This window comes from Mauremys mutica, unplaced genomic scaffold (genome assembly GCF_020497125.1).
Source record: "Mauremys mutica isolate MM-2020 ecotype Southern unplaced genomic scaffold, ASM2049712v1 Super-Scaffold_2380, whole genome shotgun sequence".
Classification (NCBI taxonomy): Eukaryota; Metazoa; Chordata; order Testudines; family Geoemydidae; genus Mauremys; species Mauremys mutica.
The window spans coordinates 525,519-666,726 of NW_025423354.1; the positions used below are offsets into that span (position 1 = coordinate 525,519).

Below are 141,208 nucleotides of genomic sequence, written 5' to 3' on the forward strand. Positions count from 1 at the left end.
TCAACTACACCCTCAAGGTTATCAACCAGTATTCCAAGCTTGTTGTCTGTTGCCCGCCGCCTGGGCCCGATCCTTTTTTCCTCTTCAAGTTCTCTATCTATTGCGTGCCTGCCTGGGCCCGATCCATATTTCCTCTTGCTAAACCGTACTAGCCCCTACCTTTCTGGTATCTTCTGTGAACAACTATCTGTACTTTCCCACCGTGGGGGCTACATCAAATATCAAACAATCATACAACTGCCAATAATCAGTACATAATACAAAATTTACAAAAATCTAAAAAGGCTAACAAAAGCACTTTACATAAAGGTATTTTGGGTCACATGAATTCAAAGCCATTCTCCCAAATTACCTAAATTTATGCCTACAACTCCCCCCTTTAAGGATACTCAACAAACCTTTAGGCCGAGCTTTCTCAAACTTTAAAAACAAAAAACAAATAGGCTCTAAAAAACAGGGGTTAGTAATGGGGGGGGGGTAATATCATTTACAATCCAATTGTAAAATAAACCCCAAAATCCAATCAATACCACATTTTTTAGCAGGAGTCCCAAATCTTTTCCTGCCATTGTGCAATTCTTTGCTTCTTTACCAGGGTCAGTTCTGAATGTCCTTTTAGTCAGGAATTTATAGACATTGGGAATATCAATGATGTAAGTGTTTTTTCTTCTTTTACACCACCGTTGTGGTTCAACTTGTACGGGGGAAATTATCAGGACATCATCCTATACATTCAGGCAAAGCAAAAATTATCTCAATCAATTAAATCATTCAGGGAGGATCAAACAAAAAGGATCCTGGCACAGCTAACAAGCAGTTGTCCTCCAGGGGCTCAGGTTGTGTAAATCTTGTTGCTTTCTCAGTCATTCCATCCACCATTGCAGCAGTCATCTTTGATACTGACACTGTTGCAGTTTCTTCTGTCCTACTGTTTGCAGCCTCAAATCCCGAATGAGCAGTGGTAATATCTTGGACTAGTTCAGGAAATAGTTTTTCAGGCACTGCTTCTAAAGGCTTTAAAATTTCAGCTGAGGTTTCCATAGATGTTACAGTTTCTGCAATGATTTGTTCTTCAATTGCTGCAGCTGTAACAGGCACAAATGTTTTTTGAGCCCCAGGGCTTTCAATACTAAAAATGGGTGAGCCAGTATCTGCCAGCTGCACAGCTAAATTCTCTTGCTCCTCTTCGTCTCCCTTTCCACACACAGGCAGTTCTTGAGGACACATGTCGCTCTGTAGAGGGGCCCCATTTACAACTGCCCCTGGGCATTCTGATACTAGGTTAGATGGCGCATCTCCTACATCATTCTGCATGGGGGCCTCAGCTGCAACCACTTCAGTGGGCGCTGATTCCAAGGTAAACACAGTATCTTCTACCTCTGTCGTCCCAGGTGCCTCAGTTACCCCACTCTGCATTGCATCCCCAATAAAAGCTTCCTGAGTGATCTGCCGCCCATCGGATCCCTGAAGCCGAGCAGTTCGGGTGGGCTTGCGCAAAGTAATGTCCATAGCAAAGGCAGTTTGGGGAGGGCCAGTGGATCCAAACCCTCGAGACCCGCGGTCAATCAGGGTCGATCGGGGCACACATCCCTTGAAAGGTATTAACTGAGCAAGACGTGTACCAGCAGTTATAGTCACAGGGGGACAGAGGGCACGTACCATTATCCCAATATTCCCCGTATAGTCGGCATCAATAAGGCAAGGCAAAACAAAAATACCTTGTTTCGATGTCGACGAACGGCCAATCAAAAGGGCACTCAGTCCAAATCCTAATGGACCATCGGTGTTGGAAGGAAGAACTTGAACCTCGTCAGTCTCTAAAACTACATCTGTCGCTGTGGCCAAGTCCACTCCGGCACTGCCACGGGTTGCTCCGGTGAGGTGTTCCAGGCAGCCGGGTTGGCGGGTGGAGGCACTTGTGTCGTCGCGCTCCTCCAAGGGGCGCTCCGTGATCCGTTTCCCGGCAGCGGTGTTCCATCCTTCGTGTAACGCGCCCAACAGTCGGCGGCGCGATGTCCAAACTTATCACATCGTGTGCAAGCGCCAGTTGCAGCTTCAGGTGACACATCAGAGGCCCGCTGCCCATTTTGCATAGGGCAGTCCCGCCGGAAATGCCCGGGTTTTCCGCAACCAAAACAGGGGCCGGCTGGCCGGGTCGGTCTTCTAGCCCCCCGCTGTCGCCCGAGCAGGGGTTGTAACGCCACGGCCAGTGCAGAGGCCTGTGCCTTAGCATGAATCGCTGCCTTATCCGTCTCCTCAAGCATAGCGGCCCTACCACATGCCTCGATCATTTCCATCAGGGTCGCAGTCTTGGGCAAGGTGGCTAATATACGGCGGCAAGTGGGATTTGCATTCTGGGTTGCAAGATCAAGTCCAACTGCAGTTCTGGCCTCTGGCGTCAGATTAGGAGATCTATCAATAGCCTCTCGAAGGCGATCCAAAAAGGTGGAATACGGTTCCGATGGGCCTTGTGTAATTTTAGCATAGGGAGGGGTCGGCTTCCCCATCTGGGGCACCGCTTTAAAGGCAGCCAAGGCTAGTTCCTGTGATTGCTGCAGGATCCGGGGCTCAAGGCGAGCTTGCAAGTGCGGGTCAACAAAGCGGCCGGCTCCCAAAAACATATCAGCAGTGGCCACGCGCCGAGGATCATCATCCGGTAAGTCCAAATTGCGGACAAGAGCCAAGTCAACTCTCTTAGCCCAATCATCTTTCCACAACAGTTTCTGTGTAGATGTAAGAAGCATATCAGCTAGCTTAATCGCATCGTACGGACACATTGCTTGGCCAACAAACACCTGTTCAATGATAGACTGTACATACGGATTATCTAGTCCATAAGCCATGATCGATTTCTGTGCCTCACGGATCAACTTCCAGTCCAAAGGGGCCCACCGTCTATGATTAGGGTGTTGAGGGTCTGGCGTAATCACCGGAAAGGCCTCGGGTGTTAGACCTTCAAGGATGGCTTCTCTTAAAACCCCATGCCAGCGCTGTACTGGATCCGGAGGGTCCCCAGTTGGAGGGTCCCCGGGGCCAGGCGGGGCGGGGGGGCGAGTTGAATGAAAGCACTTGTGAAGATGCGACCGCGATGATCCAGGTGGAAAACTTTCCAATTGGTCCAACTTATCACACATATGCTGCAGCTGTCGACCCTGGCGCTCCATCTCCTTATAGAAGGCATCAAACTGAGTAAACTGAGTAAACGTAGTCAAATCGGAATATGGGTTTGATGGCACACGTTCCACCCGAGCCTCCTCTGTCCCCCCGCAATCGTGGCACCCCCAGGCCCCGTGGACATGGCATGGCTTTGGAGGGGGTGCATATGGCAAGGCTGTCTCCATAGGCTCAGGCGTATCGGGGGGTAACGGGACCGTAGCAGGATCAATCATGTCGGGGCCGATAGCCACATTGGAGGGTAGTGGGGCCGTAGCAGGGGCAACATCATCCATAGGGTAGGGGTTGGAAGCCAAAGGTATCACCGTGTCCTCACCACCGAAAAACTCTCTGGCTCCAACCGGCAACACAGAAGGCATTCCGGGCGTTGGGCGGCAAAGCTCAGAAAGGGCCGCCTGCACTCCTGCCTCGGCCGCGAGAGTTTCTACTATCTCCTTCGCCTTATTCCATACTGGACTCAGGGAGAAGGCCTCCTTATCGCCCCGAGCCACCGACTTCCAAAGCTCGGAGCCTAGCCGCTCCCAAACAGTTTTATCAAAAATTGTACTTGGTTGAACAGAAAGTCCCCTTCTCCGTCCCCACCGCAGCAGACGGGATAACGTATCAGAGGGGAGCTTCTCTCCCTGCCGCTCCGCGATGCGCATCAAATATTCATGCACCGTCCTTTCTTCCGCTGATGCAGCGGTTCCCATGTTAGCTGCTCACCTCTGGGCTGGGGGGTGCCTCCCTTTTCGGACGCCCTGCGGCTCCTAGCCGCTCGACACTGAACTCAGGTGCGCCCTTCTTTTCGGACGCCCTGCGGCTGCCGCTCAACACTGAGCTCAGGTGCGCCCCTCTTTTCGGACGCCCTGCGGCTCCTAGCCGCTCGACACTGAGACTCAGGTGCGCCTCCTTTTCTTCTTTTCAGTTCAGGCCACCAACACTATCCTCGTTCAATCACGTCGGGGTCACCATTTGTTGCATCGCAGAGGAGCATGGACAGAGTCTGACAACCCATGTGATCATAAGCAGAGAGTTCTTTATTCATTTCCAGCATGCTCTTATATCCCATTATGGCAAGCAATCAGACAGTTGCTAATTGGTTAATTAAATATACACAGCCGCAGCTGTAACCCCATCCTAATTAACATCCTACACACCTGTTTGACTTATCATCCTATTTACAGTTAGCTGGCCGATGAGAGCGCGCCCAAGGTCAGCCCTTTATACACAATTCCCAGCGTTATCGGCTCGTCCCAGAAGCCTAAACAATCTCAGCATTTCACACTCCATTGCCAACACTCCCCCAAATATGCCCTTTTATTTCTTTAATCTGGTGGCACAGATTTAAATTAGGGACTAAATTCAGGTGCAGTTTAGAATCCCTGTAAAACACCAAATGTCAGGTATCTATGGAAAATAGGTCTCTTTCTGCAGCTATATCACATTCAACACGGATTTCATTTTCTACATATTTGCAGCATCTCCCAGGGGTGAGCTGAACCAAAATGTCACTTCCATTTTCCCATCTCTCCCTAGATAGGAATTGCATTTCCCAAATAAAAGGCAACATGCAGCTGATTAGGAAGGAGATCTCTTCAGGAGCAACCTCCTGCAGGGCCTGGGCCACAACTGCTTTGGAAGCCCAATGCATGGGTAACTTGCTTAGTTAAAAGTCCGGGAATCCTCTTCCCAGACCGTTAGAAAAAATACTGACCTAACGAACTGAACAACAGAGGGATTGGAATGGTGATGGGGAATAACGGAATCCCTCTGACTTACCCTATCTTCTTCTGTTGTTACAGAGGGTGAAATGGCATTTTCCCCTAGCCCTGCCCTGTTGCTGCTCTTTGTTATAGTTCAATATATTTTAAGTGAGGAAAAAGGTAGGAAAAATATCTGCTCCCCAGCACAACCTGAAGCAACACCAGAGCAACTGGGAATGAAACAATTTGTTCCCAAAGGGGGAACTCGATAGCTAACAATTGCTGTGAAATGGGGGAGCAGCATAACCGTGATGCTCAGGGTTTGTTTAGACTAGGAAAGCAATGGAGTTTAGGTCAGGTCAAGGGGAAAGCTAATGCCAACCACTGCAGCTGGGCGCATCTGCATAACAACTCTAATTGTCTTTTTACACCAAGATCACTAACTTGAGCAGCCAACGCCACGGGCAGCCCTAGTGGCTGTCAGGCACAGGTAGTTTTTGCCTCAGTGTAGCTTGTTGGGATCAAACCTCTCTCCCCCACCTGGAGCTGATGAACATTCCTGGCTGGAGGCATAGGCGGCAGGTTTGTATAATTTTTGGTGGGGCCCAAAATAGTGGTGCCCCCCCACTTCCGCCCTGTAAGCCGATATAAAATGAAGCTACAACACGTCAGTGCCACAAGATTACAAGGGTCAATTAAAAGTGGAAAGTCAGAAGCAGCACTTGCCTACTTCAATATACAGTATTATATTTTGTTGCACTTGTTGTGATGAAGTGGGAATGTTCTTAATATTTTCTCTGAATACTGTGTGGGTGCCTCAGTTTCCCCTGCAAGATGCCAACTGAAGGTATTGGGGACAAAGAGATCAGGTGGCCTCCTTGTCCGGAAGAGACACAAAGGCCAGAGGAGGGGCTAGAGGGACTGTCAGTTTGGAGCTGGCTGGGGAAATAGAGAGGCACCCAGAACTTGGGGCTGGGGAACACAGCCCCAGAAGTGGACCTGACTGAGCGGTCCTGTTTTCTGTACCTACAAGCTCTGTTTTAGACCGTGTTCCTGTCATCTAATAAGCCTCCTGTATTACCAACTGACTGAGAGTCACGTCTGACTGTGGAGTTGGGGTGCAGGACCCTCTAGCTTACCTAGGAGCCCCACCTGTGCGGACAGCGCATGCTGAATGCTCCGAGGTCAGACCCAGGAAGATGTAAGCTTCTTGTCCTGGAGACAGTCTGCTCAGAGAGAGGAGGCTCCCCCAGAGTCCTGACTGTCTTTGTATGGAGTAGTTCTAGAGCAGGGGTCACCAACCTTTCAGCAGTGGTGTGCTGAGTTTTCATGCATACACTTTAATTTAAGGTTTCATGTGCCAGTAATCACAGATTATTAGGGTTCAAAGGGACCTCAGGAGGTTATCTTGTCCAATCCCCTGCTTATGGCAGGACCAATCCCCCAATGGCCCCCTCAAGGATTGAACTCACAACCCTCCGTTTAGCAGGCTAATGATCAAACCACTAAACTATGATCCCAACCCTCCCCCCAATACATTTGACTGTTTTTAGAAGGTATCTCTATAAGTCTATAATATATAACAATTACTGTTGTATGTAAAGTAAACAAGGCTTTCAAAATGTTTCAGAAGCTTTATTTAAAATTAAATTAAAATGCAGATCTTATTAGTTTACTGTGATCCTTGCCTTTGCTTTTCCTTGTTGAGTTTTCCAATGTCTGGTGGCACCTATTTAGATACTTTAAGTTGCACACAGGCTTCTGAGTTATAAGTTGATAACTGGCTGGCAGGAGGTCAGAGGCTGGAACCCCAGATTGGCAGCTGCGGTGAGTGGAGTTGGTGGCTGGTAGGGCTGAGCAGGGCAGGGGGCCTGTGCTGAAACTCCAACTGGAAGCAAGGTGAGTGGGGTTGCGGGAACTCTGGCTAGTAAGGGCCAGCAGAGGGAACCCCAGAACGAGGTTGGGCTGAGCAGCTCAGCCTGCACCACATGCCATGAAAAATCAGCTTGCGGCCAACCCCTGTTCTAGAGCATCCCAGCATCCTCTTCTACACCATGCGCTTCCCAAAAGTCTGCACAGGCACTGACTCTCCCTCCTCTCTGGCCTTTGTCTCTTTTCCAGGCATTAGGAGGCCACCTGATCTCTTTGTTCTCCAACACCGTCAGTTGGCACCTTGCAGGAGAGTGGCCCAGGCCATCAGTTGCCCGAAGACAGGGTGTCGGCCATTCTCTGTGCAGACACCATCACACTGGCCCTCTAGGGCTTTACAACAATCACACCCCTTATCCCACCATCTAGAGTCTTAAGAAATGCATTGGGGAAACTGAGGCACACAGACAGTATTCAGAGAAAACACCTGTATACAACCAGTTACATGCTTTGAAGGGTGTAAAATAATCAAATATTGTGCTAAATACAATGATACTCCAAACTGACCACCAAATTTAAGTTGCATGTTTTTCCCCTCAGGTGAGGGTTCTGGGGTGGGGCTGGGGATGAGGGGTTCACAGTGCAGGAGCGTGCTCGGTGCTGGGGGTGCAGGCTTTGGGGTGAGGCAGGGCTGAGGATGAGGAACTTGGGGTGCAGACAGGCTGCCCCAGGGCTAGAGCCAGAGAGGGCTCCCCATCACCACCACTGGCAGCAGCAAGCTCCAGGGGAGGGACCCCTCCTCTCCCCCCTGCCCCCCACAGCACACTCACTCTGCACCACAGTCACTGCACATGCTCCTAGGGCCCCTCAGGTCCAGAAAGCTCACTCCCCTCCCCTATGATGGGTACTGGGGGGGGGGTTGCCATCACAGGTGGCCTTCCATGTTGCTGCCCCTCACCATAACTTCACTGTGGATGGGGCTGCCCCTTGCCCAGCATGGGGCAGAAGTGGGGTCTGCACGGTGATGGCTATGGGGCGGGGGAGCAGGGTTGGGTGTAATAAAATTCACCCAAGCCCCAGCTGCTCAGGTAGGTCTATGAATCCCCTCCCCCATCTGCCCTGTGGTGGGTGGATGCTGGAGGGGAGGGGCACTGCCTTCATATGGCTTCCTGCCTCCCTGACCCCTGCTGCAGCCTGCTGCCCCTCACCGTAGCTTCACTGGGGGGGGGCAGTGGGAGGGGATGGCATGGGGCTGCCCCTTCCCCAGGCTAGCGTTGGGCAGGAGTGGGGGCTGGGGGGGGGAATCATAGGGTCAAACACTCACGGAAGCTCCAGCGGCCATCTCAGGTGAGTGAGGTCAGTCTCTGAGTCCTGGCCGGAAGTCCCCTTTGCATCTCCTCCAGGTAGGGGGAGGGGAGGGATGCCAAGCCCATGGCACAGGCCCCCCCCCCCGGCCGGTGCTCCAGCAAGCAACAGCAGCTTGCTTGCATTGCTGTTAGGCAGCAGCCGGCAGCAGCAGAAGGGGGAGGGGGGGCCCGCAGTGCTGGTAGGCAGCCGTCTCCTCTGCCCCGCCCCCGAGGCTGGAGTTTCCCTGCTTGAACGCAGGCGTGTCTCTCTCCCTTGCCTTGCCTGTGTTGTTGCCTCTGAGGGCGGGGCAGTGGCGACGGCTGCCTGCCAGTACTGCGGGCCCCCCTCCCCCTCCCCTTCACTCCGAGTCTCCGGGATGCTACAGTCAAGCGGCAGCAGGCAGCAGCGGTAAGGAAGAGACTGAGAGAGACATGCTGCCTGCGTTCAGGAAGTTAAGCTCTCTGGGGCCGGGCGGGGAGGGGAGGGGAGGGGAAGGGGGGAAGCTCTCCAGCCCTGGCGGCGGCGGCGGCCGCACTCCCTCCAAGCAGGGGAGAAAACATTGGTGGAGCAGAGCCCCTGCTTGAAAATATTCCTGGGGCTAAAGCCCCAGAGCCCCATATAAGTCGGCGCCCATGGCTGGAGGGACACACACTCCTATGACTCAGAAGGAAAGGCGTTGATAGAAAAGATCACAGGACTGACCCCAAAGAAGGGTGAGCTGCAAAAGGCAGAAGCAGGCAACTGATCTGATGGAGCTGAGGCGCCACGGTGAAGATGGTGCAAAAATCACTATGTGGGAAATAGCAAATGTGATTAAAAAAAAAAAAAAATCTTTGGCCAGCCCTAGTCAAGGGATTTATTACAGTTCTCTCTCGTGTGGATGTTGTGATGTCTAATAAGGTTTGAGCGGTCACTGAAGCTTTTCCCACACTGAGAGCATGTGTACGGCGTCTCTCTTGTGTGGATTCTACAATGTCTGAGAAGGTTTGAGCGCTGACTGAAGCTTTTCCCACACTCAGAGCATGTGTACGGCTTCTCTCCTGTGTGGATTCTACAATGTGTGAGAAGGTGTGGGCGCCGACTGAAGCTTTTCCCACACTCAGAGCATGTGTACGGCTTCTCTCCTGTGTGGATTCTACAATGTGTGAGAAGGTGTGAGCGCCGACTGAAGCTTTTCCCACACTCAGAGCATGTGTACGGCGTCTCTCCTGTGTGGACTCTACAATGTGCGAGAAGGTCTGAGCGCCGACTGAAGCTTTTCCCACACTCAGAGCATGTGTACGGCTTCTCTCCTGTGTGGATTCTACAATGTCTGAGAAGGTCTGAGCGCCGACTGAAGCTTTTCTCACACTCAGAGCATGTGTACGGCTTCTCTCCTGTGTGGATTCTACAATGTGTGAGAAGGTGTGGGCGCTGACTGAAGCTTTTCCCACACTCGGAGCATGTGTACGGCTTCTCTCCTGTGTGGATTCTACAATGTGTGAGAAGGTGTGAGCGCTGACTGAAGCTTTTCCCACACTCAGAGCATGTGTACGGCTTCTCTCCTATGTGGATTCTACAATGTCTGAGAAGGTGTGAGCGCCGACTGAAGCTTTTCCCACACTCGGAGCATGTGTGGGGTGTCTCTCCTGTGTGGACTGTCTGATGTGTGATAAAGGCAGAGCTCCTATTGAACCTTTTCCCGCACTCATGGCATGTGTAGCGTATCTCTTCCACGCTGATTCTCTCACTTGTAATAAGGTCTGAGAGGCTACTGAAGTTTTCCTCTACCCTGTTCTGAGTCTCACAGGCTTTTGCTTTTTCTGGGAGTGCACAACTCCCCGAAACATTCCCTTTGGATCCTCCTGATAACGTTCCATGTGGTTCTACTTGCTCAGCATCTTCCTGCTGGGGTTTCTGCTCCTCATTCTCACTCACCTTCCTATCACCTGATGGGAAACAGAGAGAACCCAGACATAGGTCACTCCCTGCACCACAAAGAAAGGAAATCTCAGAGAGAGGAATGGAAAAAGGGGTGAACAAACCAAAATATGTATGGGAGAGATCAAACGTATCAGGAGCTGATTTTCCACAAATCCTTTCCCAGAGGACCGAGGAAAGGATCAGTTTTGGTCCACATCTCACCAGAACACGCAAGGGAAAGCGAGACCGGGGAAGGACCTTCTGCCAGTTGTCAGTCAGAATAGGAGGGAAGCCATGAGTGACATCTGCCATAATGAGTCTATATCTGCAAGGAACAATCCTGAACTTGGAGAGCTCACAAGGTCTTTGTAGGGCATCCCAAATGTTTCCTGCATTCCCAAACAGTTGTTGAGCTGGTTTAACCAATTCCTCACCTGTGCAGACAGCTCTCGGGAGCACTTTTTTCTCAGAGCCAAGGAGGTCTGGGACCCACGGCTCTTCCCCTCGTTCCAGCTGCGAGATCACATCAGGTTTGGAAATTGGAAACCCTGCTCAAAGCAAAGAAAACAAGGGAGGTCAGTGGAATTTGTGGGAGACTTGTCACACAGAATATTCCAGCATTTTAACCCCAGCTCATTTTTAAGCAGTAACATCCCAAGGCCAGCTTCCTTGGCTCAAAGTGGCAGGAGAGCTGTTATTATAGATCATATGCATTACCTTAGTGCCTAAGGACCAACTAACAGTGGGTCTCCGTTGTGCTAGGCACAGTACAAACAGAGAATAGCAGATGGCCCATGCCCTGAAGAATTTACCATCTAAATAGACAAGACAGATGTTAGAATAGAGCTATTCGGGCCTGCCGGTAAAGCCTTTACTTTAAGAACTTAGGTGTATTTTTATCACTTAGCTACTTAAGGGGGTATAAAAACAAAGAATCAAAATCACAGTCCGCCTGGGTATGGGCCTTCTCGCACTAGGATAGTCTGAGGCCTTGTTCTTAGGCTAAGGCCTTTGGCTAAGCAGCAGGGGCAGCCATAAGCTGGGAAGTGTGTGCTCACAGCCTCCCATCCCAAACCAGTCACACTGAAATAAGGTGCTACTGGGCTGTTAGGAAGACGATCCTGTCCGGATCTTAAGATGGTTAAAGAAACCTTAGTCTGATAGCATCCTGTCTGGCAAGAAATAAGGTGTAAGTTAATTAGGGTAGTGGTTTCTAATCGGTTAGAGCAGGAGTAGGCAACCTATGGCGGCACACGAGCTGATTTTCAGTGGCACTCACACTGCCCGGGTCCTGGCCACCGCAGCAGCTGTCGCACCAGGCCGGCGCCGGCAAGGACAGCGGCGTCTACCCGCCCTTCCCCATGTTCTGGCCGGCCGCCGGCAGCCTGCCCGTGCCGCCCTACCCGGCCCAGAGCCAGGCCAAAGCGGCCGCCACCGCCGACCCGCCGGGCCTGGGCAGCCGCCACAGCGAGCTGGAGGGCTCGGAGCCGTCGGGGAGCAGGCGCAGCAGCGCCACCCCGCAGGAGGGCTCCGGGGCAGACGGCGAGCGCTGCTCCAGCGCCCTCTCCAGGGCGGCCGCCGAGGAGGAGCGGTCCGGAGACGAGGCGCTGCTGCCGCCGCTGCCTCTGCCCAGGAAGGGCAGCTACCTGTCCGCCTTCCGCCCCGTGGTGAAGGACGCAGAGAGCATCGCCAAGCTGTACGGCACCCGGGAGGCCTACGGCGGGGCGGGCCGGGGCGCGGCCGGCTACCTGTCCCCGGACTTCCTCAGCGAGGGCAGCTCCAGCTACCGCTCCCTCTCGCCGGGCGCCGACACGGCCGACGAGCCCGAGGTGGAGTCCAACCGCTTCCCGAAGGACAAGGAGGAGGAGGAGGCTCTGCATTTTAATTTAATTTTAAATGAAGCTTCTTAAACATTTTAAAAACCTTATTGACTTTACATACAATAGTTTAATTATGTATTATAGACTTATAGAAAGAGATGTTTTAAAAACATTAAAATGTATTACTGGCATGTGAAACCTTAAATTAGAGTGAATAAATGGGGTCAAACAGGAGGGGGAAAGGGGGAGGGGTGAACCAAAGCCCCCCCCCCGGATCCCGTTGGGAGTTCACACCTGCGGGGTTGAACGTCCAGCGGGCTAGGGACAGTGACTCTCCCCTGCCGGCTTCGCCCGGCTGCTGGGTCTCTGGTAAAGCCACGCAGGCCCCGGCGATCAGAGCCGTGTCCGCCACCCCCCCAGGGCCTGGTCTCTAGCACCTGCCCGGCCAGGACACTGCCTGCGCCGCGGGCGGGGCGGGCCAGGCCTCCCCCGGGGGCTGGGACCGGGGTCTGCAGCGCTGCCGTCTCCGCGCGCCCGTGCTTCTCAGATTCTTTCTTGGCCCAACTTGTTAGACTTTGAGACTTAACAGGCCAGAGTTTGTGCACCTTCCTATTATCCTCACTAGGATCTGATTTCCAAATTTTGAAGAATGACTTTTTGCCTTTAAGCCCAATCTGTGCCGTGAATCATTCCTGGGGATTTCTGCTCGCCTGTTTGGCAGATTTCAGCTCTTCAGGCTGAATCAAGGGGACGCTTCAGATCCCTGCCATTAAGGACGACGCAAATCACCCCTCAGCTTCTCAGCTGATTTATGGAAAGTGACGACAGAAGGTGGAGGTGAATTAACCATCCCACGCAGCAGCCTGGCCCCCTCACACGGCGTCTATAAGCGCTGACGGGGTTAGTTACAGTTTGGGATCCCTGGTTAGACCGCTCGCCAGCCCGCCCAAGAGAAACGAGCCCTTCTCGGAGAGTTTCTACCCCTTTATTGGCAGACAGGTCAGCGCCACCGCGCGTTGTGTCTACCCGGCCTGTTCCGCCGGTGCCCAGCATCTGCTAGGTGCGCGAATCGACCCCACTGCCACTCCGCTTAACAGTAGGATCCGGTCCTTTGGACAGGACGGAGTAGATCCCATTCACCCAAATCTCTCTCGCTTGTTCAAAAGGGCGAGGAGCCGGCGTATACAGCCAGCTATGGACGGGGATTGCCCTATTCCCTGCCTAAGGAGTTCCTCTCACACGTTTTGAGGTCGAGTCATTGTGGTGTGGAGATGGCATTATTGCTCCTGGCGAGAAGGCAAGAGAGTCTCCGCCTTCCAACCCCTTCTGCTTTGCTTCTGCCTTCCAAGGTCTTTGTAAGAACTGAAAATCAGGTTACTTATCCACATCCCGTTCATTGGATTGCAGAGCCCAATTCATAGCAAGAACTGAAACCTTAGGTAAAGCCCTATCGATTCCTCCCATGCCACACACGCACCCGGTCAGGACCGGAGGTTACTGAGTTGATCAATCAGCTTGTGGTAGGATGCAGCTGAGAAGCTAATGGAAAAATCCCCCTGCCAGAGGGTCACCGGAGCCCCGGAACCTCACCTCTTGCCAGATTTTCAATGTCTTTTTCAACTAGTTGGGTCCCCATAAAGTCAATGCTGAGACCTTCCTCACCTGCAGTGCAGAACATGCAGAGGGTTAGATAGTCGCTTCTATAGGAGACCTGAGGGTCAGAGACCAAGTGAGAAGCAAGCACTGGGGTGAGTTACTCTCTGTTCCTGGGGCGAGGGACTGTGGGCCACATGCAAGAACCAGACTGTCCATAAACAGTGCCCCGGCCCGGGCCAGAAAGTTTACTAACAAGTTGTGAAAGACACAACCGAAAAGTATGGAAATAGTTGCGGGTGGAGATCAGTGAGTTCTGTTCCGCATTAAACACAGTTTGGCTGTAAGCGCCTCAGACCGGCGGGGTATTAAATAAAGAAAGTGGGGTGGGGGTTAAAGCTTAAACCGGATCCTACTTCTCATGTGTAAATGACAAAACGGGGGGGGGGGGGAAATCAAGGCCTTAGCAACCTAGGAAAAGTGACTTGTAATTCACCAAGTTATTTAAATATTTATTTGCCTAACACTGATTGGGACAGCTTCTTACTGGTGATTTAAATGAGCTCCTTTTGGGGGAGAAAAAGTGCTGCCAGAAATGTCTATTCTTTAGGCGGAAGATAAGGAGTGCAGGGGTGGTGATTTATTGTCCCTTCACCCGCACTCCGGTTTCCACCGCAGTTCTGCGTCTGAACGTTACAACACGAAAAGCCTCCTTTGGAACAGAAGGGAAAGCCTGGGCCCGCTGCTTACCTCTGTCGGTATTTACAGGGCTGGGATGCGAGACATTCCTTTGGTCTTGATAGGATTTGCTGGTCTCTAAATCCTCTGCTGTCGAGTGATTGTCGTCCTTATCTTGCTCTTAAAGTTAATAAACCGATTTTCAACCATAAGCAACGAAAGTATGATCCTAATATATCCTTAATTACATAATTAAGGACAAAGTCCTTATTAAAGCCTTCCAATCCTAATCGCCTTGCAAGTGGAAAGTAGCTTGCTCTCCTGGCGGTTTAACTAAAGGTGCATTCATGCTACCCTACAGCGCGCGCGCTCTCCTAAACAGGAGACACCGAATCCAGTTGAAAATAGAGTAAAAAAACGCAGGCTTCTCCATCAAAAATTCAGCAGCTGCTTTGAGGTTTTCCCTGCCAGACCTTTTGCGAGAGGTAACTCCACCAGATACAGGGAGAGTAAAATACTTGCCATTTACGGACAGTTTACACCCAGCAAATTTTGCACCTAAATAAATCCGAATTAAAAAAAAGCGGTCTATCAAAAGGACACCCGATGTTTGGTTTATTTGCATGAAAGCCCTTCCTTTAACACAGCTAAGTTTGTTTGAAGGTCCTGCCAAAAATGGAAGTGACATGGAAAGATTCATGGAGTCTATTAGCAGGCTCGGAATAAGTATTATTCCAAAGGAGGTGGGGGGGGGGTTGCCTCTCTTTTCTCTCCCTCTCCCCCGTTTAACATTTCAAGCCATAGGAGACAATTGCTAGCAAAGAGGTCAATTTTACCATTTGCCTCGGGGTTGCAAAGATAAGTGGTTGCAGGCCCCAGCGAAGCAGCGTTCTTCAGAGCCTGCAGATGATCTTCTCTTTCCTGGGTGTAGACCTTCAAAATAAACGGAAACATTAACTGGAATTAGCCGCGGGGGTGTCACACCAGCGAGGAGCCCCCGACTGGTTTCGTGCAGTCGGGGAGGAAGAGGCCCCGGAGTCGGGGCCGGTTCCTGCTGCTGGGCTTAGCCAGAGAGTTGCATCCGTGCGGCAGAAGGCGACTATCGTTTTATTAAGCGTCATTATTAGCGCTCCGGAGAAAATTACCCCCATTCAAATTCAACCGCGGCGTACAAGTGCTTTTCAAAGCCTGCAGCCCCCACAGACCCAGCAGCCGCTTAATTTTAGGCAATTTTCCCCTAAGCATGAAAGCAATCCTTCTAATCAGGTTAATTAGCGGTGCTTTTATGCGGCTGCATGTAAATTTATAGGTGCCCCGAATAGCTCCTTTTAAAATAAGAGAAAGGTGGGGGGAGGGGTGAACCAAAGCCCCCCCACCCCCCGCCCTCCGGATACCGTTGGGAGTTCACACCTGCGGGGTTGAACTCCAGCGGGCTAGGGACAGTGACTCTCCCCTGCCGGCTTCGCCCGGCTGCTGGGTCTCTGGTAAAGCCACGCAGGCCCCGGCGATCAGAGCCGTGTCCGCCACCCCCCCAGGGCCTGATCTCTAGCACCTGCCTGGCCAGGACACTGCCTGCGCCGCGGGCGGGCCGGGCCAGGCCTCCCCCGGGGGCTGGGACCGGGGTCTGCAGCGCTGCCGTCTCCGCGCGCCCGTGGGCTCAGCGCCCAGCCGGGAGCGGGGTCCCCGGCGGAGCCCCCCACCTCGTAGCCGCCTCTGCTGCTGCTCCTCTGCGGGCTCCCCTCGGGCGCTGGCCGGTTCCCCTTCTCCGGCCCCTGCTCGCCGCCTTTCTCCTCGGCCCGAGACGGCGGCAGCTCCTTCGCCCTGGGCAGCAGCGGCGGCTGCTCCGCCTCCTCAACGGCCGCCGCCGCCTCCTCCTCCTTGTCCTCGGGGAAGCGGTTGGACTCCACCTCCACCTCGGGCTCGTCCGCCGTGTCGGCGCCCGGCGAGAGGGAGCGGTAGCTGGAGCTGCCCTCGCTGAGGAAGTCCGGGGACAGGTAGCCGGCCGCGGCCTCCCGGGTGCCGTACAGCTTGGTGATGCTCTCCGCGTCCTTCACCACGGGGCGGAAGGCGGACAGGTAGCTGCCCTTCCTGGGCAGGGGCAGCGGCGGCAGCAGCGCCTCGTCTCCGGACCGCTCCTCCTCGGCGGCCGCCCTGGAGAGGGCGCTGGAGCAGCGCTCGCCGTCCGCCCCGGAGCCCTCCTGCGGGGTGGCGCTGCTGCGCCTGCTCCCCGACGGCTCCGAGCCCTCCAGCTTGCTGTGGCGGCCGCCCAGGCCCGGCGGGTCGGCGGTGGCGGCCGCTTTGGCCTGGCTCTGGGCCGGGTAGGGCGGCACGGGCAGGCTGCCGGCGGCCGGCCAGAACATGGGGAAGGGCGGGTAGACGCCGCTGTCCTTGCCGGCGCCGGCCTGGTGCGGCGGCTGCTGGGGTTGGTGCGGGTGGCCCCAGAACATGTCCGGCGGCAGGGCGCCCCCTTTGCCCGGCTCGCCCCCGCCGGCTCCGCCCAGCGAGTCCTCCTGCTTCTTGGGGCAGAGCCCGAAGGCAGAGGCCGGGAAGCCGTAGGGGTGCGGGAAGAGCGGCGGCGGCAGCTTCTGCAGCATCCCAAAGCCTTTGCTGGGCACCGGGATGACCGGGTAGCTGCGCACCGCGCCGGGCCCGCCGTGAGCCCCGGCCAAGCTCAGCGCGCCGCGCTCCCCGGGCGCCTCCTCGCCGCTGCAGCTCTTGTGCACCGGGGCCAGCTCGGCTCCGCCGGGCGGCGGCGGGTGCAGGGCTGCCTTGGCGGCCGCGGAGGCACCGGCGGCGGCCACCCCGTGCAGGGAGAAGGTCCGCTTGCGGGTGCCGCAGTTGAACATGGCCTTGACATCCTCCCAGGCCTGGCTCAGCTCGTCCGTGGCCGTCTTGTCGCTCAGCTTGAGGTGGCGGCGCCAGGAGTTGAAGTTGGCGGCGTCGGGCTGGGTGTACTTGGAGTCCGGCGTGCGGTGGGAGTGGAAGATGAACTTGTTGGGCGAGAAGTACATGCTGCAGTAGCCGCACTTGATGCACTTGGCCCGGGAGCTGTTGTAGCGGGCCGGGATGAAGCTGCCCCGCGAGCCCCAGGCGCACTCGTGCACCACGTCGAAGGCGAAGTTCTCCGGCAGCTTGTGCTCGCCCAGGAAGCACTTGCAGAGCCGCTCCGCCTCCCGCTTGGTGGTCATGCCGCAGCGCCGGGACGAGATGGGCATGGCCCCGGCCCGCCGCAGGATCTCCAGCTGCACCGGGGTGCACTGCACGCAGGTGATGCCCAGCGCCACCCGCCGGTTGTGGATCTCATTGTAGCTGTAGTTCTTGAGCAGGGTGTTGGAGATCTGCGCCACGCACAGGCGCTCCTGGCCGTCGATGACCAGGGGCACTATGGGCACGCCGTACAGGGAGGTCTCACCCACTTGGTTGGGCTTGAGGGGATTGGCGCCCGAGTAGGGCTGCAGCTCTTGCTTTGAATTCGGGGAGGAGCTTGAGTCTCTCCCCGTGCCCATCTGACTGGCAATCGCCTCCATCCCCCCCAAAACAATCCTGCAAAACAAGAACACAACAAAAGGCAGAGGTTAGCCACGCCGCCGCGGCCCTGGCGTGCAAAGCGAGCCCGGTGCTCGTGGGGGAAAGCGGCCAGCCAGGAGGCCGGGCGAACTCCACCAGCGAAGGCGGCCTGGGCATCGTTTGGCCTTTTGTGCCGCAGCAGATCTCCCCTACCTGGTCAAATTCAGTCTTAGCAGCAGCCCTGCATCCCTCTCTGTACCGCGGCAGGGGCATTGCACAGGCAGAACATTCCCTGGGCGCCGGATGGTACAAGGAGATGGGTTGAGAGGCTGCCGCTATTCTTTGTGGCTTGAAAGGTTTTGCTGCGAGTTAAGATCTCTCTTCCCCTCCCTCTATTATTCCAGGATCTGTCTGCGGCTCCAGACCAATGCAGACCTGAGAATACGGGCCAAAATGTCATTTTACATCTACCACAATTACTGCACTTGGTGGGCACAGAGAGAGGAAGAGAATCGCGAATATAAAATATTAACGAGCGACACAAGGCGCTTCTGTAGGTCACCAAGGAATCTCTCGGTGCATTTAGTTACAGCTGGAAATAGCAGAGTCAGAAATGAAAACAAACCGCCCCTGTTTGGGCTCAGATTTCTCCTTTTGGATCTCAACCCTGCCTGGTCACCTGGCATTTCTGAGCAGCAGTGGAGGGCATTAAACCCGACAGCCCTTCATAACGTGTTGGGGATTTTTTTTTCAGTTGTTAGTGGGATTTTTTCCTCTATTTTTAATCTCCCACGTTTCAGCCGCTCGGTTTCTCACTCTCAACTAGCCCCGGCTCTGTGTTAAATAGCACCTCGGCTAGGTACCTGCTGCATTTGTCCAGCTTTGGAGGAAAGGAAAATAGGCTTTAATTAGCGCTGCCTGGAGTTGCATTTACACCTTAGAGGAGCGACTCAGTAAATAACCGGCTAACCTGACTGCTCCACTTTAGATAACCGTGAAGGGACTTACCCGACCGGCAGGTTAAATAAACTCACTGTCTGTCTGAGGCTGGCAGTAATCCTGCGGTGACACGGGGCCACCTGTATTTAATTGACAGGGTTCCCGTTCGCCAGCCCGAACGAGCCCTACCAAACGAGAGACGGTTTAGGAAATGCACCAGCAGCCGAAAGTTGTCGGGTTTGCTCCCAGACTTTGGGCCCCGGGTTATTTTTAAATGCGCTGGATCGACCAATACACTTGAACCTTCTCCCCTGTCTAATGCCATTGCAGGGGATTAGGAGCGAGGGAGATTACTGACCTGCCCCTCAGGCTCCCAGCTCGCCAGGGAGCAGAAGGAAGCGTGAGCCAAGCAAATGAGTTTATCTAAAAGGGGTCAGCGCATTAAGCAGCTTCCATGGTAATTACACAAAATAGCTGGAGTGTCCTCCTCGCAAATGTGAATCAAACTTCACCCCAGCGCTGGCTAAAGGCTGCCCTGGTCCAGACAAACGGGCTTCATTGTCTCGTCTGCAGCCAAAATATTGGGATCCAATGCTGGGAAAACGTATTGACTTAGATTTAGGGGGAGGGGGATTTTGTTTATTTTTAAGTGATTCATTCAAGGCAGCAAGTGATCACCCACCCCCCACACACACCAGCAGTCCCGTCCCAACGCCTAATTGGACGTGAAACCGGCAGAATGGGAACGAATGTTAGGGGATTAAAACGAATGACTTCGATATACACCGGCCCGGAGAGGGAGCAGAGAGGCAGCGGCAGAAGGGAAAGCCCGAAATGTGGCTGCAGACACCGAGCCACAGATTGGTGTCAACGACTCCCAGGCTCTGCTTGGACGTGCGTGTGCTGGTTTCGAACCAGGCTTGCAAAATAAATCCCAGGAAGCCATGGCTCGTGGGTGCAGGCTTGCAAGGCGGGGAAGGGCTTACCTTGTGCGGTGCAATCCCCGGAGCGGCGGGCAAGGTCGGAAGCACTTGTCAAAATAGTCCAGCTGCACCCCAAAACCAATCCACCCCCGCTTGCTAGGGTCCGTTCCTGCCGGGCTGCAGCCGCATCCAGAACCCCAGCACGGTGCGGAGTTTCATGGGAGCGCCCGGGCGCCTGCCCTCTGCCAGTGTCCTCCCGCGCGGAGATGCAACAAGAAAAGTGACCACATGGCAAGTCCAAGGGAGGATCCTGATCCTTAGCTGAAGACGTTGCACATTGATCCAGTGACCGCTAAAATAATAGGAAGGCACACCCACTTAGCACCCGCGCCTGTACATTAACTGCCTCGGGACCCGGGCCAGCGTCAATCATGGTTGCGCTCCAGTCAATCAAAACGCAGCCGGGGCTGCTTTAAGGGGGGAGGGGAAGTGGGGGGAGGGGGAGAGGAAAGGAACAGCGATTAGAAAAATCCACGCGATCTGGCAAAGGTAAGCGCTGGGATTTGTGCCCCTGTCACCTGGGCCATCTCCCCGCCCTGCAAGCGGGGGGAAAGTCGCGCTGGGGGAGGAAGGGGCCAAGGGAAAGGAGCTGGCAGAGCAGCCCGTCCTCTCACGCTGCTTTTTATTTCTCCTGCCTTGGAGCGAGGGGGGTTGGTAGACGGGAGAGGCGTCAGTCCAGGTGGATCACCGAGCGGCTCCTCCCTGGGATCCACTTCCCCCCGGTGCGCGCCTTCCCTATGGGGAAGACAGGAACCAACCCGCTGTGGCTGGAGATTTTTGGGGTTTTTTAAGCCAAGCTGGGTCAAAAGTTGGTGCGCTTGGAGCCAGTCCTGGCGCGCTGGGAGAGCGGCAAACACTGAGCCCAAACCCGGTTCGGGAAAGTTTGCAGCAGAGGGTTAATTCGGGGGCACACTCCGGCTCCCCCCCGCCGCCCTCCGGCGTTAGCCTTACCTCGGTCAGCCGGAGCGAGACGGGCAGGCCTGCATGTGGCACTCGGCTACCCGGCAGAGGAGCCGCCGGGAGAGGGAGAGGAGCGGCGAAAACCTGGAGCGGGGGGGAGCCAGGTGTTTTCTCAGCCTTCCAATTGCCCCGAAAAGCCCGAGCCGGGGCTCGCTGCGGGCCTGGCGGGCCCAGCGCGGTAACGAATTGGAGCAAAAGCAGGGGGGAGGGGGGAATCGATGGCTGGAGAAATTAAGGAATTTATTATTTATCACGTTAAGGGGCCATCCAAACAGGCCGCCGCGAGAGCCCAATCAATTCTCGTTTGAAAGTAAAAGACGCCATGAAATGCGACAGAAAGTCAGCCGGGCCTCTGGCTAGCGCGCTCTTCGGCGGGGTCTTTAGCGGGCGCAGTAAACGGGGAAGGCGCTGATTGTTCTGTAAACTTTGCATTCAGAGGCAGCCGCTGGCTGCGTCTCCTGCGAGCCCCCAGGCGAGCCGCCTGCCTCGGCTGCAGCCCCCTCCCTGCGAGCCCGCGGATCTATTGGTGCAATACTCGCCGGTAACGAAATCCTGGGGAGATTAACTATTTATAAACTGATCAATAACCATCCTTCAGCTCCCTGACCCGTTTTATTCGTTAGTTAAACTCCCTCCAAGGGGGCTCCGGGCGGGGTATTTGGCCGTTCGGAGCTTGTGATGAATTGGGCAGAGGGATGTTTGGGGGACGAGGCCAGTAGCGTTCAAAGGAAAAGCCCCCGCCGGCGTGTGCAAACCTCCCCCGTGAATCTCAGGTCTCTGCAGCCCCTGCCGACACTGGAGCTGCTTCAGATAAAATCACCGTAACGAGAGGACCCGAGTCTCCCGGACTGGCGGCGGATCGCTGGGCCGTTGCTGGGGCCTCTCGCTTTGACGCGGGAGGGGAGCGATTTTTAAAAGCGTGAATTATCGTTTACCAAAAATATCCCTCCTAAAAAGGCATTTCTGCAACCCAACCAACCCGGCGTTTTCCTGCAGCTCTGCTCCTCGGGCTGTTTCTAAAGCATTGTGGCATTAAGTGCTCTTAATGGACACGTTAATTAAACGGTAATTAATCATACTGTCCGGACCAAATTTGAGCAATGACACTAATCAAACAGAAGTTAATAACGGCCAGCGAATCGCCCCCGGCTATTACTTTTGTTAAGCAGCTTCCCATTCAGCTAGAACAGCGTTTGCCCTCCGCCAACATATGTGTTCCATATTAAAGCGCGTATTGTTCTGAAAAGTCTATTGCCTACTTGGGAGTTAATGTGTCATTAAACGTATTTGTCCTTGAAAGCAGATTTAGGGCCATAAATCTCTTCCTAGGAATATGATCAAGTCTCGCCTTTCAGGGCTGCGGCCGGACCGACACCCCAGAATTAATCCTTAAATAGTAAATATTGCTATTGTGCTCTATTATCATGTTAAAGGATAATAAAATGGTAATGACAATTAATAATGCCATTGCTTAAGTTGCAGCATCACTCTGTGCCTCAGTTTCCCCAGCTGTCAAATGGGGATAATGGCCCAGATCCACAAAGATATTGAAATCAATAGATCTGGGCCAACAATACTTACTTGCTTTGAGATTTACTGATGAAACGCCCTATGGTAGAGCTGGATATTATTATTATAAATAATAATAAAGAAACTGCATCAAAAAATAAGGCCCTGCAAAGAAGTATACACAGGCTTAACTTTATGTATATGGGTAGTGCCATGAAATTATGATGTCAAATTGAAGCATGTGCCTTTTGGATTGGGACCTAAGAGTTTAACTAATAAACAAAGACAAATATTATTTATTGTCATTGTTACTTTAATTGGCAAAACTGATCTATTATGTCAATAAAAATTACACATATATGGGTCCATATTGATCATTCACCTGCACCTTTGGCTTTGCAAAGTGCACCACTCAAAATGTTAATTTTAATACTATAATAATGTTAATACCGAGCTCCGCACATTGCTTTTCATGAGCAGACCTCCAAGTGTGGCAGAGACAAAGGGGAAAGATATGTTTTCTAAAGAGATTTTACAAAATAGACAGAGGGCTAAATTCAGCCTGGGGGCAAACAGCTCTGATTGCCATTGTTGTCAGTGAGGGTAGTGCCTGCCTCTGCCAGGAGCAGAAAAGGAGCCAGGTTTTGAGCAGTGGTAGAGCCAACGGGTGATGGGTCATTGGCATGCTACCTTCAGTTATACCCATTGGCTTGAAAAGACACCACGCATGCACCTCAAGACCCCAGGCCCCCGGAATCCTCTGGGCAGCCCTGGGCGACTCCCCTGGGGTCCCTGGGTTGGGAGGGGCGGCTGCCCCCAGGACTCCGCTGTCAGCTGCCCCCGCTGTCCCTTCTGCAAAGCCACTGCCCCTTGACCACACCCACGGGCGGGCTCCCTGCCCCACACAGAGTCCGTGATTGGTCCAGCCCGGCACCTGTCAGGTGCATCCGATTGGGTGGCAGCCCCTGGACAATGGATGGGTGAAAGGCGCCAGGCAGCAGCAAGAGGTGATTGGTTGAGGTGTCCTGGCCAGGAGATGCAATTGGGTAGATGGCACCATGGAGTGCAGGCTCCAGCAGGCTTTCGGCCAATCGCAGAAAGGGCTTGGGGGCAGTGCCAGAGCCCATTGGCTGCCCCAGGGTGGGCGGGGGCATGTTTCCCTCCAGCTTCAACCCATGGAGGGGGCCAGGCATTGATGCCCCATTGGTGGCTCGGCAGTTTCTGGTCTCTGATTGGTTGGGGCAGTTCTGTAGGCTCCTGGGGTGTGAGGCGGGCTTGGGGCAGACAGTGGGGAGCCAGGGGAGGCGCTGGGCCGACCTGGGGGGAGAGAAAGGGGACATCAGGAATCAGCGCCAGAACCCCACTCCCCAAAGGGGAAACTGGAACCCCCCCACCCGAGATCCCAACCCCTCCCCCCAGAACCCTTGGGTCCTCCCACTGCCCCCTGGGAAACTCTTTGCCCTCCCCAGGGAGCCTGCAGCTGTGAGGGGGTTGGTGCGTCTCCCCATGGGGCTGGCTCCAGCAGGGGCGGCTCTAGCAATTTCGCTGCCCCAAGCACGGCAGCACGCCGCGGGGGGCGCTCTGCCAGTCGCCGGTCCCGCGGCTCCGGTGGTCCTCGCATGGACATGCCTGCGGATGCTCCACCGGAGCCGCAGGACCTGCGGACTCTCTGCAGGCACGGCTGCGGGAGGTGCACCGGAGCTGCCTGCCGCCCTCCCGGCGACCGGCAGAGCGGCCCCGCGGCTTGCCGCCCCAAGCACGCGCTTGGCGTGCTGGGGCCTGGAGCCGGCCCTGGGCTCCAGGGGTCATGGGCAGGAAGAGCAGAGCATGACCTTCAGACGGGGCACCCCCCAGGGGGCTCTGGGAGCTACGGGGGGGCACATGGGCCAAGGGAGCCAGTGGGGTGTTACTGCTGGGGGTCAGGCGGGTGCCAGGAGCACCGGGGGGGCAGCACTCGCCATTGGGGGTCAGGGGGGCGCAGGGGGCACTGGGGGGCAGCACTCGCCATTGGGGGTCAGGGGGGCGCCGAGGGCACCGGGGTGGGGGCAGCATTAGCATCCACCCTAAAAAGAAAGAAACAACAGAAGGAAGATCAAAGCCAGGTCCCAGGCTGACAGTCACGCCTGCAATTGACGGGTGATCAAGCACCAAACCCAGAGGCGGCGTGACACAGCAAGACCTAGAGACTTTGAATCCAAACTAAAACAGAGAGCAACAATACCCAAAGTCCAAAGGCGCAAACAATTCGATGTTTATTGGGGTGAACTTCCAGCAAGCATGATTCCAGTTTCCTTCCTTAGTGTCCCCCTTCCCAGCTCTGACACCACAGAGCCTTGCCTGTGGCCCTGTTCCTGTTCCCATACCGATTCCATTCCCTCTTTAGCAAAACATGATCCCAATTCCCCCACCCCCAGTCCCTGTGCCCATTCCCCCCCTTCCTGATTGAACCTGCGTTTTCCTTAGCTATTTCTTACCCAATCATTTTACTGAAATTTAACTAACCAACCTTAACATATTGTAACATGGTTATTTAACCAATTATACCCCACCACCTTCATTGGTTTACACCCAACAAAATGAGTTATACAGCAGACAGAAACAATCACAGAACCAGACAGAGACCATGCAAATAAACATACAAAACAATACAGAAGTGAGGATTTCACAACTACATCGATATAGACATAAGGGTTTCCAGCTGTGTCTATTGATAAGTGAGTTCTTGCCAGACTGGATGCTATCAAACCAGGTTTCCTTTTACATCTTCTAGGCTCTTCCCTTTCTCTGGAGGTGATAGAAATATCAGGCCAGGATAGTATTCCTATCAGCCCAATAGCACCTTATTTCAATGGGACTAGTTTGGAATGTGAGGATGTGACTACACACTTCCCAGCGTATGGCTGCCTAACTACATCTTGGCTGAAGGCCTCAGACTGTCACAGTAAGAGAAGGCCATTCCACAGACAGTGATTTTGATTCTCTTTTATATCTCTATAACTAGTTTAGCAATAAGAATACACCTACATTCTTAAAGTACAGGCCTTTGCAGACAGGCCCGAATATCTATATCCTAACAGGAGCCAGGACTCCTGTGTTCTATCCCTGGCTCTAGGAGGGGAGTGGCGGTGGGGACTGGGAATCGGGACACTCCCAGCTGCCTTTTTGCATTCTCACCCAACAGGTCTTTGCACACTCACCACCATTCTCCTGTGATCACCCTCCAGCACTCACCACCAATTTCTGTCAGCTCTCTGTCCTTGCACACACACCCACCCTTGTACCCTCACCACTGATCTTTGCACACTCATGCAAGGATGCACTCTCTGACCCTTCTTGCACTTGCACATACCCTGACACATCCACCACCCACTCCTTGCACACGTACCCACAGTGGTGCACTCACTGCACAGCTGTGTGCGCTGTCACGCCCCTTTGACACTGGTGCCTGCTCACACACTCATCCTTGTGCTCCCCTGCAGAACACGGCCTCTCAGGGGACGGGTGGGGGGTCAGGTTGGGTGAGCAGTGACCCCCCACCCATCCGCCCCCGCCCAGTGGGGGATGCAGGATGCCGAGCAGGGACTTAAAACAGTCAAAACAAAACTTCAAAGTGCAAAAGCAAAAAAAAAAAAATTGGTGGTGGGGGGAGGCAAAAATTTTTTTGCTTGGGGCAGCAAAAAACCTAGAGCCAGCCCTGGCTGGGAGAGCTCTTTCTCAGCGCTCTGCTGCGACTACACAAGCCACGTTAAAGCGCTGCCAGTGTAGACTAGCCCGAGGCTCTTTCTACTTATGGTATATTCTCTATATTTCAGTGAGATGTTCATTCCCTTCATGAATCTGTTGTGAAAACATACGAATGGCCATACTGAGTCAGACCACTGGTCCACCTGGCCCAGAATCTTGTCTTCCGACAATGGCTGGTGCCAGATGCTTCAGGAGGAATGAATGATACAGGACAATTTATTGAGTGATCCATCCATCCCGTTGTCCAGTCCCAGCTCCTGGCAGTCAAAGTTTAGGGACACCTACAGCATGGGGTTGCGTCCCTGACTGTCTTGGCTAATAGCCATTAATGAACTTATACATTGGGCCCCACCCTATGCCCCTGCAGTGTGCCCGCCCCTGGCTCCCTGCTGGACCGTGCCCTCTGCCACATCCGCACACGAGGAGGGGGAAAGGAGGAGGAGGCGGCGGCGGCGGCGGCCGTCGAGGAGGCGGAGCAGCCGCCGCTGCTGCCCAGGGCGGAGGAGCCGCCGCCGTCTCGGGCCGAGGAGAAAGGCGGCGAGCAGGGGCCGGAGAAGGGGAACCGGCCAGCGCCCGAGGGGAGCCCGCAGAGGAGCAGCAGCAGAGGCGGCTACGAGGTGGGGGGCTCCGCCGGGGACCCCGCTCCCGGCTGGGCGCTGAGCCCACGGGCGCGCGGAGACGGCAGCGCTGCAGACCCCGGTCCCAGCCCCCGGGGGAGGCCTGGCCCGGCCCGCCCGCGGCGCAGGCAGTGTCCTGGCCGGGCAGGTGCTAGAGATCAGGCCCTGGGGGGGTGGGGTGGCGGACACGGCTCTGATCGCCGGGGCCTGCGTGGCTTTACCAGAGACCCAGCAGCCGGGCGAAGCCGGCAGGGGAGAGTCACTGTCCCTAGCCCGCTGGAGTTCAACCCCGCAGGTGTGAACTCCCAATGGGATCCGGAGGGCGGGGGGTGGGGGAGCTTTGGTTCACCCCTCCCCCCACCTTTCTATTATTTTAAAAGGAGCTATTCGGGGCACCTATAAATTTACATGCAGCCGCATAAAAGCACCGCTAATTAACCTGATTAGAAGGATTGCTTTCATGCTTAGGGGGAAAATTGCCTAAAATTAAGCGGCTGCTGGGTCTGTGGGGGCTGCAGGCTTTGAAAAGCACTTGTACGCCGCGGTTGAATTTGAATGGGGGTAATTTTCTCCGGAGCGCTAATAATGACGCTTAATAAAACGATAGTCGCCTTCTGCCGCAGGGATGCAACTCTCTGGCTAAGCCCAGCAGCAGGAACCGGCCCCGACTCCGTTTTTTTACTCTATTTTCAACTGGATTCGGTGTCTCCTGTTTAGGAGAGCGCGCGCGCTGTAGGGTAGCATGAATGCACCTTTAGTTAAACCGCCAGGAGAGCAAGCTACTTTCCACTTGCAAAGCGATTAGGATTGGAAGGCTTTAATAAGGACTTTGTCCTTAATTATGTAATTAAGGATATATTAGGATCATACTTTCGTTGCTTATGGTTGAAAATCGGTTTATTAACTTTAAGAGCAAGATAAGGACGACAATCACTCGACAGCAGAGGATTTAGAGACCAGCAAATCCTATCAAGACCAAAGGAATGTCTCGCATCCCAGCCCTGTAAATACCGACAGAGGTAAGCAGCGGGCCCAGGCTTTCCCTTCTGTTCCAAAGGAGGCTTTTCGTGTTGTAACGTTCAGACGCAGAACTGCGGTGGAAACCGGAGTGCGGGTGAAGGGACAATAAATCACCACCCCTGCACTCCTTATCTTCCGCCTAAAGAATAGACATTTCTGGCAGCACTTTTTCTCCCCCAAAAGGAGCTCATTTAAATCACCAGTAAGAAGCTGTCCCAATCAGTGTTAGGCAAATAAATATTTAAATAACTTGGTGAATTACAAGTCACTTTTCCTAGGTTGCTAAGGCCTTGATTCCCCCTCCCCCCCCCCGTTTTGTCATTTACACATGAGAAGTAGGATCCGGTTTAAGCTTTAACCCCCACCCCACTTTCTTTATTTAATACCCCGCCGGTCTGAGGCGCTTACAGCCAAACTGTGTTTAATGCGGAACAGAACTCGCTGATCTCCACCCGCAACTATTTCCATACTTTTCGGTTGTGTCTTTCACAACTTGTTAGTAAACTTTCTGGCCCGGGCCGGGGCACTGTTTATGGACAGTCTGGTTCTTGCATGTGGCCCACAGTCCCTCGCCCCAGGAACAGAGAGTAACTCACCCCAGTGCTTGCTTCTCACTTGGTCTCTGACCCTCAGGTCTCCTATAGAAGCGACTATCTAACCCTCTGCATGTTCTGCACTGCAGGTGAGGAAGGTCTCAGCATTGACTTTATGGGGACCCAACTAGTTGAAAAAGACATTGAAAATCTGGCAAGAGGTGAGGTTCCGGGGCTCCGGTGACCCTCTGGCAGGGGGATTTTTCCATTAGCTTCTCAGCTGCATCCTACCACAAGCTGATTGATCAACTCAGTAACCTCCGGTCCTGACCGGGTGCGTGTGTGGCATGGGAGGAATCGATAGGGCTTTACCTAAGGTTTCAGTTCTTGCTATGAATTGGGCTCTGCAATCCAATGAACGGGATGTGGATAAGTAACCTGATTTTCAGTTCTTACAAAGACCTTGGAAGGCAGAAGCAAAGCAGAAGGGGTTGGAAGGCGGAGACTCTCTTGCCTTCTCGCCAGGAGCAATAATGCCATCTCCACACCACAATGACTCGACCTCAAAACGTGTGAGAGGAACTCCTTAGGCAGGGAATAGGGCAATCCCCGTCCATAGCTGGCTGTATACGCCGGCTCCTCGCCCTTTTGAACAAGCGAGAGAGATTTGGGTGAATGGGATCTACTCCGTCCTGTCCAAAGGACCAGATCCTACTGTTAAGCGGAGTGGCAGTGGGGTCGATTCGTGCACCTAGCAGATGCTGGGCACCGGCGGAACAGGCCGGGTAGACACAACGCGCGGTGGCGCTGACCTGTCTGCCAATAAAGGGGTAGAAACTCTCCGAGAAGGGCTCGTTTCTCTTGGGCGGGCTGGCGAGCGGTCTAACCAGGGATCCCAAACTGTAACTAACCCCGTCAGCGCTTATAGACGCCGTGTGAGGGGGCCAGGCTGCTGCGTGGGATGGTTAATTCACCTCCACCTTCTGTCGTCACTTTCCATAAATCAGCTGAGAAGCTGAGGGGTGATTTGCGTCGTCCTTAATGGCAGGGATCTGAAGCGTCCCCTTGATTCAGCCTGAAGAGCTGAAATCTGCCAAACAGGCGAGCAGAAATCCCCAGGAATGATTCACGGCACAGATTGGGCTTAAAACCACCGACCCGATGTCGTTGCAACCTCTCTCCTATTCAAAAAGCATCACCCTAGCGGAAAGGTTTGATCCTCCTGGCTACCAGGGCGCTTGTGTGCGCCCTGAAAACGAACGCAGCCCCCCGCCCCATCCCACCCCACCGACTCCAGGTGCCTTTCGTTCCCACGCTGAGTTCCCCGGTTATTTAGGCTGTAGGTATTTTTTTCCGGGGGTGATTAACTCCTATGATTCATGGAATATAACGCTATGGAAGCAAGCACGGCTCCTTCTCCAGATGGAAAGTGTTTTCTCATGTGAGGCTTTATTTTTCCACAGACGAGTTGCAAAAACTGCTCCTGGAGCAAGTGGAGCTTAGGAAGAAATTAGAACGGGAATTCCAAAGTCTGAAAGGTACCAACCCCCCACCCCTACCCCCACCCCGGAAGAGCGCCTCCTCTGCTGAGCCGCCTTGATGGGTCACGTGACTCCAGTTTTTATAAAGACTTGAACCCGTCCCACTGGGGTCTTGTAGCTTCGCACTATTTTGAGCAAGGGAAAAGTGGGACAATGTCCCGCAGCCGCAGGGCTGTGTCACACCTGCGCCCTGCATGCTTGGGCCGCGGGGGAAGGAGGCTGCTCCGCCGTTCTCACTGCTGCCTGCCATCCGCACAGATAATTTCCAGGATCAGATGAAGAGGGAGCTGGCGTATAGGGAAGAAACGGTCCAACAGCTACAAATTGTCAGAGGTAAGGCTCGACTCAGGTGAGAGCCTGCGCGTAGCCGCCCGGGTAGGGAGCTGCCATGTGAGCTCAGTCATTTACATGTAAATGGGAGGTAATTTAACAATTATTTTTTTTTATCGAATATCCTTTTGTATAGTCTGATTAGCCTCGGAATCGTTCGGCTCGGAGGCATCATTACATAGGAGTGATTGAACTTCTTATCACAGCAATTTCCAGGGCTTCTAAATTAAAAACCGAGGCGTAAAATTACCTGGGAAGTAATGCCTAAGTCTGCTTGAAATTTGACTGTATCCATCTGCCTTAAAGCACAGTTCTCAGCCGTTACTTTCCAATGCCAGGCTGCGATCAGAAGCCAGCGTGCTCCTTGGTTTGTTTTTAACCCCCCAACTCCAGCGCCTGGCTTCATGAAAGCTCGAAGTGGCTGTGTGGGGGGGAGGGGGGATTGATTTATACCCTTCACTCTGACCCGTCCCCCTCTTCCCAGATACCCTGTGTAACGAGCTGGACCAGGAGAGGAAAGCTCGCTACGCCATCCAGCAGAAGTTAAAAGGTATCTCTCCAAAGCATGGAAGGAGATGGGGAAATGCCCACCTGGAAAATCATTGTGTGGGGAGGGAGGGATACAGGGATGCAATACGAAACGCGGGCCACTCGGGTTTGTAACCAAATGGGTGTCGATACAACGGGGAAAGGCTGAACCCAGTGTGCGGGGGGAGGGGGGCAGATCTGGAAATCGCCTCAATCAATTTTCCTTGAAGGATACACCTGAGACTGTGCTGCTGCTTTGCCCCGGGCGGTGGGGATCCGAACCGGGCCCGGTGTGAACCCGGGCGGGGCACCAGGAGTAACGAGTTCGCTTTGTCTGTCTCTTTGCAGAGGCCCACGACGCGCTCCACCACTTCTCCTGCAAAATGCTCACGCCTCGCCACTGCACGGGGAACTGCTCCTTCAAACCACCCCTGCTGCCCCAGTGAGCCCCCCCGCCAAAGCCATGCGACTTCGGAGTGTAAATAGCCGGCAGCCCCTTGCGCCACGAAAGGGAAAACCCAGCCACAAGCCATTTCTAAGGAGACACGTGTAAATACTGGACTGTGTGGGGCTCTCGGGCTCAGCGTTTCTAGAAGTGTAAATACAGCTCCTCCAGTCTGCGAATCTGGGCAGCTGACCGCCAAGGTGTAAACGGACCAAAACCGAATTAACAAAACAAAACGCCCCAGACACCGCTGTGAATCGGTTCTAGCCAAGGAATCTTGCAAGCAACTTTCTCCTTGCTCACAGTCTGCCCCCTCTATGCCTACCTGTCTGACCACTTCTCGAACCCCTTGTCTAGACTGGAAAAAGTGTCTATGTGCAATGGATATAAATGTACTGTGATTTCTCTTGGTCCAGTATTTGTTGAATTTTTATTTATTTATGATGTATATTTATTTCCCCTCGACGCTCCCTTGTACACGATGGATGTGACAGCACTTTATCGGGCGGCTTGCGACTGACGGGACACCCAAGGAAAGGAGAAATCAATAAAACCAACCCTGCCCCTCTTGTGGGGGGAGAAACCTCTGTACGCGAGTTTTGTTCTTTAATAAAACTACCTTTAAGCACAGCAGGTGGCTACTGAGTTCTTGCCCCGCTTGGAGACGAGGAAGTTGGGTACCGACCTCTGGTCGAAGCGATTCGACTCAATCCACTTGTAAAAGGGACTGGCTCCGAATTGGCTCCGGCCGGGGGTAGCGGCTCCTCCTGACTAAAAGGGCGGGTGGGGGGAGGGAAATACCTGGAGGAAGGTGTCTACAATCCAGTTCCGAGCAGAATCCTAGACCCCTGTTTCCGCCCCCCCCCCCCCCCGCTGGCCAGGACTGGGACGGGGTCCGTCCCACCTGCTTCTCAGTGAGAGCCCCTCCCTCTGCCGCCTCCCCCACCTCCGGTTCTCACCCCCCGCCTGCGGACCAGGCGGCTCTTATTCAATTAGCCTCCGGGACCTGACCCCTTTCTCCCCCCGCCAACCGCAGCCAGAGGAGCCAGGCGCGGTCTCGGCCCCAGCCGGCTGTAGACAGCGAAGGGACACTCTGGAGTCCCGGCAGCAGCTTAGCAGCCCGGGACCATCTCCCCGGCCATCAGCGGGGCATAGGGTGACCAGATGACAAACATGAAATATCGGGACGCGGGGGGGAGGGGGGGGGGAGCCAGAGCGCCCCCCGCCACCAGGCGGCAGTGGCACAGCCCCGTCTCCACCCAACTCTCAGCTCTGACCCCCAATACACTCCCAGCTCCCCCATCCCCTCGCTCCTGGGCCCCGAGCTGTGCAGCCGAGCCACGCTCCGGACCCCTCTTGCAGCTCCCGGCCCAGCTGCTCCCGGGCTTCATTGCACCAGCCCCACAGCAGAGGCTGCTCCACTCTGCCCCACCCGGGACACTCACCCCGGGCAGCCCCGCTCCGACTGCAGGGAACTCGGGGACCCCCCCCCCGGGCAGGGGGCGAACCAGGCAGCCGGGCCCGGCCCCTCCTGGCAGGAGCGTGTCTGCCCCACACGTGTCTCCGCCCCCCACCCAGGCCCTGCCTGCTCTGCGCTGCCCTGCAGGCTGCAGGGCTGGAGCAGCCTCCGTGCTGCGCTCCCAGCCCCGGCCATGGCCCGTGTGCAAACCTGGGAGGGAGGAGGAATGCCGCATGCTTGGGGAAGAGGTGGGGCCAGGGCGGGGAGTTGGGGAGGGATCCAATGGGGCAGTGAGGGGCGGGGTTGGGGCAGGTCCAGGGCAGGGATTTGGGGAGGGGTCCAATGGGGGAAGGAGGGGGATGGTCGGGGGAAGTGGGGGGTGAAAGCCCCTCCGGGCTCCGTCTATGCACCGGAGCGGAGGGCAAAATTGCTTGTTTGTCCAGTGTCCCGACCGAACATCGGTCGGGACGCGGGACAAACAAGCAAATATCGGGACAGTCCCAATAAAATCGGGACGTCTGGTCACCCTAGTTAGAGCAGATGCGGTTGTACCTCAGTGCTTGGCTGTAGACAATGGATCTTGTGGTGTGCCCGGGATGGAAGCTGGAGGCATGAAGGTAGGCATAGCGGTCGGTAGGTTTTCGGTATAGGGTGGTGTTAATGTGACCATCACTTATTTGCACTGTGGTGTCTAGGAAGTGGACCTCCCGTGTAGATTGGTCCAGGCTGAGGTTGATGGTGGGGTGGAAGCTGTTGAAATCATGGTGGAATTTTTCCAGAGTCTCCTTCCCATGGGTCCAGATGATGAAGATGTCATCGATGTAGCGTAGGTAGAGAAGGGGCGTGAGTGGACGGGAGCTGAGGAAGCGTTGTTCCAGGTCGGCCATAAAAATATTGGCATATTGTGGGGCCATACGGGTGCCCATAGCGGTGCCACTGATCTGGAGATATATATTGTCAGCAAATTTGAAATAGTTGTGTGTGAGGATAAAGCCACAGAGCTCAGCAACCAGTTTGTAAATGGCTTGCCAATTACAGAACCAGTTTCTCCTCCCTTGGTTTTCACACTTCAACTGCTAGAACAGGGCCTCATCCTCCCTGATTGATCTGACCTCGTTATCTCTATCTTGCTTCTTGCTTGCTTATATATACCTGCCCCAGGAAATTTCCACCACTTGCATCCGAAGAAGTGGGTATTCACCCACGAAAGCTCATGCTGCAAAACGTCTGTTAGTCTATAAGGTGCCACAGGATTCTTTGCTGCTTTTACAGAACCAGACTAACACAGCTACCCCTCTGATACTTGCTCCAACCAGTAGTTTTAACTGGACTGGTAAATCACCCTGTATACCCTAGGCATGTACAAGCATAGGTGTCACCAAGTGTCAGTCACAGATAGGTAAATATTACTAGACTGATGGACAACTTCATTAGTCACATTCAGTCCCTGCAATCTCTCACTTACCCAGCCTCTTTGGTTAACTAGCCAATCTCGTTTGCCTCTGACAAGCACATCTGTGATAATCCCTGCTAGTGTGTTGATGCAATTTTCCTGGTTTATGCTCTTCAGGTGTTTTGCAACAAAGGCACCAAAAAAGATGAGTGTCACCATTCTACCCCAGTTTGTTACTCCATCACTGAAAACATGGGTTGCAACAGCAGTCACTGACTTCAGATCATCCTCATTCTTGATGTCAAGCTTCTGAAGCATCCCTGAAGTAAAAGATTAGCAGAAAAACACACAGACTACAAAAGTGACTCACTAAGTGACCACAAACACTATACAATAGGTAGTATAAACACCAGCAAAAATATAAAGGTAATAAAAAGGTAATAATTGGAGCTATACCAATCTCCTAGAACTGGAAGGGACCTCAAAAGGTCATCAAGTCCAGCCCCTTGCCTTCACTAGCAGGACCAATTTTTGCCCCAGATCCCTAAGTGGCCCCCTCAAGGATTGAGCTCACAACCCTGGGTTTAGCAGGCCAATGCTCAAACCACTGAGCTATCCCTCCCCAAAGGTTAGATGAAGGCTATATTCTCCTTAAAGGCTAGACAAGTATGGTATATCCTTCCTCCCAAGTAGAATAGAGGAAGACAGGAAAGCCATTATCTCCAGGCATTAAGTTTGGAAATGTTAGTACACAATTATATTAGCATAAGCTATTTAATTTGTTAAATCCTTTTTGAGACAGGGACCTAAAATGAAAGTGCCGTGACACTGCACTTAAGCTTTGGGAAAAAGCTCTGTATTAGCCAAATCACAGTACCCTCCTCCTCACTGGATATAGAATGACAGACCACCAAACAACAAAACCAGTTTCTTTTCTTTTCTTTTGGACACTCTTTGAACAGGCTAGGTGAGTTAGAACAATTATGAAAACGGTCACTCCTTTATCATGTTAGTTTAGTTATTAAAAGGAAGTCCAACCATCTGGCCCCAGGGCCCTCTTGATGAATTAACGATCAGACATTTGAAACTATTCTTGCTATTAGTTAAAATTTACAGGATTCTCCTCCAATATTAGTTCCCTATTCAGAACCAGGAGTTAAAAGATTAGATATCCAAAAATATTGTTTATCCCAGCAATATACTCAAACTCATGAAAGAGGTAATTTATTCAGGTGGCTTAATGCCAACTGTAAAGGCTAATGAATTCCATTCCCCAAAGAACTAAACCCACTGAAAGTCCTTATCTTCTTTGATCTAAGTAAAATATAACCCTGTGGAAAGTCTACAGGTTTCTCTTCAAAAAAGAAAAAAAATTACAGCATTGCTCAAAAGTGGAAGTTTTGAGAGTTCATATTACAACAACTACTGTAACATGTGACTTACATTTCATGAAAAAGTTTTCAAAGCATGGCATTTCAATAAAACCTGAAACTGAGGGCTTAACGTAGTACTGAAATTCTTTTTTGCTATTACTAATCAAGTCTGAGACACTAGAAGAGAACTGAAGAAAACATGACCTTCAGAGGTTACCAGAAACTGCAGATTGGAATATTACAAGTCAAGAAGATTCAGGACACCCCCCTATGGACATGGACTTTAGCATTCAAGTTTCTGTAGCTATTTTAAGACTATTGTGAAGCATTAAAGGATGAAGCTGGTGTAAAATGCTAAAATAGTGCAACAGAAATAAACGTCTGAACAAATACTTGCTAGTACTCCGGCCCCGCCCCGCACCTTGGAAGGCGATCTGGTGCTTCTCAATGACGCCGTCGCCCACCCTCCGCAGCGTCTCCAGCGCCTTCTCCATGGTGGCGGGGCCCGCGCCCCACGGCCCACTCAGCAGCCGCCTGAAGAGCTTCTTGCCGCCGGGCCCGCAGAGCTCCGCGGCCTCCCGCAGGTAGCGGCTGATGAGCTCCAGCGAGTCCTGGTACAGCCCGTCCAGGTTGTCGTTCTCTGCGAGCGGGGTGCTGGGTAGGGCGCCGGTGGTGGCGTCCGGCGGGCCCATCCTGTCGGCGTCGGGGTCGGACAATCGGGGAAGGTAGGTAGGCAGGCAGGGGCCGCTCGCTATATAGAGCGCGCGAGCGGATGGGGGTGGGTCCCGCGGGCCGAAGGGGAACTGATGAATGGGTGGCTCATCGGGGGCAGGGCCGGAGAGGAAGTGGAGTGGGCTAGGGCTGGCTGTCAGAGAATCGGGGGAGGTGGCGTGCAGGGGAGCACGGAGGCCGGGGAGGCGGTGAGAAATCAGGAGAGTCTGGTCTGCTCTGGGCAGGGCCGGGTGGGGGGTCCAGAAAGCGATGGAGAAATCCAGGCTTGCTGGCTTTACGCCTCCTGCAGGTGGGGAAGCGACTTTCTGGATGCCTGTGGGTTTCCCCACGCTGCACCAGCACAGGGGGGGGGCGTATTTTAAAGAGGGTGGGGGGGATTATGGTGCACTAGGGTCACATTCTAACTTACAAGAGTTAGAAACTTACTTACTTTTTCTTTAAGAATGAAGGCTGGTGACCCACCCCCAAGGATTACAGAGTTAATAGTCCATCAGGATGGACAGAACTGTTCACACCTCTCAGAACTATTGTTTCAGGATGTTTGCAAACTCAGGCAGGTGTCACCTTCTCTGTTATATTTAAGTCACATTTTCAAGCTTTTCTTCTTCACAAGGATGAGGTTCAAAACATAAATATTTTTAAATGAAAGCTTATAGTTAGAAGCATGATGACATGATATTCCAGGAGCTAGGACCCTATCTATAAGCCTATTGTACCTATGCCTCAATTTATAGCCCTACATATGTGTGTCTGTTAGGGAAATCTGATAACCAACTGCAAGTATTTGAACGTATTAAGAAGCATTGTTTAGGGTGTTGTATAGTAACTAGGGGCTTGGCTACACTTACAAATTTGCAGCGCTGCAGCAGGGTGTGAAAACACACCCTCTCCAGCGCTGCAAATTGCGGCGCTGCAAAGCGCCAGTGTAGTCAAAGCCCCAGCGCTGGGAGCGCGGCTCCCAGCGCTGTCCGTTATTCCCCACAGGGAGGTGGAGTACGGACAGCGCTGGGAGAGCTTTCTCCCAGCACTGGAAGTCCAGTTCTACAATAGAAACGTTTCCTGATAGAACAATGTTTGTTAGGGGCATGATTTTTTTATGACATTTTTATGCTGGTGAAAACCCTACTATACGTGCAGTTATACTGGCAAAAGAGATTTTGCTGGTATTGCTTAGTTCATTTGGGGAATGGGTATAAACTATACTGGCAAATGCTCTTTTGGCAGTATAAGCTGCATCTACGCTAGGAGGGTTTGCCAGTGTTGGGAAATGGCATTGTTGTATATATTAAACATAGTAATAAATGCCCTCTAGTTCTCATGTAGCACTTTTTGTCATTAGATCTCAACATGCTTTATAAAGGAGGTATCATAATACCCCTTTTATAGAAGGAGAAACTGAGGCACGGAGAAGGGGAGTGAATCACCCAAGGTCCACATCAAATATGTGGTACCACTCAGTGCACATAAGGGCTGCTTAGAATTGTATCAGCTGATCATGGTTAAATTGCTGGAAAGCTCAATCGTAAATGAATTCATCAATGGCATTACGCTAACTGAAGCACAAATGATTACATCCATTCAACTCCTGATGCTGTTATCATGATAATGACACTTGCAGTTTTGCCCTGTGCTTGCACTAGTAGTCAGCTAGACCAATTCAGCTGCAATGATTTCTGGCAACCTGTACCACTGTTCCCAGCACAATGCATTTTGAGAGATATTGACAGACATTGTGGGCTATCTCTATGGGCCCTGTGAGACTGTGAGGAGTCATACACTCACCATTCCCTTGGGTATCACAGAACTCACCTGGTGCTGGCACTTGTTTATGGTACAGTCTTTAGTTACAGGTTCACATGCTATTGCCTTATCCCACAGTTGTTTCTACATCCAATAATGTGCGTAGCATTTTGTAGCAATGTACTGTACTCTGGATGCCAGACGGTCCATGAAAATAATATCTATGAAAATTACACGGTAAACTTTACATGTTAGAATAATATAGGAGAAGAGTGAAAATCTTTTGCATAAGCCAAAATTCACTAGTTAGTTAACTTCATTGATATTTGCCTTACTCCTTGAATCACACCTAATTATATAGCGCACAGGTGGTGGCAAAAAATAAATAAATTAAAATACATACCTTTAAGAGAAAAGCACTTATGTAAAGAAGGCTGTCAATAAATTCACATTGGACTATTCCTATTAGGACAATAAAATTAGTGTAAGTGTAAGAGAATGAAAAAATATTGCAAGATTACATTACAGATTTTACATGTGCATCTAGAGTGGTATTAAGAGAGCTCCCTTGCCTCAGATCTCTTCAGGATTGCAAAGAAAGCTTCATCAGTTTTTGTTGGTGTTCTGCTTCCTTATGGAACATCTTTGTAATAAATTGGATACTGACCCCAAAACAGAAGGAAAAAAATACACTACACTCTTCCAATGCAATAATGTTACCATAAAAGCTAAACCCCTTAGCATTTTCCTGCCCTTCAATAGTCCAGTTGTTTTCTCTCTAGCAAGAGCTGCTGGCATTGAGACCACAGTGAAGAATTATTTTAGAGGAAAGCAGCAATGGCTGGAGCAGGGGAAGCTAGGTTTACAGAACTGGGATCTAGTAATTAGACAGCACTAGAGGGAAGCATCAGGAACCAGATTTAAATGTGCCTTTCTCCCCTTCCAACTAGATCAATCATGGGCACCACAGCAAAGAAGTGTCCCTCGTGGAAACAGGGTTCAAAAATCATGAAAGATGAGCAGTGGTGGGTCGCAGGAGAGATGAGTTTTAATGGCCATATTTGTAGTCAGGAAGAAATTTCCCCCCAGCTCTGATTGGCAGAGAACCTGTAGACAAAGCTCATTACAGGATCAGGGCCCAAGTTACTGAGTTGTATGTTATAGGATGTTATTAAGATGTGAAAACAGCACTTTATAAAGGAAATGCTGAGTTATTCTTAACCACACCTAGAATATAATGTATTCTGTTCCATCTTTCTTCTATTTGCCTTCCCCTCTTTTTATAATCTATATAAATATCACCTATCTATGTCTCCTAATTAAAGTTTTGAAGTCTGTGAAGGGTCCCTCATAATTTCATTTTTTAGGAAAAGTATATTAATCATTACAAGCTAGTTACTGGAGCTCCTCCTTCCCCCTTTCAATATCAAGATACAGGAAAGTGCAAGAGAATCTCTGTTGCCCTAAGGATGTGTGATGTTATGAGTGTGATATAGTATCTCATTGAAAGGTAACAGGGCCAGAAAGAGTTAATTAACTCACAGACTGACCTGACCCATGGGTGAACCTTGAGGACTGGTTAGGAAGATCTGTAAATGAATAGAGCTTTAAAATGCAAGTCTGCATTGTTAAAGGTAGAAGGGAGATGTTTCCTCAGGTCTTGTGATGTCAGCAAACAAGTCTTGTCTATTGCTATAGTTTTAATTCAAAGATCAAAAAAGGAATATTAACATTTATGATGATACTTGAGTGAAATAGTATTATTGTCTATGTGTCTCTTTGAAGGTTGTGCTAACCTGTATCTGAACTGTTTAAGGGATAAATTACTCTGTGCTAATTGCCAGGATGTTTGGGAGAAGGAGTTGAGCCTATTTGTTTTCTCAGGCCGAAAGGCTGCTGGAAATGTATAAGAAGCCTGGGACAAGATCTGCTTTGGGTTTCAAGAGGGGGAAACCTTAAGCCACAAGGATTGAGATCCCCATTCATTGACTGGAGCCACCCTGAATATGAAAATTGGACTGTAACCTATGGACTATTTCTAAAAGGACTTTTGGCAACTACAAGCTCACCTCTGCTATGTATCTGAACCTCAAGAATTGAATTCAAGTCTGTCTGTGTATTGATCTTTTAACCAACACTCTCTCTCTTTTCTTTTTTAATAAATTTTAGCTTAGTTAATAAGAATTGGCTGTGGCGTGTATTTTGGGTAAGATCTAAGTTATAATTGGACCTGGGTATGTGGCTGATCCTTTGGGATTGGAAGAACCTTTTCTTTTATATGATGAAGTAAGATTTTCAGGAATCATCATCATATCTGACAGGTGTGTCTGGATGGAGGCCTGAGGCTGGGCACTTTAAGGGAACTGCGTGGTTTGGACTTCTACGTGACCAGTGAGGTACTATAGGAGCTGTTTTGTGCTGGTTGGTAAATCCTGTGACGGTGCTGAAAGATCAAAGAACTGAGCCCATTTCCAAATCTACAGGTTGGGAATAGGTCCATTATCTCCCAATACTAGCTCTTTCCTGGGTTTGTTTTCAATATACATTGATATAATGTCTGTCTTCATGAGAAGTCTGACCTGGAAAAGGAAGCATGTAGGTCCAAGGTCTGCCTTCAGTTACAGTGGGGCTGGGTTGAGGCAAATGGGAATTTAGGCACACCCCCATGTGGGTCCCCCACCGCTCTCCTCCCCATACCCTTATGGCTCTGCCCCTGCTTGCACAATGGCACTCTGGTCCATGACTAGGATTAACAGTGACAAGGGTAAAACTCAAATCTGCTGGCTGGTGGAGAAGCTGGGCCTCCCCCATCTCGAAACTATCACTCCCAGTTACCAGGCAAATTAGTGTCCATCCCAGAGGAAGACTCAGCCCCACGCCTTGACAAGAGCATGATGAGATGGTGGTAGCAAGATGCTTTCCATTTCTCTCAGTCATCTCCCCTTGAGTAGCAGGGTTCGAAGTTAACAACCCATTTAGATGAATAGGGCAGTTAACACCTCTCTGAACAATTGTGTCATGTTCTTTGCAGGTTCAGGCAGAATGTCTTTTAATCAGTTAGGGTCTGTCTAAACAGGAAAATTATTCCAGAATAAGGTAGGATGTGAATTTAAAGTACTCTGGTTATTCCAGAATAACACGTTGTGGGGGCACTCTTATTCTGGAATAAATGGGCCTGCATGAGTATATGGGGGAGGTACAATTTGTATATTAAAGATGCAAAGAATCCTGTGGCACCTTATAGACTGTAGTGGGGCGGACTGCCCCACTCCCTGTGAGAATGGGCTGCGGCAGGCCAGGGCGCCTGCGCAGACAAGGCTTATTGTGAGCCAATCAAAGGAGAGTTTATTGAGAGCCAATCAGGGCCCAGATTAGAGACAGCCAATCAGGGCCAGGCTCAGGGGTATATAAAGGCTGCCCAGAGCAGGAGCAGTCAGTCTGTCCCAGGCCTTCGACAGGGGAAGGTCAGTCTCCAAGGGAGGAGACTAGCACCGTGGACAGCGCAGTGCTGGCCAGGCTCAGGGAGGCTAAGGAGCTTGAACCCGTAGCCTGCCAGGCTGCAGGCCCCTGAAGGGAAGGGCCTAGCGGGTGCAAGGGGCCGTAGGGGAAGCGGCCCAGGGAAACAGACAGTGGAAGGGGAGAGAAGGACAGCGAGGCTGACGCCAGAGGGTCCCTGGGCCGGGACCCAGAGTAGAGGGCGGGCCTGGGTCCCCCCCCTTCACCCTTTGCAGTGCACCCAGCCATTGGCTGTAGGGAGCGGCCATCTTGCTATGCCAGATCCCTGACAGGAGGGATTAGACTCAGAGGGCGATTGCACATAGTGACTGGGGTGTGAGACTGCTGAGCACTGACCCCCCGGAAGGGGGCGCAGAAGGACTAAGGGGCACTGCCGGAGGGCAGTGGCCTCGAAGAGGACGCCGCTGAGCACGCAGCAACGCGGGTCCAGAGACAACAGAGGACAGAACGACGGATGGGACACCACCAGGAGGAGGCGCTCCACTGGAACGAGCTAATTCCCAGAGTCACCAGCAGGAGGCGCCGCTGGGGTGAGTCCCGACCCGTTACACAGACTAAGAGACATTTGTCTATAAGGTGCCACAGGATTCTTTGCTGCTTTTACAGATCCAGACTAACACGGCTACCCCTCTGATATATTAAAGATGTAAACAGAATTTAGTCTCTCCTTTATTTTGTATCATTGGGAAAAGGAGTCTTTACATAACTGCATTGAGGAAGCTGAAGTACTGTTTTTAAATTATGTGTTGGTGTCATAAATTCAGAGATGCTAAGGCCAAAAGGGACCATTGTGATCATCTAGTCTGACTTCCTGTATAGGAGAGAACATGGAACATCTCCAAAATAATTCCTAGAGTATGTCTTTTAGAAAAAATATACAATCTTGATTTAAAAATTGTCAGTGATGGAGATTTAAACATATGCCGAGAAAGGCTACTAAGATGATCAGAGAAATGGAAAACCTACCTTATGAAAGGAGACTTAAGGATCTTGGCTTGTTCAGCCTAACAAAACAAGGGTTGTGGTCTCTATAAATACATCAGAGGAATAAACATCAGGAAGAGTCAGGAGTTATTTAAATTAAGACCCAATGTTAGCACAAGAACAAATGGATATAAACTGGGCATCATAAATTTAGGCTTGAAATTAGACAAAGGTTACTAACCGTCAGAGGAATGAGGTGGTGGAACAGCTGTCCAAGGGGAGCATTGGGGGAAAAAACCTGACTTGTTTCAGGACTGAGCTTCATAACTTTATGGAGGGGATGGTATGATGAGATTTCCTACAATGGCATATGGCCCACCTGTGACTGCTGTCCCTAACAGCCTGAGATGGGGCACTAGATGGGGAGGGCTCTGAGTTACTAGAGTTGACTCTTTCCCAGGTGTCTGGCTGGTGGATCTTGCCAAGTTGTTTGGTGGGACTAACTGATCACCATATTTGTAATCAGGAAGGAATTTCCCCCCAGGTCCGACTGGCAGAGACCCAGGTTGTTGGGTTTTTTGCCTTCCACTACAGCATGAGGCATGGGTGACGTGTTGGTTTGAACTACAGTGAATGGTGAATTCTCTGTAACATTAAGTCTTTAAATCAGTCTTTAAGGACTTCAATATCTCAGCCAGAGCTTACTACAGAAATGGGTGAGTGAGATTCTGTGACCTGTGATGTGCAGGTCAGACGAGATGATCATGATGGTACCTTCTGGCCTGGGTGGAGATTGGGGGGAGCATGTAGAGGTGTCACTCTCCCAACTGTATACCATAGATTTTCACACTGTGGGACATGTGCCCCTAAAGGGGGTGCAGAGGAATGTTCAGAGGGGTGAGCCCTGTTGTGCATGGCTGGCCCATGCTGCCAGGCATTGCTGTTTGCCCCACTAAATGTTCCTCCAGGCCCCCACATGGGAGCACACCTCACAGTGTGAAAACCTCTAGTATACATTCAGGGGGGCAAGTGGCAAAGCCAGGCGGCTTGGGCCAGCCCCATAGGGGAAGAGGGAGGAGAGGCTTGGGTCAGCCCCCACAGGGGGGCTCGGTGAAGGAGCACCACCTTCACCCCCACCTCACTCATTAAATACACGGTAATTTAAGTACCACTAACAATCAGTAAATCCAAAAGTTAGATTTATAACTATTATTAGTAGTATTAAGCTCCCTGCCCCAAATATAGAAGTCAAACTATGCCTTGTGGCCTTAAAGTCTGTGAGTCCATAGGAGTCCACCACAATGCTTGGTAAATTCTTTCAGTGGTTAATTTCCCACCAAAAATTCATGCCTTATCTCCAGTCTGAATTTGTCTAGCTTCAACTTCCAGCCATTGTTGTACCTTTCTCTGCTAGACTGAGGAGCCCATTATTAAATATTTGTTCCCCATGTAGGTACTTACAGGCTGTAAGCAAGTCACCCCTTAACCTTCTCTTTGTTAAGCGAAATTGATTGAGCTGGAGTCTATCACTATAAGGCATTTTTCTAATCCTTTAATCATTCTTGTGGCTCTTCTCTGAACCCTCTCCAGTTTATCAACATCTGTCTTAAATTGTGGGCACCAGAACTAAACACAGTATTCCAGCAGCGGTCCCACTAGTGCAGAATACTGAGGTGAGATTCCCCTATTTATGCATCTCAGGATTGCATTAGCTTTTCTGGACATAGCATCTCAGTGGGAGCGCACGTTCAGCTGATTATCCACCACAACCCTCAAATCATTTTCAGAGTCACAGCTTCCCAGGATAAAGTCCCTCATCCTGTAAATATGGCCTACATTCTTTGTTCCCAGACAACCGAGTAAGCAGCATACACCTGAAGCAACTTTCAATATTTTTGGCATTAAATCTACATTGATCCCCTCCATCTGGGAAGCATTTATCAGACGTCCCTGCCCCTTGTACTCAACTGTGAGGAATTAAACCCATTAGTTGTGAGTGGGTGGGAGTGGGAGAAGGGATGTTTTAGTGACACAGGCCTCTGCTTAATATTTACCTATAGGAATTTCCAGATGTTTGTAGCCTTGTAGGAGGTCAGGGAACCACGGAAGATTTTGTTACGGCCTAGCTTAGGCAGCTCCGCTTTCTCAGCCTCCGGTTATTGTAGGACACGGCATGCTAGTTTTAACCTGCCGTAACCGGCTGGAATTGCTGCGTGGAAAGCCCCTAGGCTGTTAGCCAAGGGGGCGGCCCTGGAGGGTGGAGAGTTCCTGTTGCATTATGTATGAGCTGGTTTGCTGCTGTTTGTATAAATATGAGCATGCTTTGTGTTTGCTTTTGGACTTCACCCCAGGCCGAGCTACAGGGCGCTGGGTCCCCGTCTCAGTGACAGCAACGCTTGGGGTCCCCGTTGCAGATGTGTCACTTTACCTTCATTAAAGCCAATAACTCACAGTGTGTGTCGGCCTCGTTCTTACAGAGCACCTTGGGAGGGCCCCCGGCCTCCCTGGTACGTAACAAGCCTATATCTTAAAAACAGAGAACAAATCTTTGCTGCAGCCGGTATGTTATAAACCAACAAGCACCATTTTATGTGAGATGCTCCCTAAACAAAACAAGAGAGAAAATCAATAGGAGATAACTTTATTTACCATTTCTCAGTCTGTAAGGTACATAAGGTCCTTCCACACCACTAAAGTGTACCTTCAGTGTATATACTCAAGCGCTAAAGACTGGTAGGAAAAGAAAAGCTACATCCAGGAGAATGTTTTGAGAAGGGATAAGTGCCAAGGTGTCTGGCCTAACGAACTTGACAGGGACTCATTAAAGGCCCAGGCCTGCAAGAACACTGCATAAGATGCTTGTTTGCATTTGCAGGACTGAGCCCATAATGTGTGCTCGTATTGTGGTCCATAGAGCTTTAAAATGAAGCCCTTGCTCTGCCCTACTCTCCTCTCTGTAATAACTGCAAACCAAGAACAGAGCTGTTCACCAGCAATTAAACTGCAGTTGAACGCACACCTATTACAATGATGCATGGCTCTCTGGCAATGTATCAAAGAGGACCTGGGGTTGGGGACACCTGTGCATTAAATCAAATGACTGAATAGATTAACGGATTGCAAAGAAATGCCTGTAATCAATAAGCAAGGAAAGGAAAGGAAAGCTAGGCCAAAAGACAGAGTATAAACGCACCATGCCTGTTAGGGAATAATGTTTACAGTCATTTGAAACAAGGCACACAGTTTTGCTGGTAAATGTACATAGAGACAAACAATGCTATAAATGGTTATGGATGCCTATTTAGATGGTGCTGTGGTTTAAATAGTTAAAAGCCCAGTAGGGGCATGGCCAGAACTGCAAGATTCAAAGAGGAATGCACGTCCCGGGCAACCCACCAGCTTCACAATCAAGAAGGGTCACTGTGTACTTTAATGGGTAAAGTACATTGCTCAACAACAGTGCAGTAACAATCCATTTATAAGCCTCCAAGCCCTGAGAACTATTTTATTCAGGGAGTACCCTTCCAAAGGAAGGCAAAGGCATGTTATGTGAATCAAATGTCTAAGGAAAATCGTTAACTATTGTTAATTATAACAAAGAACACAAGTCAAGTGTTCTGGTGGGTTTTGTGATGACTGCCTTCCCCCGCACTCCACCAAACAACCATCAGGTGACTACGCTTTCGGGTTACCACTTTTATTTATGATGGATTAAAGCCAATTTCTTTGAAATGCATATCATTGTCGAAGGGAAAAGTTCTAGCACATCATGATGTAAAGGAAGAGACTCCATTAAATAATGATTTCCATCTTCCACCTGAGGATTGTCCGGATTTCTAATGTTTTGTATCAGGCCAGCCCACATGTACAATTCCTTACCCGGAAATCAGAGCTTCCCCTCTGAATTTCCGCCCCAGAGAGCTTGGCTTCCAATCGTTTCTTTTATTAAGAGTGACTGTTTTCGGCACGTATCAACGTTCGGATCGTTCAGGCACCAGCTGAAGGGTTTGTTTCCTCTAACCTCCCCCCCCACACACACACACAGTTGCGAAATCGAAACATTTTCTTCTACAGCCTTTCCCGAAGGTCCCGTTTGGCGGGAGTGCAGAATACAGGGCAGTCTGGTTACCCTACGTGTCTCAACCTATTTCTCTTGATCTGTCCACGTCCAGGCGCCCCATCCCGCCTGCCCACACGCCAGCGTTAGTGTTAGCAGCTTGGATTGCTGAGAAGACCCCTAGGAATAAAGCTCGCAGGGGATGGGCGCACCATAGGTTCGCACTTTTCTCCTTTTGAGTCAATCTCCGTCCTAAGGAAGCTACTGTCATGTGTCTCTCTCCCGCCCCCCCCCCCCCCCCGCCTGCATCCTAAAGAGACCGGCTGGCTCGGGAAGCCTTTGATCACCCGAGACCAACGTCCATCCACCCCCGGGGCGTCTCGCCTCTGCGCTCCCAGTATAAAGAGGAGCGTGGGGAGGCGGCCAGGGATCCCAAACACGCTGGTCTCTCCAGCTCTCAGCCACAGCAGCGCTGCGCACCCCGCACGCTGGGCGGAGCCCCATGGATCTCTATCCCACCCAAAATGCAGCCCACAGGGAGGGCCTTGCCCCGCCGGAGGGCCGCTTCCCCAGCGCCTTCTCCACCGGTAGGTCCCATCCCAGCTCTGTGCGCACCGGATCCCCGCTGCGCCCCACCCCTAGCTCGGCCAAGGCCCCCGTGGCTGACTTGCATTGTGTCTCTGCAGACAGGAGTGAAGTGGCCGGAGGTGGCTGCCCTTCCCTGTCCCAGGATCTCAGCCCGCCCGCCTCGACCACTGTGGCCGCTGCAGTGCCTGCCCTGTTCCCCGGGGCTGAGCTGGTGCCTTCCATCTTCCAGCGCAGGAAAAGGACCAACTTCACCACGGCTCAGCTGGAGACGCTGGAGCTGGTCTTCAACTACACCATGTACCCCGGTATCTACTTGAGGGAGAAGCTGGCCGACATGACCCAGATCCCGGAGTCCAGGATCCAGGTGAGGAGGAGACTAGGGCTCTGTCATTTGTCAGGGTGAGGCCGGGGTCCCGCAAACTGTCCGTCTCCAAACTCCCCAGCCCCTTCGTTTGCGCGCTTCCTCGCCTCGCCTCGCCTTGCCACACGGGACGCGCTCTCTTGGCCTCGGTCCTCCGCCTTGAGCCCCGGGACGCTGCTCCCTGCTAAGAACGTTTAATCTAAACCCCCCCACCCCAACCAGCTCTTTGCAGCGGCGAACATGCTTATTCTATGGGCCTGATCCTGCCAGCTCTCCGTCGCAGCTCACTAGGCTCTATAACGCTGCATGGTGATGGTGACACATGTCCACACCCCTACGGCTAATAACTGATCTCTTCTCAGGTCTGGTTCCAAAACAGACGTGCCAAATCCCGGCGGCAGCGAGGGAACCCTTGTAGCAGCCCAGCAGCTGCAGAGCCCTTCCCTAGCCACAAGGCTCCTGCCAAAAATGCATATCCAGCGGCGGGCGTTCAGCAGCACACCTCAGCCACAGAGCCGCACCACTACTACCAGCCCCCCGGGGGCCCTGCAGGGCTTGCCTACGCTACCCAGCCTCATTTCCCCAGCAACCCTCCCAGCACCAGCGTAAAGGCTCTGGCGGATCAGCAGCCTCATTACGCGCTGTCGGGAGTAGCCCAGATCATTCAAATAAAAGAGGAAAACGCGGGTCCGTACAAGTGGCCCTCCGCAATGCCCTTACAGCCTGAGCTCGCTCGGGGTGGATTTTGAGAGCGTCCCTCCGAATAGGGCTGTCGGATCTGAAATGAATTTTCTAGTGCCCCCTCTGCCCCTTTCAGCCGGGGCGAGTAGACATGGCGGCAGGGGGAAGCTGTGTGGTCGTCACGCCCAAACGCCGCGGACCATGTGTGGACAATATTCGCCCGTCTGTCTCTGATGCAGACGACACCAGCGGCTATTCCGAGTCCGGTTCAGAGTGGGATAAGAGCACCCTCAGTGCCTTCAGAGGAATCTGAAGAAACCATTCAAGATCCGCGCGGGGGTGGGGGAAGGCAAAAGGAAATACGTGTAAAGGTTACTTTTAAGTAACTTTTTGTAATCATGGAGTTTGGAAAACGGCGAATTTCGGGTGTATCTTTTAGAGTGATAGAAATAAGTTTTGTAAGCAGGGCCGGTGTACCGACACATTTCGAAACCCTCCCGTTTTGCTACTAGTTGCAGTTTGTGCCGCACAACGTAACCATCTGGGCTCCTGCTCAGGACTTGCTGCCGCCTGATCCATGGGGTTGCGACTCAGGAGGGACAGGGTTTGTGGTCAAAAACACTCACGTTCTGCTTCCTCCTGCCTAATGTGCCAAATTGACCTATTGCAGGGTTCTGGGGGTTTCTGCGTTTTAATTTTATTTTAAATAAAGCGTTTTAAGCATGTTAAAAAACTTATATACTTTATATACAACAATAGTTTAGTTATATATTATAGCCATAAAAAGAGACCTTCTAAAAATATTAAAATGTATTACTGGCATGCGAAACCTTGAATCAGAGAGACTAAATGAAGACTCGGCACAGCTCTTCTGAAAGGTTGCCGAACCCTGATCTATTGGACGCTTGAGGCATGCTCTTTCACTTTTTTGTGTGTGAATATATGAAAAGGGAGGTAAGGTTTGGGGGTACAGAGCACTCCCCTGACCCCAAGGTAATAACCAGAGTGGCCCCATTCATTTTTTTCAATGGCTTCCTCCTTGATTATTTCCAATGACTTGGCTGCCTACGCACCTGTCACTGGTCCGGGGATGGTTGTGCATGTGTCACTGGTCCAGGGTTGGCTGTGCCCCTGTCACTGGTCCAGGGATGGTTGCAAATCTGGGGGGATGGGGTTTGTGGTCGAAAACGCTCACGATTTGCTTCCTCCTGGCTAATGTGCCAAATTGACCTATTGGATGAGTGAGGCGCGCACTTCCACTTTTTTGTGTGTGAATACGTGAATAGGGAGGTAAGGTTTGTGGGTACAGCGCACTCCCCTGACCCCAAGGTGGTAACCAGAGTGGCCCCATTCATTTTTTCCACTGGCTTCCTCCGTGATTATTTCCATTGACTTGGCTCCCTATGCACCTGTCACTGGTCCAGGGATGGTTGCAAATCTGGAGGGATGGGGTTTGTGGTCGAAAACGCTCACGATTTGCTTCCTCCTGGCTAATGTGCCAAATTGACCTATTGGATGATTGAGGTGCACACTTCCACTCATTTGTGTGTGAATACGTGAAAAGGGGAGGTAAGGTTTGTGGGTACAGAGCACGCAGGGGAAATAGCAGGGGTGGGGAGGCCACACATGATGGCAGCCCCCCACCCCGGTGTGACGAGCTGGGAATGTTCTTAATGTTTTCTCTGAATACTCTGTTTGTGCCTCAGTGTCCCCTATGCAGTTCTAAAGTATCTAGGTGGTGGATCAGGGTATGTGATTGCTACAGAGCAAAGGGCCAGTGCACCTAAATGCCTGGCACTCTGTCTCCTAGCAACTGATGGCCTGGGCCCTCCTCTGCAAAGGTGCCAGCTGAAGGTGTTGGAGACAAAGAGGTCAGGTGACCTGCTGGCCCAGGAAAAGAGCTGAGCAGAGAGGAGGGGCTGGAGGGGGTTTGGGAGTCTGGAGCTGGCTGGGGATGAGGAGGGAAGTGCAGATGGGGGTCTGGCTCACTGCTCCCAGAATGGACCCGGCTGTGGGGTCTTGTTCGCGGTACCTACAAGCTCTGTTTTAGACCGTGTTCCTGTCACCGAATAAACGTCTGTTTTACTGGCTGGCTGAGAGTCATGTCTGACTGTGAAGTGGGGGGGCAGGACCCTGTGGCTTCCCCTGGACTCCGCTGGGGTGGGATCGCTGTGGGAAGCACATGGAGGGGCAGAGGATGCTGAATGCACTAAGGAGAGACCCAGGAGATGAAGATGTGTGAGCTTCTTGCCCTGAAAAAGTCTGCTCCAAGGGAGAGGAGGCTCCCCAAAGTCCTGACTGGCTTGGTGGGGAGCAGTTCCAGAGCATCGCCCAGGGACTCTGTGCCATTTTTCAAACCTATTCCCTAATTTTTGCTCTTAAAAAAACCCCAAAACCTTGTTTACTATGTTCTCTCCTCCCTCTCTTTTTCTCCTCCCCAACCCTAGTGCAAAAAAAAATCTCCACTTAAAAATACATTTCCAAACACTTTCAAAGTGCAAACAAAATTGCATTAATGTATAAAGGTGTTAAATAAAGCTTAATTTGGGGGCCTTAGCTTTAAAAGTTAAGAATACTTATTTTATTTTGGAGTGGAAAGAAGGCAAAGTTGCTATTATTTTCATTTAAAAAAATGAAAAATAAATACTGGGAAGATCATTCCTCTTCTGCAATCAATGGATTCAAAAAATCTCCAAATCTGATGGGGGAGGAGCATTGAGGAGCTTCTCTGCAGCACATTCACTTGAGGGAGGAGGGGAGGAAGTTTGCAGGATGAATCTGAAAAATATCGAGTTTGAAAAGCACACCTGCAGAACATGTGCAGGAAAAAATAAAGTTGCTGCAGAACCCCAGGCTTGAGCTGCCTGAGCCTGAGCCACTGAAGTCAACAAACTTTGCCAAAATGCCTTTGATTTAAGTGGGGGGCACGATGCCTTTGATTGGTTAATTTTTTTCCATGCCCCTTCTCCCTGCAAAATAATCCAGAGAAAGAGACAATAGCTTCCCACACACAGAGACCAGACACCCCGGGCCGCAATGAAATCAGTCAAAGAAAGGGGGAATGAGACACAGCAGGCACCAGACACCCCCTCCTAAAAGAATTCAAAGGTATCAGGAAGGGAATCCCTTCTGGCACCAGACATACACACAAACCTCCAGCAAAAACCTGTTGTGGAGTTGAGCCAGCATAGATCTGCAGCCCATTCACTTGCCACCCGATACCCACCACAGGGGAGGCGAGTGGGCTTTCTGGACCTGAGAGAGTCCCTAGGAGCATGTGCAGTGACTGTGTTGCAGAGTGAGTGTGCTGCGGGGGGAGAGGAGGGATCCCTCCCCTGGAGCTTGCTGCTGCTGATAATGGGGTGGGGGGAGGGGGAGTCCTCTCTGGTCCTAGCCCTGGGGCAGCCTGTCTGCATCCCAAGTTACTTATCCCCAGCCCTGCCCCACCCCAGACCCTGCACCCCCAGCACCCCAACCCTGAGCACCCTCCTGCACTGTGAACCCCTCATCCCCAGCCCCACCCCAGAGCCCTCACCTGAGGGGAAAAATGTGCAACTTAAATGTGGTGGTCAGTTTGGAGTATCATTGTGTTTAGCACAATACTTGATTATTTTACACCCCTTTAAAGTATATAACTAGTTGTATACAGGTGTTACAAAGTGGGAATGTTCTTAATGTTTTCTCTGAATACTGTGTGGGTGCCTCAGTTTCCCCTATGCATTTCTCAAGGATCTAGATGGTGGGATAAGGGGTGTGATTGTTGTAGAGCCCTAGAGGGCCAGTGTGATGCTGTCTGCACAGAGAATGGCCGAAACCCTGTCTCCGGGCACCTGATGGCCTGGGCCACTCTCCTGCAAGCTGCCAATTGAAGGTGTTGGAGAACAAAGAGATCAGGTGGCCTCCTAATGCCTGGAAAAGAGAGAGAGGCCAGAGGAGGGAGTGTCAGTGCCTGTGCGGACTTCCGGGAAGTGCATGGTGTGGAAGGGGATGCTGTGATGCTTTGGAACTACTCCATACAAAGCCAGTCAGGACTCTGGGGGAGCCTCCTCTCTCTGAGCGTACTGTCTCCAGGGCAAGAAGCTTACACCTTCCTGGGTCTGACCTCGGAGCATTCAGCCCTTTCCACACCGTGCACTTTCTGCAGCGAGTGTGCCCAGGCAGGTCCTGGGGCAACCAGAGGTCCCTGCACCCCAACTCTGCACTCAGACGTGACTCTCAGCCAGCCGGTAAAATAGAGGGTTGGTTAGACTACAGGAACACAGTTTAAACAGAGCTTGTAGGTACAGAAAATGACCCCTCAGTCAGATCCATCTTGGAGGGTGGGGATCCTAGACCCAAGTTCTGGGCCTCTCCCCATTTCCCCAGCCAGCTCCAAACTGACACTCCCTCCTCTAGCCTTTGTATCTCTTCTAGACAAGGAGGCCACCTGATCTCTTTGTCCCCAACACCTTCAGTTGGCACCTTGCAGGGGAAACTGAGGCACCCACACAGTATTCAGAGAAAACATTAAGAACATTCCCAACTTGGCACAACAGGTGTAACAAAATTTAATACCGTATATTGAAGCAGGCAAGTGCTGCGTCTCACTTTCCACTTTTAATTGACCCTTGTAATCTTGTGGTTCCGATGTGTTGTAGCTTCATTTTATATTGGCTTACAGGGCGAGAGCGGGGGGATGGACCACCATTTTGGGCACCACCAAAAATTATACAAACCTGCCGCCTATGGGATTAGAGTCATTATCGACTTTACAATGGTGCCGTGGCACCAGGGCCACCCTGCATCTCACTGCAGACACGGTGCTCAGAATTAAGCAATGTTCTCAGGGCTATTGTACTCAGTACTAGTTTTCAGTTGCCAGCTACATGCTTCAGCCAGGCCACTTTCTCACTAGGCTATATCCTGAATATTGTGACTGGGAATGAGGCGGGGGCAGGGAGTGTAGCGGATGCAAATTCGAGGTGAATATTATCTTGTCAATACTGTCCTGGGTTTATGATGCTTTATGCCATGGACTGAAGCAAAGTGGCTGGTGACTAACCAGGAATCTGGTTAATAATTATCTAAATTCAGCTTTCTTCTTTCTCTCTCTGTGAATTATCACTAATTCAAAATAGTAGTGTGCAAGTTGACTGGATAATGGTAATAGAATAATCTCTTGTTAAAACATTGTAAACCATACTACCTGGTTTTTATATTAAAGACCTACTATACATAATACAATAAATCTGACAAACAAAACCTAGGAAAATTTTATTCTTTCTGCGTCTTATTTACAGTTTTACAGTAATCTCTTGCTTCAGAATGCCTCAAGGGTCACCCATACAGTTTGCAATAGGAATCAACATGTAGCTTGGCGGCTGACTCTTTACTGATTCCTGAACAGCTGGTAACTCAATATTAATCTGACATAGATACTATATGCAGAAGCACAACTCTGTATATATGGGGAGGGGGTGATTATTGACCTTTGTGCATATGTAATAATAGTTTTTGGTGTTTGTAAGACAAGGTATAATAATGAACTTTGTAAAAGTTCCTGTTTGGTGTGAGAGATGTTACTTATACCTAAATGCACTCCCCTTCCCCACACCCAGCCCTATGCATGCTGGCTAGGGAATATCACTACTGTAGTGTCAGCTTTTAACAGAGCTTCACATGCAGAGCCGTCACTAGGGATTTTTGGCACATAAGGCAAGGAACAGAGGCAGCATGTCCGGCTCTTCCCTATTAGAGGGAAGGATCCACCAACGAATTTCTGCAAAAGAACCGTATCATAGAATCTCAGGGTTGGAAGGGACCTCAGGAGGTCATCTAGTCCAACCCCCAAATGCGCCGCCCCTCTCCATTGAAGACGACCAGCGGCATTTCGGCAACGAGTACCACAGTCCCTCTCAGAGGGAAGGACTTGCTGCCGAATTGCTGCTGAAGGAGAGACTTTCTGAGCCCCTCACTTTCCGTGCCCGAGGCAAGTGCCTCACTCTTCATGCCTGAGGCAAGTGCCTCACTCTCCTTGCCCTCGTTACGGCAATGTTCACATGCACCACTTCTAGTATTACGGTAAGTTAAAACAAGCTACAGTACATTGGGACATTAATGCTCTATTACAGTGTTTGCAGTAGCATATTAAAAGCTATAACACTGAACAGACTAGTTAGGGCCGGCTTTAGGAAGTTTGGGGCCCACCCAATTCAAACATTTTCGGCGGGGCCCCGGCAGGGATGACTTTAAAAAAAAGGAAAAAAAAGGTGGGAAAAAAAAGCCTTTCCTTTCTTAGCAACCGGTTCCCTATGAAAAGTTCTGATTTAAGGGATGTGCCAGAATGTGTATTTCTGGTACCAATAGGGTTACTATATTTCCAGATTTAAAAAATCCTCCCGGACAGCAATTTAAAAACCAAAAAGTCTGACATGTCCAGGAAAATATGGCTGTATGTTAACACTACCTACAGTTCTTTTTTAAAAAGATGGGACTGAACTAGAAATGAACTCCGCTTCACATGTGTGGGTCCCTGCCGCTTCCTGGGAGTGTGCTAGGGTGACCAGATGTCCCGATTTTATAGAGACAGTCCCAATCTGGGGGTCTTTTTCTTATATAGGATCCTATTAACCTCCACATGGGGCTGGCTGCAGGCAGGGCAAGGGGTGCAGCAATGGCTGGAGACAGGGGTGTGTGGGGTGGGGTGGGGTGGGCTGTCTGGCTTCAAGCAGGGCCATAGGGGGGTGTGGCATAGATTGGCAGTGCTGAAGACAGAGGAGTGCAGGAATGGCTGGCTTCAGGCAGCGGGGGTGCAGCAGGGGTTGGCTGGAGACAGGGCACGGGGTGCAGGTACAGGGGGTACAGACCACCCGGTATGGTAAGTGCTCCCTCCTCCTCCTCCCTCCCCCACCAGAGTATTTGCAAAGGAGTTTGGTTTTGGAGAAATTGACGCTAATGAATACATCAAAATTTCTGTTTACAGTTTTGGTCACACTGTAACCATCACTTCACAATATTTCATTAATTTTCAGAGAGCGGGGAGGACTACTGCTTACACTGCAATTATATAACTTGCAAAAAAATAAAAACCTAAAGATGGAACGATGGTAAGGAAAAATGATATCATATATTTGAGCAGATAAGTAAGGAGAAGACAGTACAAGGACAAAGCTCCTGGCTGAAGACAGAGCCAGTTGCATATTATCCAAAAGTAATTACCTGCCTAAGGATCATGATTTTTGTAACAATTCCACGGTAGCAAGGATTTCCACTGATGATGGTAGTCAGATCTTGAATAACGATAATACATTGAAGGAATATTATTTTGTATCCTTTACATTAGTTGAAGTTATCTGTACAGTTATTAGTTGTGTGATTTCACGCTCTCATTTATAACTTATGAAAGGTGCAGTGTGACTCTTGCAAGAGGTGGGCACACGTAGCCTGCCTTCCAGAGGGAATCAGTGAAGAAAGAATACAAATGCGACACGTGTGCATAGTTCACCTATTTAACTAAAATGTACATTGTGGAACGATTTTGTTAAAAGCAGTATTTTTGTTCAGACAACACTTGTGAAATGTAAACAAGAAGCAGAGAAGTGTTACCTTGCATTACATGTCAGAAAAGGAAAAAGTGTTAATAACTATCTCTGAATATGTTCAGATTGTTTTGTGTAGAACCAGTTGAAGTGAAACGTACAATGTTCTTGTTTCTATATCTTGTTAGAGTAGGGAAGATTTTCTGTTTTGAAAAATTCCTCTCTATAGTTGTGTCCACATCTTCAATGGAGATTTCACAATGGTAACAAATTATGACAGAGCCTCACTCATCCACAGAAGTTTGCTACCTCTGAACTTTCTCATGCTGCACTCTCAGGCTGATGCCCTGTGCCATACATAGCAGCTTGTGCCAGAGGCACCCCCTCAGTCAGAGCCGGCTCCAGGCACCAGCCCAGCAAGCAGGTGCTTGGGGCAGCCAAGGGGAGGGGGTGGAACGTCCGACGCTTTGGCAGCAGGTCCCTCATTCCCTCTCGGAGTGAAAAACCAGCTGCCGAATTGATCCAAATATCTGACACTGCGGAAGAAGACTGCACCTTGACTGTCTATATAATGAACAGTCCCTGAGCAAAAGGTGCTCAGACTCTTTTTTAAAAGACACATGTGCCAAAGCGGCAGCGGTAGAGCTGATCGCGATCACAGGTTTTTTTTGTTTATTTGTTTGTTTGTTTTTTTGCTGCTTAGGGCGGCAAAAATCCTGGAGCCAGCCCCGCCCTCGGTCATACTTTGCTAACCTGGACCAGAAGCGTTGCATGGTTTTTGTTCGTTTCATTGTCAGTATAGTCCATTCTATGCACTTATAGCTGTTTCTTATTACATTTACTGTTGCTCATACATGTTCTGGGCAGGTAGCCCCATTTTCCATACTGGAGTTCAGGTGTCCCTCAGGGCAGCTGAGGCAAAGGATGGCTTGGGCTCTAAAAATGTGTGAAGTTTCTTTATGGAACTTTGGCAGGAACGAGGCCAACAGACATTTGGAACCAGTTCCAACTGTCTCCTAGAGAGCTACCTACCTCACAACTTTGGCACATGCGTCTTTAAAAACAAGAGTCTGAGCACCTTTTGCTCGGGGGCTGTTCATTATATAGACAATGAAGGTGCAGTCTTCTTCCGCAGTGTCAGATACTTGGATCAAGACCACAGGACCATGCCATCAGATCAGGATCACCAGCATCTGTAAAGACATTAAAGACTGTTAACATCCAGTCACTTATCTTAAACATTGTGGTGTTCCTGAGTTCCAAGATCCTACCTTTGTGTAAGCAGGAAAATGGTCCTGCTATTGTGGGGAACTTTTCTGGCTCCTGCACTACCCCGGTGAAGTGGGCTAGCGAAAGGATCCGAGTCCTCGCTCCCACTTCCTTTACCCAGAGGCTTCCCTGCCCATGAAGTCTCCCCTTCCACTCTCCTGTCTGGCAGAGTCCTCGTAACCCCAACAAGGCTGAGCCCCCAGAATTCCAGGGGGCTCGACCCCCAACCCTGCTGTGGTCACCCGGACAGGGGTGAGGATGTCCCCACTCCGAGGTAATCTCGCTGCACTGGGCACCTCCCTGACCCACTGATCATTTCATACAATTTAAAGCAAATACAAGTTGTTTAATTAACAATTAATTAAAAAAAAAGAATAAGAAAAATGGGAAAGGTTAAAGGAAAACACGTCGCCCTGCTCTGTGGCAGGGAACACCACAAACAGTGTCTCTGGACATCAGGGCAGTTCAGTCTGTTCCTTGTAGGTCTCAGGCCTCCTTCTCGGGCCCTGGCTGTGCTGCAGGGACGCTGCGGGTTAGACACTTGGAATGGTGGTGGCCACACACCTATGGGCTTTGGGTGGTGGGACCCTTCTTCCCAGCGTCAGCCCCCCGTAGGGTTAAGATCCCCCTCCCAGTCAGGCCTGCAAGGACCCTTGGCTGGGGGTGTCTTTCTGCACTGGGCCCTTTGCCCAGGGTCCCCCCTTGGCTGGCCTCAGTTGCTCGCTGCAGCTCTGCTCCCAGCACAGGATCTGCTCTCCCTGGGCTGTGTCTGGCTCTGCTCCCAGCTCTGACCTGCTCCCTGGGCTGCTTTTCTGGCCCCTCTGGCTCTGGCCCAGCTCTGCTCCCAGTTCAGCTTGGGGCCCTGCTCTCTCCTTAGCTCAGCCCCCCCTCTGTCTGACCCAGGCAGCTCCAGCTCACATGGAGGATGGGACCTTCCTGGTCTTCTGATTCCCTGATTAGCCTTCCCACCCTGTCAATCAGGCTGACCTGGAGCACTGGTCTCTCCCCATTGTTCCTGAGGACTGTCAGTCCCAGGGTCCCAACCTTCCATCGACCCTCCCCATTTTAGGGCTGGGAGCTAGCAACGAAAATATCCCCACTGACTGTCAGTAAGGGGGAAACAGTCCCCTTACATTTGGGACCAGTCACCAGGATCCAGAGGACTATCACCCAGGGTCCCACTACGTCAGCTTCCAGATCCCGAGAGACTGTGGATCACCTGTGACGACAACTGAATCTTAAAATCACTCCTCCTGGTTAAGAAAACCTGGAGACAGTAAAGTATTTTGGGGGTATTCTTTAGTTCTCTTTTGTTCAGTTGTTGCCAAGGTTCCAGTTAGTTAGGGCCTGAGTTTTTTATAGTTCATGATTTTTTCCTTTTCCCATTGTTAGAGAAATTATTTTTGCAAACAGATTTATTTATCTCTTTTGTACATTACACCACACAAGAGAGGTGGGAGGCACGTCAACTTCTATCTAACACCTGGTCATAGATCCAGAGAGGTGAAAAGATCTGTTCATGAAATCAGAATTGTAGCTGGCTTATTTACTCTTGAGTTAACAGGACAGGCAAAAGTTGAGAGGACGAACTGGAGGCACACAAGGTGATGTAACTTGAAATCATTTCCCTGTACTTTTCTTCAGAATCCCAAATTATAAAATGTCTGGATTTCCCTGGTTTCAGAGTAGCAGATGTCTTAGTCTTGTGGAGGCCAAGAATTAATTAATAAAGGTTTGAAGGGATCTTAATGTATGTTAGCTAATTAGCAGAGGTTAAGCTGTTACCCTGTATCTGGTGCAGAGTGAATTGTGTGAAAAGTCGTTACGACCTTGTGAATTGCAGTCTTGTTTTCTGTTCTGGTATTGCAGACAAATAAGATAATGAATAGGCTTATGTATAAACAAATGCAAATGTTTACTTTTACTGTCTGCAAGTTTGCTAGCCACTGTCTGTTAAGAAGGTATAAAGATTGTTATGATTGTTTTACTAATTGAGAGAGATCTGTTCAGGACAAGGGGCAACCCAGTTCCTGACACTCTCTCCCTCTTGTGTTCACTAGAGTATTATAATAAAGTATTTGTTTTTGCTGCACCTAAACATAAGCGAGAACTGAGTTTTTCTTCGACAATTTGGGGGCTCGTCCGGGATGGCAACGCCCACGGACACACAGACGGCTGCTACGGATCGTTCCCCTTCGAACCCCATGGCGCCACAATAGAGGTAAGAGACCTTTTGAAATCTCTATTGGGGTATCGGAGGAGGACTGTCTGTGGGGGACGTCTGTTTCTGTTGGGCTCACGCCATCTGAACTTTTTGACTGTGCAGCAGGATCAAATGCAGAGTGGTATTGGGGAGAGGCCCCAAGAAGGTTAGTTATAGCAGTACTGGGAACTGCTGAGTTGGCCAACAGGTAATGCATAAGGTAATGCATTAGAATGCACCGGTGCTGAGGGGTTTTTACCGCCTCAAGAGGGGTTGTCATACCGCCTCATGGTATTGGTCCGGACCAGGTAATGATGCATCTTGGTTAAAAAAAAATAAAAAATAAAATAAAAAAGAAAAAAAATTTTAAAAAGGTTAAAAAAGGGTTAAATAGAGGAAAAGAGGCCTTGGTGTGTGTGTGTGTGTGTATACCTGTGTGAGTGTTCGTTGCTGGAAGACGCCCAGATTGCCCTGTGAAGCGATTGCTAATGATCAGGAGTAGTCTAACGCAAGCCCAGTAACTAGTGGATCTTTAGGAGATCCGACCCACGGTGGGCTGACTCAGCTTGGCATAGTCCGGCGAGGAAGCTGCCTGGGTCTAGGAGTGTGTGAACCCATTTTCCCTCCTTTCCCTTCTGTGTGGGCTACTGACAATCTGATCGTCTCCCTGGATGCAATTAGAGTATGCGGGTTTATCTCCCGGAAATGGAGTCTTTAGCCGACGCTCTTTGCTGAAAGGAGATGTACGAGGGTCGTAGTCTTTCTTGTGAGTCTCTCCTGTACGTGAGTGCCCTGTAGGGAGGGATTCTTAGATTCTGGTCCGCTAGCGCGGACAGGGACCCCTTCAGTTGGTGTGACTGGAACATGGGGGGGAACAGTCTAAACTTTCCACTTTACCCCCTAAGGGTACCCCAGCATATTACATGTACGTACATTATGGTCCTAAAACCTGCAGGTATTTAAATGATTGGAATCTGTACACGCGTGAAAATTCATTTAAACAATGCCCATTAGAAGGTACCTTTGAGTTAGATAAACTTACATGCCTCCGTGAAGCCCTTAAATCACACACCTCTGCTGCGCAGTGCGAGCAGTTTCTGTCTTGGTGGGAGGAAGCAACAAAGAGACTCCATGAGTCTCGGGTGCGGAGTCTGAAGGACTCCCAGGAGAAATTAAAAACTGAAGTACAAGATTTAAAACTTAAATGTCAGACATCCAAATGTCTTCCTGCTTCAGTGCAGCCCTCTGCTTCTCTTTATCCTCAATTAGTTAAACCTGAAAGTGAGGAGGAGACTACAGAAGATATAGTGGATTTTTTTAGCAGCATTCCACAGCCGCAGCAGGCTTCCCCCTCGGCCCCCCCTTCTCGGGCTGTGCAGGCAGTAATTGTTTCGTCGCCGCAATTATCAACTGCACAAGTTGTTCATTCTCCTTCTTCGGAAGAATTATCTTCTTCCCTACTGACTGACACTAGTAGTCCGGTTAACCCTGCTTCTGCTGATAACCATGCCGGCTACTTTCTTAGAAGCACGACACAGGCACTCCAGGCTCCTTTAAGGGACTTGCCTGGAGCTGGAGCGATAGGGGGGTTAATTAAGGTACATGCCCCGTGGACACCTGGAGATCTTAGAAACTTGGTGAAAGAATTTCCTAAAATCAGGGAGGAGCCAGTAAAGTTTAGAGAAGAGCTCCAGACAGTGATTCAGTGCTATAATCCATCTTGGGCAGATATTAATCAACTTTTACGAGCTGTACTGCCCGCCGAAGTACAGCAACGCCTTAACAGACAGGCGGCTTGGCCTGATGCCGACCCTGGTATTGGGGATGCTTTGACAGAGGCTAGGAATCGTCTCTTGACCTCTATTTCAGAAGTTTGTCCTAAGAAAACAGATTGGACCAAGATTGCAAATTGTAAACAAAATACGGGAGAATCCCCTGCTGATTATCTTGATAGACTGACTAAGGTCTTTGAACAGCATTCGGGAATTACTGATCCAGCTGATAATGCCAGGGAAGCGGTGGGAGCTGCTTTTGTTCAGGGACTCTTGCCGAAAGTTCAGCAACCATTGAGAACTATTTGTATTGGCTGGCAAACTAAACCCCTTTCAGAATTGGTGACAGTTGCAAATCATTGTACAGCTTGCATAGACCAGAAGAAAGAAACCAGTGAAACAAAACTTATGGCTTTACAGTTACAAACTTATCAGAATAGGGGTCGTGGGGGACTGAGAAGAGGACGGGGACGAGGTCGTGGGAGAGGTATGGGACGAGGTTCCTCATATCCTGCCCAGAATCCTGCCCCGACTGGGAGCACTGCATGCCACTTGTGTGGTCAGGAGGGACACTGGAGAAATGAGTGTCCAAATCGATTTGCTCAAAATCCTACTCAGTTCCCCAATCCTGAAGCGCCTGTTTTCTCCCCACAAGGAACCCCTTACTAGGACAGCCTGAGGGAACGTAACTGCATCATGAATCCTTTAATTTCTATTAATCGAGAAGGCCCGTTTGTTGATTGTAATATTGCTGGTAAATCTGTTACTTGTCTTGTAGACACTGGGGCTAGTAGGTCTGCTCTGAGATCCTCGGAGTTTCCCTCTGTTCCTTTGTCCGCTTTGTCTGTTAATGCTGTGGGCATTTCAAACTGTCCTGTTTCGCATCCTGTCTCAGTACCCCTTGACATTTGTCTTGGCCCTCTAGAAGATAAACATTCCTTTCTACTCAGTTCTACTTCTCCTGTGAATTTGCTGGGAAGAGATCTGTTGTGTAAATTAGGTTGTACCATCTACTGTACACCAGATGGCGTATTCTTACAGGTTCCTGATGAGAATACTAACCTGGTGTTGGCTACACTCCATATATCCGAGCCAGCTGCATCGAAGTCTCCACTCAGCCCTGACCTTGTGCATTTGTTGTCACAAGTGCCCCCCCATCTCTGGTCTCGTCATGCAAATGAAGTGGGACAGATTAGAACAGCCGAGCTGGTTAAAATTCTTGTGGACCCTGCTAAGCTTTTGCCAAGGATTCCACAGTACCCACTGCGTCCTGAAGCAGTGGCAGGCATAGCTCCGGTTATAGAATCTTTATTGCAACAGAGTATTATTGTTCCCACTATTAGTTCTTGTAATACTCCTATCTTTCCTGTAAAGAAGCCAGGAAGGAATACCTATCGGTTTGTTCAAGACCTTCGCGCTATTAATGCTGTGGTTTTGCCTTCTTTTCCAGTGGTTCCAAATCCAGCTACAATTTTTTCTTGTATTCCACCGTCAGCCACTTATTTCTCTGTTGTAGATTTGTGTTCAGCCTTTTTTTCCATTCCAATTCACCCAGATAGTCAGTATTTGTTTGCCTTTACTTATAAAGGATGTCAGTATACCTGGACCAGGTTACCCCAAGGGTATACTGAATCTCCCTCCCTGTTTTCTCAGATCCTGAAGAAGGATCTGGATGATGTGGTTTTCCCTGGAAAATCAGTACTTATACAATATGTGGATGACCTTTTACTGGCGTCTTTCTCTTTTGACTCTTCTAAAACTGATACTCTGACTCTTTTAACTGCTTTAGCTGCCAAAGGTCACAAAGCATCCCGAGAAAAACTCCAACTGTGTCAACCCAAGGTTCATTATCTTGGTCATGATATTTCTCATGGCAAGCGTCATTTATCAGACTCTCGTATTTCAGCTATTTTAAATATGCCTAGGCCTAGTACTGTTTCTCAAATGCGTACTTTTCTGGGCATGACTGGATATTGCAGGCAGTGGATTTTAGGTTATGCAACAGTGATTAAACCCTTACAGGATCTGACTAAGTCTGGTACCCCTGAACCTCTTCCTTGGCCCCCAGAGGCTGAGAGTGCTTTTGTTGCTATTAAACAGAGACTATCTACTGCTCCGGCCCTGGGACTTCCTGATTATACTAAACCATTTACTCTTTTCTGTCATGAGCGTAATGGGTTTGCTTTGGCTGTACTAACGCAAAAGCACGGGGACAAACACCGTCCAATTGCCTACTACAGTACTGCCTTAGACGCTGTGGCGGTAGGATTTTCCCCTTGTTTACGGGCTGTAGCGGCAACGGCCCTTTCTGTTCAGTTATCTGCATCTATTGTATTGGGTTCTCCTTTGAGTGTGTGTGTTCCGCATGCTGTGGCTGCACTCTTGTTGAAATCTAGGACGCAGCATTTATCCGCTTCTCGTCTTATCAAATATGAACTGGTTTTGCTTTCTTCCTCTCATATTACTTTGGCTCGTTGCCCTGTTCTTAATCCAGTCTCTTTGTTGCCTGGGCCTGAAGATGGAACCCCACATGATTGTGTGTTTGTAACGTCTGTTCTTACTCGTCCTAGAGATGATTTACTGGATGTGCCTTTGCAGAATCCTGATCTCCTTTATTTTGTGGATGGCTCGTGCTTGCGAGATTCTAAGGGTACATTAGTTGCTGGTTATGCTGTCTGCACTACCTGTGCTGTTGTTGAAAGTGCTTTCCTTTCTTCAGTGTTTTCCTCTCAAGTAGCTGAACTGGTGGCTTTGACTCGAGCTTGTGTTCTGGCTAGAGATCAAACGGTCACTATCTATACAGATTCTCGTTATGCTTTTGGAGTGGTTCATGATTTTGGATTGCTTTGGAAATATAGAGGCTTCCTTACATCCACTGGTTCTCCTATTAAGAATGGTTTTTATGTTTCTGCTCTTTTGGATGCTCTTTTGTTGCCTAAAGCTATAGCTGTTGTTAAATGTACTGCTCACAAGACCCCTCATGATGAAGTTACCCGTGGGAATGCTCTAGCTGACTCTGCAGCTAGGACAGCGGCTCTTTCTGCACCTCAGGCTGTACATTCCTGTGTACTGATAGAGCAGCCTTCACTGGCCTCCCTTGACGATCTGGCTAAGATCCAGGAGGCAGCATTAAGAACTGAGAAGCACTCTTGGAGTGCTGCTGGCTGCATTTTACATTCTGATAATCTTTGGCGTGCCCCGGATGGTCGCCTGGTGGCACCAAAGATGTTATTGCCCTATCTTGCTCGCATATACCATGGGATGGCACACGTGAGCAAAGGGGGGATGGTTGCTGCAGTTGCCCGAGATTGGTTTGCACCCATTTTCCCTTCTGTTGCCCATTCCTACTGTCAACACTGTGTGATTTGTCAACAACACAACATTGGTAAAGCTGTTAAAGCTATGCGAGCAGCCCACCCTCCTCCTTGGGGACCTTTTGTAAATATTCAGATTGATTTTATTCAAATGTCTAAATGTTGTGGTTATGAATATGTATTGGTTTTAGTTGATGTATTTACCAATTGGGTTGAAGCTTTTCCCTGCAGGAAGGCAGATGCCAGGACTGTTGTGAAACTTCTGCTTAAGGATTTTGTCCCTCGTTTTGGCATTCCTGTGAGTATCAACAGTGATCGTGGAACTCACTTTACTGGACAGATTGTAAAGGAGTTATGTACAACTTTGCAGATCCAACACAACCTTCACTGCCCTCATCACCCACAATCTGCTGGGACAGTGGAACGCCAGAACGGGATTTTAAAAAATAAACTGGCCAAGATTTGTGCTGAAACGAACTTAAAGTGGCCAGATGCCCTTCCATTGGCACTGATGAGTATGAGAGCCATTCCCAATCGAAAGACTGGACTCAGCCCTCATGAGATTTTGACGGGGCGCCCAATGCGACTACCAACTGCACCCCCACTGACCTTAGCTCAGATGGACATTCATTTGATGGATGACATAATGCTTAAGTATTGTCAGGCACTAATGAAATGTGTTAAGTCTTTTTATACACAGGTGAAGGAAGCCTTACCGAAGGATCCTGTGCAACCTTGCCACTCGTTGGAACCGGGAGACTGGGTCTACATAAAGGTCCATCAACGAAAGACTGCCCTGGCTCCACGCTGGAAAGGCCCTTTCCAAGTCCTGTTGACTACCAACACTGCTGTGAAGTGTCAAGGACTACCTGCCTGGACCCATGCATCGCACTGCAAAAAGACCCCTCCACCTCGGGAGGCCACACCTACTGATGATCAACGTGCTCCTTCTTCTAGCCCTGCTGTTCCTGCTGGACAGCGGAAGAAGAGGACAAGGTGACGTACTGGTGACCTCTCCCTTGTCCTCTGACGGACCTACTGTGCCTTTGGATTTTTCTAAAGGTATTCCCACATTACAACCCTCTTCCCTTTATCATGCTAGAGCACGATTGTTTTTGGGGAAGAGGAGAAGATACATTCGTTCTGCAAACTCCTCCAGAGTTCAGGGATTCCTGACTAAAAGAGACATTATGAACTGGCCCTGGTGGAAGAAACGAAGCATCGTTTATTGGCAAGGAGGGAACTGTGGGGAGCGTGCTTGGGCGTGTGGGGTTCAATGGTGGCTTGGATTTCTTCCAGGGGCAGGGCTCTGTGCTTATGGACAAGTACCCTGGGGATGTACTGCCCTCCCTAATTGGCTTTCAGATAATGACTACCAAAAGCACCTTGCTACCACAAAGGTTACCCCCACTAGCCCCTCAACCCTGGCCGTCACTTCTGTAATTTATCCAGATGTAAACGAAATTGTATATTCTAATGAGATTCGTTGGCCCAGACCTTCCCATCTTAATGATTTATTAGAATATTGCTCAGAAAGCCTATTTTTTTAAGGTTCAACAGACTTCATATGAGAGAACCATTGAGTGGTAAACAAATGGCTCAGTGGCAATAGAGATCCATAATATTACTGCAGATCAGCCCCTAGACTTTAGATATGAAATTGATGGATTCCATAGTGAAATAGATATGATGGTTATTCCTGGAATTTGTGCTATGTTACCTGAAAGAGGCCCTTATTGTTATTTGGTTACCCAATTAGTGAATAATCAAACGACTACCCAAAGAGTTTGTTCTACTACTGGGAATTTTACCTGTCTTGAGACCATTCCAGTGACTGATAATGTGACTTGTGCTTTATTGCAATACACTCCCTCTTATGCTATTGATATTAATGCCTCTCAGAAATATATGCAGGTCTACAACCAACAGATGTGGTATAGACCTACGCTGAGGGGAAATGTGCCAGAATATCGGTGGACTGTACTAAACACTACACTAGGGACTGTGAAGTTTACATTGCCTTTATCTAGTTTTCACATCACCTCTACATATCCAAATTGTTCCCAAGGGGCTGCCATTAGATTAGCACAACTGAGGGCCTGGGTTATTTCCTCTAGAAAGAAGAGGGATCTAGCCGGATCCTTGTGGGATGGGGCCAATTCTGCAGCTGCTGTTTGGAATATTTTTAAGACCCAGGAGCATGATGAGAAATTGGGCCAATTAGAGAAGGCCACTGGCCTGATTTCTGGGGCACAGCTGACACAAGTGCGAACCGGGGTGGGTGAGTTACATGTCATTTCCATGACTGGTACTGAATATAACTGAAGCTGGGAAGGCATTGCAGTGGGATCTAGCATGTTCGGAAATTCAGGATTTCCTGAATGACCAGCTGATGGCCATTCGGAATGATCTAGTGCACCAAGCTTGGCCCACTGCCCTTACAGACACGTCAGGAGTACCATCTGATCTGTGGCCATGGAGACATACTTGGAGACTTTCTGGATGGAAATGTGGACGTTCACAGTGCTCCTTCCAAGCATATGGACCGGTTAAGGGGGTGTGGGCTCCCACATACCGAATCCTGCCGGGTCCATGGGGAGGATGCATGTGGGATTGGGTGATTCACCGAGATCTCTGGGAAGTCAGGCCACCTGCTTCTCCTAATCGATTTTTAGTTAGTGCTCCTGGGATTACAGCTGATATTTGGATGGGGTTAGGGAATTTATGGACATTTTGGCCGTTAGAACCACCACAGCTTCAGTGTATACGGAAACTGAAGCCAGGGGAAGTTGTCACTGTTTGTGACAATATTTGCTGGGAGGGTAAAGGTCAAGGGACTACCCTTACAGGACACCCACTTTTTCAGGCTAATGATAGCTGTGTGTACATTAATGCCACCACGTTACAAGATATACATATTAATCTTACCACTGCTGCAGGCAATCATATTATTTACTGGCCTGCAGATAGAATGTTACATGTAACTCTTAGATTTCAGGTATATTTTAATTGGACTAGGATAGTACCTGATCGTTTTCAGAATTTGCTTTCATTGTTGCCAGAGGTTCGCAGAATCTCTGAGTTGCAGGGGCAAATTCACATGCTTCAGAATATATATCATGCTGAGCAGAATGCCTTTCATACAGCTTATAGAGTTTCTACTTTATGTACTAAGTTTGATGTATTGTGCTTTGTTACCAAAACTGTACAACAACCCCATTATTTTATTCCTATGGGGATGTTATTGTTTGTAGTGTTGTTAGTTGGTGTGGGATTATGTTATTGTTGTTGTTGTTGTAAAGGACGTAATGATAGTAATACTACTTTTCATGTTCATGCTAATCATGCATTGTCCTTACATCCCATGAAAACCCCTAAGGTTGAGATGTCTCCTGTGGACTCTGAAATCCATGGTTTAATGCAAATTGAGATTTGAGGTATTTGTTGTACTAGAAGTACAAAAGGGGGGAATGTGGAGGCCAAGAATTAATTAATAAAGGTTTGAAGGGATCTTAATGTATGTTAGCTAATTAGCAGAGGTTAAGCTGTTACCCTGTATCTGGTGCAGAGTGAATTGTGTGAAAAGTCGTTACGACCTTGTGAATTGCAGTCTTGTTTTCTGTTCTGGTATTGCAGACAAATAAGATAATGAATAGGCTTATGTATAAACAAATGCAAATGTTTACTTTTACTGTCTGCAAGTTTGCTAGCCACTGTCTGTTAAGAAGGTATAAAGATTGTTATGATTGTTTTACTAATTGAGAGAGATCTGTTCAGGACAAGGGGCAACCCAGTTCCTGACACTCTCTCCCTCTTGTGTTCACTAGAGTATTATAATAAAGTATTTGTTTTTGCTGCACCTAAACATAAGCGAGAACTGAGTTTTCTTCGACAGTCTGTATCCGCAAAAAGAACAGGAGTACTTGTGGCACCTTAGAGACTAACAAATTTATTTCAACATGAGCTTTCGTGAGGATTTTCGTGGTAAATTCTCCAAAGGCCTGATCCATGTAATCTCTCTGGTATATTCCCCCACTATATTTCCAGCAGCAGCAGCAGCTGTTATCTGGCAGGTTCATCAACTGAAACTCTCATCTTTCCAAATGTCATCTTGTGTGTATTTCATTTTGTGCTGAGTCAGAGAAGCCAGATGAAGGTAGGGAGTGCGACTGGGCTGGGCATGTGCAGAGTTTAGCAGAACACTCTTCTAACAAGAGGGAGATCGGTGTGATACTTGTTTACATTGCATTCTGTCAGCTGCAGTATTCAGCATTAGTTTCTTGGCCATGGCACTAGGATGGACAAAAATACTTTAGCACTCTGTACATGCAAACCTTCCATCAACATCTAAAGGTATGCATGCCCTGACCCTGTCTGGTACTGCCCCATTGATTCATGTAGCTTCCAAACTCATTCATGGTCAGCCTCATGCTCTGCTTTCTTCCACCTCTGTAAAAGCATACTATCTTCTTCATTAATGATCTGGATGATGGGATGGATTGCGCCCTCAGCAAGTTTGCGGATGACACTAAGCTGGGGAGAAGAGGTAGATACAGTAGAGGGTAGGGATAGGGTCCAGAGTGACCTAGACAAACTGGAGGATTGGGCCAAAACAAATCTGACGAAGTTCAACAAGGACAAGTGCAGAGTCTTGCACTTAGGATGGAAGAATCCCATGCACCTGTGGTCACTCTGGCCACCACAATGGTCCTTAATAGATTATGGACGTGTCTCTATGTGTACAAGAAGGTTACTCACTCTGGGGAGGGTGCAATGGTACTATCCCCCTCCAAGCCAGAAGTGTACACAACTGATCTGTTTTCTTCAGTGTGATGTGGGGGAGCAAACAGCTGAGTTGGCATCTAGGCTCTCCACTCCTTTGGCCACAAGGATCAGTGGTATACATGAGAAGAATGGAAGTCTACAGATCCTTACACACAGAAAGAAAATGCCTTCTGATGAAGCAGCTCCCAAAGCTGTTGGAAAACTGCTCAAATGGATACAGTCACACACTGCCAGGGCTGCCCAGAGGATTCCGGGGGCCTGGGGTCTTCGGCGGCGGGGGGCCCTTCCGTTCAGGGACCCGCCGCCGAATTGCCCCAAAGACCCGCAGTGGGGGGTCCTTCCACCCCGGAGCGGAAGGACCCCCTGCCAGCAAAGACCAGGAGCGGAAGAACCTCCTGGGCCCGGGCCCCGCAAGAGTTTTCCGGGCCCCCCGGAGCGAGTGAAGGACCCCGCTCCAGGGTCCCCGAAAAACTCTTGGGGCCCCTGTGGGGCCCGGGGCAAATTGCCCCTCTTGCCCCCCCCCCCTCTGGGCGGCCCTGCACACTGCTTCAGACAAACGTTACTGGGCACTCTGCAGCTTGGTGGCCCTAAAGTATTGTAGGGATATTAAAGAAGGTTTATATTAGACATGGTTTATATGAAAAATAACTTATTGTTAATTGATGCCTCATAACTAAAGGTTTATGTTAAAAATAAATTTGTGATTCTAACCTGCAAGCCACCAGCTGTGTCTGTGTGAAGCCTGCTCAAAGAAATACTTTGTATAAAACTTGTTAAACATTAATTAACTCTAAGTAAGCCAAAACAGTAGCTGTTATAGTGTATAGATAGAGACCCCCACCCTCTGTAAGTTTTCATCTCACTTTATCTTTGCTTGTTAAAAGACAGGGAGTCTCACATAAATTGGTAACACCCCAAAAAGTAAAGAGACAGTGAAATAGATGTGATTAACATAGAGAATGTATGTGAATGAATGGTTAGGGAGATACCAGCCTGAAGAATTCAGTGTCGGCTGAAGAAGGTGTCAAGTGGGATCAACCAGATGACCCACCACACCTCAAAGGAAGGAAAAACAAGCATCTGACAGAATGGAGCCAGCCATCTGCTGATTGATTTAGCAACAGCAGAATGAGGCAACTCCTATGAACTAACATAGGGAAAAATCCCTATAAAACTGGACTCTAAAGAATAAGGACTTTGAGTCTATGGTTCTGCTGCCAGCCTCCAGGAGCATCAGATGCATCTGACACAGACTCGGCTCCATCCTCATGACCAAGATACCTGGCCAGTAACTTGGCATGAGCAACATCTAGGCTGGTAACTATAACATCTATACAGAACCTGAATGAATGATTGTGTGGATGAATATATGTGTGTGTGTGTGTGTGTGTGTGTGTGTGTGTGTGTGTGTGTATAAGGAATAAGTAGTAATGGAAACAAGTAGGAAAACATTGTCTTTTGTTTTGTTATGGTATTTACAATAAATGTGGCATCTTTGCCTTATCCCTCTTAATAAGATCCTGCTGGTTTTTATTATATTGGTACAACACTATGACCCTCCTGGCCCTGTCATTACTCCAGCTTATTTTTGCCAAGGCTTGAGATGAGCATAATTTTTCTAGGTGATTACAAGGTACCTTACCAACACACATAGCAGGGAGCTACTTTCCTTTTATTGTTAGAGTTAGTGACATCACTAACACTTAAGAGAATGAAAACCTCCACTCAGGAATGGCTTGTTAGATAAATGCTTATTTTTATTTGCAAGTATTAATAACCATGAAAGACACGCAGTCATTTGGCATCACAAACTGTCAAAAGTCTAATACAGATACTGTCTTTGTTGCAAAGCTCTAAATACTGTCATTTTGCAGTGCTTTTACTACTAAAGGAAACATTCAAAAAAGTAGCCTTCCAGCCTCCTTAAAATTCTGGTCCAAGCTTGTTACATTTTTATTTGTGTGGCAATATCCCCCCTCCCCGCCCCCAGCTAAGTTTTTTTTCATTTCTGGACTTCATTAAGGCAAGTTTTGCTGGGTAAGAGTTTAACTCATGAATGCATGTAAAGTTGAGAGCTTAACATAGGATTTTGCCACAGAACTATTTCTCACCTCTCATTGTTACAATGTAACTGCCCTCAAACTGGATTACCTGAATTAATTTCATTCAGATTCCGTTCTTGCAAAGATGAAGCAGTGAACCTACTACTGAAGGAGAGGCAAGGTTGTTCCAGCCCTTGAAACTGACTTCCAAGCATTCAATTTCATTGCTGGGAACCATCTGCTTCTCCTAGCTACAAGACTGCATACTGTTTTAGTCAACAAAGCAAACCAATGCAATACAAACAAACCCAACTGAGTAATACATACAACTGCTGTTCTGCAAATCCTGGGGATTCTGGTACAAATTATTTTTCAACAGCATCCAAATAGCAATAGTTATTTCCCTACTTGCTTTATTTTAAATAGCACTTTTTTGTATTAACCTCTTTTCATAAATATGCTTTTTTCAAGTATACTCAACTCTTAAAAGTAATGATGTAATCACAGAGCATCGTAAAATGTGCCCACTTACCTTTTATGTTCTGCACACCATGTTATGCTGTATTCTGCTAAAATCTTAAACTTCTATATCTTAGCTACATTCACTCCATTTGTTTCCCCCATACGCTTAGAATTTGTATCTGAAATGAGACCTAACCTTGTATTTCCCAATCCCAGTGAAAACTTTGCTGGCATCATCTTATTTCTAGTTGAAAATTCTCTTAAGTTCGAGAATCCGTTTTTGATCTCATGTGAAGTGCAGGACTACAGCTGACTAATTCTGTACATAGACTGTAATTGTACTTTTTGGGAATGAATGTAGTGTAACAAATGGTTCTCAAAATCAGCTACAAGACAAACCCTTCCATATATTCATTGTTATGGCTCTAAAACGCCTTCATTGAGAATTCTAACTTTTTCAATGCAACATGTTTTCTTTTAAAAAAGTTCCCACTAACTGTGCATTACAGGAAGGCTCATTAAAACAAAGAGGTATTCATTTGTGTGTAGAAAAGTAAAATATACCTTTGGAAAAAAAACAGATTTAAGCCAATACAAGTTTTTTTTTAAATCATAAAAATTACTATTAAGAATTGAATTTACCTTAGATTAACTTCAGTTTTCAGACTAATTCACTCGTTTTTTGTCTAAAATGTCTATATCTATATATTTAAAAAAAAGCACGTGCTTAACAAAGATTATACTTGATCATAGTCTCAGGTAAACTGTTTTTAAATCACAAATCCAACACAGCTGTTTTTAACTCTAACATTGTTGTATGGTAACTTTAATTTAGCACTTGATTCTTACATGTGCATTAGATGAATAAAGCATTATGCATCAAAATTCCAATATTTTCAAAGACAGTAGTACAGCATTGAAAAATCATAAAGCAGCTCAGATACATTTAACCCAGATTTTTACAGTATCAAAAGCTTGAAAATATGAACCTGAAAGTGATCAACTAATGAATGGAACTGTATCAGTGGTTACTACACATACTGCTCCCTCTGGGATATTACTGAGCCATCTATATGTGACACAAAGTCTTCTTCATTGTCATCACAACATTCACCACCCATGTCCTTCCTTCCCAGTGTTCCTCCTTCATAATAATCCATTGGTCTTTCATACTGTTCTTGGGATCTCTTAATATTGACTAAATTGTTCCATTCTGGATTGTCTTCTTCATTGTCATCATAACATTCACCACCCATGTCCTTCCTTCCCAGTGTTCCTCCTTCATAATAATCCAATGGTCTTTCATATCGTACTTGCAATCTGTTAGTATTGACTAAATTGTTCCATTCTGGATTGTCTTCCAGATGATCTTCTAAATCTTTTGGTGTTAGACTGTTCACTGGATGTTTTATTTCTTTTTTTATACTGTCAGGATGAGAGTCTACATCATCTGAATGGAGAACATCTATTTGGGACTATTTTTGCATATCTGATGGTGGAATGTAGTTCCTAGCAAAGTAGTCACCACAGACTGTCCATCTTCTCGTATAGCAGATAACTCCAACCAAAACACTTACAAGTATCAGAAGGAGAGCTACATCCACTGCTAAAGCTCTGATGCCATCAGTTGAAGGATGCCATGGAAGCATGCATCGTCGTGTAGTAGCAGTAGGAGGATCTAATGGAAAGAGGAATGGGGGAGACAAGGCACAGAAAAAGCAAAGAATGTCAATACAAGCTAAATAAGTAGAGGGTTTATGAGAAAGACAAGTTCATGAATATGTAAATATGATGTTCTCTACTAACAGACAATAGTTTTTCATTCTTACATTTCTAAGAAGTTTGAGCAATTATAAAGTACTTTTGCAATACAGATGATAGTTTTTTTCAACTAATTCTGAATTGGCTTCTGTGTATTCATTTTGGGCTATATGATAAGCAGAGTGGGGAACTGCTTTTGTAGCACAAAAGCAATCACTGTCAAATTTTAAAATAACCATTAATTCTCCTGAAAGAATGGAGAAGTTCCTTTCAGTTTATGTAGATTTTATAGTTGACTACTTCCAACCAGTTTTATCTCATCCATGGAGGATGTTATCTACTGCAAAACACCAAAACCAAAATAAAACCAACCACTAACCAATTCCTCAGCCAAAGGTAAGAATAATACTGGCGAAGGACAAACAGTATCTTCACTTTTTACTTAAAATTTTATTAAATTTTGAAATTGTTCAGTGCATTGAAGCAAACTCGTAAAGAATGAAAAAAATACACATTGTGTGCTAAGTTAGCAGAAAGTAAGTTATTGATTTTAATTATTCTCCCCAAAACGCTGACTGTGTTAATAGAACGCTGACTGTGTTAATAGAACCATTCCCCACTTAAGCTCTTAAGTGGGGAACAGTGCAGGAACTCAAAGTTAAATTATGTTGTGCAGTTCTTTGGTTATGAATTTCCTTTTAAGAGAAAGTCATCAGCAGTGTAACAATTCAAGTTTATATTTTAAACTGTTTGAAAATAAATATTCTACAGAAACCAGTTGAAGTCACTAAAAATAGTTTTCTGCAGTACGTAATAACTAGTATATTTCCAGAATGTTGATTGGTTTAACTTGTTTTTAAGCATTTTTTTTAAAAATTCTAAGTTCCCTGTCTCCTTCTTAATGGCACACATTCTGAATTTTATGTTGCTCTCAGGGGTAGGCACTGAAACATCACTTAAAATCTGCTGCTGGGGTTGTATGACGAGACCTTTTTACTTTTGATTTTCTAAGTCAACTGGCAATGTACATGCTTCTATATGTAAAAACCATCTGAATTCATATAAGACTGCCTAATATCTGCAAGTGGTTTAAAATGAAGTGACTTCATGATCTCTTAAACTGCAAAATCACAAACAATATACTGAGTAGGATTTCTTAAGCGCTGTACGAATTAGCAGCTTACCACCAGCTGCAAGCTTAACTTAATTCATCCAAAAGTTTTTAAAACTGAAATTTTGACTCATGACTTCAGTTTACATTTGAGAGAGAATATTAAAAAGAAAAACCTGCTTACACAATAGATACCAAAGTATCAAGCTATCTTCAACTTGTAGAACCAATGTGAATGAAATTGTTTTTATCATAGAACCAATGTGAATGAAATTGTTTTTAGTTCTTGACTGTATCATTGTAACTCCTGTTCATTACACTTGCCATTTTACTTACAATATAACTTCTGTTCACCATTTCATTACACTTGCCATTTTGCCTACATTGTAACTTCTGTGCAATATTGTAATTCAAACCCTATTTGAAAATGCTTACTCGATTTTGTAGAAGGCATGTGCTACAGCCTCCATTTTTGCAAGCCATGCTGTAATTTTATTAGTCTAGTTGAGATGTGTGAATGAGGTATGTATGGGTGACAGAATCAACCTCCAGCACCAGCCCGTCCTGATGAAATAAAGTTCAAATACCAATGGCTGAAGAACTAGACAACAGCCCTAACTCAAGCAAAAAGCATCCACCCTAAAAAGAAAGAAACAACAGTAGGAAGATCAAAGCCAGGTCCCAGGCTGACAGTCACGCCTGCAATTGACGGGTGATCAAGCACCAAACCCAGAGGCGGTGTGACACAGCGAGACCTAGAGACTTTGAATCCAAACTAAAAGCCTATAAAAAGGAAGGGTGAGATAAGAGACTTTGGGTAAACGTTCTGCTATCAACATCAAGGAGCATCGGTGCGCGCCCGACAGAGACCCGGCTCCTCCTCCTGCTCAGCTTTCCTGGCCAGTTAGCTGCCACGAGCAACAATCCCAAGCTGAGAACTCAATCAGGACTGTAACTATCCAGCAGCTGCAGAACATTTTCGTGTGTGTGTGTGTGTGTGTGTGTGTGTGTGTGTAGAAGTATTAAGGTATTTGCTAATAGTTACAGATCAATAATAAATGTGGCATCTCTGTCTTGACCCCTAAAAATGATCCTGTGTGGGGTTGTCTGGACAACATTATTGGTGGAGAATGCAAAAGGGGGAGCAAGAATAGAATCCACAGTTATTATAAAACTGGTGTGCACACCGCCAGCTTTAGCAAGTCTGGCACTATAGGAAAAAGAACTTTCAGTCAATTAACCAAACTCTGAAGGAAATAGGAGTTTAGGTTTAAACAGGAGGAGGACTTAAAGATCCTCGCTCCAAACTGAAAAATCTTAGGTGCATACACCCTCAGCCGTAGCAAGACTGAGCTAAAGAGGAGAACTTAGTGTTTCTCACTCTGATCCTGGGAAAGGATTTGTATAATTGGTGTATGAACCCTCGGTGGTAGGAGGCCGAGTAATACAGAGGGAGGCTTAGCATCTCTGCCTCTGGCCCAGAGAGGATTAAGTTGTGAGTTAAAAGTCACTTCTGATATTTATCAGTTTGGTTTCCTGTGTTGTACTTGGTTATGGCAAACTTGTTAGGGAAAATGTTTAGGAAGACACAGTCTAAAGACATCTTTAGAGAAAAACAGGGAACGCTGTCTTTTGTCCAAGAACCCACACCCTTTAAACAAGTACTACAGAGGTTTGGACACAGCCCGTGGACTGAAGGGGGGCTGGGAGATGTGTGTACTATTTCAGATTTGGAGGATAGGCTGGCAAAGTATATAATCCTGTACAAGCCTACTCCAACTAAAAGGGATTCAGCAGCAATCTGGCTTTTGTGGGACGCGTGCAGGGATTTATACTCCCGCTTGGCATCCTGCCAGGAGGAGAATGCCTCCCTGCATGAAAACTCACTCATATGGAAAAAGAGGCAGACAGATGGAAAGTGATAGCGACGGGGGTGCAAATCCAGTTAGACCCTCTCCGGGAGGCAATCAGGGAGGGCAAACAAAGAGAAACGAAATTAGAGGAACAGGTCGGGGAAAAGGAAAAGATAGAAAAAGAAAATCAAGTATTGCAGGGCATGGTAAAGAGGTTAACCATAGAACAGAGTAAAGCTCTCCCCGCTAATCACAGCCGATGCGAGTCCCTTATCCAGCACCTTAAACAAAGGCTGGGATTCGCAAACCGCCAGATAGCAGCGGTGACGGCAGGAGAGTGGGACTTTGATCCCCAGAGTGACGTCCCTGACTGGGAAGATGCCCCGAGGGAATCTAGCGAGGTGTGGGAAAGAGAGATATGGAGCAGCAATCCTGAGCCCCAGGGGCCGACTGCAGCCATTAACAGAATTACAAGAACAGACACAGCTGCAGGGACTAGCACAGCTACGACAACCATCCCCGTATCAGCAGCTGATCTCCAAGCGATGGCAAAAATGATTGGATCCCTTAACCGGGAAAATTTCTCAAAATGGACTCTGCGTGTGCTGCAATTGGCAGGCAGAGAAGATTTAACAGTCCCTGAGTTTAAATGCCTCATGACTGCCTGTGCAGCACCCGAATGACAGGGAGTCATTGATCGGGTGATAAGAGAAAACAGGGAGAACAATACTTTCCTACCCCTGTTTGCAAGCCTAGGGGAACAAATGGGTCACCGACATCTAATGATACAGGCGGCCAGCATGATGCAGGAACCTAATGAAGACCCTGAAGGGTACCTATCCCACTGGGGACTTATGCAGGTCATGGCAGGCATCACCCGCCCTCAAGATGCCCAAGGAGCCCCTGCAAATAACCCTGACACTGTAGCATACGGCACAGACGCCCTGAGGGACTGTACTGCGACTCTTCTCCCTTACTATGCTAATAAGCTCAGTGTCTGGGCACCTAACCAGCCCGTGAGCATGACTGAGCTCCGAGATCACCACTCATTCTGGCCCCGCACTCCAAGTGAAAAAAGAAAGGGCTCCCTTTGTGGCTGCGCATGAGCAAATAACTTACTCCAATGAGAGTGGCAATATGGGGATAGGAGGCTCCCGAGGTTGCTACCGTGGACAGGGAAATCATAAGCCATGGGGACTTTATTCATGCTCAAACCCCCGCCCTTCTGTAAAAAATGATAATTCCCAACGACCTGAAGGTGAGGGACAGAATACTTATGACTCCACCATCCGCCGCTTGGCCTGGCGGGCAGTAATGCGCCAGGGAGGTGATTGGGAGCACTGGGATGGAGCCCCAACTCGAAATCTAGTCCAAGAAGCCTTACAAGCACAAGAGAATCAGGAGCGTGTAACTAGCATAGCCGCAAGTGCCCCCCCGAGCAACCGAGACTAGGGGGGCCTGCTGGACATGAGCACCCACATAATACAGGAGCGCAGCAATGGGGGCTCATTGGTAAAATGTCCTGGGACTCTGGAGGGAGACCGCACATTTATGTCCAGCAGGAGAATCGCGCTCCTTCACTAGCTTTGATTGATACTGGGGCTGCTGTCTCTTTAATTAGAACCGCTCCACAGGCAGGGGAGAGAGTAAAACAAGTCACTTTAAAATCTTTTCAGGGAAAGCCAAGTACAGGCTGGGAATGGGCACAGGTCCCCTTCTCAATACAAGGGTTTAAAACAAAAGGGAACTTAATTCAGATCCCTGACATGACTGACGAGATTATTTTAGGAGCAGATTGGCTGTATCATAACAACATAATAATCAATTTACCTGGGGGCATATTACAGAAACTAGAAATCCCCTCCGACTGCTCTGACCAGGAAAAGCAGGATCTCATTGTAACCAAAGGGGAAGGTAAGCTTGTCGCTGCTCTCACTACAGAGCAAGCCGAGGAGCAGGGCCGCCCAGAGGGGGGGGGCAAGAGGGGCAATTTGCCCCGGGCCCCACAGGGGCCCCCAGGAGAGTTTTTCGGGGCCCCTGGAGTGGGGTCCTTCACTTGCTCCGGGAGCGCCGGAAAACTCTCGTGGGGCCTGGGCCCCCAGAGCTTCTTCCTCTCCCGGTCTTCGCCGGTGGGGAGTCCTTCAGCTCCGGGGCGGAAGGACCCCCCCGCCGGCGAATTACTGCAGAAGCTGGACCCGCCGCCGACGTGCAGCCCAGTCTTCGGTGGCAGGGGACCCCGCCACGGGTCTCCGGGGCACTTCAGTGGCGGGTCCCGGAGCGGAAGGGCCCGCCGCCACTGAATTACCGCTGAAAAGCCGGCTGCGCTTCGGCAGCGGGTCCCGCTTCGGCGGTAATTCGGCAGCGGGGAGGGGGGTGTCCTTCCGCTCCGGGACCCACCGCCGAAGTGCCCCGAAGACCCGCAGTGGGGGCTGCGCTTCGGCGGCGGGGGGCCCCGCTTCGGCGGTAATTCGGTGGTGGGGGCCCCCCGCCGCGGGTCTCCGGGGCACTTCGGCGGTGGGTCCCGGAGCGGAAGGGCCCCCGCCGCCGAATTACCGCTGAAGTGAGGCCCCCCGCCGCCGAAGACCCCGGGCCCCCGGAATCCTCTGGGCGGCCCTGCCGAGGAGTGGCGCTCAAAATTCCCCATGGTCTGGACTCAAAGCAAAACAGACTGTGGGAAGATCAATGCCTGTGTTAAGATCGTAGGTGAACTGGTAGCCCCTCAAAAACAATATCCCTACCCAAAGGAAGCAGAAGTCCAACTGATACAGACTGTACAGGGCTTGGAACAACGGGGAGTTATTAGAAAAACTAACTCTCCCTTTAACTCTCCCATATGGCCAGTTCTAAAGGCAGACGGGAAGTCCTGGCGGTTAACTATAGACTATAGAAGGATTAATAAAGGGTCTGTACCCATGGCCCCAATTGTAGCAGACATGACACAGGTTAAAAGTGTATTTTGATAGGAAAAGTTGTGTCTGTGCCATTGGATTAGAGAGGCTTGTATGGCAAGATAACTACATCTCAGAACCGCCCGTAAAACAGTGTATGTGTAATATAACTATGTTAAAAACTCCCACCCTAACCTATTACTTCCCAACTCATGAGGATAAAAGAACTAACACGCTGGATACCAGTAATATTCTAAACTTTAACTTCACTTTGGGAGTCAATTGGACAAATCTGTACAACCTAATACAAGAAAATAAACAAATTAGCCACCTGACTGAAACCACACGGACCCAGGTTCAAACACGCAGTTTGGCTATTTCACATCAGGGATCTGAAATATTAAGAGTATCTGCACAAGCAGAGCAAATCATGACGCACCATTGGTATGATATTTTAAAGGGATGGTCCCCCTCTTGGTCTTCAACTTTAACAATTATGTTATATCCAATTGTTGTTTTCTTTATTCTGATAAGCTTAATGTTAATTATAATGTGTGGTATGTGCTGCTGGATGAAAAGGCTGTATTTTAAGCTAAAACCACAAGCTCACATTGTTTCCCAATATGTAGCCTTAAAACAATTGCATAAACTGTGACCCATTCAATGCCCCTGGATTGAAGGGTCAAAAGAGGGACAATGTAGAACCAATGTGAATGAAATTGTTTTTATCATAGAACCAATGTGAATGAAATTGTTTTTAGTTCTTGACTGTATCATTGTAACTCCTGTTCATTACACTTGCCATTTTACTTACAATATAACTTCTGTTCACCATTTCATTACACTTGCCATTTTGCCTACATTGTAACTTCTGTGCAATATTGTAATTCAAACCCCATTTTAAAATGCTTACTCGATTTTGTAGAAGGCATGTGCTACAGCCTCCATTTTTGCAAGCCATACTATAATTTTATTAGTCTAGTTGAGATGTGTGAATGAGGTATGTATGGGTGACAGAATCAACCTCCAGCACCAGCCCGTCCTGATGAAATAAAGTTCAAATACCAATGGCTGAAGAACTAGACAACAGCCCTAACTCAAGCAAAAAGCATCCACTCTAAAAAGAAAGGTTTCAGAGTAGCAGCCGTGTTAGTCTGTATCCGCAAAAAGAACAGGAGTACTTATGGCACCTTAGAGACTAACAAATTTATTTTAGCATGAGCTTTCGTGAGCTGCAGCTCACTTCTTCGGATGCATAGAATGGAACACACAGACAGGAGATATTTATACATACAGAGAACATGAAAATATCTCCTGTCTGTGTGTTCCATTCTATGCATCCGAAGAAGTGAGCTGTAGCTCACGAAAGCTCATGCTAAAATAAATTTGTTAGTCTCTAAGGGCTTGGCTACACTTACAAGTTGCAGCGCTGGGAGTTACAGCGCTGGTCATGCAGCTGTGTAGGGCCAGCGCTGGAGTGTGGCCACACTGACAGCTACCAGCGCTGCAGTGTGGCCACACTTGCAGCACTTTCCAGCGCTGTATCGAGAGGTGCATTGTGGGTAGCTATCCCACAGAGCACCTCGTCCCGTTTTGGCGCCGTTTTGGCGCTGAGTATTGTGGGAAGGGGAAGGAAGTATGTGGGTCATTCCGCTTCCTGTTCCAATGCCCCGTGGTGCATCGCTTCACATCCCAGCATTCTGTCTTTCTGGCAACGTTTGGTGCCATTGTGAGTGTCTTTCTGCTCTGTGTGTGAATCGCGATTTCTGTGGGAAATGGAGCCTGAGCTGCTGAGGACTGTGCTGATGAGTGTCGCTAGCACAACACGTTTGGCAGTCGAGCTATTCCTTCAGCTCCAAAGTGACAGTGAGGAGTCTGACGATGATATCGATATCGATTCTCCTGCCGCGTGTGACACTAAAGTGCTTGTGGCATTCACGGAAATGCTCAGCACCGTTGAACGCCGCTTTTGGGCTCGGGAAACAAGCACTGACTGGTGGGATCACATCGTCATGGAAGTCTGGGATGACGAGCAGTGGCTGCCGAACTTTCGTATGAGAAAAGCCACTTTCATGGGACTGTGTGCTGAGCTCGCCCCCACTCTGCGGCGCAAGGACACAAGATTGAGAGCTGCCCTAACGGTGGAAAAGCGGGTGAGTAGTATAAGGGCCCTACCATCAATCAAACCCTAACCCCGCCCCTAACCCCGCCCCTTGACCCCTGTAGTCCCTCCCACCTGTCACCGGAAGTCCCACCCTCTGGGGTATTACTTCCGGGGTCAAGATGGCCACATGACCGGAAGTGAGGTGGGTCATGTGACCCCTCTAAGAACTCCTCCCACCCCCCTCTACCAATCAGGAGGGGTTTCGTCCTGGAAGGACCACCCCCCAGAAGAGATTTGCCCAATCAGGGTGACTTCCGGGGCGGGTGACCGGAAGCGAAGTGGGTCATGTGACCCCTCTAAGAACTCCTCCCACCCCCCTCTACCAATCAGGAGGGGTTTCGTCCCGGAAGGACCACCCCCCAGAAGAGATTTGCCCAATCAGGGTGACTTCCGGGGCGGGTGACCGGAAGCGAAGTGGGTCATGTGACCCCTCTAAGAACTCCTCCCACCCCCCTCTACCAATCAGGAGGGTTTCGTCCCGGAAGGACCACCCCGAGAAGAGATTTGCCCAATCAGGGTGACTTCCGGGGTGGCCACATGACCGGAAGCGAGGTGGGTCATGTGACCCCTCTAAGAACTCCTCCCACCCCCCTCTACCAATCAGGAGGGGTTTCGTCCCGGAAGTACCACCCCGAGAGGAAATTTTGCCCAATGAGGGTGACTTCTGGGTTGGGGTGAGCGGTCCGGAAGTGGGTCGTGTGACCCCTCTAAGAACTCCTCCCACCACCCTCTACCAATCAGGAGGCGTTTTGTCCCGACAGGACCACCCCGAGAGGAGATTTTGACCAATCGGGGTGACCCCTCTAAGAGCTCCTCCCAAGGCCCTCCGCCAATCCGAGTGCAGCACCATTACCCCATAAGTCCCAGCGCCGGACAGAGGAGGCCATTTCTTACCAAGCACACGTGTTTTAGAAAAGCGTGGAAAGGCTGCCGAGAGGAAACATGGACTCCTTCACCACCCCCGTCAGAACTTCGGACTTTGTTTTAGCCCCGAGGGTCTTTGACCGTCCACGGAAAAGACGTTACATCAGCGACAGTTCTGAGGAGGAGGGTGTGACTTTGGGGAGCCCTTTGGCCCAGCCGTTGTTGGATACGCCGGACCCCGACCCCAAAACCCTCGTGAGACACCCCGAGGAGCCTGATGGTCTCTCTTTGTCCACCCCCTCAGATTGCCACTTGGGAGAGTCACCGGTGGACAAGGCAAACGGAAAAGAAGGCGCTCAGGTAAATGAATGATTAAGAAACGGCGGCGGCGGTGGTGGGGGTAACGAGGCTAGGAACCGGGGTTTGTGTAAAAATTAAAGAAAACCAACCAAGCAGCTGGAGTACTTACACTGTTTCTTTTTTTTTTTTGAAAATTTTTAGCAGCTCGACGATGCCTTTCTAGAGGACCCAGAGCCCCTGGACAGCGTTGCATCAAGCAGCGAAGATGAACCGGGCCCACCATGTTTTTGCTCAACACCAATACAAATTGTTGAAGAGGGCTCCGAGGATGATGGGTTTGAGGAATTTAGGAGGAGGCTTGGCATAGAACTATCCGAGCCAGTGCCACGTCGTGAGCGTAAAAAAGTTATGCGGACTATTGTACGCGTTGCTGTTTATGCTGTTCTTAAACACTGCCTTAGGGAAAAGCTTTTTGAAGATTGTGAGGGCTGTGCTATAGATGCGCCAGCCCAACGACACCATGACTGTGTGACTTGGACTTCAGTGGATATAAACTGCAAGCTCCGGGCCCTGTGTGCTGAGCTGTGTTTGGAAAGCTTATTAAACACTGTTATTGCCATAGGTTATGCTATGCAATGTCTGTACCTAACCCAAGAACATTTAGCACAAGGGGTGACTTTGATAAATGCTGTGCAATTCAGTGAAGACCCTGACCGTGTTTTAAAGAAAATGACCAAGCCGGAAGATGCCTGCTTACAACGTTATATTGATCGTCTAGTTTGCACAAAAAGTTACAGAACCCTGCTTAAGAAAAAGACTATTTGTAAGAAATCTAAAAGGCTTAAGTTAGAGAATGGTGAGGAGGCAAACATGCGATATGAAACTTGGTAGCTGTAAATTTAAAAAAAAAGGGGGTTGTGATTATTGTGTTTTGTTAGAAGGCCTTTTGCCCTTAAGTTTTAATGAAGCATCTTGGTTTGTTTTGAAGGAGTTGTATGTCTTTTTAAAATAAAATAGTTTGTGAGAATTAGCTTTTGTGTTTTTGTGCTTGTGTGTGAAATGTATGTTGTGGGAGGGGGGGGGGAAATATCCTTAAAAAAAAAAATGTGCTTACAATAAAAAAAAAATAGAGCCAGGACTAGTTCAGACATGTTTGAGTATAATACAGTTAATATGGAGATATACTTATCTCATAAGACCTGCCTTTTTACTAGCAGGACCAAATATTCATTTTTACCCCAGATCAAGGATTGAACTTACAACCCTGGGTTTACCAAACCATTACTCAAACCACTGAGCTATCCAGGCTCTGTTGAAATGAATGGATTTAAGCATACACAACCCTCACCCCCACAACCCAGCTCACAAAAGGGTGTGTTGCAGTTTACCTGTGGTGATTAAATTAACCTTTTAGCAACTATTTGAAAAACAATGGGCATGAGAGGCTATAAAAATCTTAGGTGTGCTGGAGTTTGTCCTTTTTAACAGAAAACCTTCTTGGAGAGCTGTTGGACTCAAAAAGAGGTAAGACCTTGTGCCTTTAACTCTGAAACTATAAAGCCACTTTTTGCCCAGGCTGTCTTAGTAAATAATGGTGCCTGTATGTATTTCAGGGGTGGATCTGTTTAGCATGGAACCAGGCCAAGGTAAAAACCATTTTAACTATAGTTGTGCTTAATACTGTTAAAAAAAAAAAGAAAAGTATTACCCAGGTTGTATAGGGATTTGGTGGTAATACTAACATGTTTCTGCTTGCTCTATAACCTGAAGGCCCAAACACACATGGGGGGGAACAGAACAACCATGTCCCTGCAACACTTTATCCCATAGTAAAAGGTAACTTTTTTTTTTTAAACTGCCTTTTAAATGCATGGTTTGGGGCTTCTTTTTGTTTGTTTGTTTGTTTGAAAAGTAACATGTGGCTTTTTGAAAAAAGTGTGTGTGGCTGCAAGCATGATTTGGTGTGTTATAAAGCTGGGGCATAGGTTTTTTTAAAAAGTATTTGGTTTTTACTGTACATAATGTGGGGTTTGAGGAGGGGGAAGGCCCAAACACATGGGTTTTTAAATGCATGGTTTGGGGGCTTTTTTTTTTCTTGTTTGTTTGAAAAGTAACATGTCGCTTTTTGAAAAAAGTGTGTGTGGCTGCAAGCATGATTTGGTGTGTTATAAAGCTGGGGCATAGGTTTTTTAAAAAGTATTTGGTTTTTTACTGTACATAATGTGGGGGGTTTATGGGGAAGGCCCAAACACACATGGGTTTTTAAATGCATGGTTTTTTTTTTTTTCTTGTTTGTTTGAAAAGTAACATGTGGCTTTTTGAAAAAAGTGTGTGTGGCTGCAAGCATGATTTGGTGTGTATGTGTGTGTGTGTGTGTGTTATAAAGCTGGGGCATAGGTTTTTTTAAAAGTATTTGGTTTTTACTGTACATAATGTGGGGTTTGAGGAGGGGGAAGGCCCAAACACATGGGTTTTTAAATGCATGGTTTGGGGGCTTTTTTTTTTCTTGTTTGTTTGAAAAGTAACATGTGGGTTTTTGAAAAAAGTGTGTGTGGCTGCAAGCATGATTTGGTGTGTTATAAAGCTGGGGCATAGGTTTTTTAAAAAGTATTTGGTTTTTACTGTACATAATGTGGGGTTTGAGGAGGGGGAAGGCCCAAACACATGGGTTTTTAAATGCATGGTTTGGGGGCTTTTTTTTTTCTTGTTTGTTTGAAAAGTAACATGTGGCTTTTTGAAAAAAGTGTGTGTGGCTGCAAGCATGATTTGGGGTGTGTGTGTGTGTGTGTGTGTGTGTTATAAAGCTGGGGCATAGGTTTTTTAAAAAAGTATTTGGTTTTTTACTGTGCATAATGGATTTTTTTAAAAAGCAAAATAAGATGTTTTTAAAAATTGTTTGTTGTAGGGCCAAAAATGGATTATTTTGTGGTAAAACTATGATTTTTTTAAAATAGAAAAACACCCTACTGAATGAAATATATAATTTTTAAGTTTTACAAGATGGTTTTATGTGTTTGCTCACAGTACAGTCAAAACATGAGAAATCCTTAGACCAGAGGGAAAACAAACTCAAAAGAAAAAGGAAGGAGACGGCTGAAAAGGAAAATTCACCAGCATCAGTGACTGAAGGATGCATGAAGCCCTGTAAATATACTTTGCTTATTGGTTTAGTTGTTCTATGAGCTTTTGTATTTTAAGTAAATACATAGGTATGGGTGAGAGAGTAGATGGTAAAGTTCAGTTTTTTTTGTAAAATGTTATGGTTTTTTTCTCCCTCATAGGCAGGGGCAACCTTTCTGAAAATGCTGTTGTCAGCGCTACAAGGACAAGGACACCTCCTCCAGAACCACTAAAGAACCAGGAATCTGCTTTGAGACCTTTAACAACGCAAAACAGCCCAGACCTCATATACGTGAAACCCAAGGACAAAACAAAAGACTCTGGTAAAAAACCACCACACAAACACAACTCCAGTTCCTCAGCGGTCACCGCCACACCAAGCCCTGAGGAAACTGTGAGCAAAAATGCCCACGTTCACAACCCCAGAGCACGCACTCTAGGGGTTCTGAAGGTGCGCAGACCTGGAGCATGTAGTGTATGGGCTCCATATAAAAAACCATGGACTAGAAGCTTCTGCAATGCCGAGGTGTTGCAACCACACAAACACGATTCCAGTTCCTCAGCGGCCACAGCCACACCAAGCCCTGAGAAAACTGTGAGCGAAAATGCCCACGTTCACAAACCCGGAGCATGCGCTCTAGGGGTTGTGAATAAAACACCGAGCACTGACAAAACATTCTCCCAAAACCATAAGCTCGCCGCAGCTCCCCCGAGTTCTAGTGTTTGGGAAGAGTTTGATGCTTCCATCAGAAAAGTGATGGATGCTGTATCCTTGGGGAGTCTAAAAGAACGGCCTTCTAGAAAGACTTGGGAAAAATATGATTCTTTGTTCAGAGCGATGCTGAAAGACAGGAGGGTTGGAAAGGGTGTCTCTAAGCAGGCATGACTAGTCGTGGAAAGGGGCCTGGGTAAAAGGGGCACCCTCCAGGGTTCACACCAGCTCATGTGTAAACAAAAGGGGGGACAGCGCTTGGGGGATAAACAGATGGCTGCCAAAAAGTTCCAGGCCAGGGTGGTTGTAAAACTTTTAAAAAGGGCTAAAGAGTTCATGAGGAAAAACAAACAAAAAGAGATGCCTCCTACTGGAGGCTCTCAGACTGGCTTCTCTGAAAATGGGAAGATGGAATCAGACTCTGGTTTAGTAAATTCCCCAGAGGGCTCTCTAGATGGGCCCCGTTCCTCTCCCAATGACCCTCAAATAGCATCTGATGTAGAAGATGTCGCTAACGATCCTGTAGAGGAACCCCCAAGTAACCCCGAAAATGCAGAGGTGTATATGGAAAGAGTGAGAAGTTGGCAACGTGAATTACTTAGATTCGGGGGGTCGGTATATTGTGAGGAATTTCGTTTTGTCAACCTTGAGCAAATAAATTCAGCTCAGCAGGTTGTTGAAGCCATACACCGGGGAATACAGTCGGTCCTCGATGACATTAATGGTAGGGTAGGCCCTGATGATTACGTTCAGTTACGTTTAGAGAGCCGTAATTTAGCTAACGCTTTGTTTTCAGTCAGAAGAACTAGGGATGAGCTATCTGCTGAGGATTTCTTAAATCACACCTCAAAGCTGCTACAGAGCAATAGAGAGTTGCATCTCGATGGGACATTGCGCCTTGTTGTGACAGTTGTAAAAAACAGGGGTGGGGGTGCTCGTAGAGTTTTAAATTCTATTCTGAGTAGTCAAATTATTCATAAAAAAAGACAGTGTTTGGTAGACCTGACTTACGCCGGTACCAATCTGTGTTTTGCGGGTGGCCTTTTGGCCGTCATGTCCGATCGTAAACCTACGGACGCGAAATTGTTAGCGGAGGCGAGAAAGTTGCATGAGCAACTGGGGTGGTCAGATCAAAAAAAGGTTCTGTTGAGTGACGTAGCAAAGTTTGAACAGCATTTAGGAGTGAACATACAGGTGGTGCTGTATATGGAAAAAGGTGGCTGGGGCTTTTTCAAAACAGGAGGCCTAGCGTACCCCAAGACTTATTTCATCCTGTTGCACGATGAGCATTACTATGGAGTTCTGGATGTGAAAAAGTTGTTCGGAGCGAAAAATTATTGTGAGTTTTGCCATACGGTGTACAGTCACGACCACTCTTGCAGGTATCGTTGCCGCCTCTGCTTGAGTGTAACGTGCTCAGACAGCGTGGGCGTGCAGCTGCGGTGTCCTAGCTGTAGACTGTATTGTCGATCCAAAGAGTGTTTAGACAGACATGTCGACTGTGCGTCAAAAAACCAAGTTGAATGCCTGTCTAAAACTTTATGTGATAAGTGTCAGTCTTACGTGAACAAGCGGCATAAGTGTAAAGGGAGACGATGTAAGCAGTGTCAGGGTTCGATCGTTGGTGATGTAGACAGTCACTTTTGCTTTATGGATAGCCTTAGAAAGCCTGAATCCTCAGAAAAGTATATCTTTTATGATTTCGAATGCATGCAGGAGACTGGGGTGCACACTCCCAATTACATTTTTGCTACGTCCTTAAAGCCCGAAAAATCCTGGGAATTTAAGGGCGATGAGTGTCTGTCTGTCTTTGTTAAGACCTTTATCGGCAAAGAGTTTCGGGACTACACGTTCCTAGCGCACAATTCCAAAGGTTATGATGCGTATTTCATCGTTAGGCAGTTACTGAAGGAAAAGATGTGCATAGAACTGATTACTCAGGGTAGTAAACTAATGTGCGTGGAAGTGAAGGCCCTGGGGATTCGTTTTATAGACTCTTTAAACTTCTTGCCCATGAAGCTTAGCAAGCTACCGCAGGCAATGGGGTTTGAAGGGTGCAAAGGGTATTTTCCCCATTTTTTTAACACTTTAGAAAATCAAAATTATGTGGGGCCTATGCCCGGTGTGGCACACTATGGTGTAGAAAGCATGATGCCCGGAGAAAAAGCAGAGTTTCTCGACTGGTATCAGGACCACAGTTCTGAGGTGTTTGACTTGCAGAAAGAGCTCGCGTATTACTGTCAGCAGGATGTCAAAATTTTGAGACAGGCTTGTATCCTATACAGAGGAGAGATTATGAAAATGACGGAGAAGGGAAATGTAGTAGAGAGAGAACCTGGTAAATTCACCGAGATAAAACTGTGCATAGATCCATTCCAGTACATAACACTGGCATCCGTTTGCATGGCTATGTACAGGTTTATGTTTTTGGAGCCTAACACGGTAGCTCTTCTCCCTCCAGACAACTATCACAGGCAGAAAAAGAGATATTCGACCCCGTCTATTCAGTGGCTGTTGTATACCTCTCACAAAGAAAATATACAGATACGGCATGCTTTACAGGGTGGGGAACTACAGGTAGGCCCCTACTTTTTAGACGGTTATGCCGATGTTGATGGGGTACGCACAGCCTTTGAGTTTAATGGATGTTTTTTCCACGGCTGTGTCACCTGTTATTGTGAAAAAGCACAAAATCCTATGACGGGGACATCTTTTGGGTTTCTTTATTACAAGACGCAGCTCAAGGCTGACTATCTGAAACGATTTGGTTTTGTAGTGAGGACTCTTTGGGAGCACGAGTGGGAGGTAATGAAAGAAACAGACAGGGAGTTGGCAGACTTTTTAAACCGAGCCCAGTTACCCCAACCTCTTGTGCCTAGGGATGCTCTTTTTGGGAGGAGGACAAACGCTATCCGTCTGTATTACAAGCCTAACCCCGGGGAAGAAATCCACTATTATGACTTTACCAGCCTGTACCCTTTTGTAAACAAAACCAAAGAATACCCTATCGGACACCCCGATATAGTTTATGACAAATTTGGACCCCTGGCAAATTATTTTGGAATCGCAAAAGTTAAAGTGTACCCCCCACGAGGCCTCTTTTTCCCATTGTTACCTGTCAGAGTGGGTGGCAAGCTTATGTTCCCGCTATGCCAAACCTGTGCTGAAACCGAGCAGCGGGAGACATGCGCCCATACTGACGAGGAGCGGGCCATCCTGGGGACTTGGTGCACGGTGGAATTGAACGCGGCCATAGCGAAGGGGTACGTGGTGGCTAAAATCTATGAAATCTGGCATTTTAATGAAAAATCTGATAAACTCTTTTCAGAGTACATAAAATTACACCTCCGCCAGAAACAAGAGGCTTCGGGGTATCCCAGCTGGTGCACAAACGAGGAAGAACAAAATAAGTACGTCAGCGATTTCTACCAGAAAGAAGGCGTGCATTTACGCCAACACGAAATCAGATCAAACCCTGCTAAACGCCAAATCGCTAAACTGTTTTTAAATTCTCTGTGGGGTAAATTTGGCCAAAGAACCAACCTACCCAACACCAGCATCGTGAGAGACCCTGATGAACTCTTGCAGTACCTATTTTCCCCCAATTACGAGGTTTCATCCTGCGAGTTTATCGATGATGAAACAGCGTGTGTGTCTTGGAAGCATGCAAAAGAACGGTACACGGTCTCTGGCAATACCAATGTTTTCATAGCCTGTTTCACCACCGCTTATGCCCGCTTAGAATTATACAGCCTCCTAGACGGTTTGCAAGAGCGGTGCCTGTACCACGACACTGACTCGGTGATATTTGTGAAAAGGGAGGGTGTCTGGAATCCCCCTCTGGGGGATTATTTAGGGGACCTCACAAGCGAGATTCCACCAGATCAACACATCACCGAGTTTGTGTCGGCAGGTCCAAAAACATACGGGTATAAGCTGTCTGGAGGAAAGGCCTGTATGAAAGTCAAAGGTATTACCCTAAACGTAGCAAACTGTGAAAAGGTCAACTTTGACAGTTTGAAAGACCTAGTCCTGGACTACTGCCCGGGTCTGCAAGAAAACACCTCGAAAAAGATAGAGGTGCAGCAGCCCTCTATTGTAAGAAACAAAAACCAGTGGCAAATAGAGACAAAAACCCTTAAAAAAACACAAAAAGTGGTTTATAACAAGAGGGTCCTAGGAAAAGGTTTTACAACCCTGCCCTACGGCTTTTGAAAAAAAAAATGGATACGAGGTGGAAACACCCCTTTTCTGCAATTCTAGCGGGGCCTAGCAACTGCGGAAAAAGTTACTTTATAAAAAACGTGTTGGATAATGCCAAACAAACACTGTCTGTTATGCCTGAGAATATCGTGTGGTGTTACAGTTGTTGGCAACCTCTGTATAAAGAACTGCTCTGTAAATATCCCTTTATCAATTTTGTGGAGGGGTTGCCTGATGCTTTGGATGATGACGGTTTGTTTCCTACTAATAAAGTAAATATGATTATCATAGACGATCTGATGAACTCTGCTTGTGAAAGCGATGAAATTGAAAAAGCTTTTACCAAGTACGTGCATCACAGAAACCTGAGCATTATGTATATAGTTCAGAACGTATTTTGTCAGGGAAAAAAGAGTCGCACGATTAACCTAAACACAAAGTACATGGTTCTGTTCAAAAACCCCAGGGACAAATTACAAATCACCACGCTCGCTCGGCAAATGTACCCCGGCAAAGCTCAATTCTTTCTAGAAGCTTTTGAGGATGCTACCAAAAGACCTTATGGCTACCTGGTGGTGGATTTAAATGCTTCCACACCAGAAGCTTATAGACTAAGAACCGGTCTTTTCCCTCCAGACTGGCCGGTGGTTTATACTTTAAAAAAAACAGCAGCTGGGTATAAAAAGAGATGACTTATCGGCAGGCCCCTTTTTAACAGCTGGGGCTGCTGACTGAAAACATGTCTAGCTGCGTGAAGAGAAACCTGGGCCTTTTAAAATTACTTAGCAAATCGTCCCCGCAGCAAAGGAGGGCTATACTGTGTTCGGCCTCTGACGATCTAGTAGCGGCCATTTCAGAAATAGCGCTCAATACCTTAAAAGGAAACGTACCTTTGACACAGAATCAAGTGCGTGTGTTAAAAAAGAAACGCACGCTTATAAAAACTTTGTGTAATAAGAGCGTTTCGCTTAAAAGAAAAAAGCTTCTGGTAAAGCAGTCTGGGGGGTTTATCGGGCCTCTGTTAAGTTTTGCTATCCCTCTGATAACAGGGCTTTTAACTAATCGATAATGGAGTATGCAGAAAAAATGTACCTGGTGCCCAGCCACCAGTTGGAGCAATTAAGGGCATCCCCTCCGGCAGAGGAAAATATCAGAACAACAGCGACTCGCTTACTGGACGCTGAAATGAAGTCTGTTCTTCAAAGAACTGACCTGGCCGAATACGAAAAGGCTAAACTTTACAGCGCCGTGCTTCAAAGGTACCTAACGTACGTGAAGCAAAGCGATGCGGATAAAGGGAAAATAAGTCTGTTTCTACCGGAACAGGAACAAAGCGTAACTGCCAAACCCCCAGAAACACCAAAGAACTCAGACTAGGTTGCTCAGGAGGTGCTGGATAACGTGAATAAGCGTTTTAAAAAAAATGCAATAGTATTGCTAAATAAACTGGGCCAGGATAAAAATCTCTCTTCATGGGACGATAAAGGGTCTTTTGTGTACAAAGGCTCTGTGGTTAATGGTTCTAACATGCTTGACTTAGTCAGGGCCGTCACCCAAACGCGCTCTGTACCTAGCAAACGTGTACCTAAAGGATGGGATGTGTTTATGAATGCCATGGCGGAACTGAACGTACCCTCTTCCGTCATGGGCAATGCGGCCAACAGAGACCTTTTGGAACGCCTCAAGGCCTCGACCGCTGACACCGGGGCGGATCAAGAATCCATGACCCCTTTTTTGCCCTATTAAAAAAAAAAAAAAATTGGCTAAAAGAGCCCAGTGGCTCAGTGTGTAATGTTTTTTTTTTCACATTCTAAAATTTTTAAAACTTGTAATGTTTTGCTTTAAATAAAACATTTCTATACTTTTTAAAAAAAAATCTGTGTAATTTTTCTCAATTGGTCATTTAAAAAACAAAAAAAAACCCACCAAACATCAATTTCTTTAAACCCCACACTTGGGGTGTTTTATTGGGTAACACGGCTATAAAAATCATTACAAGATACACACGTCTGGGCTTGTTGAAACATGTTTTGAGCAAGGCTAGGCATGCCCAAGAATTTAAATTTACTCTTTACAAAATTCATTACCATCCGGTCATTTTGCACTAAGTCATTAGAATACAATTTTAAAAGCCGTTCAAAAGATAAACCCTTGCTACGATGATGTAAGAAAAACACGCAGTGATAGCCACAGGCGACGGAGCGGGGGTCTTGTAATTGTCTATTGTGAAACACCAGGTCTGTGGCATTTTTGTTTAAAAATTTCATAATGCTTTTAGGAAACAACACGCTGTTCGGGGGTTGCCCATATGAGTCAAAAAACTCTCCACGGTTACGCTCCGCCAGATACAGGGCGAGCCAGTGTTCACCCGGTTGGTTGTGCGGATGCGTGTTCACCACCAAACCTAGGGGTCTCTGAGACAGCTTGCCTCCAGGGAGCCAATCACAAGGGAACACATCTAAGAAATTCTTTTTCGTGTAAGGATCCGTTGATAAGACACGTGAGAGCTGCACGGTGTCCATGTTCACATGTAGTCAAACAGAACGTTTCTTCTCTGATTTATCTCTATGACATTGTCAAAAACCCCATACACGATCATATTAACGGTGACTGTCAAAGCCTTTCCAAAACGTATTTCTGCTCTCAGGTTCCCAGTTTTAATTAGGGAATAATGATCTGCACATTCCTGGTCGGGAGACAGGTCAAAGGCAAACAAGGTGTAACCCTGTGCAAACTCCTCCCGGTCAATTAACAAAGAACGATCTTTCATGTGTTTACCAGCTGTCTGTACCAGATTCATGTATTCTCTCACGCAGCGTCCTGCCTCGAAGTCCGGTTGCAGAGGCTTGGTCGGTACCTGTTCACCATCCACATACAAGGCCACAAAATTTATATCGTAATGTTTAAAATGAAAGGGATTTTTAGTGTAACTTCCACTAAAGGCATCGTTATCCACAAACCCTAGGACGAGCATTTTGGGTAACTGTCCCAAAAACAGGTTCTCCTGGTTACTGACCCTGCTGCCCGCAGGGATGCTAAACACTTTCATTCCCACACGGTCCACGGGGTATTTAGCATTAGAGGCAAGCAGGGCCTCCGCGTGCCCCAGACGGACACCCAGGGCCACCCGTACTTTCTTCACAAAAAGGGACGCTGATACAATGCGCAGTTTAAAGCCTTCAGCCGCGCTGCCCATTAAACAGAAAGCGTCTTTACTGCGCGTCAGTTTAATTTTCACATCCACTCCGTTTAACAAAAGTTTTTCTTGAAAAAACAGGTCACTGTGTAGATGGCCCAGCAGCTCTACCGTTCTGCTTTCGGCCGTCAGCTTTGCACGCCTCACAAACCCTAGATTCCTTCCATCCAACTCTGTTTTTTCATGTTGTCCAGCAGTGTCTTTGTAAAACAGACCGGCAGAAAATTGCGTGGCGAGGGTGTCATCGCTGTAATTGAGCACTGATTCTATAAAGGCCCTGTAAGGATAACAATTGTTGCTTTGGCTTACAAGGCGGTCTCCCAGAGTAACATCCAACTGGCTGAAAATAGAGGCCACAGGGTAATTCACCAGGCCCACTTCGGCGTCCGCGGCAAGTTCGGTTCCGTCTCCTTTTACAATCTTGCAACACAGGTAAAGCAGCGTGTTGTTTAAATCCATATAATCTATGCCATTCCCTGCTATAAAAAAGTCAATGGGGGCAGACTCCGTAACGGCTGATAGAGGTGGCACCTCAATGTAAATGCTTTTTTCGATGCTGGTCTGCGTAGGGGCTATTTGAAACAAGTCTAGTTCGGATTTGGCGCACTCTTCAGACCCGCAGTGAACAAAAGCCATATCGATTAAAATATGTCTCTTTTAGCAGGCAGCGCGCGTCTCCTCTTTTGCCCAGGCTTCCTCTTGGACTTTCGTTTATGGCTGGCCCTGCGTGTCAAAGCCCTTCTTTTAAAGGGTTTCGGGGGACCTGTGCGTCGCGGGTATGACGTATTTCTCTTTCTCTTCCTCCTTTTAATGTACATCAGCCCCGCTCCTTCCTGTGAAGCTGTATTCCCCACCTTCTCCAGAACAGCCCGGGAGACATGACCTACCACGTCTTTAGCTATGTTTTGAGCGGCAGTTTTTACGTGGGGTTTAATAATCTCTAGCCCTCTCCTCAAAAGCGGTACAGCTTTTCGAAAGAGGCTACGAAATATTCCACCCACACCAGCCCCGTACATCACGGGGGCCCCATGATATCCAGGAAGGGCATATCCAGCCTGGGCTTTGTAATAGTTCCTGTAGATGGTGGGGTCGCCATAATTTTTTACGATCGCCATAATAGTGTTTTGCTTTTTTGCTTTTTAGAAACCTCGCTCTCTCCGCGGTCGCAAATGCAGCTTGACGATCACCTTGCCAAAGCGAAATGAAACGCCTCTGTTCTGATCTGTCTTTATTTCAATGGTAATGGTGTCGATGTGGTGTTTACTGACAGGGACGTAATGAGGTTTATCGTAGGTGATGGTAACAAACTCATTGTTCCTTCCTCGGACAGGGACGCAGCGTAACAGGGGAACAGAAAAGTCCCCCACAAACTGGTACTCTACGATATCCGTGTACAGATACAAGGAGTTAAAACCCCCTGTGATGTCTGCCGAGAAGGAAAATTTTTGGACGTTGCGTTTGGGGCCCAAACCCAGAATGTTAGCTAGCTCCCCGCCAGTAGAAAACCCGTACATAAAATCGGTAGATTTAAGTCTCACTTTTCTGCCCACAGGGTCGTAGTTCATGACCACCTCAGGTGGTCCGGGGTGACGAGCCACGGCGCTGTTCATATGCTCCAGTAATTCAGGTATGGTCGAGTAATAACCTCGTCGTAGGATAAAATTCCACGTCTTATCGCCAAAGGTGATTTCAAAAGGGGTGTCTTCATTGATAGTATTCCAGCTGTGCGGGTATTGTATTTCCACTAACCCCACCTCCCAGGCACCAGGGAGATCCAAGGGCTTAATTAGCCGTATTGTAAAGTTCGAGATGGTGTTTTGGGGAAAAACTGCAGAGCTGGCATTGCTGGGTAAAGTGATGTAAAACCCGCCATCGCTCATTATTAATTTTTTTCTTCTCTGTCTTTTGCAGGAGGATTTTTTTTTTCTGTTTCGTGTCTAAATGTCACAGAGCTGAGAAGCTTCCACCCAGCTGTTAAATTTATCAGGCCAACCCAACCATTTCACCAGTAGCTGTTTTTTTTTCCCTTTTCCTTTCTCCGCTAGAATTTTTTCAATCCTATAAATCCTGTCTCGTTTGGGGTTTACTTTTTGTAATTCTTCAGGGTAAAAAGATCCAGTCACTGCCTCACCCTCATAATCTTTTAATCGGTATACAGGTCTTTGGCTCCTGGTTAAGGCTTCATCCACTATGAATATCTCATCGGTAAACATCTGTTCATAACCTTTTTCAAAAGCGCCTTTGGTTTTAGATAGTCTCACGTGGTCACCTTTTCTAAAAGGGGCAACAACCCGTTTTATTTTAAAACCATCTCCGTAAACCATTTTCCATACCTTCAGAGAATTTGAAGGGTTAACATCAAGGGGTCTGGTACGTATAGTTCTGTGAAAGCTCTGGTTGTAACTCTTTATAAAGTCAGGTAAGACGTCAATGTAGCGAAAGGTGTTATGGGCTGTAAAATATCTCCACATCCTAGTTTTTAAAGTTCTGTTAAATCGCTCCACAACCCCTGCTTTGACTTCATTATTAGTAACAAAATGGTGAACCCCATGCCGCTTTAACAATCCACTTAAAGGTTTGTTTAAAAATTCTTTCCCCCGATCGGTTTGTAATTTTTGAGGCACGCGACCTTCGCTGAAAATAGCTTTAAAGGCCTTGGATACTTCACCACCCGTCTTGTCTTTTAGGCCTAAGGCCCAGGCATATTTGGATAGAATGTCTATCACTGTTAAGATGTACTTAAAACCGCCGTTGTGTTTGGAGAACCGGTGCATATCCACCAAATCTGCCTGCCACTGCGCATCCACATCTGAAACAATGGTCTTGTTTCTTTTAAAATGTATTCGAGCCGGTTTGTGTAAAGTGTAAGCATCCTGGTCTGAAAGCCAAGCTGTTACTTGTCTTCTATTTAAAGTTTTACTATGCTTTCTAGCCTCTCGAAAAAGAGGGTTCACTCCGCCAAAGCTCCCAACTTCCCTGGGATTGTAATATATTTTCTTTAAAAGAGCCGTCGGCGTAGACATGACTGCTACTGGTACCGTCTTTTACTACCACAAGTATGGAAATGGACACGCTCATATTGACACATTTAAATAAATTTTATTAATTGCCTGGTTTAACATAATCTTTTTTTTTTTTTTTTGTTTGTTTTGTTTTTACAGACAGCTGTAAAATGGACGCCATCACCCCCACGGTAAGTCTGAGCTGGTTCATTCTTCCATTTTGTTTTTACAGACGGCTGTAACATGGACGCCATCACCCCCTGGTAAGTCTGAGCTAGTTGATTCTTCCATTTTGTTTTTACAGAGGGCTGTAAAATGGACGCCATCACCCCTGGTAAGTCTGAGCTGGTTCATTCTTTTACTACCACAAGTATGAAAAATGGACACGCACACTCATATTGAAACATTTAAATAAAAATTTTATTAATTGCCTGGTTTAACATAATCTTTTGGTTTTGTTTTGTTTTGTTTTTACAGACGGCTGTAAAATGGACGCCATCACCCCCTGGTAAGTCTGAGCTGGTTCATTCTTCCATTTTGTCCTTTTTTTTTTTTTTTTTGGCTTAAAATCTGTGAAAAGGACATGAGCAAAAACAGCTGATGTTCGATCTATTTACTCCCACCGGGTTACTGATACGCAAGTTCTTTAAGGCGTCTAGAAAGGCATTGTCGAGCTGTTGAGAGATTTTCAGAAAAAGAAACAGTATAAGTACACCAACTGCTTGGTTGTTTTTTTTTTTTTTAAATTTACACAAACCCCATTCCTAGCCTCATTACCCCCTCTTCTACCGTCGTTTCTTAATCATTCATTTACCTGAGCGCCGTCTTTTCCGTTTGCCTTGTCCACCGGTGACTCCTCCGAGCGGCGATCAGGCTCTGAGGGGGTGGACAAAGAGAGGCCATCAGGCTCCTCGGGGTGCCTCACGAGGGTGTCGGGTTTGGGTTCCGACGTATCCATCAACGGCTGGGCCAAAGGGCTCCCCTCGGTCACTCCCTCCTCCTCCTCAGAACTGTCGCTGACGTAGCGCCTGCGCCACATAAGTATGGTGCTTGGGGCTAAAACAAAGTCCAAAGTTCTGACGGGGGTGGTGAAGGAGTCCATGTTTCCTCTCGGCAGCCTTTCCACGCTTTTCTAAAACACGTGTGCTTGGTAAGAAATGGCCTCCTCTGTCCGGCGCTGGGACTTATGGGGTAATGGTGCTGCACTCGGATTGGCGGAGGGCCTTGGGAGGAGCTCTTAGAGGGGTCACCCCGATTGGTCAAAATCTCCTCTCGGGGTGGTCCTGTCGGGACAAAACGCCTCCTGATTGGTAGAGGGTGGTGGGAGGAGTTCTTAGAGGGGTCACACGACCCACTTCCGGACCGCTCACCCCAACCCAGAAGTCACCCTCATTGGGCAAAATTTCCTCTCGGGGTGGTCCTTCCGGGACGAAACCCCTCCTGATTGGTAGAGGGGGGTGGGAGGAGTTCTTAGAGGGGTCACATGACCCACCTCGCTTCCGGTCATGTGGCCACCCCCGGAAGTCACCCTGATTGGGCAAATCTCTTCTCGGGGTGGTCCTTCCGGGACGAAACCCTCCTGATTGGTAGAGGGGGGTGGGAGGAGTTCTTAGAGGGGTCACATGACCCACTTCGCTTCCGGTCACCCGCCCCGGAAGTCACCCTGATTGGGCAAATCTCTTCTGGGGGGTGGTCCTTCCGGGACGAAACCCCTCCTGATTGGTAGAGGGGGGTGGGAGGAGTTCTTAGAGGGGTCACATGACCCACTTCGCTTCCGGTCACCCGCCCCGGAAGTCACCCTGATTGGGCAAATCTCTTCTGGGGGGTGGTCCTTCCGGGACGAAACCCCTCCTGATTGGTAGAGGGGGGTGGGAGGAGTTCTTAGAGGGGTCACATGACCCACCTCACTTCCGGTCATGTGGCCATCTTGACCCCGGAGGGTGGGACTTCCGGTGACAGGTGGGAGGGACTACAGGGGTCAAGGGGCGGGGTTAGGGGCGGGGTTAGGGTTTGATTGATGGTAGGGCCCTTATACTACTCGGGTGGCTATTGCAATCTGGAAGCTGGCAAATCCAGACAGCTACCGGTCGGTCGGGAACCAGTTTGGAGTGGGAAAGTCGACCGTTGGAATCGTTTTGATGCAAGTTTGCAAGGCAATTAATCGCATCCTGCTAAGAAAGACCGTGACTCTGGGGAGCGTGCAGGACATTGTGGATGGCTTTGCACAAATGGGTTTCCCTAACTGTGGAGGAGCGATAGATGGGACGCATATTCCTATTCTGGCCCCCCCCCACCTGGCATCAGAGTACGTTAATCGTAAGGGGTATTTCTCTATGGTTCTCCAGGCGCTTGTGGATCACCGCGGGCGTTTCATTGACATTTACACAGGCTGGCCTGGAAAGGTGCATGATGCACGCATCTTTCGGAACAGTGGCCTGTTCAGGAAGATGCAGGCAGGGACTTTTTTCCCAGACAGGAAGATCACAGTAGGGGACGTCGAAATGCCCATTGTGATCCTTGGAGACCCCGCTTACCCGTTACTGCCTTGGCTCATGAAACCCTATACAGGGAAGCTTGACAGGAGCAAGGACCGGTTCAACTACAGGCTGAGCCGGTGCCGAATGACTGTGGAGTGTGCTTTTGGCCGTTTAAAGGCACGCTGGCGTTGCTTGTATGGGAAGCTAGACTTGGGGGAAAGCAGCATCCCCGCGGTTATATCCGCTTGCTGTACCCTCCATAATATTTGTGAAGGGAAGGGTGAAACATTCAGTCAGGCATGGACCACCGAGGTTCAAGTCCTGGAGGCTGAATATGCACAGCCAGAGAGCAGGGCTAATAGAGAGGCCCAGCACAGGGCTTCAAGGATTAGGGATGCCTTGAGGGAAGAATTTGAGGCTGAAAGCCAACAGTAATGTTTGCTGCCTTTCATGGGAGTGAATTGCACTGTTTACACTGTTATTCTATTATCCCTAAAATGATTTGCAGTGCCTCTTTCTTTACTGGGCTAAGGTATCTTTCACTATCTGCTATAATAAAGACTGTTTTCAAAGCCAAGAATTGTTTTATTGAAAAGAAAAAAACTTCCTTGACAGACAGACACACAACATTTCATGAACACAAGAGGGCAGGGGTGTGGGTTGGTGAACTGTACAGTCACAAGTTTGCATATGTCCTGTCTGGAGTGCTGTTTAACGATTCCTGCACTTCAGGGTGCATATACTGCATGGTGATGGGGGTTGAGTGCAGAGGGTAAGGGTGGTGGTAGGTATCAGGGCTGGTTGGTGAACGTACAGGTGTTGGAGGCAGCTGGTGGTGGTAAGAAACTGAATGCTGGGGAAAGGCGGTTTGAGCTGACATTGGGGCACAAGGCAAAAAGCTTTGGGACGGTGGGGGCTGTGGGGCAGCACGGGACTGCTCTGCCTGCATGGCTACGATAGCCTTGAGAGAGTCCGCTTGGCTCGACAGGATGTCTAGCAGCTGGTTTGTGCTTTTCCTCTTTGCCACAGCGTTTCTACGCCAATGTCTCTGGCGGATCATGCTTTCCTTCTCTCGCCACTCCTTCAATTCCTTTCTCTCTGCAGCAGAGTGATGAAGAACAGTTTTCAGCATGTCCTCTTTGCTCTTTCGGGGATTTTTTCTCAAATTTTGAAGCCTCTGTGCAGTGGAACATCTGCTCAGTCCAGTAGTCAAGGTCACTGTAGAAACCCAGAAATGACAACATTTAACAGGGGCAGCATTGTATCCACTATCTCCAGACATGAATTGTTACACTGAGGGAGTTCTCACTTTAGCATTCTTTTACCACACGCATAACACGACAGAAGCCACGAAATGGTGAGTGAGGGGTGCTTATAGAGGGAGAAGTGGGGCTTGATTGATAGATGGGAGCTGGTTGCTTCGGGTAATCTAGAGTGATAGAGGGGTTGAGTGAAGATGCAGCTGCAGGGGTGATCTTCACTATCTCCCTATCTCTTCACTAAAGAGTCTCCCAACATTTTTCACAGGAGTTAATCCTGGAAGATGTCTCCCTGCTGCGAGTCACTAGGGAACAGCGGGAGGCTCTTTTACAGCAATGTGGATTCCGCCCGGGACCCTATGCGGCTTCCCTGTGTTCAGAAATGGTCCCCCCACCACTCGCGGAACAGTGGCGCGGACGCGTCAGCATGACTGGGACAAGAAACACAGTGGCTCTGCCTATAAACCTGCGCAGGCATATTGCCCACGCTCTGGCTGAAACTTTTGCTGAGATAACTGAAGCAGATTACCGCGACGTGATAGACCACATCAACGGGCTATTCTAGTCTGGCATGCATGCAGCCATAACCCCCCTTCCTCTCCAGAAACATTTCCACCCAGAAAATAAAAGCCGCTTACCGGTAGCCCGCTCCTCTGCTTGTCCTTCTGCAACTGCTGGCTGCTGCGATTGGGTACTTTCCTCCTGGCTTGAGAAGAGCTCCTGGCTGCATGCCTCCTGGGACTCTGGGGTGTCTTCCCCCATCCCAGGAGCTTCACTCACGGTTTCCTCCCCCCCCCCGCCGCCGCCGCCTCCGCCTCCTCCTGTCCCCCAGCCTGCTCAGAAGTGTCCATCATTGTCCTGGGATTGGCAGTGGGGTCACCCCCAAGTATCGCGTCCATCTCCCTGTAAAAACGGCAGGTCGTGGGGGCAGCTCCGGATCGGCGATTGCCCTCTCGGGCTTTGTAATAGGCACTCCGCAGCTCTTTAACTTTCACCCTGCATTGCAGCGCGTCCCGATCATGGCCCCTATCCAGCAAGGACCTTGATACCTGCTCAAAGATATCGTAATTCCTACGGCTGGAGCGCAGCTGTGCCTGCACAGATTCCTCCCCCCAAGCACTGATGAGGTCCATCAGCTCCCCATTGCTCCATGCTGGGGCTCGTTTGCTGCGTGGAGGCATGGTCACCTGGAAAGATTAACTGATTGCACTCCACACACACCTGGCTGCAGCAAACAGGAAGGAGATTTTTAAAATTCCCAGGGCATTTAAAGGGCGGGTCACCTGAGGCAAGAGCAGTAGAGTGCAAACTGATGAGCAGAGTGGCTGAACAGGAATTCTGGGATAACTCCTTATTCCCTGGAGGACACTTAAAGCGCTGGTGAGTGTCCACACCTGCTGAGCAGCGCTGGATCACCAGCGCTGCACTCCTTATACCCCTGCCGGGATGGGTTTTCAGCCAGCGCTGCAGCCAGGGAGTTGCAGCGCTGGTTGTGCCCTGCAAGTGTGGACGGGGTGTAATTGCAGCGCTGGAAAGCCTCCACCAGCGCTGCAACTTGTAAGTGTAGCCAAGCCCTAAGGTGCCACAAGTACTCCTGTTCTTTTTCCTAAAAAGAAAGAAACAACAGTAGGAAGATCAAAGCCAGGTCCCAGGCTGACAGTCACGCCTGCAATTGACGGGTGATCAAGCACCAAACCCAGAGGCGGGGTGACACAGTGAGACCTAGAGACTTTGAATCCAAACTAAAAGCCTATAAAAAGGAAGGGTGAGATAAGAGACTTTGGGTAACGTTCTGCTATCAACATCAAGGAGCATCGGTGGGCGCCCGACAGAGACCCAAGCTGCGAACTCAATCAGGACTGGTAACTATCCAGCAGCTGCAGAACATTTTGGAGTGTGTGTGTGTGTGAGTGTATGTGTAGAAATATTAAGGTATTTGCTAATAGTTACAGATCAATAATAAATGTGGCATCTCTGTCTTGACCCCTAAAAACGATCCTGTGTGGGTTTGTCTGGACAACAAACTCGTTCTTAACACTGTTTGTTACTAACGAGGCAACTAAACACCAACAGTGAAACTCATGAGAATGGTCCAAGTAGCATTTAAGCTACTCAGCCTGAAATAGTAGTAACTGAACAAAACAAAACTAGAAGTAAGATCCAAAAAGTTCAGTGCCTCTGACAAATGCAATATTTACAGGCTCTTATTGAGCACTGTTGTTCATTTTTTTTAAAAATAAGTAATATTGTGTAGAATCAGTTATAAAATTCTTGCATTACATTGAATGATTTATCTTTTTAATGCACACAATACTTACTGCAATTGATTTCTTCATCTGCATTTCATGGATTGTGTCTTGTAGTAATTTACTTGTGTTGCCAAGTTCTGTTCAATGTATTTACTGCTAGTTTTGTAAAAATAATCTTTTGAAAGCAACAAACTGTGGCCCACTCAGGTCCATGGTGATTTGTTAACACGTCTATATATAAATTAAGTGACTTGAAGATAAGAAAGGAGAGAAAATGCACTAAAGTAATGAACAAAGGGAATTCAGATTATGATTTTAGTGATCCAGAAGTTCAACCTGAAGTGAAAAAAAACTTTGTTTCATCCTATAATGGAAAAAGGATAGAGGTTTTAACAATCCTAATTTACCAGGATCATCCTCCTCCTCAATTTAAGGGCAAAGACTGAAATCAATTCTTTTTTCCCAAATCAAGGCTGACACAACTGTTGGTTCTATTAAAGAAATAAAGGTTAGATTCATATCTACAACACTTCAGATGGCATCAGAACCAGGTAATGGTGGCAAACTCAAGTATTTAAGAAATAAAAGATAGTGCTATAATCCTTCCTCAGTTCTACTGACCAGAGAGAATTGTCTTCTGAAGTTTCATCCTTTAAACTCTTCCAGTTGTGGTCACACATAAGCAATGCTTGCTTCTTGGAAAGCATTTTCCAATTGCCATGAAGTAAAACCAGTGTCAACTGCAGATTTTTTGCTAATTGATTTATATAGTGTTAAGGGATCTATAAGATAGGGTTAGTTGAAAACCTGAACTAGTAAGATTAATTTGAATATGTAATACTGTAGACAAGTTTGTTTATGTTCTATTCCACAACCAGAATGTCTAAAAGGACCGCAAGATGAGCCCATCTTAAAGTGTCAATTAAAATGGGATTATTGCCTCAGTTTTCATTTATGTGTGTTCAAGTCTCAAGAAAATATAATCCGGAAAACTTGTATTTTGTTCCGACTTTTATCTAGGAGCCACTTAGTTTGGAAACCTGACAATTCATACTCTTAACAAGCAACAGTGATTAAAGCTTCTCTAGTATTTTCTAAAATTGAACTGTCTTAAATGTCCTTGTAAATTTAATTTTTTTCCTGAAATAAAGGAACAACCCCATTCCCCCCGCCCCGTCCTCCCCCCACAACCAAAAGTTGAGGCCAGAATTACTCCACTGTTGCTGTTGTAACAGCTCAAGGCCAAAACTTCCAGAAGCAAGTAAACACTATTGCAGGGGTCGGCAACCTATGGCACGCATGCCAAAGACGGCACGCGAGCCAAGTTTTAATGGCACGCAGCTGCCTGCTGGGACTCCATGTGCCATTAAAAAATCCTGCCCGGCGTGGCAAGCTGTGGGGTCTGCAGTCCCAGGCTGGAGCACCAGGCTGAGTGCACCAAGCCGCTGGCTCCTCCCATGCCGTCCCCCCCCGGAGCCCTGCCACGGTGCGTGCAGCGCTCTGGGGGCCGGGGTTGGGCGCTCCTGCGGGGCAGCGTTTGGCTCCGTGGGGAGGAAAAGATGCTCCCCGCTCACCCGTAGCCCTGCCGCCGCACATGCAGTGCTCTGAGGGGCGGGGCTGTGCGGGGTAGTGTATCTGGCACTGCTTAGAGCCTCAAGGTAAGGGGTCCAGGGCTGGGGGGAGGGGTGGATAAGGGGGGGCAGTCAGGGGACAGGGAGCAGGGTGGGTTGGATAGCCGGTGGCTAGGGGCGGGGGTCTCTGGAGGGGGAAGTCAGGGAGCTGGGGGGGTGGATGAGGCATGGGAGTTCTGGGGTCTGTTAGGAGGCAGGGGAGTCAGGGGAAAGGGAGCAAGGAGGGTCCTGGGAGGCAGTTAGGGTGTGGGGGGGTCTCTCGAGGGGGTGGTCAGGGGGCAAGGACCTGGGGGTCTGGATGAGTCGGAAGTTTGGGGTGGGGGGCTGTCAGGACGCAGGGGTGTGGAGAGGGGTTGGGGCAGACAGGGAGCAGGAGGGGGGTTGGATGGGTTGGGAGTTCTGGGGGTCCTGTCAGGGGGCAGGGAGTGGTTGGATGGGGCACGGCAGTCCCAGGAGTCTGTCTGGGGGTGGGGGTGTGGATAAGGGTTGGGGCAGTCACGGGACAGGTAGGGGGCAGGGGTCCCAGGAGGGAGTACTCAGGGGACAAGGAGCGAGGGGGTTGGGGGTTCTGAGGAGGTCAGTCACCCAGCCCTCTGCCCTGAGCCCTGCACCCCCACACACACACCCCAGGCCCCTGCCCTGAGCCCTGTACCTCCCACATACACACCCAGACCTCTGCTTGACTCCTTCATCCCCCTCCCACAACCCTAGCCCTGACTCTGGCACCCCCAGGCATACCCAGCCCCCACTCTGCCCTGACACCTGCACCTCCCTCACATGCCCCCAGCCCTCTGCCCTGACTCTTGCATCCCCCCACATCCCCAGCTCCCCCACCCCCCATACACCTCCCACATCCCCACCCTCACCCTGAGCACCAAACAGGAACTCCTGCACACACACACACACACACACACACATTCCCACCTGCACCCCTCGCACCAAATGGGAGCTGCCCAGGTAAGTGCCCCACACCCAAACCTCCTGGCTCAACCCTGAGCCCCCTCCCTCATTCTAGCTCCTGGCCAGACCCTTCACCTCCAGCCCTGTGCTCAGTGCACTCCCACCCTCAGCTCAGTGCAGAGAGAGGAAGGGAATGGGCCAGAACCAGGGAGAAGGTAGGTACCCACTGTATGTGGGCAGGGCTGGGACCCCAGGCCGGCAGCAGGCTGAGTGGTTCTGGCAATCAGGATCCCGGCTGGCAGGAGCTGGAGGATGGAACCCCTGAGCGGCAGTGGGCTGAGCTGCTCAGCCCACTGCCAGTCTGGGGTCCCAGCAGCCAGCCCCACACAGCCCGCTGCCAGTCTGGGGTCCTGGCTACTGGACCCTTGCCAGCTGGGGTCCCGGCCGCAGGCCCTGCTCAGCCCACTGCCGGCCTAGGTGAACAGAACCTGAGACCAGCAGTGGGCTGAGGGGGCCGGTGGCATAAGATCAACATTTTAATTTTAAATGAAGCGTCTTAAACATTTTGAAAACCTCATTTATTTTATAACACTAGTTTAGTTATATAATATATGGACTTATAGAGAGAGACCTTCTAAAAAATATTAAAATGTATTAATGGCACGCAAGACCTTAGAGTGAACAAATGAAGGCTCGGCACAGCACTTCTGAAAGGTTGCCAACCCATGGGCTAGTGTATCGTCTCAGACACTACTGTGGTCCTATTAAGTACTATGATTGGCAGACAACATGCATGATTGAACAACGGTATTAGCCCCTAGAAACAGTGGCAGTACTAGTAGGGTAGTGGTTTATTTCATAGACTCATAGACTCTCAGGGTTGGAAGGGACCTCAGGAGGTATCTAGTCCACCCGCTGCTCAAAGCAGGACCAATCTCCAACTAAATCACCTCAGCCAGGGCTTTGTCAAGCCTGACCTTAAAAACCTCTAAGGAAGGAGATTCCACCACCTCCCTAGGTAACCCATTCCATGCTTCACCATCCTCTTAGTGAAAATGTTTTTCCTAATATTGTCGGGGACTCAAACCCCAACAGCGAAGTTCGTTGTCTGACCGCAGAGAGAGACAGGCAACACCAGCAAGGTCCGATCAAAAGTTCTTTATTGACAAGTGCACGCATCAGTAAAGAACAGCTCGTATCCGAAAAGAACCAGCCCACTCCTTTACAGCTTAGTATAGCTTATATAGACAGTTTTATTACGTCATAAATCATTTACTTAAGCAATCCACCCCCTTTGTCTAACAACTAGAAATTAGACACCTTTTAATATATACGCATGCCTAGTCGCTACAGCATTATATTATTAATATCTCAACAAGCGCCAAAGGTTAGGAATGTGAGGGAGTTAAAAACACACCGAACACTAAACCAGGGAGTTAGTCAGAACTGTGAGATGCTTGTGTTTCTTATCGGTCCTTCAAACACTGTGTCTTAACACAACACAGCTGGCATCAGCCCCCTCACTTATCTTGCTCTTTCCCAGGGCTTTGTGAGACAATTCTGCCTGTCAGTATTTCACTCTGGGTTTTCCCAGAAACCTCTGCTAGCCTGATTTTAGTCAGGTTGGCACAACTGGTTTTGTGCTACATCTTTATTCAGGCCTAACAATATCCAACCTATTAGATTTCCATTTGTCCTTCCCAGTTTTATATTATCTTTAATCAAAGACTGAGTTTTAGGTAACCTGTTATAGAACATGGCTAAAAACACATTCAACTAGACACCTAATCCAATTTCTGACACAGTATTTTAAACTAAGCATGCTTAGGAAGTGAAGGGAGAAACAACAACTCACCTAAAATGTAGATCGTCTTTTGATCACTTGTTTGTCCAAGGGAATTGGTCACCTTACAGACGTAAGTCCCAGCATAATTGTAAGTCAATGGACGGTTGAAATGCAGAATATTATTTGAAGACATTAAACCTTCAGGCCATTGCCCATCCAACCTGAGTTAGACAATATTTGGAAGTTTAAGCATTCTCAGAATTTACACAATAAAATTTAAATGCAAAATGTATTATCTGACCTGGCTGGTGGCTCCTATCCTGAGCTGGGCTCAGCTGCTAGTCCCGGCTGGGCTTTGGAGGATGGGACTTCCTCTTCCCCTGCATGGCATCTGGGGTCATGTTAGACCCATCCCCAGATTTCTCCCCCAGCTGTCGGAAGCTCTGCCAACTCCCTCCTCTCTCTCCCCGTCTCGTCCCCCATACTTCCTATAGCCATCGCTCCTCAGCTGCAGAGAGAGGAATTGCTGCACAGGGAGCTGCTCCCCGTGCATCCAGATCCCCTTATACCCAGAATCTTCCTGACTAGCCCCACTCCCCCTGCACCTGCACCACCCCCACAACCCACCCTACCAAGCCCCAACCAGCTGCACCTGGATCCTGACCCCACTGGATCCTCACACTGAGCACCCACCCACACCTCACACTGAGCCCCAACCATCTTCACCTGGACCCTCCTGCAGAGTTCCATTAACACTGCACCCAGAACTGTCCAACAAGTCCCCAGATCTCCCCCCACCGCACCCAGATCTCGCACTAAGCCTCCCGCACCCAGATTGCCCCACACCGAACCCTCCCAACCCACACCTGGATTCCCCCACACTAAGCCCCTCCACCCTTGGATCTTGCCTGCCCTATTGCATAAGGCACATAGGGTAGGGCCCTGTGTGACGTTATGAGTGTGATATAATATCTCATTGAAAGGTGACAGGGCCAGAAAGAGTTAATTAACTCATAGACTGACCTGACCCATGGGTGAACCTTAAGGACTGGTTAGGAAGATCTGTAAATGACTAGAGCTTTGAAATGCAAGTCTGCATTGTTAAAGGTAAAAGGGGAGATGTTTGCTCAGGTCTTGTAATGTCAGCAAACAAGTCTTGTCTATTGCTATAGTTTTAATTCAAAGATCAAAAAAGGAACATTAACATTTATGATGATACTTGAGTGAAATAGTATTATTGTCTCTGTGTCTCTTTGAAGGTTGTGCTAACCTGTATCTGAACTGTTTAATGGATAAATTACTCTGGGCTAATTGCCAGGATATTTGGGAGAAGGAGTTAAGCCTATTGTTTTCTCAGGCCGAAAGGCTGCTGGAAATGTATAAGGAATCATCATATCTGACAGGTGTGTCTGGACGGAGGCCTGAGGCTGGGCACTTTAAGGGAACTGAGGGGTTTGGACTTCTACGTGACCAGTGAGGTACTGTAGAAGCTGTTTTGTGCTGGTTGGTGAATCTAAGTATTGGAATCACCACCAGCGTTTGGGGTTTGTCTGCCCCGTTTGGTTTGCAGTTCACCCTGATTGAGTGACCTCAGCTGGCTCCCCGGCTAGCACCGTCACACCCTGGGGTTTTCTGGGGCACACTATGTCACAGTTGGGTGCAGCCTCACCACTCAGTCTGTGTCCCGGGGGGAGGGGAGGCACGGTGGAGCTGCACAGTGATGTTCCATCTCTGTGCAGCCAGTGTCCCGAGCTCCCCACACCATGCTGGAGCCTCCACATTTATTTGACAATTATTTAAAATATTGTATGTAGAATTTTTTGGCGCAGAATGCCCTCATGAGGAGTCTTTTGTGCTCTTCTGCAGGTTTGTAGGCTGTAAATAAATCATCTTCCATCTTTTGAAGTAAGGCTTGAAGGACACATTTTCCAAACACATTTACAAGAATGAGCAATCTTAAAACAGACCAACTTTATCACCAGTTTAGCTCCAAATCCTGTCAACAGAATTAAATTCAGAGCCTGTGTGGGGATGGTGTTGCTACCACAGGGTGAGTCACCATCGAAGAAGAGGATGGAGGGTAAGCAAGCTCAGAGAAATGAGTTGGTACCAGTGCGGAGCACAGGGGCGGCTCTAGGAGGCTGGCAGAGTGTCCCCCGTGGCTTGCCGCACTTGGCGTGCTGGTGCCTGGAGCCACCCCTGGCGGAGCGCCTCTCAGTACCTTTCAATAATGGTGATTCGGGCTCTTTGAGGATTCGGATGTCTTTGTGAGATAGGAGCCTGGACGGTACCAGGACGTGTGAATGTGTTTTCTCAGGAGTAAGCATATGGGGTGGTGCCAGATGCAGCACCAGAATAGGTATGGTACACTTTTCACTTCTGGCTATGGAAGACTGTACCAATAAGGACTTTGCCTCCGAATCTCAAAATGAAGGCTGAGTCGGATGCCAGTGTCAGAATCTCTCTAGATGACTTCTAGGTATGCTCCTGTGGTCACAGTAGTGCAGGAAAGGGAGCCTCAGGCCTTGTCTACACTACAGGACTATTTCAAATCTACTTAAGTCGAATTTGTGGATTCGACCTTATGAAGTCGAATTTGTGTAGCCATACTAAATACACAAATTCGAACTTCTGAGTCCACATTCACGGGGCCAGCGTCGACTTTGGAAGCGGTGCACTGTGGGAAGCTATCCCACAGTTCCCGCAGTCCCCGCTGCCCATTGGAATGCTGGGTAGAGCTCGCAATGCCTGCTGGGGGAAAAAATGTGTCGAGGGTGGTTTTGGGTAACTGTCATCATTCAACCGTCACTCACAACAGCCCTCCCTCACTGAAAGCGCCGGCGGGAAATCAGATCGCGCCCTTCTCTGGTCAGTTACAGCGCGGACGCCACAGCACTGCGAGCATGGAGCCCGCTGCGATCATCGCTGCACTTATGGCCGTTGTCAACTCCTCGCACCTTATCGTCCACCTCTGCAACAGCCAGCTGCTGAGAAATCAGGCGAGGAGGCTCCGGCAGCGCGGGGAGGAGAGTGGCGCAGGCCTCTCACAAAGCAGGGTACGCCGCGCCGTGGAGATCATGGTGGCAATGGGTCAAGTTCATGGTGTGGAACGGCGATTCTGGGCCCGGGAAACCAGCACGGAGTGGTGGGACCGCATAGTGCTGCAGGTCTGGGACGAATCACAGTGGCTGCGAAACTTCAGGATGCGTAAGGGCACTTTCCTTGAACTCTGTGACTTGCTGTCCCCTGCCCTGAAGTGCCAGGACACCCGGATGCGAGCAGCCCTGACTGTGCAGAAGCGAGTGGCCATAGCCCTCTGGAAACTTGCCACGCCAGACAGCTACCGGTCAGTAGCGAACCACTTTGGCGTGGGCAAATCTACCGTGGGGGTTGCTGTGATTCAAGTAGCCCATGCAATCGTTGAGCAACTGCTCTCAAAGGTGGTGACCCTGGGAAACGTTCAGGTCATCATAGATGGCTTCGCCGCGATGGGATTCCCAAACTGCGGTGGGGCTATAGATGGGACTCACATCCCTATCCTGGCACCAGCCCACCAGGCCAGCGAGTACATTAACCGAAAGGGCTACTTTTCTATGGTGCTGCAAGCACTGGTGGACCATAGGGGACGTTTTACCAACATCAGCGTGGGGTGGGCGGGCAAGGTTCATGACGCGCGTGTGTTCAGGAGCTCTGGTCTCTTTAGACGCCTCCAGGCAGGAACTTTCTTCCCGGACCACAAAATAACGGTTGGGGATGTGCAGATGCCTACAGTGATCCTCGGGGACCCAGTCTAGCCGCTAATGCCCTGGCTCATGAAGCCCTATACAGGCGCCCTGGACAGAGAGAAGGAACTCTTCAACTACCGGCTGAGCAAGTGCAGAATGGTGGTGGAGTGTGCTTTCGGACGTCTCAAGGGGAGATGGCGGACCTTACTGACTCGCTCGGACATCAGCTAAAAGAATATCCCCGTAGTTATTGCTGCTTGCTGTGTGCTCCACAATCTCTGTGAGAGCAAGGGCGAGACCTTTTTGGCCGCTTGGGAGGTTGAGGCAAATCGCCTGGCTGCTGTTTACGATCATCCAGACACCCGTGCTGAGAGAATATCCCAGCGGGAAGCGATATGCATCAGGGAGGCTTTGAAAGCGAGTTTCCTCGCAGAGCAGGGTAACCTGTGACTGTCCACTTGATTTTAAGAGAGCCTGATCATAAACCAAGTTTCCCCCACTTCCGAAGGACGTTTTAAAACTAAGGACATGTTTTAGTAATTAATAATAAATCTTTCGTTGACTTTGCATTTCTGTTTCCTGGTTGAAACATGGAAGCATTCTGTGCTGGGTAAGGTGTGCACTGATGGGTGGGTTTTCAGGAAGGGGCGAGGGGTGCCGTCTTTGGATAGGGGTTAACATGACAGCTGTGGGTTTGGGCGTTGGAAGGGGTGAGGGGTGTGGGGGAAGGGTGAGTATCTGCCCATGGATGAGGTCTCTTTTTGGGGCTCAGGGCACCGGGGAGGATCGTGACTACGGTCCAAGTGCATGTGAAGGGAAGCCTGCCTTTACATTCGGGGACGGCAGGCACCAGGACCCTGCACAAGCATACACATCAAGGAAAGACCCGGGGCAGCATACACCACACAGACTGTCCCTGGTGCCTAGTGACTGCAGTCTGTGTGTGCCCTGCAGTTGACCCTGCAGCCAAGTCTGTAGCATGGCACTGTGGGCTATGCACTGAAATTACAATTCCCCCACCCCCCCCACACAACAACAGAAAGTCTTCTGACACCAGAAACGTGACGGAAACAGTCAGTCACACCAAACCGCTTTTAGTAATGTAGTACACAGTGGGGGGTTTGAACTTGGAGTTGGGACTGGTTGATGCTGTAAGGAAAGAGCTTGTACAAATTTACAGCGCGAGAGTTGTCTCGAACATTATCGGTGTGCTGCGGTGCAGGGACAGTTCTCACGGCCCCTACCGCCCCTCCTTCTTGTAACTTTGGGTGAGGGGGGGACAGGACTTCCTGGCGTTGGAGGGCGGTTGCAGATGCACTGCAGGGGGGCTCTCTCCTCCTGCCTGCGGTCTTGCAGAACATCTACAAGGCGCCGGAGCGTGTCCGTTTGCTCCCTCATTAGACCAAGCAGCGTTTGAGTCGCCTGCTGGTCTTCCTGCCGCCACCTATCCTCCCGGTGACACAGGCTCTCCCTCGACTGTCTCTGCTCTGCCGCCTCCGCTCTGGAGCTGGCCATCAGTTCCTGGAACATCTCGTCCCTAGTCTTTTTCTTTCGGCGTCTAATCTGAGCCAGCCTCTGCGAGGGGGATGCCGGGGCAGTCCGGGAAGGAGCCGAAGCTGTGTGATGCGAAAAAGGAGGTGATTTCCTTGAACAAATACATGTTTGCCAACAGTAAACACAGTCTAGTCAGTTTCAGTTACGAAGACCAAAGAGGGAACCAAGTCTCATGAGATCTCAGAACTAGTCCGAGATTTCGGAATACGCTCTCATTGGCGGCGCCATTGCACTGGCTAGCGCACAAGCGAGGAGAGACAGCTGCATCCCTCTTGCACAAAGTCCTGGTAAGCGTTACAGTACAGAGTGCTTATCAGTTAGTGCTTAGCTGTGCTCTCCTGCTGGAGGCAATGTGCAAAGCAGAAAAGATGACCGTTTTGCGGCCCCTCCCGCCAGTGCACGGGAAGGATCACTGTATGCTTTTCCTCTGTGGCCTCCAACACGTGGCTGTTAAGCGAGGGTCATTCTTATGCAAAGTAAAAGTCTGTTAAGCGAGGGTCATTCTTATGCAAAGTAAAACTCTGTTAAGCGAGGGTCATTCTTATGCAAAGTAAAAGTCTGTTAAGCGAGGGTCATTCTTATGCAAAGTAAAAGTCTACCATTCACAATAGTAACACTACACTAATTCCACTAATTAGATGCAGCACTTCCACAACGAGATCACCCTGAGGCGTGTCAGGCGGACTGAGAGAGAGCGGATGCTAACAGAAGCCCTGCACAGACCAGGACCATACGCTGCCATGCTCGTGGAGGCAATGGTCCCCCTTTACCTGAGGATGGCCTGGCGCGGAAGAGTGTGCTTCAACGGAGCACCCAACAAGGCACCTCTACCAAGGAACCTCCTGCTGAGGCTTTTCCAGCTGCTCTCTGAGAGCTTTTTTGAACTGTCCCCAGAGGACTATTGCTCCATTCCTGTATGCGTAGACCTGCTGTTTGTATAGCTCCTATATGTGTAGACCTGCTGTTTGTATAGTTTCATATTTAAAAATGTTTGTATAGTATAATTTTTGTATAGTATTTCTATTTTTTCTATTTTTTATATAGTATTTCTATTTTTTATATATATCCCTGTTTCTTAAAAAAATAAATGTTTCCCTGTTTGTAGCACTTACCGCCTGATCCTTCCCCTGATTCCGAGTCCGGGTTAACGGGCGGGGACGGTTGGTAGGGGATCTCTGTGAGGGTGATGAAGAGATCCTGGCTGTCAGGGAAAGCGGGAGTGGGTTCGATGTCGCCTGCGCCGTCCTCAAAAGACCCTTCCTCATCTTCCCCATCGGCGAACAGGGAGGAGGAACTGTCCCGGTACACTATTCCGTCCTCGGAGTCCACCGTCACTGGTGGGGCAGTGGTGGCAGACCCACCTAGAATGGCATGCAGTGCCTCGTAGAAGCGGCATGTCTGGGGCTGGGCTCCGGAGCGTCCGTTTGCCGCTCTGACTTTTTGATACCCTTGTCTTAGGTCCTTCACTTTCACGCGGCACTGCATCGCATCCCGGCTGTATCCTTTCTGTGTCATGGCTTGGGAGACCTTCTCGAAGGTCTTTGCGTTACGCTTGCTGGAGCGCAGCTCCGACAGCACAGACTCCTCGCCCCACACAGCGATCAGATCCTGGACTTCCCGGTCACTCCATGCTGGGGACCTCTTTCTATTCTTGCATTGGGCTGACTCCTCTGCTGGAGAGCTCTGCATCGTTGCAGGTGCTGCGGAGCTCGCCCCGATGTGCAACCAGAACGTCAGATTCAAAGTGCCCAGACAGGAAAATGAATTCAAATTTTCGCGGGTCATTTCCTGTGTGGCTGGCCAGAGAATCCAAGCTCGGACTGCTGTCCAGAGCGTCAACAGAGTGGTGCACTGTGGGATAGCTCCCGGAGCTGCTAAGTTCGATTAGCATCCACACCTAGCCTAATTCGAGCTAGCCATGTCGAATTTAGCGTTACTCCACCTGCCGGGGTGGAGTACCAAATTCGAACTAAAGAGCCCTCTAGTTCGAATTAAATGGCTTCCTGGTGTGGACGGTTGAGCGGTTAGTTCGAATTAACGCTGATAAATTCGAATTAAAGTCCTAGTGTAGACCAGGCCTTAGAGTTCTTTGAAGGGGTCAACAAACATGTGGACAAGGGGGATCTGGTGGACATAGTGTACTTAGATTTCCAGAAAGCCTTTGACAAGGTCCCTCACCAAAGGCTCTTACGTAAATTAAGCTGTCATGGGATAAAAGGGAAGGTCCTTTCATGGATTGAGAACTGGTTAAAGGACAGGGAACAAAGGGTAGGAATTAATGGTAAATTCTCAGAATGGAGAGGGGTAACTAGTGGTGTTCCCCAAGGGTCAGTCCTAGGACCAATCCTATTCAATTTATTCATAAATGATCTGGAGAGAGGGGTAAACAGTCAGGTGGCAAAGTTTGCAGATGATACTAAACTAGAGTTATCTAGTTGATACTAAACTAAAGTAGAGGTGTATTTGACCAGTCTCTTATTTATAAAGCACTTCATTTTTCTTTTCTTGATGCTTGAGGGTTTCTTCACTGTATACAGCGTCTTCAGGGTGTGATATTTTCTGGTGTCTTTGGTCTGTGGGATGCAACTTAAACAACTTTTGTTAGTTAACATAGTAAAGATTTTTGTGTTTGTTTGTTTTCAGTAACCCAAACTTAATACACAGTTTTAACTTTGTTTACAATGTAATAGGGACCAAGTCTTTTATAACACAAGCTATACTTTTGCAATTGTTGTATAGACATTCATTTTCATTTGGGGTGCATTACTAATATTTCATACTAAAGGTAATGCTTAACGGCTAAAATAAATGTTCATAATCTTCCACGAGAAGGTGTATTGCTTTCCCTTGCTGAACGCTTTTGTTTCAACAAGAGTTAGCAACATAATTTTAACTAGCTTTTTAGAGTTAATTTGCTTGTGATACCAATTTCACTTTTGTTAACTGTTTAGAAGCACAAACTTTAACAACCGTTGCTCCCTATTAACATAACATAACATAACAAAAGAAAAGCATAGAAAATTAAACCAAAATAAATTTTAAATACAGATGCATGCAAATACTTTGAGGGTATTTGACGGTATACTTTCAAGATGCTTTATGTTTGGGAACCAAAGGTGGAAACCTGTTGAAATTGTTTGGTTAGCTTTATGCATAAATTGTTGTTTTAAAACATTTTGGTTATGACATTCTTATAACTATATTTAAAAGTGCAAGCAAGTTTATAAAAAGCCCAAACAAGAAATTGACATTTTGTTAATATTATCTTTACCTTAATGTTGAGGTTTCCCCTTACATTTTTTCTTTGAATAACAAATTTAAAAAAACCAAAAACTTAAAAAACAAAACTGATTGATAAAAGAGAATTATTTTTGTTTGCAATTGCATTATTTGTTGAGGCAGAAATATATGTACATATATTTGTAACTGAAACCTTTTTGAACTTTGCACAAAAAAATGGTGCTGCTAATGCTATGATTACACCCCAACCATGATTTTAAAATAGTTTTTACCTTGTTTTCTTTTTGTTTCTTGTTTTGTTCTGTTTTCAATTGCTTTATTTTTTGGAGGTTTCTGTAAAAACTATAACTTTTAACTTTTAAAACAAAGAGAGAGAGCCGAAGTGAGGAGAGGCAGGGAGGGGAAGGGGGTGGGGGTGAAGACCAACCTAGGAAGGTAGCGAGACCTGAGCCAAGAGAGGTTAACTCCATCAAGGTATTTGAAAGTACAGGCAGCAGCAGCAAGTTTAGCAAACTGAGAAAACATATAAAGGACAAAACTTAACCGGTATGTAAAAATATTTGAGAAAGAAGGTTCTATTTTCAGATATGAGCGCGGAGTGTGGTTCCGTGGGTCAAAGCAATTGGGAACCTGCACAGTTGGGAACTGCGCCCCTGGTTTTTATCTTGGCTCTGAGAGCAGAGTGGGGGTAGTTACCTGCTCTTGTAAAACCTGAATTTGTTCCCCCAGTGTCTGTTGCTTTTGTCTGCATGCCAAATGGATGGTGGGAGTGCCCTTTTTTTTGCTGCAGTTAACTGTTTTTGGGCAGCTCCATGTGTTAATGCATCAATTCTAGGTGTCAATTCACTTAATTTCAGTTTTTTACTTTGAAATTCTTTTTTATTCACTCCCCTGCGCTCGAGTCGCAGCTCCTGTGTCCTAATGTGCTCTGTGAACTGTTCCATTTTTTACCAATTCAGTGAGTATTGTTTGCTACTCTTTCCTTCTGTGCACTTACTTGTCCCGTTCTGACAGGCACCAGTCTAGGTTCCGGTTTAAGTTTAACTGGAACCCGGCTTTTATCATAAAGTGGTGGTTGCAATGCAGTGGACCCAGTTTCATCTTTTAATTTTACTAGGGCCACCTTTTTCCACTTCTGTCCCCATTCTTCAGGCACAGGGTAGCTACCTGAAGCCTGCTGTTTACCACCAAGATTTATAACAGGGGACGGCACATGTTTTGTTGGGTTTTTTTGTAGGTTCCTTACAGCTGATTCCAGTGTTTCACTCTGTTCCTGTACTGGTTGTCTCTGGGCTGCTTGCCACCCTGCAAGGGGGGTGGGAGCATTCCAGGGCTGTGTAGCTTCTTTTGATTCTTTTAACTCTTTCTTTGTTACTGTTACTTGCCCTGCCACATTTGTGGTGTGCTGTTTCAACCATCTCACTGCCATAGACATTAGTTGCAGAATTCTTGCTTTTTTACTTTTATTACTATTTTTCAGAGCCTCGGTTTCTACCATCGCTCTACGTATGCCAGTCCATGTTTCCCCACTCTCTTTTTAAAATTCATATGGACCCCTTTACTGGCAATCCAGCAGGTCCAAGAGTTATCAAACTCCGTGGGGATCATAAGGGAGGGGATCAGGGGGTTCCCTAGCTCGAGGTTTTCTGCCATGTTAGATTGCGATTCTTACAGCGGACAGCTCGCTTACTCAGCAGATCAGAGGTCGGGGTCACCAGTGTTGTCAGAGTGCTACCGGTGTGGTGCTCTGCTCTGTTCAATGTTGCTATCACTCAGCTGCGTGCGTGTGTTCCCTCTGTGTGCTGTCCCAGCTCTTCGAAGATAGCTGACACAGCAGACCCGAAGAGAACCCCCAATGACCACAGAGTCTAGTAAGGTACGAAGGCACGTCGGCCAGGTTTATTGTCAAATGAAGCACGATGATAGTTCCCTCTAGATTGTTACTCTACAGGGCATACTACAAGAAAGTGCCCCCTGGCGGGACTTTCCACTGCCCCCTCGGCTGGACAAAGACACCGCTCCAGGGATGCATTCTTCTATACAGGTACAAACAAGTTACACGTCACTCCTGACGTATGAGGTGCAACCCCTCTACGTAGTAAGGTGCCGCCTCTCACCTTTTACACATAGGCGGCAGGTCTGTATAATTTTTGGTGGGGCCCAAAATAGTGGTGCCCCCCCACTTCCGCCCTGTAAGCCGATATAAAATGAAGCTACAACACGTCAGTGCCACAAGATTACAAGGGTCAATTAAAAGTGGAAAGTCAGAAGCAGCACTTGCCTACTTCAATATACAGTATTATATTTTGTTGCACTTGTTGTGATGAAGTGGGAATGTTCTTAATATTTTCTCTGAATACTGTGTGGGTGCCTCAGTTTCCCCTGCAAGATGCCAACTGAAGGTATTGGGGACAAAGAGATCAGGTGGCCTCCTTGTCCGGAAGAGACACAAAGGCCAGAGGAGGGGCTAGAGGGACTGTCAGTTTGGAGCTGGCTGGGGAAATAGAGAGGCACCCAGAACTTGGGGCTGGGGAACACAGCCCCAGAAGTGGACCTGACTGAGCGGTCCTGTTTTCTGTACCTACAAGCTCTGTTTTAGACCGTGTTCCTGTCATCTAATAAGCCTCCTGTATTACCAACTGACTGAGAGTCACGTCTGACTGTGGAGTTGGGGTGCAGGACCCTCTAGCTTACCTAGGAGCCCCACCTGTGCGGACAGCGCATGCTGAATGCTCCGAGGTCAGACCCAGGAAGGTGTAAGCTTCTTGTCCTGGAGACAGTCTGCTCAGAGAGAGGAGGCTCCCCCAGAGTCCTGACTGTCTTTGTATGGAGTAGTTCTAGAGCAGGGGTCACCAACCTTTCAGCAGTGGTGTGCTGAGTTTTCATGCATACACTTTAATTTAAGGTTTCATGTGCCAGTAATCATAGATTATTAGGGTTCAAAGGGACCTCAGGAGGTTATCTTGTCCAATCCCCTGCTTATGGCAGGACCAATCCCCCAATGGCCCCCTCAAGGATTGAACTCACAACCCTCCGTTTAGCAGGCTAATGATCAAACCACTAAACTATGATCCCAACCCTCCCCCCAATACATTTGACTGTTTTTAGAAGGTATCTCTATAAGTCTATAATATATAACAACTACTGTTGTATGTAAAGTAAACAAGGCTTTCAAAATGTTTCAGAAGCTTTATTTAAAATTAAATTAAAATGCAGATCTTATTAGTTTACTGTGATCCTTGCCTTTGCTTTTCCTTGTTGAGTTTTCCAATGTCTGGTGGCACCTATTTAGATACTTTAAGTTGCACACAGGCTTCTGAGTTATAAGTTGATAACTGGCTGGCAGGAGGTCAGAGGCTGGAACCCCAGATTGGCAGCTGCGGTGAGTGGAGTTGGTGGCTGGTAGGGCTGAGCAGGGCAGGGGGCCTGCGCTGAAACTCCAACTGGAAGCAAGGTGAGTGGGGTTGCGGGAACTCTGGCTAGTAAGGGCCAGCAGAGGGAACCCCAGAACGAGGTTGGGCTGAGCAGCTCAGCCTGCACCACATGCCATGAAAAATCAGCTTGCGGCCAACCCCTGTTCTAGAGCATCCCAGCATCCTCTTCTACACCATGCGCTTCCCAAAAGTCTGCACAGGCACTGACTCTCCCTCCTCTCTGGCCTTTGTCTCTTTTCCAGGCATTAGGAGGCCACCTGATCTCTTTGTTCTCCAACACCGTCAGTTGGCACCTTGCAGGAGAGTGGCCCAGGCCATCAGTTGCCCGAAGACAGGGTGTCGGCCATTCTCTGTGCAGACACCATCACACTGGCCCTCTAGGGCTTTACAACAATCACACCCCTTATCCCACCATCTAGAGCCTTAAGAAATGCATTGGGGAAACTGAGGCACACAGACAGTATTCAGAGAAAACACCTGTATACAACCAGTTACATGCTTTGAAGGGTGTAAAATAATCAAATATTGTGCTAAATACAATGATACTCCAAACTGACCACCAAATTTAAGTTGCATGTTTTTCCCCTCAGGTGAGGATTCTGGGGTGGGGCTGGGGATGAGGGGATCACAGTGCAGGAGCGTGCTCGGTGCTGGGGGTGCAGGCTTTGGGGTGAGGCAGGGCTGAGGATGAGGAACTTGGGGTGCAGACAGGCTGCCCCAGGGCTAGAGCCAGAGAGGGCTCCCCATCACCACCACTGGCAGCAGCAAGCTCCAGGGGAGGGACCCCTCCTCTCCCCCTGCCCCCCAGAGCACACTCACTCTGCACCACAGTCACTGCACATGCTCCTAGGGCCCCTCAGGTCCAGAAAGCTCACTCACCTCCTCTATGATGGGTACTAGGGGGTGGGGGTTGCCATCACAGGTGGCCTTCCATGTTGCTGCCCCTCACCATAACTTCACTGTGGATGGGGCTGCCCCTTGCCCAGCATGGGGCAGAAGTGGGGTCTGCACGGTGATGGCTATGGGGCGGGGGAGCAGGGTTGGGTGTAATAAAATTCACCCAAGCCCCAGCTGCTCAGGTAGGTCTATGAATCCCCTCCCCCATCTGCCCTGTGGTGGGTGGATGCTGGAGGGGAGGGGCACTGCCTTCATATGGCTTCCTGCCTCCCTGACCCCTGCTGCAGCCTGCTGCCCCTCACCGTAGCTTCACTGGGGGGGGGGCAGTGGGAGGGGATGGCATGGGGCTGCCCCTTCCCCAGCGTTGGGCAGGAGTGGGGGCTGGGGGGGGAATCATAGGGTCAAACACTCACGGAAGCTCCAGCAGCCATCTCAGGTGAGTGAGGTCAGTCTCTGAGTCCTGGCCGGAAGTCCCCTTTGCATCTCCTCCAGGTAGGGGGAGGGGAGGGATGCCAAGCCCATGGCACAGGCCCCCCCCCCGGCCGGTGCTCCAGCAAGCAACAGCAGCTTGCTTGCATTGCTGTTAGGCAGCAGCCGGCAGCAGCAGAAGGGGGAGGGGGGGCCCGCAGTGCTGGTAGGCAGCCGTCTCCTCTGCCCCGCCCCCGAGGCTGGAGTTTCCCTGCTTGAACGCAGGCGTGTCTCTCTCCCTTGCCTTGCCTGTGTTGTTGCCTCTGAGGGCGGGGCAGAGGAGACGGCTGCCTGCCAGTACTGCGGGCCCCCCTCCCCCCTCCCCTTCACTCCGAGTCTCCGGGATGCTACAGTCAAGCGGCAGCAGGCAGCAGCGGTAAGGAAGAGACTGAGAGAGACATGCTGCCTGCGTTCAGGAAGTTAAGCTCTCTGGGGCCGGGCGGGGAGGGGAGGGGAGGGGAGGGGAAGGGGGGAAGCTCTCCAGCCCTGGCGGCGGCGGCGGCCGCACTCCCTCCAAGCAGGGGAGAAAACATTGGTGGAGCAGAGCCCCTGCTTGAAAATATTCCTGGGGCTAAAGCCCCAGAGCCCCATATAAGTCGGCGCCCATGATTACAAGTAGATATCAAAATCCTTCTTGACTCCTTGGCAATTTATCAATGAAGTCTATTTGGATTCTATGCCAGGGTCCCAGCCTTCTTTGATGTAGCATCTGAGGCTGGTGCAGAGGACGCGCTTTATCTTTGGCACACTGAATACAATTTCTGACCCATGTATCCACATCATCTCTCATCCCCTTCCATTCTGCCACTTGCTTTAATCTTCCCAGCGTCCCTTCCACTCCTTCATGCATGAACTGATGAGCTATGTTCACCAGTTCCTGCCTTTCAATTCTTCCTGGGATGTGGACTGCTTCTAATACCTTCTTTTCCTGCCTTCGGGTCACCGCTGCTATCCCTTCATAATCTCTGGCTATGGCATCAGCACGGTTGTTCCATACTGTTTCAGCTGCGGAGCCTTTTCCATGTGCCTTGACATGTTTGATTTTCAGCTGGTTGGGATGAGAGGTAACCCAGGCATAAATCCACCTCCATTCATTTACATATGCTATCTCTTTCCCGTCTGCGGCTTTCCAATTGTTCCTCTGCCAATCAAACATCCAATATTGCACCCCGTTCACACAATAATTGCTGTCAGCATAGATGTATACAGTCTTGGGGCAGTTTTCTGTTTCATATTGTTTTAGGACTTGGTATATGGCATGGAGTTCAGCATGTTGTGCTGAGCCATGATCCAAGTACCCCTTCAGTACTTCCTCTTCTAAATTGATGGCTGCATATCTGATTCTCTTTTTACTGTGCACCACCATGGAGCTGCCATCCGTGAACCAGATATTTTTCTCCTGACCCACAGTATCCAAGTCTCCCAGGGGGGGTGCTTGGGCTTGTGCTATTCTCTGTTCTAGTGTGACTGCTGGACATACGTGCTTAGTCCCTTTTTCAATAAGAGCATGTGTCAGCATGTCAGGTTTAGATACTGTGTCAGTCCGGACTCCTCTGTTTACCAGTGTTAGAGTCCATTGTGCCATTCGGGTGTTAGACACCCTGCCTCCTATTAGTTTTCCAGATAGGATGTATTTTAGAGGCGTATGTGTGCTTTGTATAGTGATTGGGGCACTGCCGGTAAGCGGCTCAAAAGACTGAACAGCCCATACCGCTGTCAGGCATTCACGTTCACAGGCGTCAAAATTTAGTTCAGCTCCCTGTAGTTTTTTAGACTCATAAGCCACAGGTACCAAAGTTTGGTTTTCATTTTGTTGCAAGAGAGTAGCCGCCATGGCCACCTCATTAGCTGCTAACCGGATGACAAATGGTTTAGATTCATCCGGGAAGCGTAAAGCAGGGGCTGTTAGGGCTTTTTGCTTCAGGATATTTAAGGCGTTCTCCTGATCTGGACCCCATTCCCAATGCGTCTTCTTCTTTAGCAGTTTCCACAGAGGAAGTGTAATTTCTGCATATTTGTAGATATGGGGTCGTAGAAAGTTAAATCCGCCCAGCAAAACCCTTAAAGAGTGTACATCGGTAGGGGCTGGCATTTCAATTAAAGCCCGTACCTTTCTTTGATCTACCTGCCTTCCCTCCTGGCCAATGATAATACCTAGGTAGACGACCTGGGTTTGCACCAATTGTGCTTTTTCCAGGCTTACCTTGAAGCCGGTGTCCTGGATCAGTGCAAGGACGTCCTCTGTAAGTCTCTGCACCTGTGTCTCGAGCTGGCCAAAAACCAAAATATCATCCACATAGGAATAGACAAGTGGTCTATCAGAGGGACTTAACTGGTCCAGCATATCTACCACATGTTTGTGGGCGATAGCTGGAGAATCTTGGAATCCTTGGGGTAGGCGCTGAAATGTGTACTGCTGGTCCCTGATGGTGAAGGCAAATCGGTCCTGTGAATCAGGATGTAATGGGATGGCAAAGAAACAGTTAGCCAGATCTATAACTGAAAAATACCTGGAGGTGGCTTGCACCTTTTGGATGACATGTGTCATATCTGCCACGATGGGGGCCATGGGTATACTTCCTTTGTTGATTCTCCTGTAATCAATGGTCAGTCTCCAGGATTGCCCATCTGCCTTCATGACTGGCCAGACAGGGGAGTTAAAAGGGGAGTTAGTTTTTCTAATTAATCCCTGCTCTTCCAGGTCCTGGATGATTTGGACAAGCTGTGTCTCTGCTTCCCTGGGATACCGATATTGCTTCTGTGGGGACACCAGTTCACCTACAATTTTAACACAAGCATTAATTCTACCACAATCTGTTTTCTTCTGGGTCCAGACCGCGGGGAATTTAAAACGCCACTTCTCCTGCTGTTCTGCCGTGAGTGCAGCAACTAGTTTATCGCTTCTGTTACTGACAAACGTATCACGGCTTGCTGTAGGGAGATAAGGGGGGAGGGTTTCCAGTCTCCATAGAGCGCTCCTGGGGAGATCAATAATAATGTTATTTTTGAACAACCAGTCCGTGCCTAGGATCACGGCATCCGTCATATGTTTTGTTTGAATCAGATTCCCAGTGGTGTGGAATCCTTGAACAGAGAATGGTACCTGCACCCATTCTTGTCCGGTGCTGGGTTTTCCCTGAAATGAGTGTAATATCATATTTTGCCCTTTTGTTCCTGCTAGAGGAGCAGTTTTAATTAGAGAGACGGAAGCTCCAGTATCAATTAGAGCCATCATAGGAGCTTGATTTCCCTGCTGGACGTAGATATAGGGTCTTCCTCCTGGATCCCAGGTCAATTCTCCTATAAACCTCCACTGTTGGGCTCCTATGCCAAGTGGGGGTTCCACGTCCAGTGGGCTTCCCTAGGAGTAATCCTGATAATCTAAAGGAGCGCTTGGGGTGGTGACCTCAGATATGACTCCTCGCTGGTCCTGTAATCTAAGAATCTCGGTCATGATATCAGCCAAGGGGGCCTTATCCCACTTTTGTCTATCTCCTCCCATCTGTAATAATAGCCTCCATGCCATGCGGCACACATCAGCACCGGGTCTTTCCGGCTGATTACTGTTTTCGGCTGACTGAAATCTTTGAAGGTCTGGGTACATCCGACCCCTGGACTGGTTATTCCCCCTTCCCCTAAATTTGACTTTTGAGTGCCCTCCACGGGATCCTGCAAAACCCTTTGTCCCACTTTCATTTGAATAGGTGACTGTTGGCTCCATTGCTGCCACATATGCCACCCTTTCCTTTTTAATATTGGGCTTGGGTCCAGCGTGGGTAGTTATCTCTTGTACCATCCCTTTTAATTCTCTTAAGGTGGCAGGGTGCCCATCCTGCCAGACTGCAAGCTTGCCTGAATAGTAGGGAAGTAGTGAGGCAGCGCAGTCCCTAAGAGATGGTACAGAGAAGGGGATTAAATCTAAATCCGTATTAGCAGGTACGGTTACTATACCGGACATAACCTGCATTAGGGCCCACCTGGTGAGATAATTTTCAGGATCTTCGTTAGTGTCCTGAGTAGAGGCTACGGCTTGAGCAATAAAATTGCGCCTGCCTATTTGTTCTCCAAAGGTGACCATTAGAGCTAGCTCACTATCATCAGCGCCAATTCTTATGCGGTCCAGGGCTGCTCGTATTTCTGGTGCCGCACATATGCCCATGAGGCGATAAATTTCCTGAGTAGTGAGTGCTTCTCTCCCTGCCAACAGAATGGCATTGGTACACCATCGGGAGAAGGTTTCTCTATTTAGTGTTCCCAAATGATCAGCCATTGCTTTTAAGTCTGAGGCTGATGCTGGACCGATAGTGACCTGTTGATTCCCCCCACCGTCTACCGGGGTGGTCACCGTGCGCCGTTCTATAGCTGCCACCGGAGCTACAAGACCCTCTTGTGGGTCATGCCAGATGTCTCTCTGGTCAATTTCCCGGGGGTCCCAAATATCTGGGTCCCAATCCAATTGTTTTTTACATTCAGTTGGGTTCCATTCTCCTGACGTGACAGCTGCTACTTGGCGGGTTGCAAAACCTAATTTGTGTTTTAACTGCTTAATAATAGAATCGCAGTGGGTATGGTTTCCCGAGGTTTTGCCTTGTTCTAATGTTAATTTCTTAACCATGCCCTGTAGAATTTGGTTTTCTTTGATCAAAGCCTGATTTTCTTTTTCTAATTCTGTGAAGGCTGTAATTTGGTCCGTCAGGAATAGTTCTTTACTTTTACTTTCCTGTAACGCTTGTTTAATTATTTCCATTTGGTTGTGAGAATTTGTTGCCATCACTTTCCAATTTTCCACCCCTTTTTCTAATTGGGATATTTTTTCTGTTAAAAATATTGTTTCCTCTTTACAGGCTGTTAGTCGGAGGTAGCTGTTATTACAAGCCTCCCACAGCAGCCAGAGTCCTGCGGCGTCTCTTTTTGCCGCGGTTAGGGGTTTGCATATGAGGATATATTGAGCCAATCTATCCTCTAGGTCCGAAATGGTGCAGATATCTGCAAGGGCTTGTTCAGTCCAAGGACTGTGCCCATATCTTTGGATAATTTGTTGAAAAGGCGTTATCTCTTTAATAAAAGGTGAGGTAGAAGTTACTTTTGACTTCATTTCTTCCTCTGGGACTGTTTTCTCTTGCCTTTTCTTAAACATTTTAAATTTTATTCAGCGAGCAGCACTGTCTGGTCCCTGGGACCCTCTTGTTGCTCCTGATATATATATATATTTTTCTTTTTCTGCTACCTTCACGGAGGCCAACAGATTTAGTTAACAATTTTACTTTTCCTACTACCCACACGGGGGCCAGCAGTTTTTGTTAACAATTTTTTCCTACTACCCACCCGGGGGCCAGCAGGTTTTGTTAAAAATCTTATGAGCTCTTTATTTTCTTGCTACCCACACGGGGGCCAGCAGTTTTGGTTAACCAAGAATAGAACCGTGCTCTGTAGAGCCGGTTGTGTGCACACAGAATGGTTTACAATAAGTGAGGCAAAAATACCAATAATCCCCCTTTCGCTATTCTCCACCAAAATGTTGTACCAATATAATAAAAACCAGCAGGATCTTATTAAGTGGGATAAGGCAAAGATGCCACATTTATTGTAAATATTATAATAAAATGGAAGATAACAGCAAACAACGTTGTTTGACTACTTATTCCTATGATTACTTATATATATGTATATATGTATATCCATTCACACAATCATTCATACAAGTTCTGTGTAGATATTATAGTTACCAGCCTGAAGTTGCTTGTGACAGAATACTGGCCAGGTATCCTGTACACAAGAGTGGAGCCGAGTCCGGGTCAGGTGCACCTGATGCTCCTGGGGGCTGACAGCAGAACCGTTGACTCAAAGTCCTTATTCTCCAGGGTTCAGTTTTATAGGGATTTTTCCCTATGTTAGGTCTTCATTCTGCTGTTGCCAGATCAATCAGCAGATAGCTGGTTCCATTCTGTCCTTTGTTTCCTTTGAGGTGCCAGGGTGGATTCCAGTTCGCCCTCCGGGGGTCATCTGGTTGATTCCACTTGACACCTTCTTCGGCCGACACTGACTTTTTCAGGCTTGGTAACTCCCTAATCATTCATTCAACATTTAAACTAGACACTCATTCACATATACTTTTTATCTTAACTACATTTATTTTATAGTTTCTTTATCAAGGAGTCTCACACCCCAAAAGGATAAAGAACTGGAAGGAGGGTGAACTGGAATCCACCCCGGCACCTCAAAGGAAACAAAGGACAGAATGGAACCAGCTATCTGCTGATTGATCTGGCAACAGCAGAATGAAGACCTAACATAGGGAAAAATCCCTATAAAACTGAACCCTGGAGAATAAGGACTTTGAGTCAACGGTTCTGCTGTCAGCCCCCAGGAGCATCAGGTGCACCTGACCCGGACTCGGCTCCACTCTTGTGTACAGGATACCTGGCCAGTATTCTGTCACAAGCAACTTCAGGCTGGTAACTATAATATCTACACAGAACTTGTATGAATGATTGTGTGAATGGATATACATATATACATATATAAAAGTAATCATAGGAATAAGTAGTCAAACAACGTTGTTTGCTGTTATCTTCCATTTTATTATAATATTTACAATAAATGTGGCATCTTTGCCTTATCCCACTTAATAAGATCCTGCTGGTTTTTATTATATTGGTACAACACAGTCGGGGCAGAGGTTCTGGGGTGGTGGTCAGAGGACAGGAAAGGGGGGGTCTTGGGGAGGTGGTTGTCAGGGGACAAGGAGCAGGATGGGTCAAGGATTCTAAAAAATCTCAGTTCAGTTGAAATGTTTAGCAGGGTTTTTATTTGTTTGTTTGTTTTTGTTTTTCTGCTTGGTGAAACAAGAACCAAAAAAGCCTCCAAGGTTTTCAATGCATTGTTACCCCTCTACTCTGCCTCCTTTTTCTCCCTCTTTATCTTTTTCTCTTCCCGCCCCGGGAGGGAAAAGGGAGCGAGGCGAAGGAAAGCCCAAGGGAGGAAAAGATCCATGAAAACCATTTTTAAAGACTTTAATTTAAGTGGAAAACGAAAGTTGAACAAAACAACATTTTTCTGCACATTTTTTCTTAAATGTTGTTTTGATTGAACAAAAAAATCACCCAGCTTTAATTGTAACCGCACAGGCTTCTGTATGCTCCTTATGCCTCGCCTGAATGGCCCCCTGGCCTGAGTTCAGTCTCATAGGGGGCACCTGCTAAATATGGCTGGCTTACCTTAACCCTCAGCTTCTCACCCAGCCTCTGTCCCAGTGCCTAGATATCTGGCTGAAACTGTTACTTTTGCTCAGGGGCCCCATCGGAGCCACGCTGCAGCAGAATCCAGGGACGCTGCTGGATGGGCTGAGGCTCCGGGAGAGGGGCGGTGGCGAGGTCGGCTGGGGCCGGGGAGGAAACGTCAGCCATTCCCGTGGGGGCCCCTGCGGAGCCCGGGGCCTGGGGCAAATTGCCCCACTTGTCCCCCCCTCCTCTGGGCGGCCCTGCAGTCAAAACAAAACTTCAAAGTGCAAAAGCAAAAAAAAATCGGGGGGGGGGAGCCAAAATTTTTTTTGCTTGGGGCAGCAAAAAACCTAGAGCCAGCCCTGGCTGGGAGAGCTCTTTCCCAGCGCTCTGCTGCGACTACACAAGCCACGTTAAAGCGCTGCCAGTGTAGACTAGCCCGAGGTTCTTTCTACTTATGGTATATTCTCTCTATTTCAGTGAGATGTTCATTCCCTTCATGAATCTGTTGTGAAAACATACGAATGGCCATACTGAGTCAGACCACTGGTCCACCTGGCCCAGAATCTTGTCTTCCGACAATGGCTGGTGCCAGATGCTTCAGGAGGAATGAATGATACAGGACAATTTATTGAGTGATCCATCCATCCCGTTGTCCAGTGCCAGCTTCTGGCAGTCAAAGTTTAGGGACACCTACAGCATGGGGTTGCGTCCCTGACCATCTTGGCTAATAGCCATTAATGAACTTTTTTGAACCCACTTATACATTGGGCCTTCTTAACATCCTCTGGCACCAAGTTCCACAGGTTGAGCGTGCATTGGGTGAAGAAGTACATCCTTGTGTTTGTTTTAAATCTTCTGCCTACTAAATTTACTGGGTGATTCATAGTTTTATGTTGTTATTTACCCTTTCACATACTTCCTTATTCACTTTCTCCACACCATTCATGATTTCATAATTCTCTGTCATATTCCCTTGAGGTCATTTGAGCAGGGGGTTGGACTAGATACCTCCTGAGGTCCCTTCCAACCCTGATATTCTGTGATTCTATGATTCATCTCTTTTCTAAGATGAACAGTCTCAGTGTATTTAATCTCTCCTCATACACAAGCTGTTTTATACCCCCTAATCATTTTTGCCCTCTCCACATTTATTTTAATTCGAATATATCTTTTTTGAGAGGGGACCTGCACACAATATTCAAGGTGTGGGCTTACCATGGATTTAGCTAGAGGCATTATGGTATTTAGTGCCTTATTATGCACTGAGTGGCTATTTTCGGAGAACTATCTGCAATGGCTCCAAGATCTTTCTTGAGTGATAACAACTAATTTAGACTCCATTTTGTATGTATGGCTGGAATTACTTTTCCCAGTGTGCATTACTTCGCACTTACCAACATTACATTTATCACAAGCTACATATGAGTCAATAGTGTAACACTGTGGCAAAAAAAGAGCAAAAATTCTGGGCTGTATTAGCCAGGAGTGTTGTAAGCAAGACATGAGAAGTAATTCTTCTGCTCTACTCTGCGCTGATTAGCCTCAGCTGGAGTATTGTGTTCAGTTCTGGGTGCCATGTTTCAGAAAAGATGTAGACAAATTGGAGAAAGGCCAGAGAAGAGCCGCAACAATGATTAAAAATCTAAAAAACATGACCCATGAGGGAAGATTGAAAAACATGGGTTTGTTTAATCTGGAGAAGACTGAGAAGGGGACATAACAATTTGGAAGTACATAAAAAGTCGTTGCAGGAGGGAGGGAGGAAAATTATTCTCCTAACCTCTGAGAATAGAACAAGAAGCAATGGCCTTAAATTGCAGCAAAGGAGGTTTAGGTTGGACATTAGCAAAATCTTCCTGTTGGGGTGGTTAAGCACTGGAATAAATTGCCTAGGGAGGTTGTGCAATCTCCATCATTGGGGATTTTTAAGAGCAGGTTGGACAAACACCTGTCAGGGATGGTCTAGATAATACTTAGTCCCCTGCCTGGAGTGCAGGGGACTGGACTAGATGACCTCTCAAGGTCCCTTCCAGTCCTACGATTCTATGATTGGATTTCATCAGCCATTTTGTTGCCCAGTCACTGAGTTTTGTGAGATCCATTTGTAACTCTTCAGTCAGCCCAATCTTGAGTATTTTTATATTGTCTACAAACTTTGCCACTCGCTGTTTACCCCGTGCTCTAGATCATTTATTAATATATTGACCAGCACTGGTCCCAGTACAGATCCTTGAGGGACCCCACTATTAGCCTCTTTCCATTTTGAAAACTGGCCACTTATTTGTACCCTTTGTTTACTGTATTTTAATACTGATCTAGAAGAGGACTTTCCCTCTTATCCCAGGACTGCTTAGTTTGCTTAATAACCTTTTGGTGAGAGACCTTGTTAAAGACCTTCTGAAAGTCCAGGTATATCTACTGGATCACCCTTGTCCACATATTTTACTAGATTGGATTCTACATGATGTCCCTTTACAAAAGCCATTGACTATTCCTCAACGTATCGTGTTCCTATATAGCAGGGGTAGTCAATAGGCGGACCACGGGCCAAATCCAGACTGCCAGATGCTTTTAAATGGACCCCAAAATCTTATTTACTCGTAATTATTGTTACTGCACTGTATTTTATTATTTTTTTTGGAGTCTGGACTTTGCCTACATCATGACCAAGATATTTGGACCTTGATAAAAAATAATTGACTACCCTTGATCTATAGTAAAGAACACAATTGTCAGACACACAGTTTCAGCCAGTTTGCCTGATTGTGATGTTAGGCTTACCAGCCTGTAATTTCCAGCATTGCCTTGAGGCCTTTTTTTTTTTAATCGGTATTATGTTAGCTACTTGCCAGACATCTAATGCAGAGGCTAATTTAAAGAATAGGTTATCTACCACAGTTGTTACCCTGCAGTTTCATGTTTGAATTCCTTTAGAACTCTTGGGTGAATATCAGTCTGGTCTTGGTGACTTACTACACTTAAATTTATCAGTTTGTTCCAAAACCACCTTTACTGACACCTCAGTCTGGTTCCTCAAATTTGTTACCTACAAAGAATGGCTGATGTATGGGAATCTCCCCCGTATCCTCTGCAGGGAAGACTGATGCAGTGGCCTTGTTTTCATTGAGTGCTCCTTTAGCACCTCGATCTTAGTGCCCCACTGATTCTTTGGCAGACTTCCTGCTTCTGATGTGCTTTAAAAATTTTGCTGTTAGTTTTTGTGTTTTACTTCAAATTCTTTTTTGGACTTCCTAATTATACTCTGACACTTGATTTGATGGAGTTTGTTCCTCTCTATTATATATCCTTCTGTTGCATTTCAGTGATATGTTTGTATTACTGGGCTGAGCCAGTAATTAGGTTGCCTAACACTTTCCGTATAAAAAATTATTGTGGCCCTTTGTTTTTAGAAGCTCTAGCTGCTTCATGGGTTGCATGAAACCTTTGAAATACGGCAGAAGGAAAGTCCTTGGTCTGAAGAGCTGCCCGATTTGTCCCATGACATTCAGTTCAGGTTTTGCTGAGAGATGCATTTTTAAAAAAAGCCATTTCCCTTCTCTCACCTGTTCTTTAGTTATTTCACCCTTGAGACAAAATCTTTCTGAACAAGAACGGACCAGATTCATGCTGCTGCTGAACCAGCAACAGCAGCATTGCACTCTGTATTGGGAATGCTTAAGAACTGTTAGAGCTGCTGTTGCACAAGGCGATGTGGGGAGAGAGAGATGGGCTTATGCCCAAACCCTGCAAATAGTTCTAATGAGCTAGCTGATTCACTTTGAGGGCACCATGTGGGGTAGGAGCTGCCACACCGCCTGGTGGTTCAAGAGAGAGCGGCTGGGTCCCCCCTTGGGATAACAGCCTTCTACTTACCAGATAATGTAGTAAGTCTTGTAGTTCAAAGGGGAGCAGTCTGAAAGTTCAGGGTTCACACCCAAGTGATGATGTATGATTTGGGCGAGGGAGGATTGTTATAGTTGCGTGTAATAGGATTTGTTTATCTTTTTTCTTAAAAAGAAAAACCTAGGAAATTACCTAAGCATGTAACCAAATCTTATTTAGGTTGCAAAGACTGTCGTTGCCTGTGCAACCTTACTTTAGCCTCCATGTGCATATGTATTTTGGCACAGTCTTAAATTATGTGATGACACACAGATTTTCACAGGACCCTTGTTTCTTTTGATGTGAATGGTAAATGCATTGGGTGAGTGACAAAATTATGGTTGCACGGGGAACCAAAAATCTGCCATATCCTAACTTTGAGGTGCTTGACTTTTCAAATAACATAGTTTTTGTGGGTGTAATGCTCAAGTAATCTATGGTGCTTTGGACTCTTTGGAAAGAACATGCACTATAAAAATTAAATACGTTATTTGCTTTTTTTTTTCTTTCAGTTTAAACCGAAGCCACTATTCTTGAAGTTGTTAAAATTTGCTGGTGCCCCAAAAGGCACTTTAACACTGGAGGAGGTAAATTATCACAATTTCTCATTTGGAATGATTGAAAGCAATAAATATAAGTTTCACTCTTACAAGTTTATCACACTTATTAGTTACCCCATAATGAAAGAAAAATAATGTGGTGTACTGGATAGGGCATCGGTGTGGAAGCTGGGAGGTGGTTCTGTTCCTGGTTCTGTCACAGTCTTGCTTTGTGACCTCGATCAAGTTACTTAACGTCTATACCACCATTTCTCTGTCTGTAAAATGGAGTACCGTCTATAGCTTTGAGAACTACAGATAAAAACTGCTATGTAAAATAGTATTTATTTATAACGCTGTTAATATTAATATGGAGTTGCAGGGCATGATTGAAAGGAGAATAGACTTTTTAGGGGGTTGAAATCGGTTGTTTTATATGGGTTTTTTACTTTAAAGTTCTAAATATATTTAATATACCAAACTTGACTTGCATTGTAGGTAACACTATCTCGGCCAATATATTTTGTCTAAAAAATTATATGATGAAAAACAGCAGTATATTGTCCACTGTGCAGATGATCTTCTTGGAGATCTATTTGGGGAACCAAGCTTTTCGGTAAAAGAACACAGGTAACATTTCATACTTTCTGTGCGAGAGATCCATATGAAGCGTATGTAACACACTGAACATGTTTTGGTTTGCAATTTATTGCATATTTTATTTGATGAAGTCTTGATAGATGGAATTGTCAGAGTTGTATGCCCCCTGCCCAGGTGTCTGGTTTTTGAGAGGGAGGCCTGATTCAGCCCGCATTGATATCTATAAGTGCCAGAGCTCAGAAGCCACACAAACTTATGAGGTTCAGTAACCTTGGGGGCTTCTGTCTACTTTGAAGAGAGATTCTCTCCTCCACCCCTTGAGGTAACAGCAACATAATTTAGACATTATACAAGCACTTAAGCCTGTCCCCTTTCCATTATGAACTCCTTATGCATGGGAGACTAAGCCCAGTAAAGGGGGTTGTATACGCTCTTTTGTTTTTCTCCAGGCAGCTACACAACTCATCAGTGAAGAGTGACAGTGGTTGAAGGTTTCCCTTTGCAGCAGGCTAGACTTTCTTCTGAAATAGGTACTATTGCTGCAACGCCAGTATACGTGACCTGGGTCTTGCCACTGCCCTGAAAGTTGAAGACATTTTTCTCTGACTTAAACCCTGAAATAATGCTGTACAAATTCCATTACAAATGCTTTGACTCATGATTAGAGATGGTCCAACTGCTGGCTAAGTGAGAAATGGCTTTTTGACAAAATTGAAACGTTCAGAAGAAAATTCTTGATTTTGTTGAAATTTTTCATTTTCTGAAAAAAATTCAAAATCAAATGTTTCCCAACTTTTTAGAAAAAAGCATTTAAAGTTTCTTCAGTTTGTTTTGGTGGGGCGGAGGGGGAACACTTTCACTGTTTATACTCTTTTCCCCTTTTTACACTGGGCTGGTGAAAGAGGAGTGGAAAGCTTAAAAAAGCAAAACCCAAGTGTTGGTCATATTTTCCCCACCAGAATAAAATGAAAACATCCAAAAATGCTGTGAAAATTTTTGAGCAAACCAGAAACATTTTAATTTCTTTTGACTTTTTCTTAAAATGTACTTAGCTCTTTTCCTGTCAACTCTGATCATGACCCCACAAAATAATCAGTGTTTTCAGCTTGGTTTGGCTAAACTTACCACAGCAAATAGGAACTTCTAATTTATAATGTATGAAATGTCTGTTTTGTCTCCTTTCAAGGAAAATACACTCAATGATTGTCAGAAACTCGATACGAGTCAGTCAACAAGGTAAATTAGTGTTGAAAGGCCCCCCCCCCTTTTTGGGGGGAGGGGTCTTTATTAATGGAAAAGTTCTGAAAGCTCTATTCACTTACTTTGTAGGCGATATTCAGTTAACTTCAGTCATTGATACAGGATGTAATTATTGTCCCTTTTCATAGCATTGTTGGAGGTGAATTGCATCTTTTACAAATAAACTGTTTAAGATTATGGGTCTAGCACAGCAAATGGGCTTGAACTTGTTCTCAGTAAAGTCAGTGGCCAAACTTTCATTGGATTCACTGGAAACAGGATAAGGCATTATGTGCAGACTTGGAGGCTGCTTTCTTTACATACTCAACTCACACTAAGAAATAGATTTAAAAAACAAAATATTTGAATATTGGTTCATCCTTAACTACCCGGTCTAGTTTGAGTTAACATTTCTCTTGTAAATATAAACAATAAAAGAAGCAGGGAAATTTTTTGTTGTTATGAGTGTAATAAATCCATATATAATATCATAAAATAGACTAGTATCAGAGGGGTAGCCGTGTTAGTCTGGATCTGTAAAAGCAGCAAAGAATCCTGTGGCACCTTATAGACTAACAGGCGTTTTGCGGCATGAGCTTTCGTGGGTGAATACCCACTTCGTCGGATGCAAGAGTGGAAATTTCCAGGGGCAGGTATATATGAGCAAGCAAGAAGCAAGCTAGAGATAACCAAGGGAGGAGAAACTGGTTTAATGGTGTCAGCTCAGGATTAAACAAAGACTGTGAATGGCTTGCCAACTACAGAACCAGTTTCTCCTCCCTTGGTTTTCACACCTCAACTGCTAGAGCAGGGCCTCATCCTCCCTGATTGAACTAACCTCGTTATCTCTAGCTTGCTTCTTGCTTGCATATATAAACCTGCCCCTGGAAATTTCCACCACTTGCATCCGAAGAAGTGGGTATTCACCCACGAAAGCTCATGCTGCAAAACGTCTGATAGTCTATAAGGTGCCACAGGATTCTTTGCTGCTTTTATAAAATAGACTATGGTGGTCTATTTACATCTGCAAGAGAAGGATGGATAATGCAGCTGTGATGTAACTTACATTTAAGAAATGAGTGAAATTAAAGTTAAATATGGGGTTGATTTTTTTTTTTTATAAAAAGGCTCTTAAAACTACATTTATCCTTGTAATCTGCTTGATTTTTCCAAAGTCTGGAGCACCTAACATCTCCATTGGCTTGAGTGGGTGCAGTTGGGTGCTCAACACTTGAAAATCAGGCAAGTGCCTATGTATGGACTTTTGGGCTTAACATTAGGCTCCTATTTTTGCAAATCTTGGCCAGAACAGCAACGTAGAAGGATAAAAGTAGAGAAGATCTCAAAGGTAAAATCTACTCAAATAAAGAGGGTATGTGCTTATTATACTTTGTTCTAAATGGACACCTTTTGTTGTGAAAATAACTAGTTGTATTGTGTAGGTCAGGATCCGGTCTGAGAATGTAGTTAGAACAGTTATTTCCGTGTCTCAGTAATACCGGTATATTAGTGATAGCAAACATCTCTTGCAGAGCTTGATGTCTTCTTTTGCAACCAGTGGATTGTGTATGTGTCTCCTTGTAAATAGTGGTGTATCATCATGTTGCTATCTAGCTAAAAAGTGTGTTTTATTTATAAGAATATTTTCTCCCGGTAATGTTCCAAAGAAAACCTTGCACATTCCTTCAGAGTATGAAGTGATTTTGTAAATGTTAAGTATCCTCTGAATTAAGGTTTAAAACAATATGTACAAAGTATTTGCAGTATATTTTTCACTGCAGTCTCTTGGGCCTGCAGGAATTTCCTTTCTGATGCATTGCTTTATGTATTTTTCTTTTTCAGTGTCTATGGAAGCAAACCTATATGAGAATGAGACCAGGGGCCAACTTGAAAAAGGCAATGTTCTAAAGGTGATCTAACTACTTGATACATTCTAACATACACATTTTTTCAAGTTTCACAACTTAATTTGCTTTACCATTGAGGTTTGGATGCAGTTGAAAGATGAAACTTAATTTCATCCTATCCACATTAATACTCTGCTTACTTAGTGTTTTTGTTAAACAGGAATCCATACAACAGTTAGCTGACAAGGAGCAGACATCCCCAGATTTGGCTGCTAAACCAACTGCCTCTTCTAGGAGAGTGCTCGGTGAATCCGGTATTTGCACATTTATAATGCAGGATTTTCAATATGTGATACCTACGCCTAGAGCAAACTTGCATGTCACTGGCTCATGTCATTTTTTTTTGTGGAGGAGTCCACATGTTCATGTTTTTTGCCATTGTGAAAGGTACCACATTAACAGCCCTGGAGAATGAGCTGCTCTGCTAATCCATAGAATAGATACAATGTGGGTGTGTTCGAGCGCTTCGTTGCTCGTGGTACAAATTCACTGGAGACCCCTCTTTCACACACCAGTGCCCTTTTATTTCCCAGTATTTTCCCACCACCATGTATATACAATGCAATACCAGTCAGGTAGCCCCTTAGGGAACAGTGGGCAGCTCTAGGAATTTCGCCGCCCCATGCCTGCGGGAGGTCCACCGGAGCCGCCTGCTGCCCTCCCGGCAAAATGCCGCCCCAAGCATGCGCTTGGCACGCTGGGGTCTGGAGCCGGCCCTGCCTCCCTCCAACTTCCTTCCTGCCAGCTTTAGAGGCCTTCCTCTCAGCAGGCTCACAGGTGATTGCTCTCAGGCCCTTTAATGAGCCACACTCTGCCAGTTCCCCTTGATGGGAGCTATGCTAGCAGGTTCTGAGCTAACAGGGGCTGGTTCCGTACCTCTTAAGCCAGTGCCCTGTTACACAGGGTAATGGCAATACAGACTTCCCCACGTGTTTGTACATCTCCTAGCACAGCGGTTTTCAATCTTTTTTTCATTTGTGGACCCCTAAACATTTTTGACTGCACATACAGATCCCTTTGGAAATCTTTGACATAGTCTGCATACCCCAGGGGGTCTGTGGACCACAGGTTGAAAACCAGTGTCCTAGCACACTGAGGCTCTGGTCAGCAACTAAGGCTTCTAGGTGCTATGATAATACATGTAATAACCTCACCAGCATGGGTCAGTCCTGATCTGCAAGGACTACTAGTCGGGTGATATGGTAACTCAGTCTCCATGCCTGTTCAATCCTCTGCCTTTATACTGATGTCACCAACAAGGGTATCAGCAGTATTTTCTTTGTGATGTGGACATCTTTTCACACCCAGCGCTGATGTCCGGTAACTCTTCAGACAGCCCCCAGATTATAACTTTTGGCAGGGAAAGCAGGGGGCAATAGTAGTCTTGGCACATCGGGTAGCAGCTCCCAAGGGGGTTTCTGTGATCCAACCCGTCACAGTGGCCCTGGCTGCTGACTGCCAGGAAGTTGCCGCTGTCTCCACTTCTGGATTGAGTAATGTGATTTATGCCAATGAAATGAGAGATTTGGTAGGTAAGTGGGTGCGGGGGAAAGGCACTGGAAGCTTTGAAGGGATGTGTGATGTGGTTACTCGGGAACAATTCCTGAATATGTGCAGTGATGATGTAAAACAGTATTTGTGGGCTAAAAAGGTGGATGCAGTGGGTGAATTAGGACAGGACCCCTCGGCCGGGTCCATTCTGGGGGGCAGTGAGTCAGACACCCATGTCTGCACTCTCTCCACGTCCCCAGCCAGCTCCGAATGGAGAAACCCTCCAGCCCCTCCTCCTCTGGGCTTTTTCTTTTCCCGGGCCAGGAGGTCACCTGATTCCTTTGTTCTCCAACATCTTTAGCTATCTCATTGCAGGGGGGAAGGGCCCCAGCCATTAGTTGCCAGGAGACAGAGTTTTGGCCATTTGTGTGCACTGGCCCTTTGCTCTGCAACAATTACACCCCCTTATCCCACCACCTAGAGACTTAAGAAATGCATTGGGGAAACCGAGGCACCCCCACAGTATTCAGAGGACACATTAAGAACAGTTCCACTTCGTCATATTTTCCCCTTAAACCACTATGCTCATTACATTGGGATGGTAAGATGTCAACTGTGGAAACATTGTTTTAAGCTGTAAATGTTTAGAAACTGTGTGTTGGCATGTTATTGGTACCTCATGGAGAGATGACAACTTAATGAGGACAACGATGGACAGAAGCAGCGGTTGCGCCTGGGGGCATCTAAGTTTGAAGGTTTGGGTTCTCAGGGTGCAAAAAGAAAATCAAGGGAAAGTAAGAGGAGTCACAAAGTATGTACAAGTGGTGTTGTTTTTTTCTTTTAAAACTAAAGATGCCAGGCTTAGAGGCACCAGGGGTGGATTTTTCTAACTTTTGTTTACAGTGCAAAGAAAGGATTGGGCAATAGAGTGAGTTTGGAATAAGACACCTGTAGGTGGCCGCAGCCTCTGCTGAATGGTCACTGAACCAATTTGCCAACCCTGGTAGGGAATTTCACTCCACTGCATTTATTGCACACTGACTTGGCAGCTGTTTTTAAGTCTTTGTCAAGTTCTTAATGTCAGTGGAGTTGAATTTTGATACATTTATCCTCAAAATGCTGTTTCCCTACTCCCTCTCTCCATGCTACCGGAGTCCAAAATGTCAGAAACATCCAAAAAGCAGTATTTTTGAGTTCTTCAGCTTAAAACAATGTTTCCACAGTTGACATCTTGAACATCATGTTTTAGCCAGATCCCCCCCCTCTCGTCGGCCGGGTGCAGACACACTGTGCACGGGAATAAAGCAGCGTCTCTGTCAGGGAGCCAGGCCCCGCGCCACCCGGCAGTCTGCGCAGCGTGCGTGTTTGGGACCAGCGTTCCCATTGGCTGGGGCCGCGACGGCGGGGAGATACAGCAGGAAGCGGCTCACGCGCGGCGGCTGCTCCAGCATCCAGAGCACGGAAGAGGCCGGAGCGGCGAGTGGCCGCCGGGCCCCCGGGAGCACCTGGCCCGCTCCCTACCCAGGCTCGGTGCCCCGGGTCCCCGGCATTCGGCAAGGTCAACGGGCAGGATGAGGGAGGGCCTACAACTTCCCCGCATTGAGGGGCAGGGGGGCATCTCTGGCCTATAATTGCGGTTGTAATAGAAATCCTGATACCAGTAAATATACTGTTGCCATGCAAAGCTAAACTAAAATCCTCGATTTCCATAGGTGGCCAGGAGTTCATTCTTATGATTCCTTAATCATGGTATCTACTGCCTGGGAAAATTACCATTCATATATCTTAATGATGGGGCGGTCAATGAAAAACAACCTCAGAAATGTCAGTCTTTTGCCCATTTGACACCATTTTCTTTTAGGAATATGGCAAGAATGTGTTTCATTGTCTTTTTAAAATAGGTCAGGTGCCTTTATTTAATTTACCATTTGGAAAAGCCTTGAATAATTATAATGAAGTTCTGAATAAATAAAATCCAGTTTAAACATCTACTAAAATGCATGTAACATTGTACACTCCATAAAATGCCTTTGGATTAATACGCTTTTTCTCTCCGACACAGAAGAAAGTTCTTCAGATGAACAACCTAGTGAAAGAAGACAATGGCATAATTCAGCCAGCATTTCGCCCACATGTGATGAAAGCCTTTCTGGGAGTGTTATAAGTGAGCTATCCTGTGAAGAAAGCAACAGTGGCCACTCACTAGACTCTGCAGGTCCTGTAAGCAAGATGTACTTTTAATTATGTTGAGTTCTCAGACATGCATCTTGGCTATCACATTAATATTTGAAACAAATAATGGTTCTAGTGATGGCAGAGAACCCGAGTGTTGTATTTTATGTGTCTTGGATCACAAAACTTAAGAAATGGAATTTTCTTAACTCTTCATTATGAATATTCAGAAAAGGAAGCAAAACCAATGAATTCTTAGCCCTTGGTACAGTAGAAAAAGAAAAGTTGTGCCTCTGAATTGTGTATGAATATCTGTATTCCCAGCGCGAGTGCGTTTAGTGGTTAGAGTAAGTTATTTACACTTGTTTCAGTTTCCAATCTGTAAAATGGGGGTTAATATTTACACACCTTTGTTAAAGCATTTTGAGATTTGATGAAAGATGCTGTAACTATTATAACATTTCAGTCCACAGAAGTGAAATATTTGTTGTTAAATTCACGCAAAATATCATCTGTTTTTTTGTATATTTTAAATGTTAGTAAAAGTAAGTTCAAACTTCACTTGTGTTGTATTTCAACATACTAGTTTTGGAGCCAGTTCCAATGTTCTTTTCATTCATTTAAAAATATTTTTAAAGGTTTTATAAGTACAATAATATATTTCTAAATTGTGCAACTGCAGCAGAAGTCCCAACCTCTTGATTGGTATGAGGTATTTGGCTGACACATTACTATTATCTCTGGCCAGCAGCCATTTAAACAATGTTTCTCTTTACTGGTATGTTTAAATACACATGTGGCAGGAGGAGACATAAGAATGTATTAATGAAGTGAAATATATTCTCTCCCCCGCCCGTTTTATTCTGGATCTTCATGCCAGTTCATTAAGCAAAAACTCTGATGATTGATTTGACCAGGGTTATGTTTCAGACCAGTTCAGTGTTGAGTTTGAAGTTGAGTCCATTTCTTCCAAAGATTATAGCCATAATGAAGAAGGACAAGAGTTCACAGATGAAGATGATGAGGCATGTATATTTCTCCCCACCCCGCATCTGAACTGTTATAGCGGAAGCATTTTGTTGGAATGCGATATGAAATATTTCCATAATCATCTTTCATGACTGTATGTGCTGTATGGCAAATATGAACTGCCATTCTTTATACTGAGTTTTCTGAGTTATACTGAAGGTAACAACCTTCCTGTATACAGTACTATAACATCCCTCCTGCCAGAGGCACAGAATCCTTTTACTTGTAAAGGGTTAAGAAGCTCTGGTAACTTGGCTGGCACCTGACCAAAAGGACCAATAAGGGGACAAGATACTTTCATTCTGGGACAGGAGGCTTTGTCTGTTTGTTCTGTGTGCTTGCCAGAGACAGATGAAGAAAGCGAGTAGTCCAACTCCATTGGAATTAGTAAGTACTAGCCAGGGAATGCATTAGCTTTTGTTTTGCCTTGTGATTTTCTCTGTGCTGAGAGGAAGGTGTATTCCTGGTTTTCCTTTTGTAACTTTAAAGTTTTGCCCAGAGGGAAATCCTCTGTGTTTTGAATCTGGTTGCCCTGTGAGATTAGCTTCCATTCTAATTTTACAGAGATGCTGCTTTTACCATTTTTCTTTCTAAGAAAGTTCTGTTTTTTTAAGAATCTAATTGGGTTTTTAAGTGTCCTAAAAACCCCAGGTTGGTCTGTGCTCATCTTGTTTGTTTATTCTCAAGCCTCCCAGGTAAGGGGGTGTAGGGCTTGGGGGGATATTTGGGGAGAGGAGGAACTCCAAGTGGTCCTTTCCCTGAGTTTTATCTAATCACTTGGTGGTGGCAGCATTTACCTAATCCAAGGTACAAGGGAGAATTTGTGCCTTGGGGAGGTTTTAAGCTAAGCTGGTAGAAATAAGCTTAGGGACCCAACATCTGTACCCTAGAGTTCAGAGTGGGGAGGGAACCCTGACAGTTGTTTTTTAATAAATTGTTTAAAATTAAAAAACAAGTAAAAGGAATTTAAAATACATTTTCTTCCATTGGGTATATCAGGTGGCGATATATCAGACTGAAGAGAGTGATGCTGATTCATTTGATGAAGATCCTGAAATTTCACTAGCTGTGAGTAAATTCTTGGTTCATAAAAAATCACAGGTCTGTGAAATGAAAGACCAAGACTGGGAACATAAATGAATTCAGTGGATATTGACCAATTTTGTTTACAAATATTGAGTGGGGATGGGGGGAGGGATAGCTCAGTGGTTTGAGCATTGGTCTGCTAAACCCAGGGTTGTGAGCTCAATCCTTGAGGAGGCCACTTAGGGATTTGGGGCAAAAATTGGTCCTGCTAGTGAAGGCAGGGGGCTGGACTCAATGACCTTTCAAGGTCCCTTCCAGTTCTAGGAGATGGGTATATCTCTAATTATTACCTTTTACCTAAATACTTTAGCAGTAACATAAAGAAACTATAATC

The 141,208-nt window shown here is 48.0% G+C and overlaps 6 protein-coding genes, 1 long non-coding RNA gene and 1 pseudogene across 8 annotated transcripts; 4 read left to right on the forward strand and 4 right to left on the reverse strand.

Annotated features, from left to right (window-relative positions):
* Positions 1 to 13,364: 13,364 nt before the first annotated feature.
* Positions 13,365 to 18,744, reverse strand: LOC123361473 (SKI family transcriptional corepressor 1-like). The gene is made up of 5 exons (XM_045001436.1): positions 18,704 to 18,744; positions 15,769 to 17,611; positions 14,905 to 15,001; positions 14,141 to 14,248; positions 13,365 to 13,459 (listed from the first exon to the last, which is right to left on the reverse strand). The coding sequence occupies exons 2-5, from the start codon at positions 17,593 to 17,595 to the stop codon at positions 13,365 to 13,367; spliced, it is 2,127 nt and encodes a 708-aa protein (XP_044857371.1). The 5' UTR covers positions 17,596 to 17,611; positions 18,704 to 18,744.
* An 8,412-nt stretch (positions 18,745 to 27,156) lies between these two features.
* LOC123361501 (SKI family transcriptional corepressor 1-like) lies at positions 27,157 to 30,878 on the forward strand. Of its 2 annotated transcripts, XM_045001453.1 has the most exons (6): positions 27,157 to 27,346; positions 28,030 to 28,101; positions 29,344 to 29,418; positions 29,680 to 29,754; positions 30,236 to 30,301; positions 30,628 to 30,878. In XM_045001453.1, exons 2-6 carry the CDS (start codon positions 28,056 to 28,058, stop codon positions 30,723 to 30,725), a joined length of 360 nt encoding a protein of 119 aa, XP_044857388.1. In that variant the 5' UTR covers positions 27,157 to 27,346; positions 28,030 to 28,055; the 3' UTR covers positions 30,726 to 30,878. The 2 variants fall into 2 exon arrangements, with proteins under 2 accessions (XP_044857388.1, XP_044857389.1); XM_045001454.1 differs by lacking the exons at positions 27,157 to 27,346; positions 28,030 to 28,101 and adding an exon at positions 28,283 to 28,450.
* Positions 30,879 to 33,509: 2,631 nt separating this feature from the next.
* LOC123361474 (induced myeloid leukemia cell differentiation protein Mcl-1-like) lies at positions 33,510 to 35,641 on the reverse strand. The gene is made up of 2 exons (XM_045001437.1): positions 35,371 to 35,641; positions 33,510 to 33,896 (listed from the first exon to the last, which is right to left on the reverse strand). The coding sequence occupies exons 1-2, from the start codon at positions 35,639 to 35,641 to the stop codon at positions 33,559 to 33,561; spliced, it is 609 nt and encodes a 202-aa protein (XP_044857372.1). The 3' UTR covers positions 33,510 to 33,558.
* A 10,779-nt stretch (positions 35,642 to 46,420) lies between these two features.
* On the forward strand, positions 46,421 to 47,616 carry LOC123361476 (homeobox protein MIXL1-like). Its single transcript, XM_045001438.1, has 3 exons — positions 46,421 to 46,505; positions 46,605 to 46,870; positions 47,230 to 47,616. The coding sequence occupies exons 1-3, from the start codon at positions 46,421 to 46,423 to the stop codon at positions 47,614 to 47,616; spliced, it is 738 nt and encodes a 245-aa protein (XP_044857373.1).
* A 33,581-nt stretch (positions 47,617 to 81,197) lies between these two features.
* Positions 81,198 to 83,294, forward strand: LOC123361477. The gene is made up of 3 exons (XM_045001439.1): positions 81,198 to 81,913; positions 82,055 to 82,630; positions 83,268 to 83,294. Exons 1-3 carry the CDS (start codon positions 81,632 to 81,634, stop codon positions 83,292 to 83,294), a joined length of 885 nt encoding a protein of 294 aa, XP_044857374.1. The 5' UTR covers positions 81,198 to 81,631.
* Positions 83,295 to 92,412: 9,118 nt separating this feature from the next.
* On the reverse strand, positions 92,413 to 93,720 carry LOC123361478 (uncharacterized protein F54H12.2-like). The gene has a single exon (XM_045001440.1). The coding sequence runs from the start codon at positions 93,718 to 93,720 to the stop codon at positions 92,413 to 92,415; it is 1,308 nt and encodes a 435-aa protein (XP_044857375.1).
* A 2,927-nt stretch (positions 93,721 to 96,647) lies between these two features.
* LOC123361502 lies at positions 96,648 to 97,097 on the reverse strand. Its single transcript, XR_006576171.1, has 2 exons — positions 96,901 to 97,097; positions 96,648 to 96,760 (listed from the first exon to the last, which is right to left on the reverse strand). It is a non-coding gene; the product is annotated as an uncharacterized LOC123361502 (long non-coding RNA).
* A 34,027-nt stretch (positions 97,098 to 131,124) lies between these two features.
* Positions 131,125 to 141,208, forward strand: part of LOC123361479 — a 10,708-nt pseudogene continuing 624 nt past the window's right edge.

What these genes read in the sequence shown, in the direction of transcription:
- LOC123361473 (XM_045001436.1), bottom strand. Translation starts at nt 17,595, where the DNA reads ATGGAGGCGATTGCCAGTCAGATGGGCACGGGGAGAGACTCAAGCTCC. An exon ending in GCAGCAGAGGCGGCTACGAG is followed by an intron (nt 15,002 to 15,768) that starts GTGGGGGGCTCC and finishes TTTATTTTGAAG; the next exon opens with GTCTACACCCAGGAAAGAGA. An exon ending in CCCTGTAAATACCGACAGAG is followed by an intron (nt 13,460 to 14,140) that starts GTAAGCAGCGGG and finishes TCTGCACTGCAG; the next exon opens with GTGAGGAAGGTCTCAGCATT.
- LOC123361501 (XM_045001453.1), top strand. Translation starts at nt 28,056, where the DNA reads ATGGGGACCCAACTAGTTGAAAAAGACATTGAAAATCTGGCAAGAG. An exon ending in ACAGCTACAAATTGTCAGAG is followed by an intron (nt 29,755 to 30,235) that starts GTAAGGCTCGAC and finishes CCCTCTTCCCAG; the next exon opens with ATACCCTGTGTAACGAGCTG. An exon ending in CATCCAGCAGAAGTTAAAAG is followed by an intron (nt 30,302 to 30,627) that starts GTATCTCTCCAA and finishes GTCTCTTTGCAG; the next exon opens with AGGCCCACGACGCGCTCCAC.
- LOC123361474 (XM_045001437.1), bottom strand. Translation starts at nt 35,641, where the DNA reads ATGGGCCCGCCGGACGCCACCACCGGCGCCCTACCCAGCACCCCGCTC. An exon ending in GCACCAGATCGCCTTCCAAG is followed by an intron (nt 33,897 to 35,370) that starts GTGCGGGGCGGG and finishes CTTTTACTTCAG; the next exon opens with GGATGCTTCAGAAGCTTGAC.
- LOC123361476 (XM_045001438.1), top strand. Translation starts at nt 46,421, where the DNA reads ATGGATCTCTATCCCACCCAAAATGCAGCCCACAGGGAGGGCCTTGCC. An exon ending in CCCCAGCGCCTTCTCCACCG is followed by an intron (nt 46,506 to 46,604) that starts GTAGGTCCCATC and finishes GTGTCTCTGCAG; the next exon opens with ACAGGAGTGAAGTGGCCGGA. An exon ending in TCCCGGAGTCCAGGATCCAG is followed by an intron (nt 46,871 to 47,229) that starts GTGAGGAGGAGA and finishes ATCTCTTCTCAG; the next exon opens with GTCTGGTTCCAAAACAGACG.
- LOC123361477 (XM_045001439.1), top strand. Translation starts at nt 81,632, where the DNA reads ATGGACTCCTTCACCACCCCCGTCAGAACTTCGGACTTTGTTTTAGCC. An exon ending in ACGGAAAAGAAGGCGCTCAG is followed by an intron (nt 81,914 to 82,054) that starts GTAAATGAATGA and finishes GAAAATTTTTAG; the next exon opens with CAGCTCGACGATGCCTTTCT. An exon ending in AACGTTATATTGATCGTCTA is followed by an intron (nt 82,631 to 83,267) that starts GTTTGCACAAAA and finishes TTAACCTTTTAG; the next exon opens with CAACTATTTGAAAAACAATG.
- LOC123361478 (XM_045001440.1), bottom strand. Translation starts at nt 93,720, where the DNA reads ATGGCTTTTGTTCACTGCGGGTCTGAAGAGTGCGCCAAATCCGAACTA.